Source organism: Pleurodeles waltl, chromosome 1_1, assembly GCF_031143425.1.
Source record: "Pleurodeles waltl isolate 20211129_DDA chromosome 1_1, aPleWal1.hap1.20221129, whole genome shotgun sequence".
NCBI classification, from domain to species: Eukaryota; Metazoa; Chordata; class Amphibia; order Caudata; family Salamandridae; genus Pleurodeles; species Pleurodeles waltl.
The window spans coordinates 22,143,651-22,287,829 of NC_090436.1; the positions used below are offsets into that span (position 1 = coordinate 22,143,651).

General features: G+C 46.1%; 1 protein-coding gene across 1 annotated transcript; it reads left to right on the top strand.

Moving 5' to 3' along the window:
- Positions 1-30,472: 30,472 nt before the first annotated feature.
- LOC138288416 (coagulation factor XI-like) lies at positions 30,473-83,407 on the top strand. Its single transcript, XM_069230004.1, has 8 exons — positions 30,473-30,666; positions 31,403-31,506; positions 38,579-38,747; positions 42,781-42,884; positions 65,891-66,050; positions 69,213-69,325; positions 82,277-82,312; positions 83,213-83,407. Exons 1-8 carry the CDS (start codon positions 30,473-30,475, stop codon positions 83,215-83,217), a joined length of 885 nt encoding a protein of 294 aa, XP_069086105.1. The 3' UTR covers positions 83,218-83,407.
- Positions 83,408-144,179: the final 60,772 nt, after the last annotated feature.

Below are 144,179 nucleotides of genomic sequence, written 5' to 3' on the forward strand. Positions count from 1 at the left end.
CTCCGAACTAGCATCCAAAAAGTTGACGCTAGTTCCCTAACTACTGCCATGGTGCACCACATCTTAGATACGGCGCACACATGGTGGTGTTGGGGGGAGCTAAGGTGCAGGGGGTGCAATGCCACTTTTCTTAAGTCAGGCCCTTAGTGTTTGAGAAGCTGTTTGCACTTTATAAGTATTGAAACATAATAATAAACATGGGTGGTTTCATCTTCTGTGGCCAGTTCTCCTACCTGTGACATATAGCGCCGGGAAACCCTGTTTGTGTAGCTGTTTGTGCTTTATAAGTATTGAATAATAATAGTGGCTTATGGAGGCTTGGGTAGCCCAAGAAAGCCCTTGCCACCACACACTGCCCTCACCCCCAGAGGTGACTGTGCATTCATCTCGCCAACCAGGCACTCATTCAACCATCAAAACAAAAATCCAAGCAGTTAGTCATCTGTTCATCCACATACTCACTCATCCATCCATTCATTTAACCAACAAATCATTCACTGTCATAGAGACGGCCGTCCCCACAACCACACATGCAAACAGTCAATAAAGACTCACTTTATCATGTTTTGCCAATGATTGTTTTTCTACATCTAGTCTACCAGACAGCACTGGTTGCAAAGACCTTCTGTGGGCTGTCCAGATTTTAAAGCGGCTTAGAACCCACCTATTCCTTACCATTATTTGGCTTTTATTCTTTCTCCCTTTAGCCTTTGATTCTTTTTTAATGGCTTTCTTTGTCCCAACTTCTGCCATTCTTGTGATTGGCTTCTATCTGTTGTATCTTTGGTATCATGCGGACTAGGACCATTGCGGTCGTAGGGACAGGAATAAACTAATCTGATGGGAGATGTAAGATTTGGTTATGAAAGTTATGATGTAATGCCTGCAGAGCACGGTAGTCAGTTGAAGAATAAAGATAAAGATGCCTGTGTTGGACTTTTGCTTATGCAGGGTCATCCTGAATCTTTTTGCCTCCTGCCTCCTATTTTTTTCTGACCTGTCGCTGTTGGCTTTTGAACTCTGAGCACTTTCCCACTGCTAACCAGTGCTAAAGTGCATATGCTCTCCGTGTAAATTGTATGTAATTGGTTTATCCATGATTGGCCTATTTGATTTACTAGTAAGTCCCTAGTAAGGTGCACTAAAGGTGCCAGGGCCTGCAAATCAAATGCTACTAGTGGGCCTGCAGCACTGGTTGTGCCACCCACATAAGTAGCTCTGTAATCATGTCTCAGACCTGCCACTGCAGTGTCTGTGTGTGTATTTTTACACTGTAAATTCGACTTGACAAGTGTACCCACTTGCCAGGCATAAACCTTCCCTTTTCTTACATGTAAGGCACCCCTAAGGTAGGCCCTAGGTAGCCCCAAGGGCAGGGTGCAGTGTATGGATAAGGTAGGACATATAGTAATGTGGTTTATATGTCCTGACAGTGAAATACTGCCAATTTCGTTTTTCACTGTTGCAAGGCCTGTCTCTCTCATAATATGGGGGCTACCTTTAAATATGATTAAAGTGTAGATTCCCCTAGAGAGTAGATGGACATGTGGAGTTTGGGGTCCCTGAACTCACAATAAAAAAATACATCTTTTAGTAAAGTTGATTTTAAGATTGTGCGTTTGAAAATGCCACTTTTAGAAAGTGAGCATTTTCTTGCTTAAACCATTCTGTCACTCTGCCTTGTTTGTGGATTACCTGTCTGGGTCAGTTTGACAGTTGGGTTGTTTTTCACCTCGCACTAGACAGTGACACAAAGGGGGCTGGGGTGTAACCTGCATTTCCTGATTAGCCATCTCTGCTAGGAGGGAGGGGTGGAGTGGTCACTCTCATCTGAAAGGACTGTGCCTACCTCTGACAATGCCGGCTCCAACCCCCTGCTGTGTGTCTGATGCCTTGCCTGGGTAGGTGTGAGTCCCCTTTGAAGAAAGGTGACTTCAAACACTAAAATGGGTATAAGAAGGGCACCCAAATCTACAGACTTGAGAAACACTTCTGGAACCAAGAGGAACCTCTGCCTGGAGAAGAGCTGATAGCTGATAGCTGATAGCTGAGGAAGAAGTGCTGCCCTGCCTGTGACTGTGCTTTGTGGAGCTTTCCTGCAGTGCTGCTTCTGCCAGAGTAAGAGGGCAAAGACTGGACTTTGTGTGCCTTCCATCTTGTGAAGAAATCTCCAAGGGCTTGAGTTAGAGCTTGCCTCCTGTTGTTTGAAGTCTCAGGGACAGCAAAGACTTCTCTCTGCCAGCACCTGGAGTCTCTGGAGAGACTCCTGCTCTGACAAGTGGTGCCCTATCCAGTCCCTGGGCCCTTGAAAGGAAAGGTGGTAGAAATCCAAGGAAATCGACTTCGGACCGACGCCACTGCTGAACTTGGTAACGCCGCCTGCACCTGACGCCGTGACCTTCGCTGGAACGCAACGCTCTTCACAGGCCCGACGCCACAGCAGCCCCGCTGAAGTCCGCGACTCCGTGGAAGTCGCCGCACCACGTCGTGACCGACGCCGCTCGAAGTGCACGGATTCAACGTTTCGCACAGACGCCGCGATCCCCGACTTCGCGCATCGGCTTGTTCTCACTCTTCACCAAAGGTACTGTACTTGGGGGTCTACACAACTCCGTGTCCAGCGCCGCTGGTGTCAGCTTGTTGGGAACGACTCCGTCACAACGCCGTGTTAACATCTCATCGAAGCATTTTTGTTTCTAAGCGCTATTTTTGAGTTTAATCTTTAAAAATTCATAACTTGACTTGTGTATGTCGGATATTTGTCGTTTTGGTCTTGTTTTGTTTAGATAAATATTTCCTATTTTTCTAAACCTGTGTTGTCATTTTGTAGTGTTTTCATTAAGTTACTGTGTGTGTTGGTACAAATACTTTACACCTAGCACTCTGAAGTTAAGCCTACGGCTCTGCCAAGCTACCAAGGGAGTAAGCAGGGGTTAGCTGTGGGTGATTCTCTTTTACCCTGACTAGAGTGAGGGTCCTTGCTTGAACAGGGGGTAACCTGACTGTCAACCAAAGACCCCATTTCTAACAGCCTGTTACAGAGATCCATCTGCGGTGTCTACATTATATTCTCCCAGGATGGGGAAGACGCTACAGTATCCTTCCTCTGCTCACATTTACAGAACTATTTTTTTTCTTTTTTCTTAAGTACTACATGGGAGAGCATGTGTTTTCCAGATCTCTCCCTTGTGGACTTCTCCCCTCATTACAAACCCATCTACCATTGCTCCATGTTGCTGTCTCCCACATGTTGCAAGCTGTCGATTGTGTGCTTCTAACCCCGTCCCGCAGACCTAGCTGTCTCACCGTTCTCTGGCGCAGATTCTCAAAGGTTTAGCATCGGGTTAGGGTTATTTTTGTAGCGTTAAACCAATGCTAAACCTTTTTTGGGATTCACAAACCAAAGCAAATTGGTATTTGCATAGGTTTGTGTGGCAACTTAACGCAAAGCAGCAGGAAATGCTGCTTTGCATTACTTTGCGTCAAGGGGGTGTTACGTTACATAGGTGGTACATGGGCGTACTCGTGCTATCACCCATACGTTTTGGTGCTAAACCCTATTCTGAGACATCAGAAGAAAGGTTTTCGCACAAAAATGAATGTCACTGAAAGGCAGGCATTTAACAGAGAATTGTTTTCATTTCTATGTGCTTGTCCGACTTTGTATGTGTGCTGCACTGTACAGCACACATACAAAGTATGAAAAGCATTTCCACTTGTCTCTGCAGAGTATTTTGTATGGGAAGGGTATCCTTTCTGTACAAAACCTATGCTAAACGCACGCACACACCCTGGCACTATGGCGCTAAGGCTTTGCATGGCAGCTTTCAGAATCTGCGCCTCTGTGTCAGTTTCTTGCTTGTGTCCCTCCCCTATCCCCAGTTTTGCTTTCCCTCATGTTCTGCTTTTCACTTCAACCCTTCCACTCCCTGCTGCTTGCCCCACCCCCACTTACCCCATGCCCAGCTACTGTTTTTTATATTCCATTATTTTTGGGAAGGTGGGGTAAAAAAGCCAACAAATTGCCATTAAAAAATCATGTCCAAACTATTTACGCTTTGATGTACCATTCCACCTCAGATAGGTATATGAAATGGCATCAGCATCATTTTGTAGTTGCAAATGTGTAATGATGTTCGTGCACTCCAATAAAATGATGCACATCATTGTGCCCTTTTTTAATTTATTTTTTACTTCTTTTGGCCATGGTGCACCGCATCTTGACAATTTTGCTTCGTCAATAGGCATTGGAAGAGCCGGTAGGGCCCATAAGCGTGACCTATTGGCTTTGCCAATGCATCTTTAAGTGATGCCTCCTGTAGGCCCTGGTGCTAGATTTCTATACTAGCAATGTCACTGTATTCTATGATTACACTCAACATAATAGTATATAACTTATTTCACATGAGGTATTACAGTGAACTGAGCGCTTGTCTGACAATAGCATCTCCAAACTCTCGCAGGGCTGACACATCCTTTCACCTTTCAAAGGTCAGTGCACTTCGCACCATTAATGATTTAATTAATTACATAATTTATAAAGTGCATAGCTACTAGCAAGGTTCTCCAGTGCTAGCCAGAACACCAATAGATCCCAGAATTTATAAACCCGAGCGTTGAAACAGAGAGGTTTTCAGCAATTTCCGAAATGTTGGGAAAGAATTACATTGTTTCAAAGTACTGGAAGTTCATTCCAAAGTTTAGGTCCCAAACAGGAAAGAACAGCCCCCTTGGCGAGCTCAGTTATTCTAGAGATAAGCACAAGGTTCTGATGGCTAGATCTTAGAGAACGGATTGGCAAATATCTAACTAAAGCTTTCAAGTAAGAAGGAGCGGAATTATAAAGGCATTAGTGCATGTAACAAAGAGCCTTTAAATGAACCAATAAAGGGTTTTTACCAAGCTGGCAGTGCTGGAGAACTTCTGTGAACGAAGCAGTAGATGAGCAGAAGCATTTTGTACAATTTGGAAGCGTTTGAGCAGGCCTTTAGTCACCCCTAATTATGAACTGTAGGAAAGTGGCCTCTTTCTAGCTTGGTTACCCCCACCTTTGGCCTGTTTGCCAGTGTGTTTGACTGTGTCTACTGGGACCCTGCTAATCAGGGCCTCAGTGATTATGCTCACTCCTTTAAACTTGGTTGCTGGAACTGTATTTCATCCCACAATTGGCACACTGGTGTCCTCCTGTAAGTCTCTAGTATATGGTACCTAGGTAGCCAGGGCATTGGGCTTCCAGGAGATCCCTATGGGCACCAGCATATATTGTGCCACCCATAGGGAGCCCATGCAAAGGCCTCTACAGGACTGCCATTGAAGCCTGGCACTGCCATTTACACTGCACCAGGTCACTTATAATCACCCCTTTAACAGGCCCTCCAGCCCTGAGGGCAGGGTGGGGAGTAGCTGTGTGTGAGGACACCCCTGCACTAGCAGAGGTGCCCCCATGAACTCCAGGGCCATTTTCCCCGGCTTCGTGATTGCGCGGGCACCATTTTAGGCATGTAATGGACATAGCTCACTACCTATGTCCAGCTACACAATGGTAACTCCGAACATAGGCATGTCTGGTATCAAACATGTTGGAATCATACCCCACGGCTTTTGCAAGTATTAGTTGTATGATTCCATGCACTCTGGGGGCTCGTTAGAGGACCCCCAGTATAGCCATTCCAGCCTTCTGAGGTTTTTCAGGCAGCCCCAGCTGCTGCCACCTCACAGACAGACTTCTGCACTTCTGTTGTTTGAGAAGCTCAAGCCCAGGAAGGCAGAACAAAGGATTTCCTTTGGGAGAGGGGGTTTACAGTCTCTCTCTTTGGAAATAGGTGTTACAGGCTTGGGAGGGGTAGCCTCCTCAAGCCACTCGTATTATGCTTTGAAGGGCACATTTGGTGCCCTGCTTGCATTAACCAGTCTACACCGGTTCAGGGACCCCCAGTCCCTGCTCTGGCATGAAACTGGACAAAGGAAAGGAGAGTGACCACTCCCCTGTCCATCACCACGCCAGGGGTGGTGTTCAGAGCTCCTCCTGTGGCTCCCTGGGTTTTGCCACCTTGGATCCAAGGTTGGCAGGGAACTCTGGGAGCATCTGAGTGGCCAGTGCCAGCAAGTTACATCAGAGGCCCCCTCCTGATAGGTGGTCTCCCAGCTAGGTGACCAATTCCCCTTTCAGGGCTATTTAGGGTCTCTCTCTTGGGTGGTTCCTCGGATTCAGATTGCAAGACTCCAGCAGGAATCCTCTGCAACCTCCACTTCGACTTCTGATTGAAGAAACTGCATCTGGACGCTCCTGGACCCAACAAGATGCAACAAAGAAGCAAGAGACTTTCTGCAACATTGTAAGTCCCGCTCCTTCCAGCAACTGCAACTTTCTACTGGTTGTGCATCCACTGAGGACAGCCTGTATTCAGCCTGCATAAGAAGGAAGAAGGAACCTCCCTTGGGGTGAAGGAGTAATTTCCCTGTTTCTGCAGGCACCAACTGCAATAACAACCAGCTGCATGGATCCCCTCTCCTGCTGAGCTGGGTGAATCCTGTATCACGGGTGGTGGACTGAAGTGGTCCCGATGGTCCTTTCTTCCTGTTGTCCAACTTTGCTGGAGGTAAGACCTTAACTTCCGACGCAGGACAGTACCCCTGTGCACGGCATCCTTTGCAGCTGCCAAGGCTTGTTGGCAACTTTTCCACAAGATCTTCAGGCATCCTGAGGCTCCAACCCCCAGCACTCCATTCTGTGACGCACAGCTCCCTGAGTGGTTCTCCGGCGGCGTGGGAGCCTTTTTCGTAGTGCTGCATGGACCTCTTCTGCAACTTTCGTGTCCCCATCCCGTGGGACTCCTGTGGGGGCTGCCTGGGCTTCTGTGGGTTCTCTGTGTTGCTGAGAGCCCCCTCTGACTTCCCCTCCTGGGTAGAGTCCACCTGGTCCCCAGCAGCTCCATTTTCCACTAACCGCGGTTTGCATGTGCCATAACTTGTTTGCAGAATCCAACAATGCAAACCCGATTGCAATCCACCATCCGGCGTGGGACATCACCTGCATCCTCCAGGAACCTGACTTCATCTTCTTGGGTGCAGTGCTGACTCTTCTTCTCCACCGTCGACTCACCTCTTGCACCTTCAGCTTGGGCGCCTGCCCTTCCCAGACTCTGCTGTGTTTCTTGGACTTGGTCCCCTTCTTCCACAGGTCCTCTCGTCTAGGAATCCACTGTTGGTGTCTTGCAGTCTTTCCTGGGCTTTGCATTATTCTTCTTTTACCCCTCTATTAAGTCAGAACACCACTTCCCAATCATACCCGGGGGGGGCAGTTAATTAGTGTTCCTGACATAGTAACTTTCTCTGTCAGGGCCATAAAAAATAACAATGCTTCACAGCCAGAGACATCAAGTTTCTTCATATTTTATGTTTAGTTGTGACAGCTATACCACCCCTTTTCCTCTCCTCACGGTCTAAGTGCAAAATGAAATAACCAGAAGGTAAGGCTGCTATTACATCCGAACCAGAGGCCTCATTTAACCAGGTTTCCATGAGGTACAAGGCATCTAGGCTTTGATCAATTAAAAAGTCAAACGCGTCTTGTTAGTGTTTTACCAGTGAGTGGCAATTTAAATTAAAGAATTTATACCCGCCCGATGCTTTCTTACAATTGTCATGGGAAACAAGAGCTTTATCAGATGTCCCACTGAAACAACTGATTGAACCAGTCAGAGTAGCAGAGTTAGAGGTCGAGGTGGTGAGCTGAAGGGGAACAAGGGGATACTCCTTCCAACCGACTGAAAAAGTGAGTAAATGTCCTCAAGCATCCACTAGCAAGCAATACTGAGGCTGGGTAAGTATATCTGCCTGATAGATGAGGGGCAGCATCCCTGGGCCCATTCAGGCACAGATGGGCTTGCCTTAGGTGTGCCTTTGGCGTGCCAGCATTGCACCCGCTGCGTGCGTCTGCACCACGGCTGCCGTTAAATAGGCAAGCCCATGACGCCGGTGATTGCAGGCAAAAGCTAGAACGCTAACTGCTCTAACTAAAAAGGCGCTTGTGTGATTCCCCTGCCCGCCCGCCCAAAAAACACACCATTATTCTCAGCCATAATTAAAACACTGGTAAAAAACAAAAAACTCCTCAAAATTATCTTTAAAAAAAAATACCATTACAGTCAGATAACAGTAACACCTTGTATTTACAGCCATATAATTCATAAAACCCTGCTAGCAAGCACTGTTTGCAATCTCGGTTTGGGAGTTAGCAATAAGGTGTGAACCGGCCAAGCCCATCCCCTTGGTAATTCCTCATTTCTCCCCTGTATTTTACACAGAGACTGCATCTGCTATCTCTACTTGAAAGACAGCAGATTTAGGGCAGATAATTCAAATGGAGCCGGTCTGGTCCCATAAGCATAAATTGATGGAATGGTGGTGGCGTTGGTGCATGCAAGGATCGCAGTAGGTGGATGATGATTGAATAGATAAGTGGATGGGTGAATGTACGAGGGGAGCTGCACAGCTGTATGGGGAATGTGTGGGTGTGGATAGATGAATGAATATGTGGGTGTGGATAAATTAGCTCATGCTTGGATTATTTAACCGTAATCTTCATTACTCCGATTCTCTCCTGCTCATCCCAGTACTTACTTTATGAGGTTTTACCTCTTGTATTACCTTTTTCCACACCCTCCCAAGATTTTTCCCTTTTTATATTAAAACCACCAAGTCCCTCTTATAAATCCCTCCCAAGTCTAAAGCACCTCTTCAGCCACACTCAACCAGCGGGTATGAATGCCCAGATAAGAAGGCCTGGATCTTTGAAGGATAGTGGGAGGGATGTAAGTACTGGGATCAGGAAGAGAAAATCGGAGCAAAGAAGATTACCATTAAGTAATCCGAGCATTACCTTCCTCATCCTCTTCCTGGTCCCAGTCCTTACTTCATGAGGATATACTCAAGCCAACGCCTTCTTATCATCACAAACCGACAAACACAAGAGCACACAGATATGTAAGAGTGATACCACCTATATTGCAGTACACCCCAACGGATGCCGAAATACGAGCCAGGGAAAAAAACAGTCATACTAGACAAATATTGGACTGTCCTTTCAATAAGGAGATCTTGGAAGCAGCCTTGGAAAAAACTCCAGAAGCAAAATGAGTTACATTAATTCTATAATGAGACACAAAAAGTGGATGGAGAAGCCCAGGTTGCTGCTGCACAAATGTCTGCCACCGAAACCCGAAAAAGAGTTACTGACCCCTTGTCGAATGAACCTGAACTTTCCTGGGATTCAGGCCCTGATTGTTTGCAAGCCTGTTTGGATTCATCTAGCCAGAGTGGATCTTGAAGGCTTACCGCCTCTATTTGCATGATCAAAGTTAGAGAACAAAGAATCTGACTTTCGAAAAACAGAGGATTTATTCAAATAAACTGTAAGAGTCCTTACTACATCCAAAAAAGCCATGGAAGGGTCGGAGGAAATGGCCTTCAAAAGTGAAGGATGACTATGTCATGATTATGATGAAATACAGAGTTCATCTTGGGAAGAAAATCAGGACCCAAAGACAAAATCACTCTATCCTCAAACATTTTTAAATAATAGTAATGACACTGAAGAGAAGCAAATTTTCCTAGTCGTACTAGAAAAAAACTTTCAGAGTCAAAAATTTCTCTGATCCTTCCTGTAGCAGCTCAAAAAGGGGACCTTTAAGAAAAGAGAGGCCAAAAGGTAAGTTCCATGCAGAAATAAACACTTGACTTATGGCCTAACCAAGGAAACGCCTTCAAAGAGTCTATTGTCCAAGGAATCAATAGGTTTACACTACACCAGAGAGATCTATAAGCCTTGATAGCTGACCACTGTAGTTGTAAAGTAGAAATAATTTTGTTAAACTGTTCCTGAAGAAAATCTGAAATAGCTTCACAGGAACACTCCAGTGAAGACAATCCTTTGGACTGGCACCACTTATCAAAAGAAGCCCAATGGTGGCTCTAATACTTTCTGGTTGATTCCCTTCTTTTTCAGCAGACCTTCCCTTTCAACCTCCAGGCCAACAGCCGAAGACGGGCAGAGATGGGAGTGACAGGGCTGGATGAATGATTCAAATGGGAAGTAGGGGAGGGATCCATTCCTTGGCAATTGTCATGGATCGAAGAAGTGGAAATCACAGTCTCCTTGGCCAAAAAGGATCCAGAAAAATAATATTTCCAATTTCTCTTACTTTACTCTGAGCAGGAGTATACAAATGAGGAAGAAAGGAGGAAAGGCGTACAGGAGACCCCTGAGCCAGGGCAGGAGAAGGGCATTTATCCCCAGATAATGAATGGACTGTGTATGTAAACAGAGCTGAAGAACATGAGCACTCACAAAGTCAGCAAAGAAATCTATGACAGGAACTCCTCATCTGTTGCACATATCTCGAAAAATTAGGAGAATGAGAGTAAACACCTGTGAACTGGGAAAAACCCAACTCAATTTGTTTGTCTGAGTGATCAGACTCCCCTGAATGTGAACCGCCCTTATAGACAAGAGATACTTCTCTGCGCAAGCCAATATCTGTAGAGCCAACTGGTTCAGGTAATGATTTCTTGTACCAAACTGATGGTTGATATATGCTTTTGCACTTTAATTGTCTGTCTTGATCATCAAGACTGAACCTTTCAGCTGAGGAAGAAAAACACATAGTGCTTCCTGCACCACCTTCAGTTCTCTCTAGCTCAATGAATGAGCGGCTTCCTTGGAGGTCCAAAGACCCAGAGCAGACAACTGCCCCAAAACTGCTCACCACCCACATTTGCTGCCATCCATGTGAGAATCTGAGTGTCCAAGAGAGCAGAGGGAGCACCCTGCTACAATGCAGAAGAGAATCGATCCATCAGCTCAGATGCACTTCGATCCTTGAATTGACTGGAATGACTCTCACATAGTTTTCGGAAACTGGGGACCAATGTTGAGGTATATGAAGAACCACCAACCCCAAATGAAAGCGGGCCTAAGGAATGATGAATTCCAGTGCCACCTGGGAATAAAAATAAGGAAACAGGAAACAAATCAACCAGCCAATCAAACTGTGATGGACTAAAGTACACAGGAAGGCAACAGAAATAATCATATATTTACCATGTACCCTTGGATTTGAAGCCATTCTCTCACCAGAGCTGAAATTCAATGAAGGAGGAAATCTACATGCAAACATAACTTCTTTGCCAGTGCCATCGGAAGAAATACTTATCCCACATCTGTCCTGAAATTGGCCCTAATGTACTCTAAATCCTGTGAGGGAACCAGGACTCACTTGCTTGCATACTACTGTTGTCTGCTATATCAACATCGCATGGGAATTTGATTAAATCAGAGGATCATCAAGGTAAGGATACATTTTTATCCCCCTGTTATTTAACAAGCCTTTACAGGAGCCAAGACTTTTGTAAATACCAGAGGAGCAGTTTTTATCCCAAAAGATAGGACCTGAAACTTCTAATGCTCCTTCCCTATACAGAACCTGAGGAATTGTTGGCTCACTAGAGCTCTGGGGATATGTAGATAAGCATTCTGCAAATCGAATTTGGTTGGAAAATTCCTATGAGAGATAAGTGGAATGATTCGCTGAAGGGAACACATCTTGAACTGAACTGTTGATATGAACTTGTTCAGGTCCTTCAAATCTATGATCATTCTGTTCTTTACTGAAGGTTTCTGTACCAGGAATCCTTGAGAGTACCAACCCTGCCCTGTTGACTCATTGGGACCTCAATGAAAATTTTCTTTTTGAATAAAGTCAAACCACTCTCCAGTAAATAGTTTACTTTTTGAATGAAGTCAACACACTGTCCAGTAGAACCTTCTTCTTTGAGCGGTGTACTGGAAGAGGAGTAGGCAGAAAATGAGGAAGCAGCAGACCAGGAGAACAAACTAACCTTCTATCAGAATCTGCAGAACCCATTTCTTCGCTACTCTGGTGACCCAATAGCCCTGAAAAAAATTAGAAGCAACCTCTAACCGGATCCCTTGCATACTCAGGAATGTTGAAAAGGATTGACTTAGTTACCCGGAAGTTGTCCAGCAGATGAAGAATTCTGTGATTTAGATTGTGTGATGACCTATTAAAAGAAGCATCGGGCCTCTTATCCTTGTACTTCTCCAGGCCCTTCTTTTCCTGTCAAAGTCTCTCTGTATTTGGAAGGCTGTGTATGCTTTTGGTTCTTGAAAGACCTCTGTAGTACCTCTTGATGTTTTTATCCCCAAATATTTTTTTCCCCGAAAAGGGCATACGAAAGAGGAAACTCTTTTGAGAAGAATTTATTTTCAATCTTCTCAAATGTGGATGATAACTGACAGCCACTACCTCTGCTGAAGGCATAGCAGAGGCTCTAAGGCTTGTAAAAACAATACTCGAAAGAAATTTAGCTTGGACTGCCATACAAGCTAGTAGCTTAGAACAATCTTTCTCTCATGAATAGCAGAAGAGAGGGAATTAAAGCGTTTAACCAAGGATTTGGAACTATATACTGTATAGATTTCAGATCTCATGGAAAGACTTGAACCAGCACATGCCTTTTTAAAGCACCCTGGGCTTTTTTTGCCCACAGCATCAGATACAAGAACATCTTCGCTTAACTAAGCATTATGGTTCATCAGATTACCCTGGGGGGATCCATAGAAAGATTTTGAGGAAGTTCTATACCACCAGATGCCAAAGGATGCAGTCTACCCACAAAACTAAGGACAGCAATGCTACCAAGATCCCACCATTCCCTCTGTAATGAATCCTGAACAGCTGGACTAACTGGGAGCTTAGGAGCCAAAGGATGGCTGGTCAGAATCTGCAGAAAGAGGCAAGTTAGAAGACACATAATCAGTGATGGATTTTATTTCCTCTTTATGAATATATTTTCTCCCTGGAGATGAAGAATTCTCCGGGAACCCCAAATCGTCTTCATCACAATCTGGGGAGGCCCAGGATAAAACAGAGGAAAAGGAATATGAACCAGGAGGAGAATGATGAGGGCTTCCGTTCTACCCCTATACTGATCATAAGTATCTAAAAGAGATTTCACCATATCCTTTAACTTCCTGTTTGCTACAGGAGAAGAGTGAGACTTGCTATGAGAACTCACTCTTACAGAATGAAGAATATCTGTTCCAGGAGAACGAGAGGGAGAAAGATGCCTCATTTGCCCAGCTTGCAGCTAAGCAGTTACATCTACTGTGGGCCAGAAGCAGAAGAGAAGGAGGACCCCACATTAAGGTAACCGTAATGCCTGAGTAGTAGCAAGCTGGAATAGTTAATTGAAAGCAGGAATTCTGTTTACAAGTGACTGTGCCAATTCGCCTTTGAAATAGTGAAAAATACCTCATAAATATATATATATATATATATATATATATATATATATATATATATATATACATATTTCAAACCAGTTCCTGCTTTTCCTCCTGGTCTCACCAGCCGGAATCGTGCACGGCTACGGGCGCAGGACCCGTAATTATGTGACACACTTTGAAAATTATAAAATGCCAGTACTCCAGACAGCTCCAATAGTTCCTTTAATGGCTCACATTAACGGGCAATGCGTTTCAACCATTGCGGTCTTCTTCCTAGCCAAATTCTTTTACAGAGGCCCCATCCCCCATTGAAAATATACTGTTTGGTTTACTAAACATAAAAGAAATATAACTACCAAAGAAATACTACACAAATACATCATATTTTTCTTCCGTCCAAACATTTCCCAATTTTGAATATAAATAAATGGATGCTCATTATGTACATTTACATATATATATAAACACTTCATATCAGCGTGCCGGTCCTGCTCCTGACCGTCAGCGGTGCTCGCCCATGGCGCGCGCTACCTCGCCTAATTCTCCACACTTTTTTCCTGTTTGAAGGAAAGACGGCAGTCCATGGGCATATTAGTTTATCAGAATTTATTTGCACAAGAAAGCGTTTCGGCATTACCGCCTTCGTCAGCTTATCGTTCGCCATTTTACTTTCCCTTTTTATATCATGTGATCCCATCGTTAATTACCTGCCCTCCTTTACAACAGAAAATCTTACTATTTAGCTCCAAAATCCTATTGTGACTATCTACATTTGATACAGTTCATATCATTTGTGAGAATATTTCATAAATCTTGCGTTTGTATTAATTTCATGTGTATGCTTACAAAAACATTCCAACTTCCGTGTAACGATGTTGATAGAAATGCAATTAAATAACAGCATGATGGTATATCATTAATCCCCTGCGCAACACTGCACCAAAATATGTATTATCCTATCCACAAGACAATGTTTTGACCATTATTGTTCACCGTTTTAATTACATTTTTCACTAATGCTTATGATCACCTGCACTATCACAGTTGGCGTTATTCATATCAAATGAAAATTATTTCATGAACTTGCACTCGTATTGACCTCTCTTTGGGCTTACAAAAATGATGTAGCTTGTGGCTTCAGGACAAGTAACAATACCAGCATACCGAAATTTAAATTGTAATTCCATCAACATCGTTATAGGAAATTTGGATCGTTTTTGTAAGTCCAAACGAGATATTAATACAAGCATAAGATTTATGAAATATTTTGTGAGTAGGATAACATAAAACTTAAGGGGGAGGGTGACCAATGGTGACGATCAGGATATAGTTTACAAATGGGAATGGGATTGAGACTTAATTAGAGGTTTTAGATTAAAGATTACATTTGGGGTTAGTCTAAGGGTAACACTGAGGAGTGGGGTCACAAATGCATTGTTCACTCCAAAAGACATTCCATTCAGCATATTCCTGGTTCAGGTTTCAATGGATGGCCAGTACTGCTGTCCTTGGCAGCCTGCCATTTGGGCGATTCCCTTTGCCCATATCTATCCTTTTACCCGTCCGAACCATTCAACAAAAACGCACAGGCACTCCTTTCCCCCCTGGTGCCAGGAAACCTGCATCTACACTGTTCACCACAGTCATCACTTTGTGCTGATCTTTCTGTCCCATAAGGAAGTTGGCAAGCCACCATGTCGTAACACAAGCTCTAACTTGTAACTCAATTCTTTTACGATATTTGATCAAGTGTCACTTTCAGGCGGACACAACTGCAAAACATGTCCGCTTTCTAACTGGTCAGTGGGCGTCAACCATGCAGTCTGGCATTTAAAAGTATGGACTTTTTGACACAGTTCACAGCCTAAACCCACAAACCTTCAGCTGATTGTTCGAGACCATATACAGCTGCAAAGGCACATTCTATTATCTAGGGTCTCGCATTTGTCCAAGTTACAGCTATTACCAGTTATAAACTCCCAACCGGATTTTTCTTGCCACGTTGAAAGAAAAAAACAGCACGATCGTGCTGCTACAGTTCACGCGTAATGAAACCTATCAGCAAAAGTGCAATTATGTACGTAACTGGCAAAAGTGCAATTAACCGTGTAACAGGGTCGATGTCATGCAAAGCACTCGACTTCTGCCAAGCAAGATCGTGCTGCGAAAATAGAGAAAAAGTAATCCACAAATCTGACGGGAAACAGCGAGCCTCGCATGTTTTCTGTACTTGGTCGCTGCGCTCGAGGAGGGCTAACCACCGGAAAAGGCATGACGTATGCGTGCCTTCGACTAATGAAAGCAAGCAGATTTTAACAGGCAAGCCCACGAACCAATGAAAGACACTGATGTGACGTGGACGGGGCTCTGAGCCCTTTTCTAATTCCTAAAGCGTCTCACTTGCAATACGCATGCGCAAGCGCATGCGACGCATGCTGAACCCTAAAAGGGGGGGGGGGGAGACAGAGGATACACTTGGTCAATGCCAGCAACAACACTACCGTTGGCATACACAACTCACAGGGAACAGCCCTATGCACTAGACCATGCACTACCAGTTACAATGCTAGTCACCAGCCCATGGGGTACAATTCCTAATTCCATTAGCTGCACACCTGAAACCCACAGGACCCTGCCCAGTGGTAGATGCCCACCAACATTATTGTGGATGGAGTGCATCTGAGCTTGCCCATCATGGAACCTACCCTGCCATGTTCGACCTGGCCTAGGGGAACCCACAGCACACATCCCCCACCCAGGTAATAATACCTTAACACGCGCAAAGTCAAGAATCTGAATCTGTACCCACCCCCTTGTGGCTGCTGTGATGCCTTCAAGCGCCCATCCAACTCCGGATTGGCCACCGCCAGGATGAAGAACATCAGGGGGGTCAGGGTACAAAGGGCACCCCTTCCTCGTTGGGAGGCCAGCCCCAGCTGGGCCTCCGCTGTCTTCCTTGCCCAGCGGCACAGGTCCTTCCACCGTTTGCAGCAGTGGGTGCTCCACCTGTCAAAGACCCCCAGGGTCCGCACCTTCTTGGAGATGGCACGCCAAATACCCTTTTTCTGATTTGCACTGACCTGCAGAACAAATACAGTAGAAAAGTTATTAGTCATACCGTCCGGACTGTTATACTCATGGCCCACCATATCCCTCCCATCCCCTTACGTACATACATTGACCACCATACATACAGCACTCTCCCCAGGACCCCTCAGCCCCCCCTACACGAGGCTTACACACACAGCACTCCATACATTCATGCCCCACGCATCATGCTCACAGTGTACTCACCTGTTGGTCTGGAGGACCATAAAGTAAAGGGTACTGGGGTAGGACCCTATCCACCAGTCTCTCCAACTCCTCCGAAGTGAAGGCAAGGGCCCTTTCCCCAGACACTCGAGCCATGGTTGCTTCCAGACACAGGTCACAGCAGCACTTGCAGTGTAGGCCCTCTCCTTTTGAAGGTCAGGTAGCAAGTGAGTGAACAGATAGAAAATGATGGTCACGTCTGGGGCGGTGCATACTGTCACCGCCAGCGTACATCATCATTGGCTACTGGAACCCGTAGGCCCCAATGATAACCATTGCGGTGTTGCGCAGGTCATCGACCGCCGACCGCAACGGCGCACAACACCAGCGGAATTACCTAATTTCCACTTGTCCCACCTCACAGGTCAGGCAGCTGCCACTTCAGGGGGGCACAGGCCGTGTCACCTAACTGCGTCACAGCAGACATAGGCACATCAACTGACTTATAAGTTCACATGCTGTTTCTGTAAAACAAAAATCGCATATTAATCTGAGTATATGTTTGTATATGACCTTCTGCTCACCGATTCTCACCCTAGAGTTCAACCACTGACGATGAATAGGAGATGGAGACATCCCCCGTGTACAGACCCCTGGCGGACCTGGCGACAATGGAGGACAGGCATATTATCCTGACCTACAGACTTGATAGGGCCACAATCCAAGAGCTGTGTTCCCAATTGGAGCCAGACCTGATTTCAGCTATCCGCCACCCCACAGGTATCCCCCCTCTAGTGCAGGTCCTGTCAGTGCTCCATTTCTTGGCAAGTGGGTCCTTCCAAGCAACAGTTGCCATGGCATCAGGGATGTAACAGCCTATGTTCTCAAACGTGATGACCAGAGTGTTGTCTACTCTGATGAAACACATGCGCAGCTACATCGTTTTCCCCCAGGTGGAGGATTTTGCCACAGTGAAGGCTGACGTCTATGCAATGGGACATATCCCCAACATCATTGGTGCCACTGATGGTACACATATTACCTTTGTCTCCCCCTGGAGAAATGAATAGGTGTTCAGAAATCGAAAGAGCTTTCACCCTATGAATGTGCAGATGGTGTGTTTGGCGGACCAGTACATCTCCCATCTGAATGCAAAGTATGCTGGGTCTGTGCATGATGCCTTTATCTTGAGGAATAGCAGCATCCCATATGTGATGGCTCAACTCCAAAGGCACCAGGTGTGGCTAATAGGTGAGCCCATGGTCACTACCCAGTTGATGTAGGTATATGGGTATGGTGTTGGCCCTAAGGGTGAGTGTGTGGCTAACAGGTATCCCTCGATATTTACAGGTGACTCTGGTTACCCCAACCTCTCATGGCTACTGACCCTAGTGAGGAATGCCACGACAAGGGCAGAGGAACGTTACAATGAGGCACATGGGCGAACAAGGAGGATCATTGAGCGCCCCTTTGGCCTCCTTAAGGCCAGATTCCGGTGCCTCCATCTGACAGGTGGATCCATGTACTACTCACCCAAGAAGGTGTGCCAGATCATCGTTGCATGTTGCACAACCTGGCGTTGAGATGCCAGGTGCCTTTTCTGCATGAGGATGAGCCTGTGGATGGTCGTGTGGCAGCGGTGGAGCCTGTGGACAGTGACGGAGAGGAGGAAGAGGAAGAGGATGTGGACAACAGAACTACAATAATTCAACAATACGTCCAGTGACACACAGGTAAGACACTGTAACTTCACCTTTCATTGCAGTTTTGTGTTGGACATTGTACATGGCAGCCTGATTTCCCTATTTCTATGGCCACTTACTGTACCCTTTGGCATCTCTATTTTCAGATATCTGTGCCCCACTCTGGCTCCTGGTGTGTTTACTGCTGCCCACTACAGGTCATACCTATGTAAATATAACTGTACATTTGAATTGTAATGTTACAGCTTGTTAAACTAATACATATTTCAATCAATTGACAGACTCCATACTTGTATTTCTTCCAAGGGTGTTTATTTCTGTGATAATATGTGTAGTGGGTATTGCAATGGGCTGGGCTGATGGTGGAGAAATGTCCAGGATAGAGTCCAGTCTATTGGTATCACAGGTGCATTGTCCAAGGGGGCATAGGAAGTGGAGCAATGTCAGTTAAAGGTGGACAGGGTGACAGAGTGGAACACAAGGGTGACAATCAGGGGAGTCCTATTTCCTGGCTGGGGTCTTAGCAATGTTCTCTGGCTTCTGCCTGGATCACAGGGATCTTTTGCGTGGTGGTTCTCCTTCTGCAGGGGGTGAGGTGCTGGTGGCCTGTTGTTCCTGTGGCGGGCCTCCTGTCCACTAGTGTCAGCGAAGGTGGAGGGCTGTTCTTCCGTGTGGCTAGTGGCAGGGTCCCGTTGGTGTGCCACTGCCTTCCTCATGGTGTTGGCCATGTCTGTCAGCACCCCTGCAATGGTGACCAGGGTGGTGTGGATGTCCCTCAGGTCCTCCCTGATCCCCAGGTACTGTCCCTCCTGCAGGCACTGGGTCTCCTGCAGCTTGGCCAGTATCTGGCCCATGGTCTCCTGGGAATGGTGGTATGCTCCCAGGATGTTGGTAAGTGCCTCGTGGAGAGTCGGATCCCTGGGCCTGTCCTCCCCCTGTCGCACAGCAGTCCTCCCAGCTTCCCTGTTGTCCTGTGCCTCTGTCCCCTGAACCGTGTGCCCACTGCCACTGACCCCAGGTCCCTGATCATCCTGTGTTTATGGGGTGTCCTGGGTCCCTGTAGTGGTGGACACACTGCTGATTGACGTGTCCTGGGGACAGAGGGATGGGCCCGCTGGGTGGGTGCTGTGCTGGTGTTTCCTGAGGGGGAGGCTCTGTGGTGGTATGGGAATGTGTCTGGGTCCCCAACTGTCCAGAGGTCCCTGATGGGCCAGGTGGGTCATCCTGATCCAGGCGTGCAAAGCTGCTGTCATCACTGTGGGCCTCTTCTGGGGGGGGCTGGATGTTGCTGGCACCTCCTCTCCGGTGAAGTTGTGTGTGGGTCATGTGGCGATGTAAATGCACTGTTATTGTTTCTGCATGTGACATCTTGTGCATGGGTATTTTTCCCTCTATCGTTGTTATTACCAAGGCAGCTTTGGCTTTTGTGAGTTGTGATTTGGTTGGCTAAGTGATTGTCACTAGTGTGCAAGCTGTGGTGATGGGTGTCCATGCAGGTCTGTGATGAGGGTCCATGCATTGGTGTTTCATGCAGGGCTTGGTATTGGGATGGGTGGGATGTGATGGTGGGGTATATATGAGGTGGTGGAGTGATGGGGGTAAGGGTACGTGATGGCATGCAGTTAGGGGGAGATTAAGTAGTAAAGATTTGACTTACCAGAGTCCAGTCCTCCTGCTACTCCTCCGAGGCCCTCAGGATGCATGATCGCCAAAACTTCCTCCTCCCATGTTGTTAGTTGTGAGGGAGGAGGTGGAGGTCTGTCAGAGTAACCAGATCCTCGGGGTCTGTGCACGTTCCCAACACTTCCACCACAAGACAGCTCCAATACTCTGATTAGAATGTCACAGAGTCTAAGAGAGTCCAAGTGGGGAAAAGGGGAATTAGGTAGGGAACAGCTGGGAAGGAGACCTGTGGGAAGCAAAAGGTTAAAACACACAATATCAAGATTATATCATATTAATCAGTACTAGGCTATGACTCTAAGCATTGTCATACTGAAAACATGGACAAGTTAAGCATTGAATTAAATAACTAGGCTTCATGATAACTGGATACCTGTGAGGGAATCAAGAAAGGTTAAACACAACTTTCAAATTCAAGTATAATCTACTGCATGAGGATCAGGAAATAATCTGAATGAATTTCTAAACCACTATATGAATCGTGCTTGAGGGACTATTATGCACATGCAATATCACATCAAGAACTCCAGCACTTTAGTTTTCTTAAATTGCAGGAGCATGAATTGCACACATTGCAGATTTGAACAAAGAATGTAAATACCATGGAATGACTGTGCACAATGAATAACATAAGTTAGACTTGAGAAATTAATCACGCGTCTTGCCGATCCAAAGGCCACCAAGTAAATGCCATGAAGTGGTAGCGCACAATGAACATCGTGATTTTAAACACAAGAAATGAATTGCGCGTATTGCCGATTCAAGCACACACAAGTAAATGCCGTGAAATGATAACGCATGATGAATAGCATGGGTTCAATACAAAAAATGAATTGCGCGTTCTGCCGATTCGAATGTCAGCCCATAAATGTCATGAAATGGTAACACACAATGAATACCATGAATTAGACACAAGAAATGAATTGCGCATCTTGCCGATTGAAAGGCCACGACGTGAATGCCAAGGAATGGTGGTGCGCACTGAATATCATGAATTAAACACAAGGAAAATAATTGTGCGTCCTGCTGATTCAAAGGCTACCACATGAATGCCAAGAAATGGTAGCGTACAAGGAATAACATGAATCTAAGCACCGGAAAGGAATCTCACCTCTGGCCGATTCGAATGCCACCATATGAATGTCAGGAAATGGTAGCGTACAATGAATAACATGAATTACACACAAGAAATGAATTGCGCATCTTGCCAATTCGAATACCACCATGTAACTGCCAATAAATGGTAGCGCACAATGAATGTCAAAATTAAACACGAGGAATGAATCGCACTTCTTGCCAATTCGAATGCCACCATGTAACTGCCAAGAAATGGTAGCGCACAATGAATGTCAAAGTTAAACACGAGGAATGAATCGCACTTCCTGCCGATTCGAATGCCACCATGTAACTGCCAAGAAATGGTAGCGCACAATGAATATCAAAGTTAAACACAAGAAATGAATCGTGCGTCTTGCCGTTTCGAATATCAACATGTGAATGCCAGAAAAACCAAGAGCACATTCACACGCACAAGGAGAAATCTCTCAACAAGAAAAATTAGGCCCAAGAACTTGAATGCCTTCGAAAACGGGATCGGGGGCCCAGCCCGACCTCCGTCTTACCGCCCTGATCAAGGATCACCAAAGTAATGGAGGGCAAAGGCCTGGAAGATCAAAGTAGGCCTCCGGATCAGGAGCTCAGGAAGTTGCTCCTGCTCTGCACCGGGACCTCTGAGTAGTGAGCATGTGGAGCTGGGCTGGCTCCCTTTTATAGAGTCTTAGCCCAGCCCACAAACCACACCCAGGCATGCTGCAGGGAAAGCTTCTAGTAGGCCCTGGAAAGGGACCACACCCTGACACAGTCTGAAAGCCTGCAGCAGTACATTGCATATGAACAGTATTTATATGCACGCTGAACATAGGTCTTCAGGATTAAACTCTGCAATGAAAAAGGTTTTTTTGCATTCTAGTCGCCCGTAGAGCACGCACTGCCCTGATGTTGACAAGGTCCAACGCCAGTCCTCTGTACAGCTATCTGGTGTCTTGCCACCACGGAACGCACCTTCCCCCGTAGGTAGTTCCACCTCTTCCTGATGTCATCCCTTGTTCTGGGGTGCTGTCCCACGGCATTGACCCTGTCCACGACTCTCCGCCATAGCTCCATCTTCCTTGCAATGGACGCCTGCTGCACCTGAGATCCAAATAGCTGTGGTTCCAACCGGATGATTTCCTCCACCATGACCCTTAGCTCCTCCTCAGGGGATCTGGGGCGTTGTTGTGGCGCCATGGGTGTAGTGTGAGTGGTGTGTGTGAGGGTGTGTGGGGTGATCTGTTGGGGTGTGTGCTGTAAGGTGCTTGGATGGTGTATGGGTTATGGTGTCCTGTGGCTCTGGTTCTGTGGGTGCTCTTGGTGTCTCTCTCTCTCAGTTGTAGAATCTTTTGGAGTCGTAAAGGGTTGTGGGTGTTTTATATTGGTGTGGGTGTGGTGTGCGTATATGTGTCAGGTGTGTGCAGTTTGAATTGTCCAATTTGGTGTAGTTTTGTTAGTATGTGTGTATTTTGATCGCAACGGTCTATAACGCCAATGGTTTACCGCGCTTGAATGATCGCCGCAGTGATTCGTGAATCATGATGCTGTGGGCGTATTTCTGTTGGCGTAATGGTGTTGGTGTTGGTACCAAGAGTTTATCACTGACCTTTGGGCTGGCGGGCATGAGTGTGTGTCTGTATAGTGGCTGATTTCTATGTGTGGGTCATAATACCCGTAGCGGTATACTGCCGGGGTCACGGTATGTTAGCAGCAGTCAGCATGGCGGTAAGCAGCACTTACCGCCAATGTCGTAATGAGGGCCTAAGTCTTAATCCATAGAAAACAATGTAACAATGATTTTACACAAAGTACCTGGTTAGCGTTAAAAATAAAGCCCACTGGCAAGCGTGCGTCGTAAAAGAGTAGCGTTGCGTCGATTCCTTCCTCGGAAGGGAGGCTGTGCGTCGTTTATTCTCCGGTCGAGTCGGCAATGCATTGTTTTTCTCCCTTTCAAGAGAGCGATGCGTCGATTTCCAGGCAGGGAACTTCGGATCCACGCAGAGTCGGGATTGACTTTGATGCCCAGGGAAGATGCGTGGAAAATCCGGTCACACAGTGTTAGAAAACCGTGTGGGGTGTGCGTCGTTATCAGCATCCGCAAGCGAGTGTTGCGTGTTGTTTTGCCAGCCACAATGCGTCGATCTCCCAGCTGCGATGCAGGTGGAGCGTCGATTTCAGCCGCAAAGCCGGCAGTGCGTTATTTATCAGCCGCATTGCAGATGGTGCGTCGAAAAGTTCCCCACACAGCGTTCTGTGCGTGGATTTACAGCTCTTTTCTACCAACTTTACCTTTCAAGGGCCCAGGGACTGGCTAGAGCACCACTTGGCAGGGCAGGAGTCTCAGCACAGAGTCCAGATGTTAGCAGAGGAAGTCTTTGATGGCCCTGTGACTTCAAAACAGGAGGCAAGCTCAGTTCAAGCCCTTGGAGATTCTTCTCAAGCAGGACTGCATAACAAAGTCCAGTCTTTGTCCTCTTTCACAGGCAGAAGCAGCAACTGCAGGATAGCCTAACAAAGCACAGTCACAGGCAGGGGCAGCACTTCTCCTCAGCTCTTCAGCTCTTCTCCTGGCAGAGATTCCTCTTGGTTCCAGAAGAGATCTAATTTTCAGGAGTTTTGGGTCCAATACCTGTACCCCTTTCTGCCTACTGCAAAGGAAAGTCTTTGTTGTTCACAAGATCCTGCCTTGCCCAGGCAAGGCCCCAGACTCATACCAGGGGGCTTGAGACTGCATTGTGAGAGGGCAGGCACAGCCCATTCAGGGGTAAGTGACCACTCCTTCCTCCACTCTAGCACAGATGGCTCATCAGGATATGCAGGCTACACCCCAGCTCCCTTTGCTTCACTGTCTAGAGGGAATTCACAAACAGCCCAACTTTCAAACTGACCCAGACAGGCAATCCACAAACAGGCAGAGTCACAGAATGGTATAAGCAAGAAAATGCCCAATTTCTAAAAGTGGAATTTTCAAACTAACAATCTACAAACCAGCTTCACTAAAAGATGTATTTTTAAATTGTGAGTTCAGAGACCCCAAACTCCACATTTCCATCTGCTCTCAAAGGGAATCTGTACTTTAATAATATTTAAAGGTAGCCCCCATGTTAACCTATGGGAGAGATAGGCCTTGCAACAGTGAATAGTGAATTTATCAGTATTTCACTGTTAGGACAGGTAACACACATCAGTACATGTCCCACCTTTAACATTCACTACACCCTGCCCATGGGTCTAGCTAGAGCCTACCCAAGTAGTGCCTTAATTGTATAAAAAGGGAAGGTTTGGGCCTGGCAAGTGGGTACACTTGCCAAGTCGAATTGGCAGTTTAAAACTGTACGCACAGACACTGCAGTGGCAGGTCTGAGCCATGTTTACAGGGCTACTAATGTGAATGGCATAACCAGTGGCAGGCCCACTAGTAGCATTTGATTTACAGGCCCTGGGCACCTCTAGTGCACTTTACTTGGGGCTTACTAGTAAACCAAATATGCAAAACATGCATAAGCAAATTACACATACATTTTACATAGGAGCAGTTGCACTTTAGCACTGGTTACTAGTGCCAAAGTGCCCAGAGTACCAAAAACAGCAAAAACAGAGTCCAGCATACATCAGCAACCTGGGAAGCAGAGGCAAAAAGTTAGGGGAGACCACACCAAGGATGCCAAGTCTAAAAGTTAAGAACAAAACAAAATAAAATTCCCAAAAATAGTTAGAAAAATCAAGTACAATTTAATGAGTAAAAGACACAGACGTTGTTAAAATTAGAGAAGGGGAACCAGATATACAGAATTTCAAAGTTTTAAAGCAAAACAAGCAAGCAAACTCAAAGTGCCAATTAATTCAATGTTTGCAGCAGACCTAGGACCTATGTTTGGTTTCAGGCTGACTTCTTTGGAGTAAGGACTCAACTAGTAGATCAGACCGGTCAAGGAAGTTCCTTGGGGCTCTCTTTTCTGGTTCTCAAAATCCTTCTGTAGGACAATGCAGGATGCTGAAGCTAGCGAGTGTATGGAAGTCAGATCCGTTGTCGTAGACCCACTCTGAAGCCTGCAGTTTTGGTGACAAAAGCTCCTAGTGGGACATAGTTGTATTTCGTAGCTGCTAAAGGTGGTTCACTACTGCGATAACTTTGCCACTTCGCCCGATCCCAAACTTTATATTTCCCGGTTTTCTCAGTGTTAATTCATTTGTTGTTTTCTGTTGTTTATTTTGTTGCCAATTATTATTTGCTAAAAAATATAGGGAGCTGTGAAACGCCTTCACTTAATGTAAATAGATTTTTTTTATCTCACTTGTATACCTTACATGTGCAATGTGTTGGGTGATTTTCTTATTACTAGTATTATTTGTTCAGGCCATCTGCATTTTAAAACCATTGCTGAGAAGGTCTGAAAACCCCCAATTCCCCAACCCCAGTACAGGTCGCCCTCGTCAAGCCCCCAAATACACCAAAATCTAGAAACCCTCCAAATAAGCCAGCTGGTATGCTACAGAACTGAGAACCACTAAACACACTTTCAAGTATCTTGAAAGGAGATGGCACACTACAGAGCCACTTTCAAGTCATCCCTTAACCAATACCACCAACTCCTAAAAAGACAAAAAGGAACACCCTTACTGCATAGAAGTCATCTCCAACCACAGAAAAGGACTTTTCAGCATTGTCCAAGTGTTCTTCAACCCCTCAGCCACCAAAAACATTATCACCCCTCCCAGCAACTTTGTGACACTCTCAACCTGCTCACGACCACAAGCCCTGGCCCCACCCACCATCTCATCATCTGGGACTAGTTCACCACTAAAGACGCCATCACCATCATGAACTCCATCCACTCAGCAGCACCCTCTGACCCCTGCCACACCACATCTTCAACCTCAGGAGCAAGATAATCAGCAACAAACTCACTACCATCTTCAATGCATCCATCTCCATGGCCATCTTCCCCAAAGAATGGAAACAAACCAAAGACCAGCCCCTTCTCAAGAAGCCTTCTGCTGACCCCAGCGACCTCAAGAACTACCGTCCTGTCTCTCTGCTCCCCGTTCCAGCCAAGGTCCTTGAAAAGGCCATCAACTGCCAACCCACGGAGCACCAGGAGAAGAACAGTCTTTTGGACAGCTCTCAATCTTGATTATGCACTGAGTACAATGCTAAAACCACCCTGATCACTGCAACTGACAACATCAGAACCCTCCTGGGCCAGGGAGAAGCAGCAGCTTTGCTCCTTCCTTGACCAATCAGCTGCACTTGACACAGTATTACACCACACCCTCATCAAGAGACTCTACCATACTAGAATCCAAGGAAACGCCCTCAAGAGGATCACCTCCTTCCTCAAGAGAAGAACACTGAGAGTCCACCTACCTCCGCTCACCTCAGAACCCAACATCATCATCTGCGGCGTCCCCCACAGCTCATCCCTCAACCCTACACTGTTCAAAATCTACATGACCCCATTGGCCAACATTGTCAAAACCCTCATATCCTACACTGATGACACCCAACTCCTACTCACACTATTGGAAGACCCCTCTACCACCATGATCAGCTTCTGCAGATGCATGCCATGTGTTGCTGACTGGATGAAAGATAACTGCCTGAAACTAAACACAAAGAAAACAGAAGTGCTGTTCTTCTGGAACACATCGTCGTGGAATGACTCCTGGTTAACTTCCGAACTTGGGCCTTCGCCTAATCTTATAAAACAGATTAGGCGATAAAACGTGTTTGCAAACCAGACACCATCATGGACAGCAACATCGCCATGGAAAACCAGATCACCGCAGTCTCATCCGCCTGCATCCTCACCCTTTGCATGCTCTGAGAAGAACTGTCACTCAAGCCCTAGTCACCAGCTGGCTGGACTACAACAATGCACTCTACCTTCTGAAAAGATTGCAGACAATACAGAATGCAGCTGCCAGACTCATGCTCCACCTCCCCAGACAAACTCACGTCACCCCCCACCTCAGGAAGCTTCACTGGCTGGCCATTCCGAAAAGATGGTAATTCAAGTTGCTGATCCACTCTTACATAGCCCTGGACAACCAAGGACCAGCATACATCACCCACTGCCTGAACTTCCACCAACCCACCAGACACCTACGCTCCACCTCCCTCTGCCTTGTTCACACCCCTGAATCTGCCGAAGCAACAGTGGAAGTCATTCCTTTTCCTACCTTGCTGGCAAGTCCTGGAATAGCCTACCCCTTTTAGCCTACCCCTTCACCTGCTAACCTCATCCTCACTGCTGGACTTCAGGAAAGAACTCAAGACCTGGCTGTTCAACCAAACCCCCCTCCCACAGAGTTCACAGTGCCTGTAGACCATCAGGGGTGATTAGTCGCGCTTTACAAATCATACTTGATTGATTGACTATGAAAGAAAGTCTTGACTGCAGAGCGAAATGGTAATTCTTCCTAGCAGGCACACTGCCACCCTGCACTTAACAGTACACAAGAAAGGTGTCAGTATTTTCTTAAAAGGCAAGACATCAGGGAAAAGGAAAGAGCCAAGCAAGGGCACCCAGTATAAGATACAAGGTAGACTGAAAGAAGCAAAAATCAGGGTGAAAAATAGCAGCAAAGGGTGATGAATATGAGAAAAATAATGAAAGAAGCATACGAATGCATCCATCACTCTTCAATTTCTCAGTGATATGATTCAAACAGGAAGTGACATCACAGGAAAATAATCTACTTCATCTTGGAATTGGAACCTTAGGCAGAAATCTCTGGATAGGTTTGGAAAAGGGCCCTTCTCTTCCAACTCAAGGCATCAAAGAAGACTATTTTGAAATCTTTTGTCTAATGCGAGCCTGCATAGTCTTGTAGCCATCCTTCTTGTCCGATGCTCTTCGCAAGTCATGGAACACCCATCCAGATGACCGTGCCCCTCCATATTCTGAGCACAAATTCACGTTGACTGCACAATAAGTGCACTTGCTGTCTTCTTACAAACTCTTTTGTCTTTTGAAAGCTGTTGGCATAGATTTACCAGTTGCTCACCTTAGTACTTTTGCACTACAGCCTGGTTTGAACACTGAATTAGATTTTTGACAGAGTGAAAAATAACATTGAATTAACAATTTTGCAAAGTGAAAATACTAAATAGGTTTATACAAAGTAGGCTCATGGAGAGAAAATGTAACTTAGCCTACAGGGTGACACACATCTTTTGGTAACTTTTCACCATAGGCATATCATTTCTTAATATGCAGTAAGTTCCACTTCCATAAAGTAAGCTCCCAGACCTAAGGGTGACTTACTCAAAGTATAAGTGTAGGTTTTCTGTTAGCTAAGCACTTTTCTGTGCCATGTGTCACTCTAGTAGTTGAAAGTGCACCTAAACGTAAATCAATGGTACTCTCTGGAGGTATGCGTGTTAATCATATGCCTGGGTGGTGTATTTATACTTTGCAGCCCACATATTTACCTTCATTGCTACTTGTGCATTTTCTGAGCCAACTTACAATGGCTTTATTGGAAGGTTAAATGAGCTAGTTGGGTGTGGCCAGTTTCACAATGCATGTTTGGAGTCAGAGTCCAACAGAAAAAGTCAGGGCAGTCCAAGCATGAAATGCAAATTGCTATAAACACTTATTTGCATATGCCAATGGAAACAATATCTTCCATTTAGCTACTGCCCCTAAGAGACATTTTAAATGCTTTATTAAGCTCCACATAGGGCCAACACTCCCACATAACAACAGCAGAGGATACGCCATCACCCATGTTAATCCCACAAATACATAACAACAGCAGAGGCTACGCCATCACCAATGTTCATCCCCCGAATACATAACACAGCAGAGGATACGCCATCACCCATGTTCATCCCCCGAATACATAACACAGCAGAGGATACGCCATCACCCATGTTCATCCCCCGAATACATAACACAGCAGAGGATACGCCATCACCCATGTTCATCCCACGAATACATAACAACAGCAGAGGATATGCCATCACCCATGTTCATCCCCGAATACATAACACAGCAGAGGATACGCCATCACCCATGTTCATCCCCCGAATACATAACAACTGCAGAGGATACGCCATCACCCATGTTCATCCCGCGAATACATAACAACAGCAGAGGATACGCCATCACCCATGTTCATCCCACAAATACATAACAACAGCAGAGGATACGCCATCACCCATGTTCATCCCCTGAATACTTAACAACAGCAGAGGATACGCCATCACCCATGTTCATCCCCCGAATACATACCAACAGCAGAGGCTACGCCATCACCCATGTTCATCCCACAAATACATAACAACAGCAGAGGATACGCCATCACCCATGTTCATCCCCCGAATACATAACAACAGCAGAGGCTACGCCATCACCCATGTTCATCCCCCGAATACATAACAACAGCAGAGACTACGCCATCACCCATGTTCATCCCCCGAATACATAACACAGCAGAGGATACGCCATCACCCATGTTCATCCCCCGAATACATAACACAGCAGAGGATACGCCATCACCCATGTTCATCCCCCGAATACATAACACAGCAGAGGATACGCCATCACCCATGTTCATCCCCCGAATACATAACAACAGCAGAGGATACGCCATCACCCATGTTCATCCCCCGAATACATAACAACAGCAGAGGATACGCCATCACCCATGTTCATCCCACAAATACATAACAACAGCAGAGGATACGCCATCACCCATGTTCATCCCCTGAATACTTAACAACAGCAGAGGATACGCCATCAACCATGTTCATCCCACGAATACATAACAACAGCAGAGGCTACGCCATCACCCATGTTCATCCCACGAATACATAACAACAGCAGAGGCTACGCCATCACCCATGTTCATCCCCCGAATACATAACAACAGCAGAGGCTACGCCATCACCCATGTTCATCCCCCGAATACATAACAACAGCAGAGACTACGCCATCACCCATGTTCATCCCCCGAATACATAACACAGCAGAGGATACGCCATCACCCATGTTCATCCCACGAATACATAACACAGCAGAGGATACGCCATCACCCATGTTCATCCCCCGAATACATAACACAGCAGAGGATACGCCATCACCCATGTTCATCCCACGAATACATAACAACAGCAGAGGATATGCCATCACCCATGTTCATCCCCGAATACATAACACAGCAGAGGATACGCCATCACCCACGTTCATCCCCCGAATACATAACAACTGCAGAGGATACGCCATCACCCATGTTCATCCCCCGAATACATAACAACAGCAGAGGATACGCCATCACCCATGTTCATCCCACAAATACATAACAACAGCAGAGGATACGCCATCACCCATGTTCATCCCCTGAATACTTAACAACAGCAGAGGATACGCCATCACCCATGTTCATCCCCTGAATACTTAACAAAGCAGAGGATACGCCATCACCCATGTTCATCCCACAAATACATAACACAGCAGAGGATACTCCATCACCCATGTTCATCCCCCGAATACATAACACAGCAGAGGATACGCCATCACCCATGTTCATCCCACAAATACATAACACAGCAGAGGATACACCATCACCCATGTTCATCCCCCGAATACATAACACAGCAGAGGATACGCCATCCCCCATGTTCATCCCCTGAATACATAACACAGCAGAGGATACACCATCACCCATGTTCATCCCCCGAATACATAACACAGCAGAGGATACGCCATCACCCATGCTCATCCCACGAATACATAACTTCATCAGCGGATACGCCATCACCCATGTTCATCCCCCGAATACATAACAACAGCAGAGGATACGCCATCACCCATGTTCATCCCACGAATACATAACAACAGCAGAGGATACGCCATCACCCATGCTCATCCCACGAATACATAACAACCGCAGAGGATACGCCATCACCCATGTTCATCCCCCGAATACATAACAACTGCATAGGATACGCCATCACCCATGTTCATCTCCTGAATAGTTACATTACTTATAACCATCTAATATTAAAGAACCCGGATAGATGTTAGGAACCAGAGAAATCCCACTCAGAGTTTGACAATAGCACACAATTTGATAAAGCAATATTCCTTTATTATTGACAATAATCATTTTTTCAAGAAGTAAATATTAATTTAAAGAATCCATTAAACTCTGACAATTTCAAACAACCAATTAGATTGACTTGGACAGAAGCTTTGCCTGCAGTTAACCGATACAGAAAATAATACCCTCTTGTCCACACGCAGGGAATATTTACACATCAGACCCTGTTCCTTCCAGACACGTCCTAAGTATCATAAAGGCTGCTTGCTGTAACTCCACTGCATCACACCTACTGTCTTTCCTTTATCTACAGAACTTGCTTTCTTAAAGCAAACAGTGTTGGAATACCCCTGGACCTGCGATTTTCTGAAAGCGTCACTTCCGGCTTCCCACTCAGGGCTTCTGCGATTCAGAAAGGTGGGTGGAAAAGTTTGCATGACTCCACTGGTAGTGCCCTGTCACACTTCTCATTCAGTTTTGGAAAGACATATCACTATCATAGTCAAAACTAGAACTTACAAATATGAACAATATTCTAATACAAAAATGTGTATTAAAATCAGACGAAAAAGCAGTATATATATCAGAAACAGCAATGATTCATCAAAATAATTTCCTCCTCATGATATTAATGAATGGGTTTTAGTTTGTTTAAAATACAACAGTGTAAGAATTTGGGTTTATAGTCTCTGTATTGAATGAGAAGACCCACTCCCTTTAGGCTTGGCTTGTCAGTGCAGCTGTGTGTCAGTCGTTGCCACTTTCTCCTAGAAAATATAGGATCATTACCCTACACCCAATGGCTGGTTTATCATTCTGCCTCCTAGGAAGTGCTTCCATTTTACTCTTGGATCTACAGTAAACCACACTCTTGGTCACAGGAAATCCTTGATGTCATCCATGGATCCTAAACACAAAGCACATGAAATAGAGGTATTTTCTTAAAGTATTTGTGTAGCTCGAGTTTATGTCTGTCCTTTAACATTCCCTCCTAATCTAATGGACAAACACTGAAACACTTGGGTTAGGTTTTAATAGCTTCACAAATTCACAACTAGAATTCCCATCTTTTTGGCCAGCGTGCCTGGTTATTTACATAAAGTTCATTCCTTTCGCACTAGTTTGTCAATATTGACGGTAGCAGTTACATACTCCTCACCATTATACCCAAAGGCAACTGGGGAAACTATGAAAGCATGCTGGGAATCAGAAATTACCAATACACCTTCAAAAATGTTAAATTATTGTCTTTGCACCTAAAAAAACGTATACCATATATACTATATATACTGGATTATTGAATAGAATGGAAATTTTTTTGTCCCGTTTTTTGTGTGCCTTCTCCTTGCTTTTCCCTCCTTTTCACTGCTTGCTCCCTGATTTTTCCCTCATTTTTGTGCACCTTCTCCTTGCATTTCCTTTGTTTTCACTGCTCTCTCCTTGTATTTCCCATGTTTATGTGTGCCTTCTACTTGCATTTCCTTTGTTTTCACTGCTCTCTCCTTGTATTTCCCCTTCTTTTGTGCACCTTCTCCTTGCATTTCCTTTCTTTTCAATGCTTTCTCCTTGATTTTCCCATGCTTTTGTGTGCCTTCTCCTTGCATTTCCTTTGTTTTTACTGCTTTCTCCTTGCTTTTCCCCGTTTTTTGTGTGCCTTCTCCTTGCTTTTCCCTCCTTTTCACTGCTTGCTCCCTGATTTTTCCCGCATTTTTGTGCACCTTCTCCTTGCATTTCCTTAGTTTTCACTGCTTTCTCTTTGTGTTTCCTGTGTTTTTGTGTGCCTTCTCCTTGCATTTCCTTAGTTTTCACTGCTCTCTCCTTGTATTTCCTGTGTTTTTGTATGCCTTCTCCTTGCATTTCCTTTGTTTCACTGCTTTCTCCTTGCTTTCCCCATTTTTTATGCACCTTCTCATTGCTTTTCCCTCCTTTTCACTGCTTGCTCCCTGCTTTTTCCCTCATTTTTGTGCACCTTCTCCTTTCATTGCCTTTGTTTTCATTACTTTCTCCTTGTATTTCCCATGCTTTTGTGCACCTTCTCCTTGCATTTCCTTTGTTTCACTGCTTTCTCCTTGTATTTCCCATGCTTTTGTGCGCCTTCTCCTTGCATTTTCTTTGTTTAACTGCTTTCTCCTTGCTTTTCCCAGTTTTTTGTGCACCTTCTCATTGCTTTTCCCTCCTTTTCACTGCTTGGTCCCTGCTTTTCTCCTCATTTTTGTGTGCCTTCTCCTTGCATTGCCTTTGTTTTCACTGCATTCTCCTTGCTTTTCCCTGTTTTTTTGCACTTTCTCATTGCTTTTCCCTCCTTTTCACTGCTTGCTCCCTGCTTTTTCCCACATTTTTATGCACCTTCCCCTTGCATTTCCTTTGTTTTCACTGCTTTCCCCTTGCTTTTCCCTGTTTTTTGTGCACCTTCTCATTGCTTTTCTCTCATTCTCACTGCTTTCTCCTTCGTTGTTCCCTCCTTTTTTGTGTGCCTTCTCCTTCCTTTCCCCTTGTTTTCACTGCTTTTTCCTTGCTTTTTCTCTGGTTTTTCGTGTGCCTTCTTCTTGCTTTTCCCTCATTCTCCCTACTTTCACCTTGTTTTTCCCATGCTTTTGTGTGCCTTCTCCTTGCTTTTGTTTTGTTTTCACAGCTTTCTCCTCGACCTGCAAGCACACCTGTCTGGTATCCAGGCGCTTGCAGGTCCCAAAGAAACCAGCGCTTTAGAAATCCTGATCGATTGATTGAATGACACAACAAAAGAGACAATTAGGGCAAACCCCTAGTTGGGACAAAGTGGAAACTTATCCTGTTGGGCCCGTGTTACTGTTGAAATTGAGGATACATCATCAGTAGGTTTAGACCTCCATTCCACCCCATATCACTTGCTACGTCAGAGAAAAGAATAACACTCAATTCACCACTTGGCCTCCAAACCCTTCAGCCATTATGCAATATGGGTTTTAATTCCAAAATATGCAATCCTTGCAGTCTCTGGGCAAGGGTGATGCCAACCTATTTCAGTGAGCTAAAACCAGACAAATGAAAAGAAAATATGATTGGAATTATGCATGGAGTGATTGCCCTATATGGATCATTCTCAAATCATACATGATCTGCACTCAAACCACTCCTGAGGAGACCCTAAAAATATATTATGTAATGTACGGGGTAGTGATGCCAATTACTTTTATTCTTTTACAAGAACAGTTTAAAAAAAAATGATGGCCCCTATTGGAAATCACTGAGCAGGGAGTATTGGTCAAGAATTCACATTTCTATCCCATCCCAGGATATGACCAAAGAATATAACTTGGGCACTATGTAATAAATACTAAATAAGGTTAGTTTCTGATTAATCTCTACCTTTCCAAAGTAAATTAATAAATGTATAAATGAGTTTTCTTCAATCTTGCCTCTAAATATTAGGTGCAGTGTCAGTCTCTTTATTTACAGTGTTACTGAACAGTTTACCTGCCTTCCTGTGTGGGGTTCTACAACAGTCATGGCTTGCTTTCCCTTCTTCAGTCTATATGCAGGCACAAACTAACCGCATGTGATGCAAACACATATCTATGCTGCTAACCCTTCAAGTAGCAATGTCTTACTGTGTGCCAACCATCCTGCACTACCATGCTCCTAGGCATGGGGAGTCCCGGGAAGGCATTGTTTCCAACATCTAACCTGGAAAAGACTAATTACACTGTTGTGTAAACTAAGGGCCTCATTTGCAACTATTTGGTGTAGGGCAGCGCTGCAAGGCTGCTTGCAGTGCTGCCCTGTGTAAAAAAAAGTCAGGAATGCGCCGTATTAATGACATATGGCACATTCCTGTCCTTTCTGCCAGCGCACAAATTGGTGCCCAGCACCAAAGTAGGCACCCTTGCACCATGGTGCAAGGGTGTCTGTGTTGTTGGCACAATCGTTTTTGTGCAGGAAGGGAAACCTTCCTGTACATAAACAATCTAGTGTGGCAGTTTCCTCTTTCTATGTGTGCTGCAGAATGCAGCACACGTAAAAAGAAGATAAAATGAAGAGAAATAAAGTTATTTCTCCTTGTTAAGCAATGCCTGGGGAGGTGCACAGTTTGGACGTGTTCCCAGATCTACTGATTCGTGTAAATCTGGGAATGTCTCAAAACCAATGGGCGTTGCGTGGGAAAACTCACTGCAACGCCCATGGAATGCCTCCTTGATGTAGAGTATGGCAACGCAGCACTTTGCAGGGCTTTTCCTTACTCCATAAATATGAGGCCATGAAAGGCCACGCAGGGTGGCTTTCCGTGGCCTCATAGATAAGGGTGAGAGGCCTGCGTCACTGGAGCATCACAAAACACGACGCTCCCGCAGTGCCGGCTTCGTGCCAATGAGGCCCACGTGTGAAAACAAAGGTGGCAAAGCTGACATGAGCATGTTTGCAACACCTTGAATATTTGAGGCTCTATTGTCAAATGGGTATCCATAGTGACAACGAAACGTCTTACTGTGGGGGCGGGCGTGGGATACGAGGCCAACCGGAGAGGCCAGGTCTCCGATGGCCTGATGACAGGGGTTCCAATACTAGCACATTGTTTTTAGAAGGACTGAGTCTCAATAACTTTTTATTCATTCCTTTGGATGCTGCGAGTAAAAATGAAATGAAATTGTTAGACTCACTAGGTATTCATGGTCGAATATTTACTAACAGACTAATCGGCATGACTGAAACCACCCAATCTTATGGATCTATCAGCCTAGAATGTGGTTACAAGTCATTAATAATAAACAGTGGGGCAGGGAGGAACCCCACATCTTAGTTTATGTGGGTGCAAGTGGTAAGGTAACAAATTATTGTATCCACTCTACTGACATGCCAGACAGGGCATGGTAAGTACATGGTTCAATTCCAGGCTGGCATGATCTCCACCTGGGACAATTATACATAGAATTAATCTAAATGAAGCTCATGGATACCTGAGGAGGCATATTTGTGAGCCCCTTGCACTGCTGTTGTGTCACTTTTTGTGATGCAATGGTGGCGCAAACATTACATCATATTTATGAGGCCACGCAAAGCCATTTTGCGTAGCTTTGCATGGCCTCATTGATATGGACTAAAGCAAGGCAGTGCAAATCGCTGCGTTGCCTTACTCTCCGTTTGGGAGGCGTTTCATGAGCCTTGCAGTGGATCTTCCCACGCAGCACCCGTGGATTTTGAAGCATCCCCAGGTTTACAAAACCATATCAACGTGGGGAGGAGAAACAAGGAAATATATTTTTGTTTCTTTTTGTTTTTCCTCTTTCTGTGTGTGCTGCATTCTGCAGCACTCATAGAAAGAGGAAAAAGCCTCCCACGATTGCTTTTGTGCAGGAAGGCATCCATTCCTGTACGAAAACAATCATCCATGCAGCGTGGGCACCCTTGCACCATGGTGTAAGGGTGCCTGCGTTGGCGCAATGCTGCCAAAACGGCACCAGCTCAGTCGATATGGACAGGAATGCAGCGTATCTCATAGATATGGCTCATTCCTGCCCTTTTGACTTTGACGCAGGGCAGTGCAGTAAGGCGATTTGCTGCACTGTCCTGCAGTAAAGCCCATAAATATGCCCCTTAGTGACTATCCTAACAAGATGGCACGGATCTAGACCCCCGGTCAACCAGGCTGGGGGGCAATGACTACTGATCAAAAAAGTGTCACCACTAACATAAGACATTGAAAATTATATAATCAACAAAACAGCAGGATGAAAATCAGATACAATTGTGTAGTTGAGCTCTTATCACATTAAAGTGTGAATTACATGAGTTTCATGTTCCTTGAAAGGTTGTTCTAGAGTGTGAAGGCAAAGATGGAGCAGGCATGCTTTCTTCACAGCAGTGCCAGGTCGGTGCTCTGAGTCCTGCAGGAATTCAGGTTTCATATCCTAGTATTTTCAGGCCACTGCTCAGTCTTTTGTTGCCTAATTGGGTTCTCACTGCAGTCTATGTATGGGCATTATCTAGATATGTGCTCCATGACCAGGCAGTACTTATGCCATGAAACACAAATGTTTAATAGTAAGGGAGATTGGCGGATCCCTGCGGTACCCCACAAGATGTCCTTATGCTGGAGGATTCAACTGGCCCCATTATGATCCATTGGACATATTTTGATGTGAAATAAGGATCTCTGGAAGGGATGCTGACCCATGGGACCCTCCAAGTAATTCTGCTTTCACACAAGAACACAAACTGCAAAGGTATTAAACTTCAAAATAGATGACCAAATTCCTGAGAAGTGGTCAGGTTTTCATGGTGACATGCCATCATATCTGGTGTCTTCCAATATGGTAAATGAAGAGGGATCAAAGTATGGTAAGGCAGAGATACAGATATGGAACATGGTGTAGTGGGATACAGGAGGTAGGCATGCAATTGCTTTAGTTATTGGTGGAACAATAATAGTTACTCACCATAGCAAGCTGTGCAGGGCAAGAATACACTGTTAAAGGCCCTGAATTTAAATTATGGCCCTAAACCCAGATGCGGGCCTATAACAAGGGTGAGGGCCTTTAACAACTATTAAAGTTGAAAGCAGAACAGCTGTAATGCTACTAGGTCATTCCACGCACTAGGTTAGAATGATCCAAATTAAAAGGCGAGAAACGGAAAGACAAGCATTGCAATGTTGGGGCAGACAATAATAATTAATTATTGGCTCTATTACCTCAATTACCTTCTGTGGATCTCTGAACATTCGAATGTAATCATCATCCTCGCCGAGCTTTTTGTAAACTTCTCTTGGCATGCATCCCTAGTGCTGCTTCAGTGTGCCTAGCCCAGGGCCAACAGACAGGTATACCAGGTATCATATGCCTCACAGGCCCAGAGAAGCACGTTTGAGATGTTCTGTTCTAGACACAACGTCATCTTCAGAGGGTCAAGAGGAAGTGTTGACAAGATCCGCCATTATGTTGTATCAGCAGTGTCTCAACCTGTGAGGGGGACAGGCTTCTCCTTAGAAGGACAGGCATATGAAGGAGGAACCCAGACATTATGTTTTACTCTATAACAGTCCCCAGGTGGGGTGTGACAGGGTTATATGGTCACATATTTTAGGTGACTGGGAACTGATACACAAAAAGGATGTTTTAGCCTTATTTAAGAGCAGTATATGTATGCTAGATATGTGGTAATGAGACTACCTCACATCAATCCCATTCAATGATGTTATAGTGATGGGTATTATTGCCTTTGTTATGGAGTATCACCTCATTACAAGGGGAAATTATCCTGCAACAAAAAAGCCAGAGGTACCTCCTAATAAAGAACTTTGGGACAAACCTATGGAACATTATTTCCTTTTTGTGCACATTCCTACTGCAGTAATGTAAATACCAGAGCCTGACATTACCACCAATTTAGCCGCACCCATGTCCCGAAAGACTTTCTATAATGGCCGTTCTCAAAAATCGTATTTCAGCTATGGTGACCCCTCTGGGGGATGAGCTGTCCTTAGGGCGCTAACTCTAGCACTTGTGTTTGCTTCTAGGTAAAAACGGCTGCACCGATCTCCTACTGAATGGATGGGATTTCAACGGCAGAGAACTTGACCATGTCTTGGCCACCGACGTTGAGCATTGCCGACTCCTGTGCATGTCTCACCCCAATTGTTTAATGTTTACATACTTCCCCAAGGAGTTGAACAAAGATAATAAAAAGTAAGGAGGCACTATTCAGTCAACCTCTACAGCGGCTCCTTTTGAGTGTCACCCCCTACGTTTAGCGCCAGAAAATTCTGCAGTGTCAAAAAAGACATCAGATGAGTTGAGATCATTCCTGAACCCTCACTGATGTTCACCCCTCTGATGGTCCCAGCCATCTGGATCTGGTGGCTAGCATTAACGCGAGTGCCTAGGTAGCTGAACTAGCAATCATTTGCATTTTGAGGTGATTCTGACATTGTAACCCCTACAAATTTCCTAAATTTAAGACCAAATCAGAAGATGAATACCGAGGCAATTGTAATGTGGATCCAGTTTTCATGTTCTGTAGGTGAGAGAAGTAACACTATTCTTTGAAAAAACAACACGCTTTATTAACTTCAAACGCCCAGTGCGGCACACACACTGGATCCATCCTCTTTGGTCTAAGAATGCCTGTTGTAATTGGGCTATTACATGCTACTATGTATTGGATATATGCAGACACACTGCTTGCACTGATCTATTTATTACCATTGTTGAGGGGCCGAAAGGGCAATCATGAGAGATGAAGCCTGGGGTAGGTCCTGACACCCTTCAGCTCTTCCAGCAACAGTAGTAAATAGCATAATTCACTCAATGGATATACATGTTGTGTACAAGTTAGAAAAAGCTGTTGAACCAAAGCCACAGCACCGCAGGTTAAGTCTGCACAGTGGTGTATAGGCCCAAATTTAAGAAGGGCCTAGTGCCAACTATCGCCACATTAGCGTAATTTTTTTTACACTAATGTGGCAATAGTGTGGAAAAAACACAGTGCCATATTTACAAAGTGGTGTAATGCACGCTTTGCCCCACTTTGTAAACTTTTGCGCCACATTATGGCTGCACCAGGCAAAATGTATGCAAGGGGGGGGGGGTTCCCCCGTTAGAGGGCCCGCAAAAATGTCACAGTGGAATCTATGAGATTCCACTGCGGCATTATTAGCGGCATTTTTAATGCCTGCACAGAGCAGGCATCAAAAGGAGGCACATCATTATCTTTAATGGGCCTCTATGTACTTTGCAGGATTAGCGCCAATATTTTTGACGCTAATCATCCAAAGTACAACAATAGTGTCAAAAACGATGACGCTATTGTCCCTAATCTGCGCCATGGTGCACCGTATGTTAAGTACGGTGCATGCGTGGTGGGGGGCGCAATGGGCTGCAAGAAAAGTCATGTCATGAAGCGCCACTTTTCTTAAATCTGGGCCATAGTCTCATGAAACAATAATCTCATTAGCCATGGGCAAGCGGAAGCTGCGTGCCTCAGCTGTGTGGTTTGGAGTTGTTTGCTTCCAATGTTTGCTTCCAGTGTGACAGAGTCTGCCTACTAAGGCTCTACAAACCAGGGCTAAGTACAAGTGGTAACGATGGTGAGAAGTCACTGGCTACACAGGTACGTAGTGTGAGGGCGCTCAAGTTCAGAATCCAACAATCACAAGCAGTGCAATACCTGATAGCCCAACCCAGTGCTTTACTTTTAAAAAGAAAGTGTAAAAGAAAACGACTTTAACACACAAAAAAGCTAAACAGCATACTAACTGTGAGGTGTTTCTTAAATTTAAGGAGATACAACTTAAATTTAAGTTACAAACAACTTTTACATTTACTACAGTCCCAAAGCTATCAAAACAGGTTTAAATGTACCCTAAATGAGAGCTGGAATAAGTCAAGAACCACACATGACCTATCATTGGTACTGCCTCATTCTCCTATAGAAAACAAAAGAGGTAGAAATAAAACAACACTCCCCAGAAACAAATGTTAAATTAATTATTTCAATTATATAAACTTGTTTGTTTTTTTCTGCAATAATTTTATATACTGATTATATTATTTTAAGATTTCAAAATAGACTTTATAAAATTAAAGTACACTATTACACATGTATTAAAAATAAATTAGAAATAACTCAAATTAAGTAAATACAGTTGAGCAACATGTACTACTTATTGTATAAAAATAAAAATGTTAGGATGGGAATTTATTTTTAAATATTACTTGAAAATACGATCTATAAACTAGATTAATATATTGAAATTATTTAATAACATTTTTATTTTCTGAGTTATTGTGCTGTAAGATTTTATTAGTTATTTTTTTAAAATACTTAACATTATTTGATTTTATATAAATAAAGTATTGTTTTTTTATTAATAAACTTTAATAATTTTCCCTATAGTAACTCCTAGAAAGATCTCTGCCACATTGGAAGAGATCCCCACCTGTGTGTGCAACTAGTAACTTTACACTTTTATCTCCTGTTGTAGGGGCTCCAACCCCTGATTGGAGCCGATGGAGACAGATGAAACGGCTGATTTGAGGGTTTGGGGTGTAAATCAACACATAAATAAAAATCTACACTTGGAACTGGTTAACAGCAAAATAGTGTAGAGTTATATCTTGGTATAATAGTAAAAATAAACATGAGTAAATATAGATGAGCATATTTACCTTTGTGACTAGGTTCCACATGGGACATAAAATGGTAGTGCAAGTTACAGACCAGCGTAGAAGGTAAATATAACATTGCTTTTTTTAAGGACTGCTTTGTCTGGCAAGCCTAAAAACACAAAATAACGCCTTCTCACTGCAGAAACCTACCCTCTCATTCTTGACTTGGGGAAAAAAATCAACAAGTGTTTAAAGTCCTCCTCTAAAATTTTAAAGGTTAAGGTTGACCTAGAGATATTACTTGCTCTATTCTGGGCACTATGTCAAGAAAATCCTCATTAGAAAACCTTCTGGCATAAATATAATTTATCAAAATATCACCCATTTTAATTCACCAAATGGAGAAAAAAAATTATAAACAATATTTAGGACAAGATCAAATATTCTGACCTATAACCCTGGGGAACCCTTCTCATGCCTACCAGTAACCAGAGCTACCTACCACTCCACAACCTGCACAGGTTCTTTCTCATCAGCACGTATGTAAAACAGAATATACATTTCAAAGAGACAGAACAGATATGCTCCACGGAGTTGGTGTGGAACCATGCGGACGCAATACCTGAAACACCTACATTACGGAGTCCCTGTTGAATTCAGATCTTACATTGAATAAAGACATCTTTGAGTCACAATGGGCACTTATTGGTCCCGTGAACTCTTTTTTCTTCCAAAGCATCCAAAGTGAACCAAAACTGCGAGAGTTGTAAATAAGGAATTACATGAGGTCCACCGTGGTAGCTTCATAAATAAAATTCTAGATGTACGACAGGATGGTATATGTAGTGTGACTGATCGAAAACTAGACTACACTTCTTTCTTTCCCAAACATCTGTAACTGGTCTACCAACCTGACATTGTAACCCAATGATGCCCTTTATGGGTCAAAATAAATGTCCTTCTCTTGTGCCTTTTCTTGTTCAAAATGTTCTCCCAGGTATTAGGATGAACTGAGTTATAAGCATAGTGCCCTAATATGCTTTAGTGTAGAAGTGCTATATAAAATAGTCCAAAAAATAAAATCCTGCCAAAGACAATAAGTAATGAGTCTTAATAAATAAAGGAAGTTGGGAAGGTACAACTCTTTCCAGTATTTGAAAACTCAGATGATTCTGAAGGATTGAGTGTTTACTTTTTACTTTTTTTTGGTCTAGAAAGCAGTGGTGAAAAGGATGGTTAAATAATAAGGAAAGGATAAACGTTCTTACATGTCATTTATTTTAAATGATACATATTAGGCTACCAGCTTCTTATCCCTCTCTCTAGACCAACTTTACTTTAACCCGTTAATTTTCTAGATCGGAAAATAACACGCTGAGGTCCTCTGCATCTGTTCTTCCATAAATGGGCAATCCAGTGAAGAGTGCTCTTTACCCAATCCTGCATCTCTAACCATCACCAACAATAGATATTCTAGAATGTCTTTCTGTGTGATGATGTCTTGTTAGGGTATAAGTCCTATTATGACAGCTTTCACTGGATGACCCCCCCTTAAATGTTCATGGCACCCACAGTTGACCAGTCCTGTAATGTGGAATCTCTTTCATGCCAGGTTTTCCTGTTATCTGAAGACAATTGATACAAGCATGCCTACATTTTTCCAGGAGAACAGGACTGTCACCGGATTGTCATTCGTGTCTCCCGGGATTCAGAAACGTGAGTAATGGGAAAAATCAAGAGGTGCTGAGTAGTTGTAAACTATGTCTAAGACATTACTTGTCCCCACCACTTAAGCACAAACACAAAGGGGGTCATTAAGAGTTTGGCGGGTGGAAAAGGCAAACTCCCGCGGTCAGGTTGCTGCGAGTACGGTTGCCTTCCTGCAGGCCCTATTAGCAGTTTCCTGCCAGGTCAGCAGGTGGAAATGGTGTTTCCGCCAACTAGTCCAGTGGGGAACAGCCCACAACATTGACGACAGCTCATAATTGAGCTGGTGGAAATGTTGCGGTGCGTAGGGTGCAACAGCACCTGTGGCGCTTTTCACTGTCTGCAATGGAGTCAGTGAAAAGCACAACAGGGCTGTCTGTGGGGGCCCATGCCAAGTAAATGGGCAGTGCAGGGGCCCCCATGGGGCCCACTGCACCTCATCTCCGCCAGCTTTTACATAGCGGTGCAACCACCATGTAAAAGCTGATGGGGGGGGGGTCGTAATCCAGAGGTCGGCGCTGCATGCATTAGGACCGCCAACCCTCTGCTGTGGAGGAGAATTGGCGGAGCTGGCGGTCTGACTGTGGCGCATCCGCCACAATCTTAATGTGGCAGTCAGACCGCCGCTAAAGCAGTGGGACCACTGCTCTGGCAGGGGTCAGACCGCCACCGCCACCCTGCCGTCTAAAGACAGCCAGGCTCATAATGATCACCACAGTGATATCGAGAAATACACACATGTATAACAAAGATGGTTAGTCCAAAGGAAAAGCAATTTGTGGATTGCTACTAACTGTTTCATGGAAGAAAAAAAACATGTATATATATATTTTTTTAAAGTGTATGTGCATCATGGATTGATCATTTAGAATGTCATGGAAATTGAGCAAGGTGTGGACATATTATAAGGGATTTCCAAAAGTTCAATTTCCCATTTGCAAATTTAGGAAGGGATTTTGCTGGTCACTTAAGAAAAAGTGGTGGTAGAGGTTGGTTCAGAGGAGTGCCTTTGGTAGATTTGCTTTTGTGTCATCTCACTAAAGATGCCAAGACGTGAGAGGGCATAAGTAACATCACACACCTTTTGTGTACATAAATGAATGAAAAAGTGATAGAATGTATGCAGCCACCAAGGGCATCATCAAGCCGGGACAAGAGGAAAAAAAGCAGCTGACCCCAGAACTGACAAAATGAAACATACCATGATTGGAGATTTGGCGTAAGGCATTGGTTCCCAAACTTTTTCAACCCGCGGCTCCCTTGACCAATTGCCCGTTGGCCGCAGCTCCCCATTACATTACATTTATTTGGCAGGCGGGGGGGGCTACAGTGTGCACTGTAATTCTCATTCATCAGCCTTCTAGCAGAGACGTTGTATAATGATGGCTAATGCAGCATCAGTTCACAGTGAAGGAAAAGAGAATACATTAAAATACCAAATGCAATCCTGGCAGCTTGTTGTTTCTGTACACCATCAGACACTGAAAGAGGATATGTGTAAATTCCTACTGCATACATTCTGGAATCAAAATTCTATCAATTTGTTGCGGGGTAAGCCTGAGAATCCATGATAATTTGAACGCTCGACTGACAGTTACTAACACAGGAATGTAGAAAAACATGTTAACACAAGCATGTTTCACTACTTTAAAAGAGAGTAAAATATCAGCAGTATTCCAGCAAAGCTGAGTGAATGCAACAATGAAAACAAAACTGAGTCACCTTGAGTGTGTTAGGGCAGGGGTACCATTCTTCTGAAAAACTGCACTTTTTGTCTGGATGAGGTGGCTTACAAAAGTGGAAACACTGATAAGTAGAACTAAAGCTGTCCTTCAGCAATAAAAATGATGCAGCTAGATCTGCTGTTCCGAAGTCTGGAAATCTGTGCTCATACTGGCGTCTGGTGGCTATTACAGGAACTGCAGTTCATTGAAACGATCTGCTGCTGAACACTCAATCAATCAATCAATCAGTCTCAAGGTGCTGGGGGGGGAGGACGCTACTGCTCGAAGACCCAGGTCTTGAGGTGCTTCTTGAAGGTCAGGAGGTCCTGGGTCAGACATAGGTTGACGGGGAGGGAGTTCCAGGTTTCGGCGGTAAGGTGGGAGAAGGATCTACCGCCGGATGTGGTGCGGTGAATGCGGGAGACGGTTGCAAGTGTGAGGTTGGCGGAGCGGAGCTGGCGTGTAGGGATGCAGAAGTTGAGACGCTCGCTGAGATAGGCCGGTCCGGCGTCATGGAGAGCTTTGTGAGCCTGGATCAGGAGCTTGAAGACGTTTCTTTTGTTGACGGGGAGCCAGTGGAGATCTCTGAGGTGGGCTGAGATGTATTCATGGCAAGTGAGGTTGAGGATGAGTCGTGCTGAGACGTTCTGGATGCGCTGGAGTGTCTTCTGGATCTTGGCCATTGTTCCCGCGTATAGGGCATTACCGTAGTCCAGTCTACCGCTGACGAGGGTGTGTGTGACTGTTCTTCTGGTTTCCACGGGGATCCATCTGAAGGTCTTGCGGAGCATGCGAAGGGTGTTGTAGCATGAGGATGAGATGGCGTTGACTTGCTGGGTCATGGAGAGAGAAGAGTCCAGTATGAAGCCGAGGTTGCGTGCGTGGGTGGTTGGCTTTGAAGCCGACCCCAAGCCACCAGGAGTCGTCCCATTCTGATCTGTTGGGGTCGAAGATGATGATCTCAGTTTTCTCAGAGTTTAGCTTGAGGCGGCTTTCTTTCATCTAGTTGGCGATGGCGTGGATTCCGGTGTGGAGGTTGTTCTTAGCGGTTGCGGGGTCCTTCGTGAGATAGAGGATGAGCTGAGTGTCGTCTGTGTAGGAGACGATGTTGAGGCAATGGGATCGGACGATGTTGGTGAGCGGAGCCATGTAGACATTAAAGAGGGTGGGGCTGAGTGAGGATCCCTGGGGAACTCCACAGATGGTCTTGGTGGTCTTGGACAGGAACGGGGGAAGGCGGACTCTCTAGCTTCTTCCAGAGAGGAAGGAGGTGAGCCAGTCCAGGGCTCTGTGACGAATTCCGGCATTGGAGAGGCGTGTGCGAAGGGTGTGGTGGCAGACGGTGTCGAAGGCTGCAGAAAGGTCAAGGAGGATGAGGGCGACAGTTTCTCCTTTGTCGAGTCTGCTCCTGGTGTCGTCAGTGCAGGCGATAAGGGCGGTCTTGGTGCTGTGGTTCTTGCAGAATCCTGACTGGGAGACGTTAAGTAGGCTGTTGTCCTCCAGGAAGCGGGATAGCTGGTTGTTGACTATCTTCTCGATGGCCTTTGCAGGGAATGGGAGAAGGGAGATGGGTTGGTAGTTTTTGAGGTCTTCTAGGTCGGCTTTGGGCTTTTTGAGCAGGGCGTTGATTTCTGCGTGTTTCCAGCTCTCTGGGAAGACGGCCATCTCGAAGGAGATGTTGATGATGGTCCAGAGCTGGGGAGCGATGATTTGGCTGGCTTTATTGAAGGTGTGTTGAGGGCAGGGGTCAGCGGGAGAGCCGGACTGGATGATACTCATGGTCTTGGTGGTTTCCTCATCGTTGGTGGGGGTCCAGGCGTGCTGGACATTGGTGTGGCAGGGTGCGTTGGGGTCGACCTTGGCAATGGTGGTGGTGGGGGGTGGCGGTTAGAAGCTTCCGTGGATGTCGGTGATCTTGCTGTGAAAGAAGGTGGAGAGGGAGTCGCAGAGGTCTTGTGAGTGGGGTGGGTCGGCGGAGCAGGACTTGGGGTTGGTGAGTTTGTTGATGATGCTGAAGAGCTCCTTGCTACTGTGTGCGTTGTTGTCAATTCGCTCTTTGTAGAAATAAATTTTTGTGGCTCAGATGAGCTGGTGATGTTTGCGCATGGCTGATTTGAGGGCGGTGTGGTTTTTTTCTGATTGTTCTTGGTGCCAGATCTTCTCGGCTTTTCGGCATTCGCGTTTGGATGCCTGAAGGTCTGATATGAACCAGTGAGCTTTCTTGTTGGCGCGGTTGTTAGTGGTTTTCTTAAGTGGGGCAAGGGTGTTGGCACAGTCATCAAGCCATTATTTAAGGTTGAGGGCCGCGGTGTTGGGGTCGTTGGTTTTGGGTGGTAGGGCGTGAGCGAGGTTGGAGATCAATTGGTCCTTGGAAATCTTGTTCCACTTGCGGTGAGGGATCCAATGCTGATGGTGGTAGCTGGTGGGCTTCTGGAAGGAAAAATGAACACAACAATGGTCGTTCCAATGGAGTTCGGTGGTGTGAGTGAAGTTGACGTGGCTGCTGGAGGAGAAGATGGCGTCAAGTGTGTGACCCGCTGAGTGGGTGGGCGAGGTGACGAGTTGCTTGAGGCCGAGGTTGTCCAGGTTGTCCAGTAGGGCTGAGGAGTTGCTGTCGCCGGTGTTCTCCAGGTGGAAGTTCAGGTCGCCGAGGAGCATGTAGTCTGTGGAGGCGAGGGCGTAGGTGCTGATAGTGTCGGCGATGGCGTCGCAGAATTACAGGCGGGGGCCCGTGGGTCTGTAGATGAGGGTTCCTCTAGGGTGGTGTGGGCATTAACATATATCTGGAAGTGCAGGTATCTAGAGCGTCGTGGGTATCGGTTGCAATCCTGATGGAGCTTCTGTGGACAATGGCGATTCCTCCTCCTGATTTGTTGTTACGGTCTCTTCGGGTGATCTTGTAGCCCTCAGGGATAGCTATGGCGATGTCCGGTTCTGATGAGGGGTTCATCCAGGTATGCGTGCAGCATTGATAGTTTTGAAGTGACCGTGGTGCCCCTGGCTGAGGTTGGTGGCGCACTGGGGTGCCAGGGCACACAGTTTGGGAACCACTGGCGTAGTTAAGGAGTAGCTTAAATAATTACAGTGTCACACTGAATGGGAAATAAGGGTCTTGGGGCCTGATTTAGATATCAGTGGAGGGGTTACTCCATCACAACAGTGACGGATATCCCTGTCTGCCGAAATCTAAAACCCATTACAGCCTGTGGGATTTCTAATTTGGCAGATGGGATATCTGTCATCGGTGTGATGGAGTAACCCGTCCTCCAAGTTCTAAATCAGGACCTCAGTGAAAGGCATAAAAGCATCACCCCATGGAGGAAGAGAACCACCTGCAGCTGTGTCAAGTGGAATGACACCTCTGGATTGTAGGATCTTTATTGACAGTCATAAACGCAGAGTATTTCCCCGGCCAGCTTGACCCAGAAACAAAATAAACTCTAGGTCTGCAATGGTTTTTTTCGGTTTCTCTCGCTATCCACAAGCACATATCCAAATTACATATGGCAAGATAGCAGCATGAAGGGTAAAAGGAGCACATGCTGTAAGAAAACGGAAACTGGAATCCCTATTTAAGAGAAAGAAGCATGAAGGGAAAGGCCCTGTTAAGTCAAAAGTGCATAAAACATAAAACAGGCACTCCCCATTATGGAGCCAGCAGGTTCCATCTTCCAACATGCACTGTATGGGCAGTTGTCTTCGAGGCTATGTTTTGTTTTGTGGCTCAGGTCTGCAATCTCAGAAGACTTCAGGAGTTATTCAACCTACTTTTTCGAGGTTTTGTCTGCAGAATTTAATTATCTTACACTTCGTTTGAATTATATATATTTGAAGGATTTTGGCACATTTTTTCCTTTTACATGACCCCTTCATGTTTTGTAGACTGCTACTCTTGTGTATAGAAAAAGGTTGCCTGTTATTCCCACTGATAGCTTGACATCTTTGCTTTCGGTGAAAGAGGTCCGAGTTTTGTCACAAAATGACAAAAAACAGCCCTGGAGGATAATGAGGGGATTCGCCATACGGTGGAATTTGAAGATTTTAGGATGGTGAAAAAGAGGAACCTCAAAGGCTGGCCAGAGAATGAGCCTTTTCTACTGAGTCTGTGCAAACTCAAAGTAAAGTGTCCCGAAGAGGGAGGTAGAGGGAGAAGAAACGTTCTCACTATCATCATCACTGAGGTCATTCCTGACATTTCTGACGCCATGCATATCAATGTCAAAATATGGTTTGGCACCAATGTCTTCACCGTCGAAGGCTATCTCTGCAGCAGGCGTGACGTTGAAGAAAGAAGTTCATCCATTCAGAAGTCCTCCAAGTCAACTGATGACAAAGTACTCAGTCTAGACCATCAACGTCGTAACAGTCATCATTGAAGCGCTAGAGATCAAGGCATTCATCATTATGGGATCTGAAAAGATAGATCTTGCTACATTTGACAGGATTTTCCCATTTTGCATCTTTCTTTCTTATCTCTCACCACTCTCTCCATTGCTGTCTGGACCACCCAAGATGGAAATTCCCACAGAGGATGCACATCAGACCCCATTTCTACTCCTGGATCTCCCAGTAAAGCCTTTAATGGTTGGTATAGGCACTTCGATGTAGCCCATCAGGCCTTGGCACATCCAACTTCTGCTTCTTGGATTCCAGATCATTTCAGTCCTCCTCCAGCTGATTTTACTAAAAGGCATAAAGAGGAAAAGCACACTCTCTAATTCTTTTTCTAGCCGCTACTCATTGGGCTCAGATTTGTCCTATGCCACTTATACACTAACTTCACCAGTCTGTTCACCGTCAAGGTCTACTCCTGTTCACGAGATTGCAAGTTTCCATGATGTGCTCCTTGAGGGGGCTAGAAAGTTGAGCATTCAAGTGCAAGTCCATCAGACTTCTGTCTCTATTATTATGAAGATGCTGCAGTCTTGTTCTGGTCCAATACCTCTAATTCCTTTGGCCTACTTCCATTAGTACCTGGATTTGAAGAACTTGCATAAGAAACATCCTCATCACAGCCACAATGGCTACTGAGATTCTTTATAAAATTTAGACTATCTGACCAAGAAACATGTTTGGGTGTGTTCTGCTTGACAGGGAGAGCAACCAGGTAGATGCAGTGTACTGACAAAGCCTTTAAATCAGCTAGTTTCACAGATCTTTTGTAGTGTTAAGATAGCGCCCTGCAGGAATGCTTGAGAGCCTTTGCAGAAGAGCTCTCTGGAGATCAGAGGCAATAATGTATGGAGATAGTGCAAGAAGGACTGCTAGATTCCCATCAAGTTATCAGCGCCTCCATAGACTCTGTAGATTTGTCCATCACTGAGTTCTGTCACAGCATCTCAGATGCGGATGATCGAGCATCATTGAAATGTGATGCACAACTTACAGTCATAACCCTGACATTTACAGCACTACCAGGTGGATGAAGAGGTGCCCTGAATGAAGGCTGCAGGTCTAAAGAAGGAAAAGAAGGACCAAATTATAGAAAAGTGGCGCTCCATTGTATACAGCGCCAGTTTTCTTGCGCTCATCAGCGCCCCCCTATTGCATACTATTGCCACTGAAGCATACGGCGCACCATGCTGCAGGTTATGGACAATAGCATCATATTTTGTTATGCTTTTGTAGTACATTGCAAGATTAGCGCCAAAAATGTTGGCGCTAATCCTGCAAGGTACATAGGGGCCCATTAGGAATAATGGTGTGCCCCCTTATAATCTCATAGATTCCACTGTGCCATGTTTGCGGTCCCCCTAATAGGGGAACATCCTCCCCTTGCAGACATTAGGCCTGGTGCAGGCATAATATGGCTGAAGGGGGTTACAAAGTGGCGCAATGCATGCGTTGCGCCACTTCGTAAATCTTGTGCGGAGATTTTGGCTCGTTCAGCCACATTAGCGTCATAAAAAATGATGCTAATGTGGCTCAAGGAGGCATTTGGCCTTCTTAAATCTGTGCCAAAGTTCCTTAAATAGCAGAACAGATGCCAGAAATACATTTACCTTTTGAGGCAGAGGGTTCAGTACCCTCCATTGGTTGTTAGCCGTCAGCCACAATTTCAGCAACAGCCCTCCTAAAGCAGAAGACCAGCAGAGGTACAGGATAACAGCAACACCAGCAAGCTTTCTCCTGTGGGAAGTCTCTGTCTTATTCGACACAATTACTTTACCACCTCCTCTGCTTTGTGCGCTATTCTGGTGGAAAACAATGCCTCCAGTCATCTCCGAGAGTGGCCAAAATTAACAATCAACAGATAGATAATAAGAAAATGGTTACTGTCTCCAATTAAAATCTCCTCCCTCGCCAATGTCTCCCAAGCCTGCACCACAACATCTGATGTATTTACTATGGATGTAAGTATCATTGCTTCCTCATAAATGTGCAATAGAGCCCATTCCTCCCTCTCAAAGAGCATACAGTATCTATTCAAGATACTATTTGGTACCCAAAAAAGGCATCAAGCTACACCTCAGACCATTCTTAGAACTCAGGTGAGGCAAAACATAGATCAAAAAGCTAAATTCCAGAATGTTGGCTCTGCACTAGATTTTTTGCCAGCTCATGAAAAGTGACTGGATGTGAGCTGTGGACCTACAAGATGCTTAGTTTCGTGTTTGGCTAGCATGGAAGCACAGGATTGCAACACCCATTACCAGTACACACTTCTTCCCTTCACTCTAAAATCCGCATCTTGGACCTATTTTAAGTATGTCAATAGTCACAGCTCATATCCACAAACAGAAAATCGATATCTACCCCTATATGTACCCATATCGCAATGATTGTTAAAAGCCCCTACACTGCAGAAAGGACACTTCAAGATTTCATTACCACTATTGTGATACTGAGTCATCTGGGCCTTCAGGTCATCACCAATAGACCACGTCGAATCCTGGCCAAGTAGTCAGCTATCTGAGACTGACTTTAAACATAGAGCACGGAGAACCATATTCTAAAAAGGAAAGAGTGGCTTCCATAATTTAAAAATTCCTTCATCTTCATAAAATGTGTTTGCCTACTGATCATCAAATTTCAGCCCTCCTAGGAAAAATTGCCTCTTGCATCTTCTACAGGCCAATTGTGAGACTTCACATGAGGCCTTTGTAACAATGCTTCAGATCAACAATTTCAGGGAAGAATGATTGGGAGAACAAAATGAATTTATCTCTTTCTGCACAACAATTTCTTCAGTAGTGGTGCAAGATCTTCAATCCTTCCTCACAAAGCATTGGCATAGATGCACCTCTGGTGGGTTGGGGAGCCCATCTTCATACCATGACAGTGAAGGAGTTGTGATCAGACAATGAACGTCTTATTTACATGAATCTCCTGGAGCTGAAAGTGGTTCTCAAAGCTTTTATTGTGTTCCATAACAATGAACAGATTCTTGGTGTAGAAAGGCAACAAAACCACTGCCTCATCAAGGAGGATCTAGTCTCAGAACTCTATAACTAGAAGCCAGAGCAATGCGAACAGACTCATGGAAAGGCCTACTGCACAGATCATTAGTAGTTCTTGGATTCTCAGTCCAATGTCAAATCAAATCAAATGACTCTTTATTCAACTTTAGTATAAAATCATACAAGCAATAATACATAATAAAAATCAAACAGTTAAAACATAAACAGCAATAAATATAAAAATGAAAAGACATGTTAACAGTACGCACAAATATCACAAAAAAGTCTTCTGTATTAACCCAAAGAACCAAAAACAGAAACAAAGGCAGAACAGAATTTCAAAATCACCCTATTTCCTGACTGCTGGCCTAAGACAAACCGCTGGCGAGACATACTTATAAACCATTAGGCAAATAAACTTGGATTGCAGAAGCTGTACGAAAAAGGGAGAGTCTGCATTGACGGATGTTTAAAAACCTGAGCACCGGTGCTAAAAACATTTCCTTGGGCTGACATACAGCTTGCAGAAAATTCATATAGTATAACGAGGACTGGGCTGGGGTCGAATCAAAAGGGCATGGGTCTAAAGCTGAGTCATGAAAAGCATAACTAGGATAGGAAACCCAGAAATGCGCAATTCCCAGTCTACATCTGAATAAATGAAAGCGCTAGGCATGGGTTAGAGGAAGCAGAAGATAAGGCTCCCTCTGCTGCGTCGCAACCATTGGAAGATAGTTCACTACTTTACATTTCCCCATTTCCTTTAGGGACCTAGACTGTTCTCTCAAAATAAAAAAAGTCATCCCTGAGCTGTTTTTTTTAGATATTACACATTGACATAGCATTGGGATAACAATCCCCTCTCCCTAAAAGGGAAAGCTGTTCCTTCACACAGCTCAGCCATTTAAATTTAGAGGACATGTGCGGTGACCTGACTGTGAGGGCTATTACGAGTTTCCCGCTGGGTCGGCAGGCGGAAACAGAGTTTCCGCCCACCAGCCCAGTGGGAAACAACCCACAACATTTACGCCGGTTCATAATAGCGCCATCGGCAATGTTGCAGTGCGTCGGGTGCAGCAGCACCCATTGCCCTTTGACGGGGCTGTCCATGGGGGCCCCTGCACTGCCCATGCCAAGTGCATGGGTAGTGCAGGGGCCCCCGGCACCGCATCGCCGGCAGCTTTTACATGGCTGTGCAACCACCATGTAAAAGCCGGCGGTGAGGGGACTCGTAATCCCCAGGGCAGTGCCACTTTTTTGGCGGGCGATGGCCTGGCAGTGCCGGTGGTCCGACTTTGGCGCGTTCTCCACAGTCATACTGTGGAGGCCGGACCGACGCATTGGCAGCGGTCCGACCACCACTGCGAGTCTGTCGGTCCTAGGACCGCCAGACTCGTAATGAGTGCCCCAGAGATTTCCCACCCAATTTCTGGGCAAACCTAAAGAGTGCTGCAGTAGCTTGCTCCAGTCTAAGCCTTCTGCACTTAATCAAATGAGACCAGGAGTTATTACAGTCAAACAGAAAACATAGATAAGTAAACGTACTTACATTTGACAATGTTACTGCATCCAAAAACCGATATTTGTGCATTTTGGATGAAGGGCCAGTGACTATCATGTGTGAGTTTGCGATATTTGTTTTAAGACCCAAACCATAATTGATACACAATTGTCCAGATATAACAATGCAGGACATTTCCTAGAACCAACTTTTAGTACGCCGGCCTCCACTGCACGAAGCCATTTTTCTAAATCATTAATGTAAAGGCAGAATGAAAATAGGACAGGGACACAACCTTGCCTGACTCCACGATTAATGTTAAAAGCATCAGTAAGTTCACCGTTTATCCCAAACCTTACCCTTGCAGTTACCCTTTCCTGCATCTGGGCCAAAAAATGAACCACAGATGGATCAAAACCTATGTCAAGCATAATCAACCACAGCTTGCCTCTCTTCACCCAATCAAAAGCAGCTGAGAGATTAATGAAACCCGAATGGATACTCCCTCTATCATCAGAAGTGCACTTTGATATCAATATATGAAGATTGAGACATTGTTCAACAGTCCCCAGCCTTTGTCTGAACCCATATTGAACATCAGAAAAGCAGCCCTTGTCCGCCGTCCACAACTCTCCTGGAGGATTCTGCCCATAAGTTTGCACATGGAGTCAACGAGTGAAATTGCGCTGTAGCTACAAAGGTCTGATCTGTAGCCCATTTTGAAAATGGGTATTATGTGTGCGCTGCACCACAACTAAGGGGGACCAACTTCAGTAACAGATCCCAAGACTTTAGTTAACAGTGGTGTCCACAGTTCTTGATTGTCTAGAAAAATGTCGACTTGGACCTCGTCTGGACTAGGGGCCTTATTTCTCCTACACCGGCTCAAGGCTGAAATCATCTCTCCATAAGTTGGTAAATGTAGAATCATTTTTTCAGGTTTTCCCTAAAAGGAGAACTATCCTCTTCTTTACCACTAGAGTAAACATTTGAAAAATTATCAATCCACTGTTGAGGGGGAATATTAAAATCCCTAGAGGAATTATGTCTATCATTTAAATATAGATTGTTTACCATTTTCCAAAACAGAGGGGAGTTTCCGCTAACACTAGCTCTATTAAGTTTGTCCCAGTACCAATGTATTACAAGACATTTCCCAAGAACCAAAGATCCTAAGATTAGGGGTTTGCTCAGTTAGATCAGTTTGCTACATTCCAAAAAACAAAATGCCCAAACTTTGTCTCCGGAGTTTGAGAACCAGGATCAATGGGCATTCCCTTTTGATTGACTGGTAGGAGAAACGTCTCTATGGCTTTCCACCAGTTCCACTGATTCCATCATTCTTCATTAGGATGAAGCATTTCAACATAAAGATGATTCTCACTAGGCCTTAGTAGCCAAGACAGTGGTGGATTCCACTGCATGTTCACCCGCCATAATCTTCACAGGAAGCTGCAGTGCAAAGCGAATGCATAGTCCAGGATGCAAGGGCAAGTATATCCCCTTAACATGACATTCTTGGATTTGTTAGTATGGTTCCTGTCATTGTACATTATGGCCATTTTGAACTCTATGAACATTCTTAGGAAAAGCTTGGAGACCGCCACCCAGGAAATGTTATGCTTTCAAGTGGAGGAGATTTGTATTTTGGTGTCCTAAAAATAGCCATGATTCAGCATACTGTCGAGAGGATGTAATCACTCCAATTACTTCATCGGGTACAGTCAAAAGTACAGTGTGCCTCAATATACGTACATCTGGCTGCCATTGTAGCATCTATAGAAAAGGTCCAACACAAATATATTATTTTAAAATTCCTCTGATAAAAGTTTTGTGGAGGCTCTGGAAAAGACATTCCCTCCAAGATGGCAGTCTTTTCCTGTGTTGGAAGTCAATTTAGTCTGTTCTACAATCATGGCTCCTCCTTTTGAGCCCATACCTAAGGCTTTTGTGCACCACCCTACTTGGATTCTTGATTTTCTAGTGCCCATTGCACCTGGCCACAGAGATAAGATCAAGCCCTATCTGCAACAGAACATTATATGGCTTTTCATCGCAAAACAATTTTCTTAAAAACACACCCTTTTTTCTGCTGAAAGTTGTATCTATTTTTCACATTAACCAGGATATCTACCTGCTTGTTGTGTTTAGTAATTCCTCTTCTCCATCAGAGAAATCTTGCCGCTTTCTTGATGGTACAAGAGTCGTGGGGTTTTACTTGGATAACAATATGGTCATAAAAAGTGTGGCACAGAGACCTGAGAAGACTGTGAGCAGCATTTTCATCACTTCTAAAACAGCTTGTTACTCTTACTGAAGAAGGACAATGATTCTGAAACACGTGTCTGGCGATAGACAGCACTGGTTGCACCAACAATGGTGAAAAATAAAGACTTTAACTGAAGTAATTGTTATCATGCACTGCATTTACCATAATGTATCTGAGCAAACTCGGTGCTGGGTTGTGGGGCAGAGGGCTGTCTTCCTCCTTTGTCTGTAAGGAGGCGGGACCTGTGGCCAATATCAAGATGTGCAGGTCCATGGATAGCCTTCCTTCTTCTTCATTGTCCTGTGTTATAACGCAACATTTATATAGCGCTTGCTAACCTATGTGGGGAGCTGAAGTGCTTGTCTAAATTGGCAGCCTGCTACACCACCTAGGATGTGTCACTGGATGGATGTTGTCTTTGTTTTGATCCTATGTGGGAAGGGACTCCATTTCGTGTGTGATGACCACAAAGGTGCAGTGATTGTGGGGTGGCGCGCAGCACTCCGCAGTGTGATGGATGATGAAGTGCGAGAGAAAGGTGCGCAGTATGTGATTTTCTGTAAACTGGCTGCTTCGAGCAGCTCTCCAGGCCCCATTATGGCATTTCTTATTTTCATAGTACACTGAGCTGATTACCGCAATGGGTTGTCCATTCTGAGATATCTTGTTTAAGGCTTATGGGGCAGAGCAGGCATAGGTTGGAGGAAGACATGGATCAGAGATATCCTGGGACTGACTTTGTTAATATCCCATATCTTATCACCATTGTGAGATGTTAAGAGTGGTCATAGTATGTAGTTGGCTGAGACCAGCAGTAGTAGACTAAATTAAAATTCTCCTTTGGCCAGCAGCATGGGGCAGACCCATGAATTAATGGATTGTTTGGTGGTATTAATACCTGAGCTACAGGAGATTAGGTTTTGTTAGGTTGCAGGGGTATGACTTTAAACGTAGAAGTTGTGATCCTTGAAATGAGGTGTGGGCAATTTGCAGACATATGATAATAGGGTTCACAATGGCCTCATACTAATTAAAGTATTTCTTATCCTCTCCTACAAGAAAAAGTAGTAAACGTGTCAATGCTTTTCACCCTTTGGCTCCAACAAAATGCTTTCAAGAGCCAATTTTCATTTTCCTACAAAGAGGTCTCCTCCTCCTACTTCCATGTAGGCCTTGAATCTTTTTTTCTGATGCTCCCATTCTATTCAGAATTCACCAGACCTTGTGAAAGTACAGCTGGTGAAAACATTTCCTTCATGGTTTTATGGTACTCTGCATATTTTCTAGATTGCACCTGGAACTTGTGCTTGGTGAGATATCTCACAATACCTGACTTATTCTAGCAGAAACTTACAGCACACTAGTATGAAAAGTTTTTAAATCAATGTTATTTTCACACAAATACAACTTAAACTGCTGCCCATGAGTCACACAGATAGTTGCACGCACTCTCTGGGACTAGATTAAATGAAGAATGTGTGCTGCCACAGTTCACCATCGAAGATATGCCATCACATTTTGTAAACAGTAGTGGGCACAACTTCTGTAATTCAGTGTAGCATAATCATGTGGAATTACCTGAGGATTCAGCAAATGTATGCATAATTTTACAAGAAGAGTTATTCTACGCTTAGCACTATTTTTAGTCCCCTTGCGCCCAAAACAGACGGAAGTTTGCATTTTGTGCCAGGAAATAGTGCAAAATGCAACAGACCACAAATAGTGGCCCAGGCAGTGGCTCCCGCTTGCTACTTGTGCTCTTAGGGTAGGATTTTTCCCCAACTTATTCCCGATATTTAGCACAAAATGAACCCTCCCGTCCAAAATGGTTACAAGAATCCATTTTGCGCTGAGAAATAGCACTGCATGTGCTCTTGGAGTTGGATTTCCCCATAAGTACACCTGGCGTTTACCCTTATTTTCTTAGCACAAAATGCACCTTTGTGTCCAAAATAGACGTGAGGGTGTATTTTGTGCTGAGCAATAGTGCTAAGTGCAGAAGAAAACCAATAGCAAGCACAAGCGTTGGTTCGCACTTGCTAAATGTGCTTTCCTTGTATGGTTGTATTAATTACGTGAGCAGGAGTGATCGCAATATTATAGGTAATTCAGCATTAAAGAGTAATGCAGAATTACCAAATCTACTTCAATTACTCCGCCATAATTGAAACTACGCCCGGGGCCTATCTATGACCACTGCACATCAACCCCACATACTCTCCAGATGAGCATGGGTGACATTAATCTAGCACACTCCAGTTACTTAAAACAGAGCTCCTGACAGGTAGGACCATAATTAAAACCCGCCAGCTTGACCACAAGGTAGCCTTGGAGGTAGCCCGGTCAGCAAAGATTTTCAGTACAAAGATGCTCACCGCTGCGCCCTTTCCCACGCCCCCTCCATTTTTACCCCAGTTTATCTTCCTGTAGGAGGCTGGCCTGGCTTGTAGTGGGTACCAAGGGGTACTTACACCTTGCACCAGGCCCAGGTATCCCTTATTAGTGTATAGGGTGTCTAGCAGCTTAGGCTGATAGATAATGGTAGCTTAGCAGAGCAGCTTAGGCTGAACTGGGAGACGTGTGAAGCTCCTACAGTACCACTAGTGTCACTTGCACAATATCATAAGAAAACACAATACACAGATATACTAAAAATAAAGGTACTTTATTTTGATGACAATATGCCAAAAGTATCTCAGTGAGTACCCTCGGTATGAGGATAGCAAACATACACAAGATATATGTACACAATACCAAAAATATGCAGTAATAGCAATAGAAAGCAATGCAAGCAATGTACAGTCATAATAGATTGCAATGAAGGCACATAGGTATAGGGGCAACACAAACCATATACTCCAAAAGTGGAATGCGAACCACGAATGGACCCCAAACCTATGTGACCTCGTAAATGGTCGCTGGGACTGTAAGAAAACAGTGAGGGTTAGAAAATAGCCCACCCCAAGACCCTGAAAAGTGGGTGCAAAGTGCACCTAAGTTCCCCATAGAGCACAGAAGTCGTGATAGGGGAATTCTGCAAGGAAGACCAACACCAGCAATGCAACAACAATGGATTTCCAGACGAGAGTACCTGTGGAACCAAGTCCAAAAGTCACGATCAAGTTGGGAGTGGGCAGATGCCCAGGAAATGCCAGCTGTGGGTGCAAAGAAGCTGCCACCGGATGGTAGAAGCTGTGGATTCTGCAAGAACGACAAGGGCTAGAAAACTTCCCCTTTGGAGGATAGATGTCCCACGTCGTGAAGAAGCTTGCAGAGGTGTTTCCATGCAGAAAGACCGCAAACAAGCCTTGCTAGCTGCAAGGATCGCGGTTAGGGTTTTTGGATGCTGCTGTGGCCCAGGAGGGACCAGGATGTCGCCAATTGCGTGAGGAGACAGAGGGGACATCCAGCAAGACAAAGAGCCCACTCAGAAGCAAGCAGCACCCTCAGAAGTGCCAAAACAGGCACTACAAAGTGGAGTGAACCGGAGCTCACCCGAAGTCACAAAGGAAGGTCCGACGACACCGGAGGACAACTCAGGAGGTCGTGCACTGCAGGTTAGAGTGTCGGGTACCCAGGCTTGGTTGTGCACAAAGGAAATCCTGGAAGAGTGCACAGGAGCCGGAGCAGCTGCAAATCACGCGGTACCCAGCAATGCAGTCTAGCGTGGGGAGGCAAAGACTTACCTCCACCAAACTTGGACTGAAGAGTCACTGGACTGTGAGAGTCACTTGGACAGAGTTGCTGAGTTCAAGGGACCTCGCTCGTCGTGCTGAGAGGAGACCCAGAGGACCGGTGATGAAGTCTTTTGGTGCCTGCGGTTGCAGGGGGAAGATTCCATCGACCCACGGGAGATTTCTTCGGAGCATCTAGTGCAGAGAGGAGGCAGACTACCCCCACAGCATGCACCACCAGGAAAGCAGTCGAGAAGGTGGCAGGATCAGCGATACAAGGTTGCAGTAGTCGTCTTTGCTACTTTGTTGCGGTTTTGCAGGCTTCCAGCGCGGTCAGCAGTCGATTCCTTGGCAGAAGGTGAAGAGAGAGATGCAGAGGAACTCTGATGAGCTCTTGCATTCGTTATCTAAAGAATTCCCCAAAGCAGAGACCCTAAATAGCCAGAAAAGGAGGTTTGGCTACTTAGGAAGGAGGATAGGCTAGCAACACAGGTAAGAGCCTATCAGAAGGAGTCTCTGACATCACCTGCTGGCCTTGGCCAATCAGAGCAGTCCAGTGTGCCAGCAGCACCTCTGTTTCCAAGATGGCAGAGGTCTGGAGCACACTGGAGGAGCTCTGGGCACCTCCCAGGGGAAGTGCAGGTCAGGGGAGTGGTCACTTCCCTTTCCTTTTTCCAGTTTCGCGCCAGAGCAGGGCTGGGGGATCCCTGAACCGGTGTAGACTGGCTTATGCAGAGATGGGCACCATATGTGCCCATCAAAGCATTTCCAGAGGCTGGGGGAGGCTACTCCTCCCCAACCCTGACACCTTTTTCCAAAGGGAGAGGGTGTAACACCCTCTCTCTGAGGAAGTCCTTTGTTCTGCCTTCCTGGGCCAAGCCTGGCTGGACCCCAGGAGGGCAGAAACCTGTCTGAGGGGTTGGCAGCAGCAGCTGCAGTGAAACCCCGGGAAAGGTAGTTTGGCAGTACCCGGGTCTGTGCTAGAGACTCGGGGGATCATGGAATTGTCTCCCCAATGCCAGAATGGCATTGGGGTCACAATTCCATGATCTCAGACATGTTACATGGCCATGTTCGGAGTTACCATTGTGACGCTATACATATGTAGTGACATATGTATAGTGCACGCGTGTAATGGTGTCTCCGCACTCACAAACTCCGGGGAATTTGCCCTGAACAATGTGGGGGCACCTTGGCTAGTGCCAGGGTGCCCACACACTAAGTAACTTAGCACCCAACCTTTACCAGGTAAAGGTTAGACATATAGGTGACTTATAAGTTACTTAAGTGCAGTGGTAAATGGCTGTGAAATAACGTGGACGTTATTTCACTCAGGCTGCAATGGCAGGCCTGTGTAAGAATTGTCAGAGCTCCCTATGGGTGGCAAAAGAAATGCTGCAGCCCATAGGGATCTCCTGGAACCCCAATACCCTGGGTACCTCAGTACCATATACTAGGGAATTATAAGGGTGTTCCAGTATGCCAATGTAAATTGGTGAAATTGGTCACCAGCCTGTTAGTGACAATTTGTACAGAGAGAGCATTACCACTGAGGTTCTGGTTAGCAGATCCTCAGTGAGACAGTTAGGCATCACACAGGGAACACATACATATAGGTCACAACTTATGAGCACTGGGGTCCTGGCTAGCAGGGTCCCAGTGACACATAACAAACATACTGAAAACATAGGGTTTTCACTATGAGCACTGGACCCTGGATGGCAGGATCCCAGTGAGACAGTGAAAAACCCTGACATACACTCACAAACAAGCCACAAATGGGGGTAACAAGGCTAGAAAGAGGCTACTTTCTCACACTTCCTCACCACTTAAATAATTCACAGGTCACAGTCATTGACATTTACTTAGAAACATAAAAAGTAATATCCCACAGAGGAGAAAAAACACCAGCAGCAACCTCAAGGCATCACTTTAGCTCACACACAGCGATATCATAAAAGACTGAAGAAGATTCTACAAAGGGATTGCCCTCCAATTTATGAATGAACACCAAGCTGGCAGTCATTCATAACACATGCCGCCGTTGTGTCAGTTCCTATCAATGCTCTTCGCTGTTTAGTGCAGGGCTCCGGCTGCATGATGGAGCCCTGCACAGTTTGCTTTTATAGTTTCAAAAAGAAAAAAACAAACCAGGATTTTCATTTAGAAAATATAAAAGAACATGGCCCCGCCAGGGGAGACATCTCCCATGGTGAAAGGGGAATTATTTCTTTTTTACTGTCCCTTACTACCAGGGTGTACCTGGTGGTGACAGAGACTAAAATAAAATGGCTATATGTCCACCCATCCTAATTGACGGCCCTTACTCCATCATGCTGTTGGAGAGGTTCGGCTTGCCTGTGAAGGAATAGTAACAGCCGTAGCCAAACCTATGGTGTACCTGCATCTAAATCGGAAGGGAGGACCATTATGTTTGGGCTAAACATACTCTGTTGCTGTTTTGACGGAGTATGTTTACGGCCAGTAAATAAATTGGGCTCTTTGTCTGAACACCATGTTTTGGACTTGTTAAATCTTCTTGACTCTAGTAGCTCAAAGACTTAAGCATCAGCCATTCCCCATCGGTAGCTCCCTCAATAAGAGTTTGTAAATGTTGCAGAAAAAAAGGAAGGATCTTTCTGAACAATCTTATCTGGTGGAAACAACCGCTTACTGGATGGATATAGGAGAAGGAGAACATCTAATGGCACTGGGCCAAATGGCATAGTCCCAGCCTGCTACCTACTGCTGATGGTAAATGGGGAAGCCAAGGAGTGAACACCTTGTATGGAAAAGAGGGTGTTAGAAACCTGTTTACGTTCTTCTCTTGGTTCGAGCTACATGGCCCCTGGACCAGGGGTAGCAAGGACAGTGCCACTGGTACTAGGGGGCATGTACGTGTAGCAGCTCCTACCCCTAGCTATCCCTAATTGACCTTCAGGCAAGTTTGATGTAAATCTGTTCAGTAGTTTCTGAGAAAGTTACAGAATAAAACTAAGCTCAAATGCTGTTGTTAACTTCTATTGACCATCTTGCAAACACACCCTGCTGGTTCACAAATGATTATGTCACTCAGAAGGCGTGAACATATTTTGTTTGATGGTCTATGCCAGGTTAATATACAGAGTCACAGAGTTATCAGGCATTTCTATTTAAACATAAGGGGATGCCTTGGCATGCAAAGGTTGGAAAACAATCATAAAACATATTGGGCAAATAAAGTGCAAGTTAGTGAACCAGTTTGTCCTATTCACAAATGTTCATCAGAGAGAAGTTTGCTGTAACTAGAGAAGTCAGCCTGGAGCCAAATTTGTAAACCGTGGATTTGAATTTATGAACCAGAAAGCAAATGTAAACAGCCTGGCATGAAAAATGGTCTCTATAAGAGATGTTTATAAATATTCATTAACACATAGAAAATGAAAACTGTAGTATTGTATCACTCCACATTAATTCCTCACAGCTCTCCTTCCTCCTCTGAGAAGGGGTGAGCTTGTTATTCTATTCAGTGTTTATGAATATTAATGAAAATTAGAGGGTTGGAAAGAAACAATGATTTACTTTTAACACCATTTCCCGATAGCGTTGAGTGGGATTCTGGATGGGAACACTAGCAATTGTTCTAGGTTGAAGAGACTGCTGAAAAAATACTATGTCTTGTGAAGAATGCAGGAGAGGGAGCTGTAAAGTGCTGAAAGGATGGTCACCGAAGATGTGCATGAAGGGACAGGAAAGTCTGCATGGTCCATATTCCCCAGCAAGTAACAGATCTGGCTATCATGGGCGTCGATTCACCAAAATGCCAGAGGTAGCGAAATGACAACACGCTTAATTTGTCCTTTACTTTGACTCACACACACACGCTTAGACATACACACACATTCACACTCTCTCACATAAGAACACACTCTCACCCACAAACATGCTGACAAAGTTTATTTAACAGCATTCTTAATTATCTTAGCTCTCACATAGTGTCATATTCTAGCAGATTTTACTCAATCCTTTATTATACCAGTAATTAATAACATTACTCACTATTTGTGTAATAAAACACTGACCGAAAACCAGGGAAGTTGAGCCCCAGCCTATGTCCAATAGGATGAGCTGCTCCTCTGTTTCAGGTGCTGATTTGCCACCTCCAAGGCCAGGGGTCACAAGGCAGTGGCAGGGGTCACAAGGGGCAGCTGAGTTCTAGAACTAGCCTACTAACCCAATAGGTACTCATTTTGGAGCTAGGAAGTTGTGGTGCCTAGGTCTTGGGGCAGCATCTAGTAAGTGCCTGATAACTTTCTGTTTGTTGTACGCCTTTATGTTCTGGCTAATTCTGCACTGTATTCTCTTTTCCCTCATATTTGTTATTTTCTTCCTTTCTTGGTTCTTTGGTGTTGGTGGGATTAGGCAGGTTTCTAATTTTTGACTTGATTGGGCAAGTACTGCCTCCTCTTTTCATACAGAGGTTTCATGACCCTGTCTATGTCGGTGTGAAATTTGTAATACCTCCCATCACCCGCTGAGCCTGTCTACCCTCTTGAGCATTAGAAGAAGGCGAGGAGTGGCCCATGTGCTCTCTTGCTCTTCCCTATTCTTCCCCCCACTATTGCTTGTCGATGGCACATCTCACCATCGACAGAGCACGAGCAGGAGGATTGTGATCCTCTGCGGCATCTTGGCACTGCTACCCAAGCATGACAAATTTGCCACCACTTCCACACAGATGCAGTTGTGTATGTCTTAATAAATCCTTTACATCTCATTTGCTGCTATGAGTGGCCACTGAGCAGTGAGGAAGAGGAACATCAGCTGGAACTCTGTGGCGTGGTAAAGCAGCAGTGACTAATAGGAAAAAATAATAGCAGTCTGGATCATCAACGACAAGTCTGGAGAAGAGTAGGGAGCTGATGTAGAAGCTACAGGCCCATCACAAGGGTTTTTGAGCATTAGCACGTTGAGTCACCAGAACAGATGAGGTCGCAATGCGGCCAGGAGTTGACATCATCGACAGAGTTTTGGACTCTTTAGCAGTTGTGCAACGCTTCCTAGGACACGCAATGACCCACAGAACATTGCCTGACTGTTTCACCAGTAAAACCAAGACATTACCTGGATCTGCACTGCCTGGGAAATGCAACAACATCACACAACGTTGCCAGACTGTATTGTCAATAGCAAGAAGACAAGGCCTAGATGTGTGCACACTATACACATTCCTGCTGCACCGTTGTAAAATGAGCCATGCTGAAGATCTGTGAACAAACTATAGTCTAATTTATCATGCAACAGGGGTGCACTAGCAACAGAACAGGAGAAAACTTGGGAACTGTGTTAGATGAAATATCAACTATTTATTAGCATCTACCATTCATATATTTAAATGGAAGGATTATCAACACCTAGCATACCATCCACGTAAATCTAAACTCCATAGGACAGAATGGGATTTAGATCTCGGCGGATGGGATATCCATTTTCATTGTGACGGAGTAACCCGTCCACCAATTTCCAAATCAGGCCCTTAATATTTTCCAGGCCACACCACGAGAACTATCATTTGAATGGTAGACTTTGAGGCTTATGTGGAGGCCATCAGGTGTAATATATTCATAGAAAAAATAAAATTGCCAATACTAAAGCACTCTGTAGGTGCAGAAGGCTGAATATTTAAGGACCTGATCTACCTTTTGGTGAGTGATGAAGAAGGGAGTTTAGATGTATCAGAACAGTAAGTAAGTCAACAGGATGGAAATTAAAAGGGAATTAAGCTGTAGCCAGGTGTAATATTCTACTGGTTACGATAACTAGTTGATAGCCTTTTTAACTTCCTAACTTCATTATATCTATAAACTGGTGATTCTCAACAAGAGCTTTGCTTTGCATGCAGAGGTGTAACGCATGAAAAACACTGTTGGCGTTCACAAGGGCACATTACCAGGCTTGGTCATGGTAATGCAATGTAAAGGATCTGACCACCACAGTTATAGCACTAATCACAAAGGTTCTAGATTTTCAGAGCAGGAGTGTTAAAGAAAGGCTATTAATGGAATGTAATTTCCTAAATAATATGATAAAATATAATATTTATATCCACTTTCATTTCCTACATCATAACACGTCCTCCAGCATGGGACCGGACATGATTCCCCAGGCCCAGTGCATTTTAGAGCCTCAGGCCTGTGCTGAATAATGTGTATACAGCCTGGTATGTTTACTAATGATGGGGCAGTTAGCACAGCTCTCTGGCACAGAATAGCACTTCTCTGGTTGCTGGTTTCTGCTCTATAGTTTGTCTTTCCACCTTCTTTCTCTTGTTGTCTTCATGTCTCTTTTCTCATCTGAGATGTTTTTTAGCAGTACTTCAGCTCCTGGCAGTTTAATCTTGGGTGTCTTTTCTAATTTTCATCCATAACTATTCTCTCCATTCCCCCTTCTTTCTTGATTGTCTCATAGGATGTATCACACAAACATACAAGGACGTGGGCTTCACTGGAGAAAACCAGCGAGACTTCCCGGTGAAGTCCTATGAGTCCTGCCAGGATGCATGCACACGGGATCCGTCCTGCCCGTTCTTCTCATACCGAACCGATGCCTTTCCAACAGTGGCTAAGCGGTAAGTGATAATTAGCACTTTCTAAGTCAATATTCTTTTATTAAGTAATAGAGGCAATAATGTCCCAGGGTGCCACATACTACTGCCCATGGCATTCCCTTCTGGAGGCTCCAGGCTCGGGTCCTGTGGTGCCTTGTGCGACCAAAGCTGGTGCTGGTCCAGTGGATCTCTTTATATGAAAGAGTACAACATGCAGTGTGGTCCATTGTCTGTCTGGACCAGAAACACTGCCATTATCTTGATACGGTTTTTGCGCCTTTGCAAAATATAGCCTGGTGTTTAGACACTCAAGACCCTCTGGTTAAAACAAAGACGTAAAGCCAACCTACCAACATGAAACAAGGAATTTGGTGGACTATACTTCATGGACAACCCTCGCATTATATGAGGATGGTGCATTCCAGGCATAGATCAGCCCTGTGAAACTACAGGAATTGTATTTAGTGAGTTCTGAAACTACTCTCACCATGAATGGACACTCAAAAGAAAGTCACACTTTATGGTTTGAAGACTTTATTAAATAAATGTCCTAATATAGTGCAGATAATGGGGATATTTGTAGCTACAGCAGCAATTAAAACAATTAATAAGCAACATAATAAAAAAGAATTGCAACGTTCTGATGGCATTTCAATAATTAATTGCATGAAATGATGGAACTAGTCTGATACCCTACCTCTCGCTTCCAGCCCCTAGCTAAGCTGTCCTAGCACCAAAAGTGCCTGCCAGAATTTATTAGGTGACCTCTAGCCTGCATGTTTTAGCTGAACAATATCAAGTTTTTTGTACTTTGAGAAGATCACTCTCTGTCTTACTAGTGGCATTCTTGAGATGAGAAGGCTGTGCTGGCTTTAAGGAGCTGGTGGTCTTTGCTAGGGATGTTAGCAACTTAGCTTACATGATTTCTCAGTCTTCCAGGAATTCAGATGAAGATTCATCTCTGCCTAATACATGTCTATACCAGACTTAAATACACATTTCTGGTTATTTAGAATGCCCAGTGATGATGCTGTAAAATGCAAGAATTAATATATTAATTCTGCTGCACATTCACTAAATTCTAGTACGCATTCTTATTCACATAAATAAGTATATATGAATGACTGATGTGCTACCAACCTATAATAAAACAAACATTATTTGTTATACGAGTACAATCAATATGAAATACAGCACACCTTTACAATGAAAAATGAACACTTAGATACATAAACATATGACAAGCAGTGGGGGCACATTCACATAAAATGCAAAGATCCTGTCAGTGTGTCTCACTCAAAACCCTCCTGTAGCCTCTTGTTCATTGCTATCGTCCTGTGCAGAGATAAAGACCAGGCATTCTTTACCTTGCCGCTGTACAACTGCAAGAAGTGATGGAATAACTGCAAAAAGGAGGAGACTGTAGGGGGACCCTGTGTGGCTTCCATGTCACCATCGAGGCCACTCTGTAGAGGGAACCTAGGAATGTGGATAGAGAAGCTCCATTTAGTGGATCTTCTCCTTTCGTAATTAGTTGTGTGTCTCCCGCCTCAGTGAGGTGGACCGGGGTGGCATGAACCTCGGCATGTGAAGAGAGTTCTACGACACCTGCCCCTATCACCATGGTTGCTCCGGCTCAGAAAGGAAGGCAGGAGAATCATGGTGCCAGTAAAGGAGCAGCACAGAGGACCAGCTCTGTTGCCCATTCCTTCAATGCTCCAGAAGGTGTTCAATGAAATGATTTTGTCCACTAGATGAATTTTTAATATATCCCAGAAATTACCTTTCCAAAGTGTGATCAAACTCTTTCAATGTTTCTTACTTAATACTCTATGAGTCACAGGAAATACTGAAGCAGGGATCCTCCTGTACCAATAATGGAGGCAAGCTTTGTAAGAGAAGGCAAGACTCAAATATAGTCACGGTTTCTGGTATTGATCATATGACTAATGTTCTCCTGGAAAGCAAACAAGTGCACAGTTGAACTTAGGAGAATTACTAGACAGTCTTCTCGAGTATCAAAAATGTAAACTGTTTGTACTGAGTGAGCTGGGTTCCTTTCTTGAGCAGGAAAAATTGTCTGGTGCAGGTTACAGTTTTGGTGCACAAAACCAAACAATGCATTTTAGTTTCCGAAGTCCATAATGCCTCAGTAATTGGGTTGCTTCCATAATTCGGTGTGAAGGGTTTTGCAATCTCAGTCAATCCGGAACTTTTGTGGTTTTGTATTTTTTGTTTCTCTCAGTGTTGTTGTATTTCAGTTGTATTTGTGTTGGAGCTTTCTTAGAACGTCTGTGAAATCTATAATAGCCTTTTGTGTCCCTTCCTAAATCTGAATATATTGCATCAGTTATCAATGACCACTCACTTGACTTTCTACCTCTTCACCATTATGGTTTTGTTCCTAATTGTCCCCTCTACTCCGCTGTGGGCATCACATCTGTGTTTAGGTAAAAGGCTGTGCTTAGTCTTTGACAGGCTCATTCTCTTCCACAGATGTTTTAGATATCAATGAGTTAGCTTCTTGTGGTCACTGAGATGTGTCTGTCCGCTGACGGTTAATGCTTTAAGGATGTTTGATGGTGGGTCAGTGATGGCACAGCCGATAACACTGCTGCCTAGATGTATCTACATGTCAACTGGCCCAATGGGTACCATCTTGTACTATCATAACAATCATAGGTTGTTTCTTTGTTGGTTATTAATGTCTTGGGTGTTGTCCATTGTGTGCCTATCTTCCTCTTTGCAGATGTGGTTAATTTCTCCTCCTGCTCCTTCATTCATGATACAGCATATCAGATTATTCCCAATGTTTTATTACTGGAGGCTAAAGTAAAGACATGCTACTTCTCATACAAGCACAATTACCTGCCATTTTGCTCCAGACCATCCCTGCATGTTGGTCTGTTTGATGTATCATACAGGCACCAACCAACACATAATGAAGCATTAAAGTAATTCACAATGCACTTGAGTGTGAAATATTTGTGAGAGGCCTTTTGCACGATAGTTATGGGTAACAGTGAGGTGAAAGTGTTGAAGCTTGGCTGCCCTTATGTTTAACTAACTTACCATGGGTGAGTTTTGCTTTTATTCATGATGTACATTCTTCTGTGTAACCCTCATCTGTCCCTTCACTGCAGGCCAAGCAGAGCTTCATAAAATCCTCTTTTTTGTTTGTAGTGGAATTTGCTCCCTCATTTATGCTAATGACCTCCCGTGGCCGACACGCATAACCAGCAGTGTGGGCCCCAAATCTGGATTCCCACTGAGAAAATGCGAGGGCGATCTTCCAGGTAACTATGAACTTCTGATTTAGTGTTACTTCCCATTGATAAGAGGGAGACTACACCTGCATCACTGCGGAATCCATCCATTAGGCTGTAAATATTTATGTATTTATTAATTCATTCTACTCTACCATAGAGCTCTTAGTGCACTTTAGGATAAAACAAACTAGGGAACAAACATTCCACGAAATATCCATGAAAAATGGTCCCTGGCATAGCTTTCCAGCTTTAGTCATGGAAATGTTTGTCATTTCCAGAAAGTTGGCAAATTACGTCCAGTTGGAGACCGAGATGTCCACCCATAATTTTCCAACTTTATTAGTAACTATGCCCCATAGCATTTACTCCTATCAAAATAGGAAAGGCATCAGAGAGGTCAAATAATGTAACATTTAGCCATGTGGGATAAAAAAAGACAAAGGAAGAGGAAAGAGTGAAGAAGAGGAGGTGGACAAGCGTAGAGAAGAAACAGAAAGTATGTCATTGACAGAAGGCGAGCGAGGAAGGGGTATAACAGGAAGTGAGAAGTGGGCAACAGTACAGAAGGTGTAGGAGCTGGAGGGATTACTCTTCAAGTTCTGTTACAAAAGCTTTCAATTTTTGTGCCATGTGAGAAGATCTTCTTGACCTCTCATTTCAGTTGGGAAGGAGTTCTAGAAAGAGAGGGCTGCTCCTTAGAAAGACTGAGAGATGCAAACATAATTTTATTTCCATTCAACTCTGACTGTATTTTTGCTCCTTAGTCTTTATTTCCTTCTGAAATTCTTAGGGTGGGTCATAGATAAATGCACATCTGTCACCGTGGATTACACATTGGACCTCTGCCACATCAGGCTTTGATCATCAGGCAGGTGCCACTCCAAGCAACCTGGTTTCCTTTGTGCCATCATATTATTTAAAGAAAATAGCGAATGGTACAGATCCTTCATTAAGGCCTATTAAGCCTCTTTGTCTCCATGGGAGCATGTCTTTTTCAAGAAATCAGATGTTTACTTGTTCTAAGGCAGTGAGTAAAGATGTCCTTCAGACTGATGGGATATCAAACAGGCCAGGGGGTGTCCGATACATATCTGTGGGAGCAAGCAGGTGTCTACCTGACCTCATGAAAGCTAGTAGAAGACCTTGCATGGACTGTACAGTTTTTGTATACAATTTGTAAATTACTGGCTACAACCCTGAACCTTCGTGACGCTGCATTTGTCCATGACACGCAGTTGATAGGAACCTTGCCGTGCACGCTAAAATCAAGTAAGAAACTTCACTACTTTCCTTTAAATCCCAGTTACCTCCTCGTACACTTCCTCATTGTAGTCTCATGAGGTGACTCCCCGCCAGACAAGAGCCGCTATTCTCTCACACTTTGTACGACCAAATCCCTGCCACTCCTCCACCATTTACCCAGAAGACATCTTGTATTATCTACAATGGGAGTACACACCCCGGTGATGAGCAGGGTTGGTCATGGTACTTTTTTTGAATTTATATTTGTACTTTTCCATCTTTTTAGGTATTTTTTTAACTTAAGTGCAGGACATGTGTTAATAAAGGTTTATATATTATTTATTTTCATGATGTTTGAGGACCTTTGATCACATTGAGAAGCAGTATACTGAGGGCGAGGATTCTTTTCTCCCTTTAGGAATAGAATTAGCGTTGGAGTTAATTTCATAGAAATCCACTCTGGAACCCTGCACTGCAGATCTATCGAGGCAGGTGTTGCTGTTAGTTTTGGGCACCACATCTTCATCGTATCAAGAACTCCACACAACTACCTTGTGGGTACATTGAAGTTAGTCTTCCTACGTAAGGTTGGTGTCAGCTGTTTAAAGCTCCATTCCTGCTGTTTACAACAGCAGCTCTCTCCTAATGTTCTTGTGGGCACTGCTTTGGAGTCCTTCTGGTCCAGGTAAACTACTGCAGAGACAAGATCAGTTGCATAAATGGCCAAGATACAGAGACGACTGGGGCTGCAGCAAGAGGTGATTTGCGCTTTCCTAATTGCGAATTGTTGTGATTTGCAATTAGGAAATTGCAAACACCCATGTACTAATGTGCCATTGACACACTTTGCGATTCCCAGTGGGTCGCAAATCGAACTACCTCATTAATCTCATGAGGTAGATCTCCCTTCGCGACCCATTGGGAATCACAAAAATCACCTGGATGGTGGCCTGCTGGGCTCAGCAGACCACCAGATCTGTGATTGCTTTTAAATAAAGCAATATTTTTTAATGCAGCCTGTTTTCCATAAAGGAAAAGGTGATGCGTTTAAAAAAAAAATGTTTTTTTTCCCATTTTTAAGAGTCCGTTAGACCACTGCATGCTCTTAAAAAATATTTTCACCATCATTCACAAAGGGGAAGTGGTCCCTTGCGGACCCCTTCCTATTTGTGAATGGGTTACCACCAATTTGAACTTGGTGATAAAATGAAAATGTTTTGTGACTGAAATGTGGTTGCTAAACATTTTTATATACCAGTGCAATTTGGTATGAGGAAGGGACGCCCTAAACACGCCCCTTCTTAATACCGACTTGCACACCTATTTGCGATTCAGTAATAAGTTACTGAATCAAAGATAGGGACATGGTTCTTACAAAAATGCTTTTTAGTGGTTGCAGTTTGCGACCACTAAAAAGTTTTGTACATCTGGCCTCTATACTATAACATTCCACTCTCAACTACAATAAATATAACTATTCAACCCCACTTCTGTCCCGTCCTGAAGGCTCTACACCGCCTCCCAACAGCATGAAGATCGCCTTTCAAACTGCTATGCATCACACACAAGCTAGAATGGAAAAAGAAACTCAATGCATTCAAGCAAACATGTTACAGACTAACTCCGAGATTCATTCCTTTCAGGAACCATCTGGGCAGTTCCTTCTATTTTTGTAAGTCAAAGCAGCATTCTGTATGACGACATAATATATATGGTGAATTTGGCCCCAGGGTCCTCCTAATGATGGTGTAATAAGCCAGGTGATTTTCTTTTTTTCTAAAAAAAGTTTTGTTTGTTATTTTCCATCATTTTTGTGTCTTGTTTTTGTGACTTAAAATGTAAGTTGTTTGCTTGTATCATCTGCTTTACCAAGGATGGCACTACATTCTCTGCTCAAGCAGCAAAACTGTGGAATTTCCTGCAAAGATTGTATCAGAGCAACTGAGAATCATTTAGATTTCAGAAGGAATGCTTAAGACCTAAATGTGATCCAACAAAGATTTCCCAAGAGCTCAATTTCTATCTACAGACAGACACCCCCAGATCAAGGAAGAGCTAAATTAGCAGGATCCATTCACAAACAACCACTAATATCAGGGAGAACCACCGGATTCTCCCTTGGGTCAGATTTCATCTGGGAATCCTGGTTTATTATCTTCTAGCTGTTTTGAATTCAAAGTTAAAATTAAGATGGATTAAGCTTCAGCATCAGGGCATCAATGTCCCTGTTGTTTCTGGTTTAAGGAATTATCACAATGGATGCCACCACTTACAGTTGGGGAGCAACTCGAGAGACAGAGCCATTGATGTATGAAGGCAAAAATTCATTCTTTTAATTGGGAAAGTGTGAATGAAAGCAGGAAAGCTCTGTTGGTATTTCCTTCTGAGCTTTTTGGTCCAGGAGTCTTGATCAAATCAGACAACATAACTGCCACATCTGGGGATGATCAGCAGACAGACTCAGAAGAATTTCTGTCTCAGTCAGAAAATTGTCAGGGCATTGTTAAAGCATTTAGGGGATGCTGATCTGGGACTTGTTTATGATTCAGAGGAATTATCCCATTCAGAAGTACTGATTCAGAGTGATGGTGGATGGATCCTGGGTGATAGATGCTTTTCTTTGGTCCTATCCTTGGCCTCCAGGTGTTCACTATGTCTTCCCTCTTTTCCTATTATTCCTAGGGTTTAGGCAAGGATTAAGTGGAAAAAGGCTTAAATGATTCTGCTTATTCTATCATGGGTCTGCACATCTTGTTTCCTATTCTACGTCAGATAACAAAGGGGCTGCAATGGGTTTTTTCAACTCCTTCTCCTCCTGCATCTTGTATTATATTCCTCTGTCAATATTAACCAATCTTTATTCACTCTCCCATGTTTTACCTTTACCCAATGACCTGCTCATATCACACCTCCGTTTTCTTTTCTCTCCTCATTATCACTCCTTTCCTCATGACAACTTGGTGCCTGGCCTCCGCCCTTGCATTTGTTCAGACAGGGAAACATTTGTGACACTCTGCGCATGTAATTTACCACCCCCTTAACATCTCTTCCACTTTGACTGGCTACAGACATGGCACTCTTCACTAAGCCGTTAGCCCCTTCTACCATGCCATTGGCCTGTGGATTGTACGGTGCGGTACAATTGTGTTTTATACCGCAGTTTTTCAGGAAAGACTTAATATCATGTGATGCGAGTTGTGTCCTATTATATGTAAACAGTATGCAAGGAAAGCTTTCCTCCAAAAACACTCCCTTTAATACTTCAGTGGTACTTCTTGTGATTACTTCCACCATAAACTTCACAACCAGCCACTTGGAGTGTATGTCCTCTATCACCATGGCATTTTTCAACTTGTCCCTCATCCCTCGCATTGGTCCAATGAAATCCAAACACACAGTACTCCATTGCATACCTGGGTCTTCAATATATCCCTGTACTGCCTGAAGACCTGCCTTTAATCTTTTTCACTCTCTTTACATACCTCACATATCTCTACCCAAGATGTAATCTGATCATCCATACATGGCCACCAAACATTTTCTCTCACTCTTTTTTGTCATTGATTGCCCCAAGTGACCGTCGTGGGCAAGACTGATAATTCTTTCCTTCAGCCTTTCAGGTGGCACAAATTCCTCATTTCTCATGATGATTCTCTTGTCTGCCAGGGTCAACTCATCCAAGATCTTTACAAACGGTCTTATGGCAGGGGCAACGGTACTTTCGTTATGCCCAACACTCACCACCATTAGCTCAACCTCCATGCAGCTTCTCCATTCTTCTGCAATGAACACGCCTCCCACACATTCTTCTACATCACATACTTTCTGTTAGTGATCATAAACCAAAAGCCACCCTTTTTTCTTTTGAACCATGCATCTGCAAAAGTACTGCCCCCAACCCACACGCACTTGCATCTACCGTCAGAATTGATCTAAGCTGGGCAGTGCTTAATTTGTAAATAAAAATGCGCCGGTGCCCAAAACCCTCCTCTTAAACACGCTGCTGCTGCAATTAAATGTGTGAGCGCAGAATACTGAGGCAGCATGATCCTAAAGCCACCTCGGGCCTCTTCAATCCATTTACAGCCACTCCCTGCCCCTTCAGCTCACTCTTGCACCTTTCTGCTTTCTCCGATTGTGATGCTTTTTCATTTTTCTCTTCCTCCGTCTTTCCCGTATGTGTCTTTTGCTGGCAGGAAATGCTTGAAGCAGCAAACTAAGGCGGTCATTCTGACCTTGGCGGACGGCGGAGGCCGTCCGCCAAGGTACCGCCGTCAGAACACCGCACCGCGGTCGAAAGACCGCGGCGGTGATTCTGACATTTGCCCTGGGCTGTCGGGCGGCCGCCAAAAGGCCGCCCGCCAGCCCAGGGCAAATCAACCTTCCCACTAGGATGCCGGCTCAGAATTGAGCCGGCGGAGTGGGAAGGTGCGACGGGTGCAGTTGCACCCGTCGCGTATTTCAGTGTCTGCAAAGCAGACACTGAAATACTTTGCGGGGCCCTCTTACGGGGGCCCCTGCAGTGCCCATGCCATTGGCATGGGAACTGCAGGGGCCCCCAGGGGCCCCGCGGCACCCCCTACCGCCATCCTGTTCATGGCTGGAGAGCCGCCATGAACAGGATGGCGGTAGGGGGTGTCTGAATCCCCATGGCGGCGGAGCGCGCTCCGCCGCCATGGAGGATTCAGATGGGCAGCGGAAAGTCGGCGGTACCCCGCCGGCTTTCCGCTTCTGGCCGCGGCGGTGCCCGGCGGAGCACCGCCAGCCTGTTGGCGGTGCTACCGCCGACCTCCGCCCTGGCGGTAATTACCGCCAGGGTGAGAATCAGGGCCTAAGTGCCGGTGCCTCACACTGGAAACCACTAGCACAAATTAAGCACTGAAGCTGGGTGTCAAACAGTGCCATAATTCCTGCCTTGCACACATCTTTTCTCACTTCATCAAACGCTCTTTGCAGAATATCAGTTCATTTAAATGCAACCCCTTGCTCAAGAGCATTCTCAAACCTTCAGTTTTTTCTGCAAAATTATCCCATCCTTGTTGCTTTGCCGGATGCAAGACTTGATTCAAACAGCGTTGAAAAACTCTTTATTCAACAAAACAGATAAAACATGATTCTCCCTTAACTAGCCACAAATGTAACTGAAAAAGAAAAAGAAACGCACAGTAAAATGGTTGTAATGGAACTAAGGTGAAGTTACATTCTACTAATTTAAAGGAGTACCACATTACTACAGTGTGCCACATGAAGTAATGAAAGACTGGGCCAGGGAACGGGACAAGGGGGAAATGTTTTGATTCTTTTCAGGTTATTCCATTCCTCGTCTTCCATCCGTCCTTGTTCCAGTCATTAAGACACTACCTGTATCCCCAGGTAGTTCCCAGGTAAGGACCGTTCTTTTTGGAAGCTTGGGAACATTGCAAGACGCCTTTGGTCTTAGATCCCTATGGGGCGAGCAGGAGGAGTTTCAGATTTACAGGGAGAGGCCAGGCAGCAGGGGGCCTGTCTGAAGAGATGGACTCTCCTCGTGAGGAAACTAATGAGTGGAGTGAGGAGGAATCCACTCAGGGCCGGGGCAGCAAAGGTTACATAACAGAAACATGTATGTATTGATATTGAAACCAAGACTTAAAGACACAGCTATGGAAGAATTGTAAGCTAGAAACATAAAATCCAGCAACCAATCCCTGCATGATCCACTGGTGAAATCCTGAGGCTGACCCAAGAGACGCAACGGCCAACAGTGAGATGGATGACTCCGGACAACGTGCTGGTTACCACGATTGGCGCTCATGGAGCACTTCGGATCTCCACGGACTGCCTGCCGAAGTCAGCGACTAGTGTTAGGTAGCCATGATATGTACCACTAACCAATTTCCAGAATGTCTATGTCATGGTTCACTCACAAGATGCACAAACCTGAACCACTGCAGGGCGCCTGGCCAACTTAATCCCCTCGTGGTTAACCCGAACTGAGGGCCTGACAGGTTACCCTGTCACATGTGAGACAGATGTACCGTCCGCCGTACTAGGGCTGCCGTTAGATATAATGCACTTGTAACACGGCAGGTGGGATATGCATCAGTTAGTGAGGGAGTAACCCATCCGTCAAAGTCTAATTCAGGCCCTAAATCTGAAGTCAGGCTAACAGGGGAAACAGGGGAACAAAAAAATGTAAGATGGGGGGGTGGATATGGTTTATGGAGTCTAAATTTCAGACTCAATTTCAATAAAAATTATAAAAGTGAAAGAATTAAAACTTGGCAAGGGGTGATATAAATAATAACAAAAACATTATGTTCTCACATCTAGAACACAGAGTGAACTCACCCTTCTCAGATCTGTAGAAAAACCAGGACTGGAAGAAATCCAGTGACAGCATCCAGGACGTACAGTACTCCGAAGAGCTAGCACAACAAGAGATTGTCAAGAGAAGAACAAATACAACAACAGAGACAGCAAAAAAACTAACAAGGGAACTGCAAACCGAGCAGCTAGCAAGGAAAATCCACCAACTCGCTATGTTGCCAGTGAGTTATAGTTCCACCCATACTCAATATATCCATTGCGCATTAAAAGGATAGAACATCGTAATTGCCATAAAATTCGAGGGAAAATTCCACAATCCAATATGGCTGCTTTCCAGGAGGAGACCAGTATCACGAAAAAGAAAATCATCTTTTTATTTCCTGGGGATCCCTGGCTTCACATGTCAGATGGCGTTCTACTAAGCCGCCCCACCACGCACCGAACATGTCCCCAGGTAGATGTAGGGTGCCACTGGAAGCATCCTCCCAAACCTCTGTGTGGTCAGAGTCTACGCACCTCCTGCCAGCTGCAAGGAATGAAACGGCTGACGTGTCCCCAAAGTAAGAACCACGTGTGACTGACAGTGGTACATGTCCCAGCACCATTACTCTCAGCCTAGACGCCCCGCTTAGGGATATTAAAGGGTAGATAGGGTGGTGCTAGTCTAGTCTAGGCTGATGCCCTGTCTTGTCCTCACCTGACTTCCATCAACTGACAGTAAGGACATCTGAATAGCTCTTCTACCTTGAGCTTGTTCCTGCGTGAGTAAAAAGCATCCACCAGACCACCAAACAGTGGTGCCACAGACAGCAAGGAATCGTCACCTGACACAAAGAAACAGTACCGAGGCAATGGACGTTGTTTCACCAAGAATGTAAGTGGTAGGAAAAGTAGCATCTTGCGCCCTCTGACCCATGATAGTCTCATGGGGTTAGCCACCTGTCTTACCTTTAAACTCTAGCAGCTCTCTTATTGGCTGCTCAGCTGCAGGGTTACCATGCCCGTCGGTAACAGCTCATCTGGGTTCATCTGTTTTACTTTCATTCTGGTACTGACATTTGTTAAAGTGATAGAACTACAAGGCACAGAATACAAAGGGAAACACTTGGCGTAGATGAGTCTTTCATACATTCAACTTGGGAATCTTGAGAGCCCTGGAGTAGAGCTAGAAGTTACCATAACAGAAAGTAGACAGAGTTTCTTGACCTTTGACCCGGAAACGGTCTTAAAGAACCCTGTACCAGTGGCGGCAGGGTACCAAAGTGCAAGCCAAGAGTAGCAGATGAAGGTCATGTAGCAGCCTAGGACAACCACACAGTGACATCAGAAAAAGCCCCACAATGCAGCGGGGTTGCCAGCATGCTAGTGCGCATTATTAGCTAGCGTTAGGGAGAGGAACACATGGCTTAATGATGCTAGAAAAGTCACCACCAGGCTGGATGTCACCTGACATATGAAGAAACTATGTTCAAAGTTATAGTGTAGAAGTTCTGGCTAGCAGCACAAGTTTCTAAATGGGGTTCAGAGGTCTACACATCAGTACATTTAAGTTACATGTGGGTTCTAGCAATTTTTTCTTTATTATATTGTTTTAAAGCGCCTACCACCTTTGTAGGAGAAAACTTTTAGCAGGGCAGAAAGGAGAGAGGAATGTTGTACTGATTGGAAGCGACATGGAAGTGATAACCTTTGCCATTGAAATTTGGAATTGCAGGATATTTTACTTTCTTTGGGGAAGAGATCATTCTCAAGAGAAATGTTATAAGAGAAGAACAGGAGATCTGGTTTAAAGCTACTATTGTTTGCACTGCGTTATTGGTTCATATTAGGCTTTTCAGGATGGTAGGTCTGTCATTTTGTGTTGCATTTCTGAACTGATTCTGTGTGTGTAGGAGTTTGTAAGTGCACTATTGGAGAGTTTGATGGAGAAACGATTAAAGATAGAGTGTAGATTATCGAGCAGGAGACCTTGCAACCCACAGAACATTTGTAAAGAGTATTTTATGCTCATACACGTAACATCTGTCCAGGAGGACAGAACGACACTAGGTTGGAGTGTAGTATGTCATGTGAAACATGAATTTAAAACCTGCCACACCGACAAATATGGCCTAGATTAAAAGGGCAAAAGCCGCTGAGATTGAAGGAAAATGGGTCATTATCATGTGCTGTGGTAGTGTGGCCTGGTCTGGGTTGAGGCTATGCCAAGAAGTCTAGAGAACGAGTGTGTGCGTCCAGGTGTCCCCAAGGTGCCAGCCTCGAGTAAAAGGTACAAGTAGTAGGACTTTGATGCTGCGGTCTGGAGGGAAGGAAAGTTTCTTGATTTGAGTCGGATGGACACTAAATGTGGCATGGGGGGCAGCCAGGTATAGCCCCAACATAGTTAGTAAGGAGGATCTCTAAAATGTTATAAGTAATGTTCATTGTATGGTCCATTCTCTGTTAATGGATACTTTCTAATAAGTCATAAGATGCTATACACCACTACTGCCACAATAGATCATGTTGGAAAGTACTGAAGGGCATGTTTATCAAGGGTTTTGCGTGGCCCTTGCAGCACGCAAACGCCCGAGGGGGGACACAAAACCTGTAAGAACCTACGCAATGCCATCTTGCCTGGCCCTGCGTGGCTTGGTACATCTGGAGTGATGCAATAATGCAGTAATGCTTTGTGTTGCTCTGTCCCAGGGAGGTCTTCCATTGGTGGAGCATGGGCGTCCCACACATCCACTCATTGATTCTGAAGCATTTCCAGATTTACCAGTATGATTAGGCCTCGGAATGCGTCAGAATGCTACGCCTCCTAGGAGAAATATCTTTATTTCGGCTTGTTTTTCCTTGTCCTACATGTGCTGCATTCTACAGCAAATGTGGAAGGAGGAACCTGTCTCAGAGGATTGTTTTTGTGCAGGAAGGTGTCACTTCCTGCAGTAAAACAATGCTGCCTGTAATGCAGGCACCCTTGCACCATGACTCAAGGGAGCCTGCCCTGGCGCTACGCTGCACAAAGTGCGCCACTGCAGACAGAGAGCAGGAATGCGCCATATCTTGATAGTTATGATGCATTCTTGCCCTTTCACGCAGCGCAGCAATGTATGTTTTTGCGTTGTGTGAAATAATGATAAATATGGGTCTCAATTTCTAAACAATAGTGACTCCCACCCTAAGGCAGCCATGCCACAAAGGAACATGAAGCTCCTTTGCGGGTTCAGGACGGTGTGGGTATGTCTACAGGGCAGTATGGTCTGGTAATCAAATTGGATTCACTGATATCCTACCCCATGTTGTCAACCTCTACAATGATACCACAGAGTGTGAGGCCCGGATTATTGAAGCATCCTAACAGGGGGAGAATATTCCCTGAGCCCCAGTCAGCCCTAGAGTGTGCTCATATTCAATGCCACACTCAGGTGCCAACCTGCTGCATTAAGTGACAGTGAAGATCTCTCTCCCTATTTCAGTGATGCCACCCAACGCTGAACTGCCCTCTCCCAGACTGTCAGCAGGCACATCACATCCCTCAGAGTTAACAGTAACAGCGCCTCTAGTGTGCCATTTCCTTTCCCCACAGACTCAATCAATAGCTGTATTGTTTCAAGTAGGAAAAGGCTCCCAGGTGTTGCTACTCACAGAAACATCAGCAAACTTTCAGGAACTCCGCAGGGTGCTAACTAAACCTCTGCACTTTACCCCAGCACCATAACACAACTTGTCAACCGTGGAAGTATTTCTAAGAAACGTCTGCTATTTATTAACAGAGGGTCCTGGCTACGATTGGAGTAAGAATCTAACTTTAAAAAAAAATGGTCACAATGGCCAGGAGTGCCTTCTTGAAGCTGTGAATGTTGCAGATTTCCAGGAGCAGTTTTGGAATGTCTGGTCCATTTAAAGATAGTCTTATAGAAGAGCTTTTTAGCGTCCGTAAATCTGCATGCGCAGAAGCAGTAGGTGCACATATGTGTAACATTTTTACTTACAACCCCCTCTCTCCGCCTTTTTCCTAAGCTACGTGAATTAAACTCGACAGATCCTGGGTGGTAAAGATTTCTCTAGATGAGAAGGAGCCTGAAGGGGCGGCGCTGGGGCTGATCAGACCTGGAGACAGGGGGATGGTCTGACCACAGGGAGCCCGGGCCCTACCTTGATGGGGTGTGGAACACACAGGACGGGGCACTTTTGCTCAGATTTAGGATGGGAACCCCCGGGGTCATTATGAACCCAGTTCCATTCTAGCCAGCCCTTGTGATGAGACATCCCCACGGACTCTGCTTCATTTTATGCTTATTTTTTGCAAATGTTATTGCCAATTCACTAGAAAACTTTTAATCCCAATGCTTGTGGGAGGGGGTTTTAGAGGATGTAGACCCACATTGATGTTTTTTCATATTTTATTTAAAAAAAAATTAATAATTTATTTCCCCGGATGTTTGCTTCGGCGTTCGCTGTTTCCTAAAACTTGGGTTAAGCTGTAGGACATTGGTCGTTTTCTGAATCCGGGGTTGGCCTGGACTACCTTTCCTAAGGCGAATTTTAATGTGTCTTGTGATTCTCATATGATGATGTCTTATTTAATTATTGTTGCCTCATTTCTGTGCGTTTGTAGCTCCTAAGATGAACTGCCAGGCTTTTACTGTTACTTTGTTTTTAGCTGTATTTGCTTTTATGACTATTTTAAATGATCGAATGCCGGCTGCCCTCAGCGCTGTCATGGATCCTGAATAGTTGCTAAAACCCAAGAGGCGCCACAGTGTCTTTTTAAGTTCCAGAGTGTGAAGTTAATAGTGAGCATGCTGTGGAATAAATTTATCTTCATGATTAATCTCATCCAGTGGAGTGATGAGTGGAATCTTTAAATACACGTTACACTAACCCTAGATGCGTGACACTTGGTAGAGCTGCACTGAGAGCTGGGATTTCATTCTACTGTTGGAATGAGTAAAGCTCTGCCTCATTCAAGGTGTGAACCTGCCTGGAGCAGGTGTTCGAAGACCCACAAACTGTAATGGTTGTCGGTGTTCATTTAGCGAGGCCGGCATCCCCACCCGGGAGAATGCACACATTCCATTCCATGGTGTTGATGAAATATTTCATGTGAGTAGATCAATTTACAACTTTAAATCTACGCTTCTTGAGTTTATGCTCATGTACCGAAGCATTTTAGCTTCTTGGTTCTCCCTAGATCTGTCAACGCCTCAACGAGTCAAGCCCGATGATATTAGCCACTTTACTATTGACAAATTGTCAAAGAAGATTCAACAATAAAGTTGTACAAGGGCTATAGGCAGTAGCAACATGAAAATCTTTGTGGTTATAATTCCATTGTTTTGATTTCCGAACACTTAAGAATACATAATCAGAAGGCATGGACCATATTCAATTGGAATGGTGAAGGGTCAATTTTCACGATGTGTTTTTTCTGCTGAACAGGTTATGTACCAACCTTGTATCTGGAAGTCTCTTACTGTAAGTATCTTCTGATTAATGCTTGGGCTTCTATTTTTAATAAGTTTACATTCAGGTCCACCATCAGTCTAAATAACAATGGATTACATGGAAGTGGGCAGATGAGACACCAGCTGATTTTCCCAGCGGTTGTCCCTTTACCGTCCACCCCTAAACAATGTCCTGAGTACTTGGACAAACTAAAGTGTACAAAAAGCAGAATGCTTGAATGAACATCAGCTACTGGTAATTACAAGAGCCGCATCCCAGTTGATCGTTATAATAATCATGAAGTGGGATGCGGCCCGAGTAGTTATCAGTGGCTGAGATTAATTCAAGCATTCCATCTGTCACTTTTTGTATACTTTACTGAGTACTTGGATAAACATCTGTATTTATGTATCTGGATCCCCTGGTTGAGTGGTTTTAAGTTCACCCCCAACTGCTCTGCTAGAAGGTCAAGTCTGGGAAAGCCCAAAAGCACCATAGTCATTCCCAAGCTTACAAAACAGCAGGAAAGTGTTGAAGTCTAGATGAATGGATGACCAAGAGGAGAGGGTGAGGCTCTGCTCGAGTCTGTTAAATCCTTTATCGAAGACTTTCTAGTTGTAGTACCAAAAGAGTATACTTGTGGCAAGATGGTTAGGGCAGCGGTGAGGTCTTGAGCGGGTGTGGTTGAGTGTGAGACTTACTTAAAAATGGTGTGACCGGGGGCAGAGATTGGTGTGGTTAAGCATGGTTGCATTGGGTGCCATTGTGGTTGGGCTGGATGCTGTTACGGGCAGTGTGTTGGTAAAGGGGGAGTTACTTGAAAAAGGGGTGTGACCATCTTTTGACAAGTAACAAATTCTATTATTCTCCACTACAAGTAAGCTACAGACATAATTACTCCTAATTTACTCTATTTTGTTTTACCTTCAGGCTGAAGAGAATATCACATCTGATGGAACAGTGAAGGAAATACCCACACTGGATTCTGCAACAACCGTGATTTACAGCATGTTTGTGGGTGACATTGGGCACAACAAACTGGGCAGATCACTGAACAGATGTCCTGGCCTTCGAATGGGGCCTATCTCCCCAAAATATATAACATCCCTGTTAACAAAGTGTTGAATACCATAAATAATATATTTAAACAATAAAAAAATAAATATTGTTAGTGATAAAGACTGGTTTGAATACTTTAAACATTTTTTTCAGCAGGCAGTTCTGAAATTTCAGGGGAGTATCAATAGGTATGATCAAGTACAAACACTGTAAAATCACCATCAATGTTAGACTGGAGGAACACCCTCTATGCCAGGATCACCAAGCAAATCACTAGAAGATTACAAACCATCCAGAGTTTGTCAGCCAGACTCATTCTCGACCTCTCACACAGAACTTGCATCTCACCCCACCTCAGGGAGCTCCACTGGCTCCCGATACACAGATGTGCTCACTTCAAACTCCTCACACACTCAATCAATGCACTACACAACTTAGGCCCAACCCACCTGAACAGTTGGATCTCCTTCCACCAACCACCCCCATTAGCAGGACTCCTGCTCACACATATTCTATGCATACACAGAACCAGATCAGGTGGACATGCGTTCTCATACATCTTACATCACCCCTAAAGTGTGGATGGGCTCCTACTTCACATCAGACCCTCCTCCTCTCTTTCTGATTTCCGCAAGAAGCTGGTCTTTCAATTAGCCAACCTACCATAGACAGGGCTACGTGCACACACATGCTCAGCGCCAGGATACCCTTTGTGGGTGACAGTGCACTTTACAAATACACATAACATAAAACTCAAATTCTCCAATTTATAGTACAACTACATCAACACAGAGAAGGATAAAATTGAGAAGTCACTGACGACTAGCTATTGAAGACACAAACAAGCACTGGCTCCACTGCTTGCTGAACTTCACACCTAATGCCAGTGGCCAGATTGAGGCTTCACTTACTCCATAGTGAACAAACCAAGCAGTTGTGCAACATTAACAAAAATTGCTTTGGTGCAATGGAAATAGATGAAACTTAGCAGACATTCTAGGGTTAATGTGCTATATTTCAATATAAAAACAAAAGTAAAAATCAGTAATAAAATGTATCAGTAAATATTTAAGGCATACATCAGCATTAGTATTTTTGCAATAAAAGTAATGGTAATAGGGCACGGAAACAAGTAGTCCTGCTTCCTCATTCATGCTTTTGGTATGTGACAAACAAGCCTGTTGTTTGTTAGGCTCTTTCCCTTTGCAATGGAATACATACCACTCATCATCTACTATTTAAAAGTCTCAAAGAACTTTATTATACTGATCATCAGAGCTGATTCATTCAAACACAGTCATGTGTGTCAGGAGCAGCGCAGTTCATTCCCCTCCTTCACTATCACTCACTTGGTGTTAAGGAATGTCCCGATCACTTACCAGTAATCTTCATTACTCTCCCTCCTACTTGCCCATGTCCCAGTCAACTCTTCCTCGTCACAGTCAATACTTGAGAGGTGAAAACCCCCTTGAGACAGGACACTGCTGGCAGTACAAGCCCTGCCCTCACTAGTCATCATAAAAGGGCTGACATTCCCAGCATCCTTTAGGGCAAGCCAAGACAAAGGCTGAACTAGTCAAGTGTGCACTAATCATCATGGCTGTCATAAGAGTGACTAGGACAAAGTGTAATGCAAATTATAGTAGGTAATCAGGATATTACCTCTATGTCTCTCCACCCTATTATTAATTATTAATACCAAAGCCAATATGTTTTTTTGAGCATTTTACCTCAATAAACACAATTCACGGGCATGAGAAAACAGAGAAAATGTTTAAGTCCAGTCAGATGTTAAAACCTCCACCCCAAAGTTCCTTACATTCCCTTCCAGCCTATGCCACATATAATGGTGAATGACAGTGTTAGACAAAGCCCAAGTTGACATCTGCCAATCTCGGCTAAATGGACACCGTAATGGTCTGCCCATGACACAGAGGACCTCTTGTAGATCTGCCTTGAATTTTATCTGTAAGAGGAACTTCAGCCAATGATAGTGATGGGAGAAGCTTTCCAGCCTTGGTCTGGTGCCCCATGAGTAACAAACATTATCTTGCTGCCAACATTAACTGTGATTGACTAAGGGAATCAACAGTGGCCTCCTGGTTGATAAAGAATGCATTACTTCTGCCTCTGCAAAAGAAGGAAATGGAAAGCTAGTTCTTGGGCTTTGTGTAAAGCAGATGCTAGTTTTGAAAAAACATAAGAAACAGCCTTGAACACCATTCTATCTTCTAGAACAGCCAAGGAAGGAACACAACATAACAGAGTACCTAGCTCCCCTCTTCTGCTAACCGAAGTGATGGCTACAAAAAGGCTATCCTCATAGGAAGTGACTTTAGGTATCTGAAGGCAACGGTTTTAAAAGAGTAATGCTACAGAGCTCTTAACGCAATGGGCAAAACCCAGGGAGCTAACATAGGGCAGAGTACAAGTGTAGACAGAGAGAAGCTCTTTTAAGAGGCAAAGGTGTTGAAGGCTCGCTATCTCTCAAGGTAGCCAAGGGATGTCAGAAATCTTTAATGGCAGACAAATGAGTCTGCCGAGTGGAGATCGATATGTTGAGATCAAACCCATCCGACTAACATTCCAAAACCAAGGGTAAACCACAATCCACAGGAGAAATATGGCCATCCAAACACCATTTCCATAATGCCTTCCAATAGCAGGCCTATGATTTCATGGTAGAGCGATTTTCCGATACTCTGTGCTAGGTGGCGTAGAAGTCACTAGCTCTGAAACCCTTCTCCCCAACTTCTGGACCAGAAGGGGTGATCTCCTCAGAAATGGAAAACTCATGAGACAAATCAAGGAAGGGACCCCACCCACCAAAGAAAGAGAAACCATGATATCCTGGGACAAAATGAGATCCTTACAATCACAATCTGTTTACCCACCTTGATTTGAGCCAATTGAGGGGAAGGATGAAAATGCATACAGAAACTTCTAGAGCCAAATCGCTGTCAGGGCATTGACCCTCATGCTTATGTCTTGAAGCACCTTCTAGATTCAAGAAAAAGTCCCAAACCTCCTGTAAATTTCCTTCTTGATTTCCCGGGATACAGAGAAAGTTGGGGAAAGAAAATAATATCCATCTCAGTTGATCTGCCAAAACATTGCACAGGCTTCTGACATACGAGACAAAGAAAGAAAATGATTTTCTGCCTACAACCCTATCGGAAGAGCCATCAATCTCAGAGATCTGGAGTGCGTCCCTCCATTCTGGATGGTCTAAACCACTGTTACCATATTTTCTGATATGACCAGAACATGTGAGCCTGAAAGTAATGCTGAAAATGCGGAAAAGCACAGAATACGTCTATTATTATCCTCCACTTTTAAGAGGAATGATTAACTGTTGGAAATGGCCTTCTCTGCAGTGTTATCCCAAAACATTTTGCCCTTCTCCTCCTATTTTTCTGATCCTCTTTTTGTTGGCCTTAGGACTCTGGGCACTTTACCACTGCTAATCAGTGCTAACGTGCATGTGCTTTCACCCCAAAAACTTGATTTGATTGGCTTACACCTGTTTGGTTTATTTAATTTACCTTTAAGTCCATTGTAAAGTGGTATACCATATACACAGGGCCTATAAACTAAATGCTACTAGTGAGTCTGCAGCGCGGATTGCACCACCCACAGAAGTAGCCTCTCAAACTAGTCACAGGCCTGCCACTGCAGGGCCTGCGTGCGCAGTTCACTGTCACACTGAATTGGCAAGCCAAATCGCTTGCCAAGTCCTAGACTCCCTTTTTACTATACCTAAGTCTCTCCTGAGGTAGGACCTAGATGGCCCTATGGGCAGGTTTCTTTGTATGTAAAAGGTAGGACATATATCTTTATGTGTTACATATCCTAGTAGTGACAAACAGCCTACTTAGTTTCTCACAAATGTGACTGCTTCTCCTCACATAGGCATGCATTAGGAATACTCTTATATATGTCTAAGTGGTAATTTCTGATCCATAAGGAGTAGCGTGGGCATGTTTGGTATGTTTGGGATAGCAGTGAAAAATCATGCTTACAGGTGTAGGTGGATTTTTTATTACTGTTTTAGAAATGCCACTTTTAGAAAGTGGGTATTTCTCTGTGCTTATAACTCTGGCACTTTACAGCATGGCCTCAATCCATGTCTAGGGTAGGGTGACAGCTCCACTTTGTCAATATTCCCCACACAGCCATCCATCAGGGAGGGCTAGGTGTATGAGGGTTACATGTGCATACTGATGGTCTTCCTGGGCTGGGAGAGAGGGAGGCGGGCACACTTTACACCTGGATAAGCTATGTCCTGCACGCACACAAAGGGTTTGTTTACACCCTCCCACCCACTGGTGTCTCGAACCTTGGTAGAGGAGAAGGGGCATTCCTGGAACTGGTCAGATCTGGCTAGAACCTTCTCCCACCTCCTAGAAGCTGGTTATTTGAAGTATACCTTGAGGGAGTGTAACCCCCTGAATTAGAGAGCACTTTTGGAACTGGGACCGAACCTCTGCCAGAGGGACTGCTGGACTGCACAAAGGAATCACCTGGACTGCTCTTCTCTTGTTGCCCTGAAGCCTGGTGTCTGCTGGGTGGCCCAAAGGACTCATCTGAATGGCTTTTCTCTATGTTGCCGTACTGCCAGCCTGTTCCCTGACTCTGGGCTGCCAAGGTTCTGTGGGGCTGCTAGGAGGAATGGCCACTCGAACCACATGTTGTGTGCTGGCCTGCCTGTCCCGTTTGTGTCCTCCTTTAGTGCCTCCCAGTGAACCCTGCGTGGAGAGGGCATTGTTTTCTTGCTCCCTGGCCACTAGCGCTTGGCAAGTGGTTTTTCCTAATATTCATCTAGTATGTGGAGAGCACTTTTATGTATTCATTTTTTTCCCTCAGTCTATAGCCGGTTCACTGCTGACTGCAATCACCAGCTGAAATACTTTGGATAGAGTCTCCTATGAAAGGGAGACAGCGACGTGCAGTGAGTGGAAAGAAGCACCTTCCTGCAGCACACTCCTGCTGCCATGAACCAGCATTGCGGGCCATCAGGAATCCCCTAGTAGGTCACCGCCACCAGGAAGGACACAGTGAGCGGAGCCTCGAAGGATTCAGGAGCGCACCACCGCACTACCTCACCCGGCAGCATTGAACCTGCCCGGGATGCCGCATTGCCTGATCTGCTGGGAGAGAGAAGGGAGAGTGGGAGATCGGACCTCTGAGGTCTTGGTGTGATGTCCCCCCAGTTTCCTCTTCTAAATCCACCTGACGCGTCTTTGCTGCACAGCTCCAGAGAAAACCTGCGACCCTTGAGGTTCCTCCTGTGCCCCCACTGGGTGAGTGGGTCTGGGGGAGAAGGAGGGCTTACATACACTGCACTGGGCCTTTCCGAGTTGCCTGATGGGTCACCTTACTCACGGGCAGCTGCCCCTGGATTCTGCTGCTGGAGAACAGATGAGGTCTCCCTGTGACACCCGTGACATGTGTGCAATCTCCCCCCTGCCACTGACCTAGATAGTAGGAAGAGGTGAGTTCTCCTGATCAATGATATAACTCTTGCCGCATTTAGCAACATTTTTTACAACCGGTACCATACTATGTATAATAAGCCTGCAGGTACCTTGGAGGCCCATACTAATGGCTGAATTAGCAGATATGCCTACTAGGAGCGCTTTGTTCTCTGGTTTATACGTTGACATTCAGTTATTTATGTGTTCTAGTGATATATGGTGATCTTTCATGCTTTATGCATTACTGGGGATACTTGGTAGTGGATGGGTTATACTTCTAACCTAATTGCTGAGTTCTGTGCCCTGTCATGATGGTGCCTATTGTTTTTTAATGATCTCCATATCAGGAGAACTATAACAAATAACACTTCAGTCTTCACATAATCTGCAAGGCGCCTATTGTGTATGACATGGTCTGCCTATGATGCACGGCTATATATGTACATATTCACTGAAAAAAACAAAGGTTAGAGAGATGTTTTAGTTGGTAAATAGAATTTAAAAAACCTTAGAAATTCACTATAAAAACCAAAGGTTACATGGACGTTATAGTTAGTTCTGAATTAACTTGTACAAAATCGTAGAAATCCAGCAGTTATAGGTACCTCTGCTAACTATGACTGGTGCTCCGGTAATGCACTGCTTATGACCTCACAAATTACATCACTCATGACATGGTCAGTGGCCACCGAAATATGACATCATCTAGTGAGTGTAAGTGTTGTATCGATGTGTTAGTGGGTGCGTGAGTGTGTCTATGGGTGAATGAGTGGTTGAATCATTTGCTGGATGGGAAACTGAATAGATGTGTAAGTTGCTGAATAGGTGAGAAAGTGACTGTGTGAGCAGCCGCATTACATTTAGTTAGTGGGTCTGTGGGTGGCTGCATGTGTGAGTGAGTGGGTGTCAGAGTGGTTGTCTGAGTAAGTGAATGGGTGTCATTGTATTGGTGAGTGACTTGATGAGCCACTTACTGTATGGCTGTAAGTATAACTGAGTGGCTGTGTCAATAACTGTATGTGAGAGTCAGTGGGTGTATGAGTAGCTGTATCGTAAACTGAGTGGGTGAGTCAATTTTTATATACGATAGTGAGTCGATGTAGGATGCTGGCCCTCTATGTAGTGTGCAAAACTAGGCACACTGTGCAGGGGGTCCAGGCAACCACACGTTGGTTTCCAGAGGTAAAAATTAAACCACCTAATGCTCCAATTTTTAAGGTAACTGGTCGTGCAGTTAGGCTAATCCAGGAGATGTGCTAAGCATTTGTTGTACTCACAAATTCAATCATGCACCACACACACTCAATGAATGACACAAGACCAGAATTTATAAAAATACTTCTGACTTTTATATAATTTTTAAGACCAAAATGGTTAAGATACGTTAAGTAGTTTTTGAGGTATGATTTATCAAACTTTTAATAAAGTTAGTCTTTCTGTGCGTAATTACACACCATAGAAATCAATTGAGGGCCACCTAGAAAAAATGCATATAAAATCACACAGGTGAGTTACCAGTCACTTGTTTTGCAGGATGGTCGATGAGGTTGGTGGGCACACTGTGCCAGCTGGAGAGTCTCGGGTGTCTCCCAGTTCCGGTGAGAGCAGTGCTGCTGGTAAGTTTCTTGGCACAGGCACAGGGGAACTTGGAGGGGGCCACCTGGAAAAGGAGCTGCTTTGCAGATTTAAAGGTGTTGCCTTTGGTCCCCTTGGGCTGTCGAGGTCACAAGGGGTTAGGGACCTGTGGCACACAGCAGGCGATGCAGGGCTCAGGGCAGCCGGATGCAGGGCGAGTTGGAGGTCTTGGAAGCTGTGCGCAATTGAACCCATTGGAGCTGGAGGTTAGTCTTCTTCTGGGGGCCTTGCAGGATGACAAGGGTGTTCTTGTGGGGCTTCCTCTTGGTCCAGTTGCAGCTCTGGGTGAGCTGTTTTTGCTGTTGTCCGATGTGCACTGACCAGTACCTGGGGCATTGGCACAACTCGGTCATGGGAGGGTGCAGTGCCACCAACTTTGGCACACTTGGAGGTCTTGTCTAGGCTGTTGTTGGTGTGTCCTCGGGTCCGGCTGCAACTTCCGGTTGCGGAGATATCAGCTGGTCAGTGAAGTGACCCTCACCGGTTTGCCGGTTCTTTGTAGGTTTCTTTGCTTCTGGAGTGGTGCCTCCACTCAGGAGGGAGATCTCGGGCTATTTGCAAAGCCTGGAGGTCCTCTGGGTCTTTTGAGGTCGGTTCAGTGGTCAGCTCCTCAGCAGTGGCGATTGTTGGGACTCTGGTGCAGCAAGCAGGGGTCTTGGAGCTTCTTCTGGTGCAGCGGGTCCTCTGTTCTCTTCCTATCGGGTTCTTTGGTGCTGTCTTTTCTTCCTGATGAATCTGATTTCTTGGTCTAGGGGAGCCCACTAAATACTGAATTTAGTGGACGTTTTAGGGGAACTCTGGTAGTGTCCAATGGGACACTTACCTTTGGGTGGCCACACGCACTAGGCTGACCACTTCCTGTGGGAAGGGTCACTACCCTAAACCTCATTGGCTATTTTCCTGCCATCCAACATGGAGGAAAATAAAATGGAGGGTCCCCTTCTTCTGAAAGCCCTAGGTGGAGCATGCTAGGTGAGGCCACTCATCCTACCCTTTGTGTGGTTTCCCGCCTTTGCTCCCTCCATAAGTGGGGGTTTGCAAAGGAAGAGGCCATCTGCTGCTAGCAGCAGGACTGGGGATCGAGTTTCAAGGGTGGTAGCCCTTTGAAGCTCACTGCCAGGGCTGTGCACATTCCTGAGGGAGGGGGTGTTAGTTTTTCCACCCAGGAAGGGCATTGTTTTACAAACCAGAGAGACAGGGCTCTCCCCCAAGGTTTGTGTATTGGCTGTCTGGATGTGGCAGGAGCTAGCTTTTGCAGGGGGCACCTCTAAGGTGACTCCTGGGTACATTTTATAATAAATCCAGTACAGGTACCAGTTTGGATTCCTTATTCTGAGTTCTTTGATACCACACAACCCAGGGTTCAGAGTAGCCATTATGTAGCTGGGAAACTTGTGAAAAATGTCCAGCGCATATATTAAAATGGCAGGGACACAGTGGGGCATGTTGCTCATGTAGCTATGCCCTCACATATAATATGGAGCAACCTGCCTTAGGGCTGTAAGGCCTGCTAGAGGGGTGTCTTACCCATAGTAATTGCAGTGTATAGAGTGTATAGTGGACAGGGCACACAGGTAGTGTGCTAAGTCGAGTTTGAGTTTTCGGCTTGCACCAGGACAGTCAGCCTGCAATGGCAGTGCTGGGTGCATCTGGATGCATGTCCCTAGAGGGTGGCACAATGGGTGCTGCTGCCCTCAGGGGCCTACCCTTAGTATCCCATGCCCTGGGTACCTAAGTACCTTTTACTAGGGACTTATAGTGGTAGCTAAAGGTATATCCAATTACCTTTACAATGTTTTAGGGAAAGAACACTGGCACTGGGAACCTGGTTAGCAGGATTCCAGTGCACTCCGGTCCAAATTGCATTCCGAAACCAGGCAAAAAGTGGGGGGATACTGCAACAAGGTGCCAGATTCCCACAGTGGATATGTGGGAACTTGTGTTGGTCAGTGGGTGGCTGTGTGAATGGCTGTATGGGTGACTGAGTGGGTATGTAAGTGCCTGTTCATGTGAGTGAGTTGGTGTGTGAATAGTTGTACAGTTGAGTGATTGAGTGTGTAAGTGACTGTAATAATGAGTCAGTGACTGTGTCAGTGACTGGGTGAGTGTGTGGGTGTGTCAGTGTTTCTACAGCTGGTTAACTGAATGTGTCACTAGAATAGTGATCTATTAACGGGGTGTGTGAGAATGAGTGGGTGTGTCAGTGGGTGTATGAGTGGGGGGGTGTTGCACCTGGCCCTTTTTCCAGGGTCATCCCCAATCTTTTTGTCTCTTTCCTCCTAATTTTTCTGACCAGTTTTTGTTGGTTTTAGGTCTCTGGGCACTTTACCACTACCAATCATTGCTAAAGTACATATGCTCTCTGTGTAAATTGTATTGTTGATTGGTTTATTCCTGATTGGCATATTTGACTTACTAGTAAATCTCTAGTAAAGTGCACTAGAGGTGCATAGGGCCTGTAAATCAAATGCTATTAGTGAACCTGCAGCCCTGGTTGTGACACCCACATTAGTAGTCCTGTAAACATGGCTCAGACCTGCCACTGCACTGTGTGCAGTTTTATACTGCCAATTCGACCTGGGAAGTGTACCCACTTGCCAGGCCCAAACCTTCCCTTTTGGTACATGTATGGCACCCCTAAAGTAGGCCCTAGGTAGCCCCATGGGCAGGGTGCAGTGTATTTAAAAGGTAGGATATGTATTGGTGTGTTTACATGTCCTAACAGTGAAATACTGCCAAATTTGGGTTTCACTGTTGCAAGACCTATTTCCCTCATAGGTTAACATGGGGGCTGCCTTTAAATAACTTTAAATTTAAAGTTCAGATTCTCTTTAAGGGCAGATAGAAAAATGGAGTTTGGGGTCTCTGAACTCACAATTTAAAAATACATATTTTAGTGAAGTTGGTTTTTAGATTGTTAGTTTGAAAATGCCAGTTTTAGAAAGTGAGCATTTTCTTGCTTAAACTATTCTGTGCCTCTGCCTGCTTGTGTATTCCACGTCTGGGTCAGACTGACAGTTGGGCTGATGTGAATACCCTCTAGACAGTGACACAAAGGGAGCTGGGGTGTAGCCTGCATATCCTGATGAGCCATCTGGGCTAGAGTGGAGGGAGGAGTGGTCACTTACACCTGAAAGGGCTGTGCCTGACCTCACACAATGCAGTCTCTGACTCCCCTAGAGTGTGTCTGGGGCCAGGCCTGGGCAAGGCAGGATCTTGTGAACAACAGAGACTTTCTTATGAAGTATGCCTACTTCAAAGGCAGAACTGGGTATAAGTAGTGGACCCAAAACCCCAGACTTTTAGAAACTTTCTGGAATCAATAGGAAACTCTGCCCAGGAGAAGATCTGAAGAGCTGGAGAAGGAGTACTGTCCTGCTTGCTGCTTCTGCCGAAAAAGAGTGTAAAGGGTGAACGTTGCTGTGTATCCTGCTTGAGAAAGTTCTCCAAGGGCTTGGAGTAGAGCTTGCCTCCTGTTGGAAGTCTCAGGGACACCAAAGACTTCTGTTTCCTCGACCTGCAGCACTGGGAACTGGGTGTTTTGTGCTGTTCAAAATGAGAAACCACTGCTACACCGCCAACGACGCAGCTGGCCTACACCGTGACCTGCTGATGCCGCACTGCCATACTTCGCACCCCAACCCTGGTCTCACCAACGCCGTCATCGGACGACTTCACCGAGCCATTGCTCGCACCACGACCTGTGGACCCCGCACTCCGGCATCGCCTTGCTCACACCGCAGCATGGGCATCCTGGACGATCCTGCTGACACCAGCGCCGCTGCCTGCATCGTGGCCTGAGGTACACGAAGTACCATCCCGTCCCGCACCGCAGCCCCGGTCCACCGACGCCAGCACCCCCGACTCAAGTGTCGTCACCAAACATACTGCCTGCACCGTGGCCCGTGGACACCGCTCATGAGGTACAGGAAGCACCGTCCCGTCCCGCTGGCTTGGGCCTACCGACAGTGCTTCCTCAACGATGCCGCTGCCGCCTGCACCATGACCTGGTAACACCACGTCGCACCGCCCCACTTCACACTGCAGCCCTTGTCTCACTGACGCCACTGGACGTTATCACAGAGCTGCTGCCTGCACCGTGACCTGTGGGCAACGCATGTCGCATCGTCCCACTTTGCACCGCAGCCCCGACACCATACACGCCAGCGCTCCTGACATCATCAGCCCGGAGTTCGATTAGCAACGCATGTGACTTCAAGGACCCGATGATCCCCACACTAACTCTGGACACCGCGACACCAGCGACGCCGCTCTTCAGATCTCATTGCGAGGATCACGATGCCCTGCAATTCCAAAGGTACTGTTTGCGGGTCTTCCTGACACCGTAGCTGGCCCGCGATGCCGCTGCCGGCCTGCACTGTTGTTTTTGTTGATCACGACGCCGTGATAGCCCCAGGTGGAGCTATCAACTTCAAGGAACTGTATTTTTAAGTTAAATCTTGCAGGATTCATAGTGTTATTACAATATGTTGGATTTTTATCGTATTTGGTCTTGTTTTACACAGATAAATATTGGCTATTTTTCTAAAGCTCGTGTTATGTCCTTTTGCAGTGTTTTTACTTTGTTACTGTGTATTATGTGCAAATGCTTTACAAATTGCTTCTGAGATAAGCCTGACTGCTCGTGCCAGGCTACCAAGGGGGTGAGCAGGGGTTATCTGAGCGGGTATCTCCCTTCTCCTGACTAGAGTGAGGGTCCCTACTTGGACAGGGTGCAAACCAACTGCCACACGTTCACACTCACACCTGCAAGCACTACATCATCATCCACCACCTGCATCATTATCACACCGAACAGAACACACACCTCACTCCCAGACACCTCCACAACATCCATCCACACGTCCCTTGTGTCCTCTCCCACTGTGTCTGTCCCACCTCCTAAAGTATACAGACTCAAGCACTCGGGCACCCAACAGCCATCCACCTCACAACAGCATACAGCCCATGCACCTGCACGCAAATCCAGCAGACAAACACCTCCAACAACCACTCCCTCATCCTCCACTCCCATTACTCCTCCCTCTTCCCGCCCCAATGTCCCTAAAAAGCTTTTCCTATCCCAGATTGACCTCTTTTCCACCCCTCCACCTCTCGTCCTGCATGTATGGGCAGGGTAGCAAGGACCCAGCCAAGCACCTCAGCCAAACATTCCACGGGCTCAGTGGTAGCATCACCTACTCATGGTGGAATGGCTTTCAGGCCAACAATACTGAAGGGGAAGGAGCCTGCACCAGCGCAAAGAAAGGGAAAGAGCCTGCACCAGCTGCAAAGAAGGGGAAGGAGCCTGCACCAGCTGTAAAGAAGGGGAAGGAGCCTGCACCAGCTGCAAAAGAAGGGGAAGGAGCCTGCACCAGCAGGCAGAGGGGGGAGAGCCCATCCACCAGTGCCAGGAAGGGAAACCCACAACCCATGAGCAGGAGGAGAGGAGGCAATCTACGCCAGCGGAAGCTGACAGCCAAACACTGCCAACACCAGCAGCTGTCACAGAGCCCCCACCACCAGATGTGGTTGTGCAGCCATTAGAGAGTGCAGGGGCTTAGCAGGAGCCTCCCCCAACCACCACCACAGTGTAGCCATCGGAGGGTGCAGGGGCTGCGCAGGAGTCTCCCACAACCACCACCATAGTGCAGCCATCAGAGGATGCAGGGGCTGAGCAGGAGTCTCCCACAACCACCACCACAATGCAGCCATCGGAGGGTGCAGGGCCTGAGCATGAGCCTCCCACAACCACCAACACAGTGCAGCCATCACCGCTGGCAGACGGCATATATTCCAGCCTCCAAGGGCTGCTGTGCGGCCTGCCCCCTCCAGAACCAGTGGTCAAGTCACCCACTCCAGAGACTGCAGCCTTGCACTCCCCAGGACCAAGCACAGGGTTTGTTGCCCCCTCCAAAACCAGAGGGGAAGACACCCACTTGAGAGACTGTGGCCTTGCACTCCCCAGGACCAAGCACAGGGCATGTTGTCCCCTCTAGAACCAGTGGGCAAGTCACTCACTCCAGAGACTTTGGCCTTGCACTCCTCAGGACCAAGCACAGGGCATGTTGCCCCCTCCAGAACCAATGGGCTTGTTTAGGCATCCGGCTGAGGTGCACCCCCGAGGTACCTGACTATTTGCCACCTGATGCCCTGCAGTGTTCTCTACGGATTGGGGCAGGATTCGAGTGGGGCCTTGGACTTTGCCCTGTGGCCATGTGGGCCATGTGAACTATGGACTGGGCAGTGTCCCTTTTTTTATACAAGTGAACAGATCTGTTTAATGTGTAAATCGGATTGTTGATTTTATTGTTGGACTGATTACAACCATTTTCGTAAATTCCTGTTGCCTTTGCATTATTCTGCAGATTTTCGTGGTCTTTGTTATGCATATGGTTGTGTGTATGATGTGTGTGTGAATGGTGTGTTGTGTGTGTGTGTGTGTCACTCTCTTTTTCCTCCACCCTCACTCCCTTGTGTGCTAGGCGGCTGTACTCACCGTCGTCGTCGTTGGTGTTAGAGGTGGAGCATAACGTAGAAGATCATCGGGAAAACTTGCAGTTTGGGTTCCATGGCGTTGTGGTTCTTCCCTGTGTCTCCGAAGGTGAGTCCTTTCTCTTCTGTGATGTGTTTCAGCCAAGCTTTTGATAGCGTTGCGGTAGTACTGCCCCAGAAAAGGTGGCGGATTGAAGGGTCAAAATATGGTGGGCGGTACTTTGTCTTCCGCTGGGCTGTAGGTGGCCACCGCCATGGTGAGTGTTGTTTCCGCCCTGGCGGTCGGTGTGGTACATTGGCTGTCAATGGAAGATATTACTGCCATGGTCATAATTTGGTGGTACTTACCGCCAGCCTGTTGGTGGTATTACCAACACTTTATCACCCACCTCCAGGGTCATAATGAGGGCCTATATCTCATTTTGATATAGTATATACAGAGCCAGCTTCCTACACCAGGCCAATGTAAGTTGGACTTTCCAGGTTCTTCCACTTAAGACAATGAAGACTCTCTTGGGAAAAGTTAGTCTCATCCTCTTTCGTTTGGGAGGGGGTTGTGTAGGAAAGTGCTGCTTTTGGCATGGTTAAGACCCGCACAATTTTTGCCTGATATTGATGCTGACTTGACTGAGAGTATGCTGGGATCCTGCAACCAGCCCCCGCACCAGTGTTCTTTCCCTTAAACTGTACCATTGTTCCCACAATTGGCACACAGCTAAGTCCCTTGTAAAAGGTACCAATGGTACCAAGGACTCTGTGACCAGGGAGGGTCCCTAAGGGCTGCAGCATGTTTTATGCTACTCTAAGGGACCCCTCGCCAAACACATGCACACTGCCCTTGCAGCTTGTGTGTGCTGGTAGGGAGAAAAAGGAAAAGTCGACATGACATCCTTATCAGGATGCCCTGCCCACCAACCACTGCCTGTAGCATAGGTATGTCACCCCTCTAGCAGGCCTTACAGCCCTAAGGCAGGGTGCACTATGCCATAGGTGAGGGCATAGCTGCATGAGCAATATGCCCCTACAGTGTCTGAGCCCATTCTTAGATATTGCAAGCGCAGTGTGGCTATATAAAGTACATGGGCTGAGAGTTTGTCATTACGAACTCCACAGCTCCATGATGGCTTCACTGAAGTCTGGGAAGTTTGGTATCAAACTTCTCAGCACAATAAACCCACACTGATGCCAGTGTTTGATTAATTGAAAAATGCAACCAGAGGGCATCTTAGAGATCCCCCCCTGTATTTTAGCCAAACTTCTAGTGCTAGACTGACCGGTCTGTGCCAGCCTGCCACTTCCAGACACGTTTCTGACCTCATGGGGAAAGACCCTTTTTGCTCTCTGAGGCCAGAAACAAAGCCTGCACTGGGTGGAGGTGCATTACAACTACCCCCTGCAGGAACCTGGCGGTGGGTCTCAAAGGTTCAGGTCTCCTGTTACAGTGTCCCAGGGCACTCCAGCTAGTGGAGATGCCTGCCCACCGGATAAAGCCCACTTTTGGTGGCAGGCCCGGTGGGAAAATTAGGCAAAAAAAGGAGGAGTGACCACTTCAGCTAGGACCACCCCTAAGGTGCCCAGAGCTGAAGTGATCCGCTCCCTGCAGAATCCTCCATCCCTCCAAGGACCAATAGGGTTAAGAGTGTGCCCCCCTCCCAAAGGAAGTGGGCACAGGAAGGGTGTAGCCACCCTCAGGGACAGTAGCCATTGGCTACTTCCCTCTGACCCCTGTATCGCCCCTAAGCTAGTATTTAGGGACACCCCTGAACCTAGCTCACCAGATTCCTGGCGACCTCAAGAAGATGACAAAAAGAAAGAAGAAGGACTGCTAAGCTGACCCCCAGCAGAGAAGACTGAAGACACCAACTGATTTGGCCCCAGCCCTACTGGCATGCCTCCAGCTTCTGATTCCCCTACATCAAAAACGCGATGCATCCTGCAGGACCAGTGACCTCTTAAAAGCCCCAAGAAAGAAACTCCAGCAAAGGACTCCGGAACTGCCCTGGATCCGTGAGTCCTGCCCACTCTTCATCAGACACCCACGGTCCGTGTCCAGGTGGTCCACGGGTCCAGAGCAGGTCCCCAGGAGATTCCAACCTAGTGTCCACCCTAGATTGAACCCTTCTGGCCAACACGGCGATGCCTGCAGCCAAAATCCGGAGGACCCCCCTAACCGCGAGAGAACCGGACAAGATCTCGATGCCTAAAGGTACCCCTGCACCTGCAGCCCCCTGGCCTTGGGGAATTTGGCCACCGGTCCAGCAGTGTTCAGCAGGTGGCCCTCCTCCTTGTCCAGCCTGTGGTTTTCCGGAACTGGCTCCCTGGACCTAGCCTGCAGCATCTTTGTGACCCCCGAGGTCCCATATTGAAAAGCATTGAGAGCCTGATGCTGTGTTTGCACCCTGCATACATCCGCCCCTGTGCAGCTGAAGGGGGGTGTGTTTGGTGCTGACCTGTGGCCCCCCCCCGGTGCTCATCTAAACCCCCTAGGTCAGTCCTCCGAAGACACAGGTACTTCCCTGCTGGCAGATTCAATTCCAAGTGCCCCAGTCTCAATTGGAGCCCATTCTAAATCTTACATCAACTTTGACCTCTGTACCCGGCTGGCCCCATGTCGCTGGTGGTGGGTGTTTGGGGTTAACTTGAACCCTGACATGTGAATAGCCTAACCCCCTGAGAACTGCAACTGTAAGTCTTGTAATTACCTCAAAACTGTACTAACTTTTATTCTCCCCTAGAACTGTGCTTGAAAATTGCAGTCAACTTTTAAAACAGAATATTGCTATTTATCTGAAAACCGTATATCTTGCCAAATTGAAACAAAGTGGTTTTGGTACATATGCTTGCTACTTACTTGCAAATGTACTTACCTGCAAACTGAATCTTGTGGTTCTAGAAATAAAGTAACAAAATATATGTTTGCTATACAAAAAACCATCGGCCTGGAGTTAGGCATTGAGTGTGTGCTTCCTTTATTGCCTGTATGTGTACAAATGCTTTGCACTACTCTCTGATAGCCCTAACTGTTTGACCACACTACCACAATAGACAGCATTAGTATTATCTACTTTAGCCTCTGTTAAGCCTCTGGAGAACCCCTGGACTCTGTGCACACAATATCTTATTTTGATATAGTATACAGAGCCAGCTTCCTACAGTACTGAAATCTACTAAAACTTTAGTTTTGCTACAGAGAAATGGGTGGTGGAACAGAGATAGTGTTGTTCTCATTTCTATGCAGAAGTCTAAATATATCAAAACATCTATCAGAAGATTATCTCAGATGATTTCATGCTTGCTACTGATGGCTGCCAACCTGTCAAAAACGTTGAGTACATTTCAGACAACCAAAGAGTCAGGATAAGATTATTCCACAGGTTTCCACTGGAGAGGACACTGACACGGTGGGAAGGTTGACATATTATTATTCAAGGCCTATGGGCTCTAGACAGGTGAAGTTACCATATTAATTTCGGGAATTAGAATTGTACTAATAATCTTCATTTATGTTGTTATGTCATAGGTATATGGTGTTTCCTTTGTGGGTTACTATTTCTTTTGCTTTCGTTGTTAGGGAAGAGGGTGTTGTAGTATGCCATATCATTTCATTTGTACTGTTGGTTTAGCACCATGCACTGCAGCCATGTCATCCTTGTTGTGTCACCTCCATGGCTGGCGGAGGCGGCCGGTGAGGGGGTGCACAGCACTGACACTCCTGGCCAGTCTGCCAGCCCAGAAGACCGGAGAGGAACTGACTTTGATTGTTGACCATCAGTGCGACACACTGAGCTAAAGCCTGTGTGAACTGGTTAAGGTGGACTGCGATAGGCCACTCATGTTTACACCTTTCTAAATAATACTACTGCCATCGGTTCATGTTTTGGGATTTAGCAAAGGCCCTGACATGATAAGCAGGAGTATACATTCAATCCTTCGTGCTCATTTTATTACTGCTTTTCTGTTTATCAGTCAAGGATCATTAAGGCAGGAGTGAAACGCATCTTAAAGTTTTTTCTTCTAATGTTTGGTGCTTTAAGAATGCACCGGTAAGATGAAAACAATACCGGCCTGAGGACAGTAAAACGCTGCTGGCATCGCTGCTGTGTTTATGTGGTTAGGGTGGACAATGTAGAAACCCTGCTGCTCCACACTGCACAAAAAGACGGCGAGTTCTGAGATTTTACTTTTAATATGGACCTCATTGCTTGGTTTTAATGACGAGCAAATGTCCCTAGAAACGCCACACCTCAAGTAGTGGAATGTCAGTCAGAAAACACTGACGCCATAGACGTGTCACACATCAGCAATTAGAAAAACTTGCTTTGAAAACCAATCATTATTCAGCCTGAAAAACTTGAACGGATAATTTATAAAACTGGCCATAATAACGACAACCGTACCCCCAGCTTTTGGTAGAACTATCCCTAGTGATACTTTCTCACAGGGTGAGCGGTCATTAGAGCGCCCCCTCTCGGTGCTTCCAGACGGTCGCCATTAATCCCCGGTCACCCAGCGTTGTACCAGGCGTAGGGGGCTGCTCGGCGTATGACGTCACGTCCGCCTTCACACCTGCAGGCCGTGGGTGACGCGGCCAGAACGCTGTGATGTCACCGGATGTACTGCCATTTTAGTTCATCCGCTGTCGGGCGAGGGAGCGACAGATATTCGACAGTTTGTGAGTGAATGTTGCATCGCAGTATCTTTATTTTTGCAGGGAGGGCGGGTAGAAGACTACAGGTTGGTGGAGAATGCTTTTGATTGCTGTTTTCAGCTTCGTTGCGTCGCCGACACCTAAAACGACCCCAAGGAGAGAAATACCTCAGCAGGAAAGCACATGTTGATCGTCGAGTAAAGGTGTGAGGCGCCCTTCATTAGGGGCGGAGCTTCGTCACGAAATTGAAGGGAGGATTGGGGGGCGGGGGAGACGTGGCGTGAGCTTTTCATTTTCCAACAATCACACTGTCACGTCATGTGAAAATACACTATTGGAGAAACAGAGCCGTGGATGCCTTTTAGGGGTCGCAGCTGGCTTGCCCCTTGTGACCCCTGGCACTGCCATTGCGACCCCTGGCCTCAGAAGTGGCAAAATCAGTGTCGAGAAGGCAGGAGGCACATCATCCTTTCAAAGGACTTCAAATCAAAGGGCAGTGTTTTTGTCTCTGTGTGCATGTAAAACTACAAATTGAAATCCAACTGCCACCTCAGCCATATCCGACTGAAAGCACCTGTACCCAAATATACTAGAGAAAACATTAAGTTGGGGGGCAGTGAAACACCCTCCGAAAACTGTGTCCCCGCCCCCAATTCCTGATTAAATAAGTCATTGTTTTCAGCTTTTATAGTAATTTGGTTCTGTTTAGTACTCTGGGAATCGTCAACGTGGACCAAGAGCACGCTTGAGAGTGCTTTCTATTGCTCGAAGTGCCTTAAAAAAGTATGGGAACTGATGCTGCAAGCCTTAAGGGCGGAGTGTGTGAGCATGGGGGCAGGGTCAAAGTGTGGCTTTAAAAAACAAAATATTATGTACCTTTTTTCTGTCTTCCACCTTCAGGTAACAATATCAAATTAGCCAGAGATTAAATGAAAAATACATGCAAATTAAGTTAATCTGAGGGAAATGCACTATCGTTCATTATGAAACCTCTATTAACATTGTCTTGGAATGTGTTTCACCTCATTAGAACCAGTTTAATAAACCAGTTTAATATACATATGTAGCAATAAGCAACAAATAGGAAGCTCAATAACTTTTAAAGGGGAATTCCACGGCATCACAGCACATACTGCTGCGTTTTCCAGTAACCTTTGAACCATTTGAGCTAGAAACAAATATTTTTTGTTAACTTAATGCAGTAGGTCATGTATTTTGCGGCAAATACATAATTATATGAAAAATGCAGTGGCTGCACAATTGCATAATTCCAGTGGCCCTGCCAGAGAGCCACGTAATTGAACCCTGGTTGGTGCAGTGGATAATAGTGAAATGTGTATGTTTAGTGCTACAATCTTACAAAAAACCCAGTCCCAGTCTGACAAAAATCACGGTGAATAAGTCATTATTTTAAACTTGCATTATTGACGGTATAAGGTAGGCTGCTATGAAATGCACAATAAGATTTAAAATGCAAAAAAAGTTTTTCCAAAATATACATTTTAGTAATACCAAGACTGCACATTGTGTATGTGGCTTTTAAAAAATATATAACTGTCTTTTAAAAGCAGACATAGCAGCTCTGCTGGTATCTCCATTGCAATCCTACTAAAAAAGAATACATCAGTGTCGCCACAAAGCTTCAAGGAATTCCATCAATTCGAGCCAATACCGGCTTCCAAGCGCCCTTTACATTTGAAGATTAACCAGTTGCGCACATTTACATTTCTTTCAGGCAAGCAAGCACCCTGGCAAGAAGGCTTTTTTAGCTGTCTGCCAATTCCACGGTTCCACTGCACAGGAGAGACTCCCTGCCTTATAATTAAGCTGCATCATTTCAGCTCTCGGAATTAACCGTCTGGGGACAGGTTCCTTTTTAGAAAAAGTAATGGGACTGTTTTTCTTAAATAATAAAAGAATGGGCACATCGTGCCCCTCAGGTCCCACCCACTACAACCACTGTTTGTATTTACATTTGAAGTACGTACAGATGAGGCATGTAAATACCGCCTTTAAGTAATTTTGCTTATTTATATACCACCAGGACATTAACATGCCAGTGGTGCAGGTAAAAAGCTGGCCAAGGGACACCCCTAGCCAGAACATGAGCTGAACCAGCAATTTAAATGTTGTGTCTTTAGTGCAGTCACCATCCTAAATGACATATAAAGGTTCTGTTTCCTAGCCAAGACTGCAGCTGAGACCTAAAAGACACACTGGGGCCAGCTCTTCCCACTCCTGAGCCATCGCAATGTTCCACGAGGCGTTGAAGTAAGCCAGAAAGAATTCTGAGGCATTTACTGGGTCTGCCTTACCTGTACCCCAATGGGGCTGTGAGACAGGACAAGGAAAGAAGGGTATGATCAGAAAGTCCGATGAGTGTTTAACCAAAAAAAGTCACTAAATGCTAACAAAAAGGGCATTTTCCATAATTGTGGTGTTGATTCAATCACCCCAAATATGTTTAAAACATTTGTTTTTAATTTGAGCTTTTGTATTCTTTCCTTCCATAGACACAGAGCCTACATTAACGAGGTAATAACTATAAATACAGCTTTAAATGTGCTTTAACTGAATTTGATCTGCTGCAAATAATCGCAACCCACAGCATTTTTGTTTCAGGAACAACTATGTAATAAAACACATTATAATAGAGTAGTAACTGGCAGTCCGTCACTTTTCATGAGGACTTAGTATCACTGTTTATCAAATTTTATAGTTCAAAAACCAGTTATTCATTAACATTTACTATAATGGGGTGTATGTTCTTCTCTGGCTCCCTCTTTTTACCTGTGGTTCGGAGCAGCAAGGCAAGTTTTTAGTTTTTGATATTAGCTGAGTTAGGGCATAGGAATTTGTAGCCTGGCACCTCCTCGTTCTCCGGCACCAACCCCCACTGGTGAGTTTAACTATCATCCATAGATTGTCTATGGTTTGAATAATTATTATCCCCATCACAGTTAATGTTCAAAGAGCATAGACGTACTGAAGTGTGTTTTAGAAATTTATTTATTGCTATTTCTTACAGCCAACACATGCTTCGAGCAAACCCTGTTTGTCGAGCTTCAGTCTTTCGTATTGGTAATCTTAAACTTGATTGCCCAGAAAAATGTATTGACTCCACTATCTTATCACACTTGGGATATCAACAAAAACTTTCTGAAAAATGGTTGCTCCCAAGTCCATAATTTATTTCAAATAAGACATTCCTCCACTGTGGGTATCAGGAAATAGTACTGACTGGCAGCAAATGAAGGAGAGGACTGAACAGATGCTGGGCTGAGAATATGGGCCACATCTTTCATCTTGCTCTCTCTCTTACCTCAGAGCTGATCACTACTCAGTGCCCTGGCCCGAATGGAAAGCGCTAGTGAAATACTTAACATGTTTTGTTCTTGTTGACCTGGGAACAAGAGAGCTAGGCACAGTTTCCGAAGATGATGTGTCGTCAGGGTTTGTGGGAGTTAGGCCCTCATCTGAGTCTGTTACCCTGAGTGGTGTCTTGAGGTGTCCAGAAGAGAACCCATGGGGTTTCCTGAACCACAAACCTATCACACCCATTTTGTTCAGACTGCTGGGGAGAATTTATTTAATTAAAAGTGAAATGAAAAGTGAAATATTGTCTCTGGGATAAAGGAGGATCTGGGGCTAAGCTCAAAACATGCTTGAGCCTAACGCTTAATTGGCTTTCTCCGTATGTTAGGATTGAGAGCACTCCTAACTCATAGGGAAATGTACACCGACCTTCCCTCTTGTTTTAAAAAGCAAACTTCAGTTCACTGGTGGAAAGCAGAATACTAGAAACGGAAACCTTATTCTAGACATCTCCAAAGCCAGAAAAGAGAACACGCATTGGCAAAGCCAATAGATTTCGCCCATGTAAGATCCCGCCTATGCGAGATCAGGCCTCGAAAACTCATTAAAAAAGTTACTCGACCTGCAGGTCGAGTAACTTAAATAATCTACTCAACCTAACTAATGTACTTGACCCGTAAACAGGTCTCAAATTGTGTGATCGTAAGAAAATAGTTTACAGTCATCTTTTTCTTCATTCTCACATATGACTGCACCTTCAAATATGTGAGCTAAACATTTCTGCAGTACAAAAAAGCCTCTTTTGTTTGATTAAGTAGACTAAAGTTTGCCACATGCATCATGAGAATCTAGCCCACATATTGGGGACACATGACCCATGACTTGCTTTTAGTTTACTACCAGCATTGCCATCGAGGCTGGAGTGTTTTTCAGTTTATGTTTAAACACTCGCTTTTAATAAATATATTACTAAACCACGATGTGGAGGCATATTGTCATCAACACACAGTAACTGTCCAAGAAACATCCAAAAACCTTTCCACTAACTTGCAGCTTTACTGATAAAACTGTATAGTGTATTAACAATCTGTGAAAATTGGGTTTCAGAAAACATATCCTTTGCACATCAACACATAAATTATTCTGATTTGTTTTCATCCTATTAAAATATTTTTTTCATTACACAGAAATACAAAAAATGGGCTTCAACAACTACTGAAATATACTTTGAAATGTTTGTACAGTTGACTTAGTCATTTAAATGTGTGTTAGGAAAAACCTGACACCCTATATCCTTTTATCTTACACTCTAAACAGCAGGTCACACAGTTCACTTTACAAAGTCCTGGAACTCGGCATTCAGAAGGAAAATTAATTGTAGGACAAACTGACTTTCGACCTCTCTCTGTGAACACAGAGCAAATGTGACATAAAAACAAGATTTAAAAACATATTTTATTGCTCCTCCACTTTCTGACTGAACAGAGCACCTGTTCTTTGTCAACTCCCCAGAAGGGGCGAGTAAGTCCTAAAAAATAGCCCCACCTGCTCAATTATGACTCGCCATAGCAAGCAGTCGAGTAGATTTTTTGAGCCACGTGAGATCTATTGGCTTTGTCAATGTTTTTGAGACATGTTACACAGCAGAAGCTGTTGTGCAACCTGGCTTAAAGTTAAGGACAAAAGTGATGCCTCAGGCACTTTTTTAAGCCAAGTTGCACAGTAGCCTGCGCTGCTGTGCAACGCGTTAAAAAATAAAAAGTGGCAGGAGGGTGAAGCAAAACGAGGGAAAGGAAGCAGCAATAACGGACAGTGGGAGAAGGGGTATAGGGAAAATAAAACAAGGGAGGTAGGAGAGTGTACTAGATGGGCAATTAGAGTGGGAGGGGGAAGATGAAATAGTACTGCAACCTCATCCAGAGCAGCAGATAGGCACTGATTAAGTTAAATCAATCTGTGCTTGGTCCTTGCTCCACAGATAGGATTGGAAGTGATGCTTGGCCTGCGTTGGCCAATTAGGAGGCTGTAAAGAAGAGTTAAACTGAAGCCAACTGATCTTGATTCCATATTCAGTGGATTGATTGTGTGAGTAAAGAAGCTTGTTGTTCCATTGGGTTTGAGGACATGGATTCTTTTATTATGAATTTATGGAAAATTTGAGGCTGGCGAAACGGCTAAAGCAGTTTCTGTTTCTGACCTAAAACAAGTTTATATCGGCCACAGAGTAATGGCATTATCAAAAGAGGTGGGTTTGTGTGTACAGACCACATACAAGAGTAGAAGTGATGTAGCTGATAGTATCAATAAAATGCTCTGGGCTTAGAGGACAACACCTCACAAGTATACATGTATCTAACTTTGAGTTGATGAGAAGAAGAAAGGCTGTTCAGCGTTGTGTATGTTATAGAGCATTTCAGCTTGGGTAAGGAGGGAAAGGGTTGGTAAAATGTGGAGAAAAGTCAAAGCACATGCTCATGCTAAGGTTAGGAATGATAGATTCCAGGTGTTGAATGGTCCAAGTAGTTGGAGTGTAGTTTTTAGTGTAAGAGATTTCGTTACAGTTAAGGAATCTGTCTTACTGAAGAAAGGTTTATCCATGGTTCATGTCTAGTAGTAAAAGGTAACGATGTAAGAGTTTTTGGTGGACAGTGCTGGCTTGTTGGAATGGTCACAAAAGTGGAATAATCTTACGGACTAGACATTGTGAAATAAAATATGCTTGTTGAATCTGATGTTTCTGGAAAAGATGAAGCGGAAACGAATAACGTGCCAGAGAAGAGGTTGCTAAAAGGAATTATGAAATTTCATATAATCTTGGCCATAATGTTGGTCTGCGAAAGAAGAGCAGTCTCACTGTGTCAAATGTGGTCATGTATGCAGATTACCTCTTAAGTTTGCTAGCTAAACATAAATAAAAGTTTGTTATAATGACCTATTATGTTGAACAATACGAAGTCACTAGCCTGGTGGCTAAGATACAGTTCCTTTAATGAAGCAGTTACACCGACAGCACACAATGAATCTAGCCCGGTGGTTCCCAATCTTTTGACTTCTGTGCACACCCACTTTATCAATACTGGAACTCGGGGACCCCCACTTAATCATTATTGGAATCTAGGGACCACCCCCTTATGAAGCTGGGGACCTAATCTGTTATTTTACGTTTTCTAAGCAGTCACGGACCTTCTGTAGAAGCTTTGCGGACCCCTATGGGTCGACGGACCACTCTCCACGTCCAACCGAAACTGGTCAGATCTTGAACAGCACGCCTAGAATACCGGTGCCATTCTGAAATTGAACACATTGGGCCTCATTACCGCCAGAGTTGCGGTGGTGGTCTGACCTCCTCCAAAGTGGTGATCCAACCACTTTGGCAGCAGTCAGACACCACATTATGACTGTGGTGGTTGCGCCACGGTTTGACCCGCGGCACCACCTGTTTCCCTCCACAGGAGGGGCTGATGGTCCTAATCCACCAGGGCAGCGTTGCATGCAGCAGTAGAGTCCCCTTGCCGCCAGATTGTGCAAGGCGGTTGCACCGCCATGTAAAGGATGGTGGAGACAGGGTGCAGGGGGCCACTGCCCGTGCAATTGGCATGGGCACTGCAGGGGCACCCATGGCCAGTCCCGTTGCACAATTCACTGTCTGTGTGCTCAATTATGAGCCGCCATCAATGTTTTGGGTTGTTTCCTGCTGGGCCAGCTGGCGAAAACTCTGTTTCCGCCCGCTGACCCGGTGGGAAACTTGTAATGGGCCTGTGGGAAGGCGGCCGCCCTGACGGCAACCTGACTGCAGACGTTTGTCGAGCGCCCTTTTCCATCCGCCAAACTCGTAATGACCCCCATAGTGTGTTCACAAGTAAATAGACTTAACACATCTCCCCCCCTAACAGAAACCAGCATTTGCAGTGCAATAGGTCTCACATTTTCTCAAGTTAGAGCTATTGGCATTGTAAATTCATAGGTGGACTTTTCTTGCCACATAAATTGGTCAACCCTGTCTCATAATTTCATCTTTTCCTGCCATGTTTTGGTGGTCACTGGCAGCTACTGACATCAGAAATTACAAGCCCTTGAGGGGAGATGATGGAAATGAAGGCTGGAATAGTATAGTCCTTTTATTTTAACAGAATTAAGTCTTGCAAGTGTTCTTGCCTTGCATTTCAACAAAGCTCTAATGAAGATAACAATAGTACAGCAGACTGAGAAGATTTATGGTCCCAATAAAAGAGATAAACAATGTCCGGTGTGCGATATCCTGAGTGCTGGCAGGAAGGGACCCTGGGGGAGAGTTTCCAAATGCGAGGCTAAGCAAGTTTCACATCATTGCTTCTAGGTTTAGTTACAGTATACCAGAAAGGGCAAATTGTGGCTTTAGTGAGCAGTGAGCTAAACGACCAGGTGTTTCTTTCGTAAAATAAGCTTATTTTAGAAACCAGAGGTGAGGGCTGCAATTTAATAAAGCCAAAACAAATGTGAGCGACATGGGAGGAGGTGGAAGGAAAAGAATGCTGCAATAAAACGCAGGAAGCTACCAGCCGAAAACACCAAAAGTCAAAAGGGAGCACCAAAGAAATGCCAAAGTAGTCAGTCACAGCAACAGATAAAGAAACCAAAGTGGAATAATACAGTAGTTGGTCGCTGCTCTGAAACTGAAAAGGAGTGAGAAAAAGGCAGAACTGACTACTAGCGAGCAAGAATTTTTAAAGGACACTGCAACCAACCAATTAACTCATTTTAAGCCATAGGAAGTATACTAAAAGTATACACGAGGTCAAACCCTTACGCTCAACCTAAAATCAAAATTGTTATACCCAAAATCGTGAGTTTGAAAAAGCAACAAGGAAATAAAACATGAGTGAAATAACAGTCAACATGAATTAGTAACACTACTGAGCGTAACATGCAGATATTTCAAACAACCTGTTAAAAAAAAAAAAGTAAAAGAACAACAAAGGCCATGAACTAAACCCCACTGAAGCAATGTATAATCATTTAACTAATTCAAAATATAGTTTTGCAAACATTTGGGCAGGGTTGTGTTACTTCTGCTTATTGTTCTAGTGGAGTTAATCATACTGTTGTCTGTACATCCATCTGGCATGATATTGGTGGACTACATATCAGTCGGAACCATGCCTACCCCATCACCTCCAGCAGCCTGCAATCTGGGGTTAGCATCCCGCTTCCTGCTAAAGTTTTTCATATCACGCTCAACCTTTAGCCACCGATCATCCCCCACTTCTCTATTCTCAGTGGTAACTCCAGAATCAGCTGTATTTTTCACTAAAGCAGCACACCTCTTTCTTCAACACTTCCTGTTTTCTACCACATGGCATACTTGGATACTTTCACCACACAGGTAGCTGGTTAAAACTTTGACCTATTCTTTTTCCTACCATGAGGTCTTCTAATTTTCACCAGCTCACCCACCATGAACTCTACCTCCTTTACTCTGTTAATTTCATCATATTTCTCCTTACTCTTCCTTTAAACCTCCTCTACCCCACCACGCACCACTTACAGATTCAGCAGTCTTTTCTCAGCATCAGTTTTGTCCAACACCCATCCAGGCGACAGCTCACATGAAGAGTGCCTGGCCCTCAACAACACAAACTGGGAGACCCCAGTAGATGACTGTGGAGTAGTAAGGTAACTCCATAACCGTTGTTGGACAGTTTTCTTCACCTCACTACCGGACGACAAGGCAATCTGAATGCACTCCTTAAGCACCCTGTTGAGTGGAAAGAAGCACCTTCCTGCAGCACACTCCTGCTGCCATGAACCGGCATTGCGGGCCATCAGGAATCCCCTAGTAGGTCACCGCAACCAGGAAGGACACAGTGAGCGGAGCCTCGAAGGATTCAGGAGCGCACCACCGCACTACCTCACCCGGCAGCATTGAACCTGCCTGGGAATCTTCTCTGTTCTTCTCTGTTCTTCTCTGTTCTTCTGCTCTTCCGATCTTCTGTGCTTCTGTCTTCTGTTCTTCTGTCTTCTGTTCTTCTGTCTTCTGTTCTCCTGTCTTCTGTTCTCCTGTCTTCGGCTCTTCTACCTCCTCCGTCTTCTTCCCCCGAGCCTGCCCTCCTGCTCCTTCCTCATCCCCCTCCCTCACTCGCCTCCCCCTCTCTCACCCCTAGCTAACCCGTTCGCTATCTACCTCCCTCACTCCTCCTATCTTCCTATCTCTCTAGCTCCCTATCTCACTATCTAACTCCCCCACTCTCCACCTCCTCCTACCTACCTATCTGTCTATCTATCTATTTCCCTATCTATCGACTTCTCTATCTATTTTCTCTATCTATTTCTCTATCTCTCCCCCCCTCCCGCCACCCCCTCTACTACCTATCTCCCTATCCTCTCACTCTACCTCTCTCCCTCACCCACCTCTACAACCCCCCCTCCCCTATCTTCACAACCCTACTCCTATCTCTCTCCCTAATCTCCAAACCTCCTAACACTCACCCTCCTCCACCCTAAACCCCCTCCCCCAGCTCCTCTCACTCTACCTGTCCCCCCCCCTCCCTCGCGCTTTCCCGCCGCGACCTCCTGCACGCCCCCGCCCCCCAGCTCCCATTCGCCCCCAGCTGACCCCTCCCCCCCCCTCCTACCTCTTATGGCGGCCGCTGCGCGACTGCGCAGCGTGCGCGCCGGAGGCGCGCCAGAGGCAAGCCCGTCTGCGCCCGTCCGCGCCTGGCCCGCGCCCAGCGCCACGACCCCTGGTCCCCAGCTCCCCCAAGCCCCGCTGATCCGCTACGACCCCACCACCCTCCACGCCCTCAACCCAGGGCGCTCCAAAACCTGCTTCCTAGCTCACCCCAAACGCACCCATGGACCCTTCGCCTGCAACTCCTGCAAACGCATCTTCCACCACGCAACTACCACGACCACAAGCCCACGCGCCATCAACCACCTCAAGTGCATCCTGGTCAACGCTCGTTCCGTCCACAAGCACGCCGTTGAACTTTGGGACCTCCTGGACTCCACAGCCCCGGACGTCGCCTTCATCACGGAGACATGGATGAACGCCTCCTCTGCTCCAGACATCGCTACCGCCATCCCCGAAGGCTACAAGATCTCCAGAAAAGACCGCACCAACCAAGTAGGAGGAGGTGTCGCCATCATCTTCAAAGACTCCATCAGCGTCACCACCTCCACCGAAGACCCCCCCCTCGCCGCTGAACACCTGCATTTTCAGATTCGCACCGACCCAAGGACCACCCTCAGAGGATCCCTCGTCTACCGTCCTCCCGGACCTCGCGCCTCTTTCAGCGACGCCATCGCCGACTTCATCTCCCCGCACGCCCTCGCCTCACCGGACTACATCCTCCTAGGCGACCTCAACTTCCATCTGGAACAAAACAACGACCCCAACACCACCACCCTGCTCGACAACCTCGCCAACCTCGGCCTCAAACAACTGGTGAACACCGCCACCCACATCGCCGGACACACGCTCGACCCTATCTTCTCCGCCAGCAAACACGTCTTCTTCAGCCACACCTCTGCCCTGCACTGGACCGACCACAGCTGCGTCCACTTCACATTCCGACGCGAGACCTCCCACCTCCGCACTCAACCCATCCCTCGTCGACAGTGGAACAAGATCCCTGAAGAGCAACTCTTCTCCGCTCTCGCCGCCAACCAACCCACCCTCACCACCGACCCCAACGACGCAGCTCTCAACCTCACAAACTGGATCTCCAACTGCGCTGACAACCTTGCTCCCCTCAAACGCACGCATCGACAGACCAACACCAAAAAACCTCTCTGGTTCTCTGACACCCTCAAAGAATCAAAGAAAACTTGTCGTGCCCTTGAGAAGGCCTGGCGCAAGGACCACACCGCTGACAACATGACCGCCCTCAAGAACGCTACACGCGAACACCACCACCTGACCCGCACTGCCAAAAGGAACTTTTTCACCGACAGACTAGACAAAAACAGCCACAACAGCAGAGAACTCTTCAGCATCGTCAAAGAGTTCTCCAACCCCAGCGCCAGCGACAACGCCGTCACGCCCTCACAGGATTTGTGCGAATCCCTCGCCACTTTCTTCCATCGCAAGATCAGCGACCTCCACGACAGCTTCGGACACCAGACCCAACCATACACCACTGAACCCGCTTCCCCGGACATCACCCTCAACAACTGGACCCACATCAACACGGAAGAAACCAAATCCATCATGAACTCTATCCACTCCGGCGCCCCTTCGGACCCCTGCCCGCACTTCATCTTTAACAAAGCCGACGACATCATCGCCCCGCACCTCCAGACCGTCATCAACTCTTCTTTTTCTTCTGCTACCTTCCCCGAATGCTGGAAGCACGCTGAAGTCAACGCCCTACTAAAGAAACCTACGGCTGACCCAAGCGACCTGAAAAACTTCCGCCCCATCTCTCTTCTACCTTTCCCAGCCAAGGTAATAGAAAAGACCGTCAACAAACAGCTGACCACCTTCCTGGAAGACAACAACCTGCTCGACCCTTCACAAACCGGATTCCGAACCAACCACAGCACGGAAACCGCCCTCATCTCAGTCACAGACGACATCAGAACCCTGATGGACAACGGTGAAACAGTCGCCCTCATTCTCCTCGACCTCTCGGCTGCCTTTGACACCGTCTGTCACCGCACCCTAATCACCCGCCTACGCTCCACCGGGATCCAAGGCCAGGCCCTGGACTGGATCGCCTCCTTCCTCGCTAACCGCTCCCAAAGAGTTTACCTCCCTCCGTTTCGCTCAGAACCCACCAAGATCATCTGCGGCGTACCTCAAGGCTCATCGCTCAGCCCGACACTCTTCAATGTCTACATGAGCCCCCTCGCCGACATCGTACGCAAGCACGACATCATCATCACCTCCTACGCCGACGACACCCAACTTGTACTCTCCCTCACCAAGGACCCCGCCAGCGCCAAGACCAACCTACAAGAGGGTATGAAGGACGTCGCAGATTGGATGAGGCTCAGCCGCCTAAAGCTGAACTCTGAAAAAACGGAAGTCCTCATCCTCGGCAACACCCCGTCCGCCTGGGACGACTCCTGGTGGCCCACGGCCCTCGGCACCGCACCGACCCCCGCAGACCACGCCCGCAACCTCGGCTTCATCTTGGACCCTCTTCTCACCATGACCAAGCAAGTCAACGCCGTGTCCTCCGCCTGCTTCCTCACTCTCCGCATGCTCCGCAAGATCTTCCGCTGGATCCCCGCCGACACCAGAAAAACCGTGACCCACGCCCTTGTCACGAGTCGCCTGGACTACGGCAACACCCTCTACGCCGGGACCACCGCCAAACTCCAAAACCGCCTGCAACGCATCCAAAACGCCTCGGCCCGCCTCATCCTCGACGTACCCCGCAACAGCCACATCTCCGCACACCTGAGACACCTGCATTGGCTCCCAGTCAGCAAAAGGATCACCTTCCGTCTTCTCACCCACGCACACAAAGCCCTCCACAACAAGGGACCGGAATACCTCAACAGACGCCTCAGCTTCTACGTCCCCACCCGCCCCCTCCGCTCCGCTGGCCTCGCACTTGCTGCCGTCCCTCGCACCCGCCGCTCCACGGCGGGTGGGAGATCTTTCTCCTTCCTGGCGGCCAAGACCTGGAACTCCCTCCCCACCAGCCTCAGGACCACCCAGGACCACTCCGCTTTCCGGAGACTCCTAAAGACTTGGCTGTTCGAGCAGCGATAACCCCCCCCTTTCCCCCCTAGCGCCTTGAGACCCGCACGGGTGAGTAGCGCGCTTTACAAATGCTAATGATTTGATTTGATTTGATTTGGGATGCCGCATTGCCTGATCTGCTGGGAGAGAGAAGGGAGAGTGGGAGATCGGACCTCTGAGGTCTTGGTGTGATGTCCCCCCAGTTTCCTCTTCTAAATCCACCTGACGCGTCTTTGCTGCACAGCTCCAGAGAAAACCTGCGACCCTTGAGGTTCCTCCTGTGCCCCCACTGGGTGAGTGGGTCTGGGGGAGAAGGAGGGCTTACATACACTGCACTGGGCCTTTCCGAGTTGCCTGATGGGTCACCTTACTCACGGGCAGCTGCCCCTGGATTCTGCTGCTGGAGAACAGATGAGGTCTCCCTGTGACACCCGTGACATGTGTGCAATCTTCCCCCTGCCACTGACCTAGATAGTAGGAAGAGGTGAGTTCTCCTGATCAATGATATAACTCTTGCCGCATTTAGCAACATTTTTTACAACCGGTACCATACTATGTATAATAAGCCTGCAGGTACCTTGGAGGCCCATACTAATGGCTGAATTAGCAGATATGCTTACTAGGAGCGCTTTGTTCTCTGGTTTATACGTTGACATTCAGTGATTTATGTGTTCTAGTGATATATGGTGATCTTTCATGCTTTATGCATTACTGGGGATACTTGGTAGTGGATGGGTTATACTTCTAACCTAATTGCTGAGTTCTGTGCCCTGTCATGATGGTGCCTATTGTTTTTTAATGATCTCCATATCAGGAGAACTATAACAAATAACACTTCAGTCTTCGCATAATCTGCACAGCGCCTATTGTGTATGACATGGTCTGCCTATGATGCACGGCTATATTTGTACATATTCACTGAAAAAAACAAAGGTTAGAGAGATGTTTTAGTTGGTAAATAGAATTTAAAAAACCTTAGAAATTCACTATAAAAACCAAAGGTTACATGGACGTTATAGTTAGTTCTGAATTAACTTGTACAAAATCGTAGAAATCCAGCAGTTATAGGTACCTCTGCTAACTATGACTGGTGCTCCGGTAATGCACTGCTTATGACCTCACAAATTACATCACTCATGACATGGTCAGTGGCCACCGAAATATGACATCATCTAGTGAGTGTAAGTGTTGTATCGATGTGTTAGTGGGTGCGTGAGTGTGTCTATGGGTGAATGAGTGGTTGAATCATTTGCTGGATGGGAAACTGAATAGATGTGTAAGTTGCTGAATAGGTGAGAAAGTGACTGTGTGAGCAGCCGCATTACATTTAGTTAGTGGGTCTGTGGGTGGCTGCATGTGTGAGTGAGTGGGTGTCAGAGTGGTTGTCTGAGTAAGTGAATGGGTGTCATTTTATTGGTGAGTGACTTGATGAGCCACTTACTATATGGCTGTAAGTATAACTGAGTGGCTGTGTCAATAACTGTATGTGAGAGTCAGTGGGTGTATGAGTAGCTGTATCGTAAACTGAGTGGGTGAGTCAATTTTTATATACGATAGTGAGTCGATGTAGGATGCTGGCCCTCTATGTAGTGTGCAAAACTAGGCACACTGTGCAGGGGGTCCAGGCAACCACACGTTGGTTTCCAGAGGTAAAAATTAAACCACCTAATGCTCCAATTTTTAAGGTAACTGGTCGTGCAGTTAGGCTAATCCAGGAGATGTGCTAAGCATTTGTTGTACTCACAAATTCAATCATGCACCACACACACTCAATGAATGACACAAGACCAGAATTTATAAAAATACTTCTGACTTTTATATAATTTTTAAGACCAAAATGGTTAAGATACGTTAAGTAGTTTTTGAGGTATGATTTATCAAACTTTTAATAAAGTTAGTCTTTCTGTGCGTAATTACACACCATAGAAATCAATTGAGGGCCACCTAGAAAAAATGCATATAAAATCACACAGGTGAGTTACCAGTCACTTGTTTTGCAGGATGGTCGATGAGGTTGGTGGGCACACTGTGCCAGCTGGAGAGTCTCGGGTGTCTCCCAGTTCCGGTGAGAGCAGTGCTGCTGGTAAGTTTCTTGGCACAGGCACAGGGGAACTTGGAGGGGGCCACCTGGAAAAGGAGCTGCTTTGCAGATTTAAAGGTGTTGCCTTTGGTCCCCTTGGGCTGTCGAGGTCACAAGGGGTTAGGGACCTGTGGCACACAGCAGGCGATGCAGGGCTCAGGGCAGCCGGATGCAGGGCGAGTTGGAGGTCTTGGAAGCTGTGCGCAATTGAACCCATTGGAGCTGGAGGTTAGTCTTCTTCTGGGGGCCTTGCAGGATGACAAGGGTGTTCTTGTGGGGCTTCCTCTTGGTCCAGTTGCAGCTTTGGGTGAGCTGTTTTTGCTGTTGTCCGATGTGCACTGACCAGTACCTGGGGCATTGGCACAACTCGGTCATGGGAGGGTGCAGTGCCACCAACTTTGGCACACTTGGAGGTCTTGTCTAGGCTGTTGTTGGTGTGTCCTCGGGTCCGGCTGCAACTTCCGGTTGCGGAGATATCAGCTGGTCAGTGAAGTGACCCTCACCGGTTTGCCGGTTCTTTGTAGGTTTCTTTGCTTCTGGAGTGGTGCCTCCACTCAGGAGGGAGATCTCGGGCTATTTGCAAAGCCTGGAGGTCCTCTGGGTCTTTTGAGGTCGGTCCAGTGGTCAGCTCCTCAGCAGTGGCGATTGTTGGGACTCTGGTGCAGCAAGCAGGGGTCTTGGAGCTTCTTCTGGTGCAGCGGGTCCTCTGTTCTCTTCCTGTCGGGTTCTTTGGTGCTGTCTTTTCTTCCTGATGAATCTGATTTCTTGGTCTAGGGGAGCCCACTAAATACTGAATTTAGTGGACGTTTTAGGGGAACTCTGGTAGTGTCCAATGGGAAACTTACCTTTGGGTGGCCACACGCACTAGGCTGACCACTTCCTGTGGGAAGGGTCACTACCCTAAACCTCATTGGCTATTTTCCTGCCATCCAACATGGAGGAAAATAAAATGGAGGGTCCCCTTCTCCTGAAAGCCCTAGGTGGAGCATGCTAGGTGAGGCCACTCATCCTACCCTTTGTGTGGTTTCCCGCCTTTGCTCCCTCCAAAAGTGGGTGTTTGCAAAGGAAGAGGCCATCTGCTGCTAGCAGCAGGACTGGGGATCGAGTTTCAAGGGTGGTAGCCCTTTGAAGCTCACTGCCAGGGCTGTGCACATTCCTGAGGGAGGGGGTGTTAGTTTTTCCACCCAGGAAGGGCATTGTTTTACAAACCAGAGAGATAGGGCTCTCCCCCAAGGTTTGTGTATTGGCTGTCTGGATGTGGCAGGAGCTAGCTTTTGCAGGGGGCACCTCTAAGGTGACTCCTGGGTACTTTTTATAATAAATCCAGTACAGGTACCAGTTTGGATTCCTTATTCTGAGTTCTTTGATACCACACAACCCAGGGTTCAGAGTAGCCATTATGTAGCTGGGAAACTTGTGAAAAATGTTCAGCGCATATATTAAAATGGCAGGGACACAGTGGGGCATGTTGCTCATGCAGCTATGCCCTCACATATAATATGGAGCAACCTGCCTTAGGGCTGTAAGGCCTGCTAGAGGGGTGTCTTACCCATAGTAATTGCAGTGTATAGAGTGTATAGTGGACAGGGCACACAGGTAGTGTGCTAAGTCGAGTTTGAGTTTTCGGCTTGCACCAGGACAGTCAGCCTGCAAGGGCAGTGCTGGGTGCATCTGGATGCATGTCCCTAGAGGGTGGCACAATGGGTGCTGCTGCCCTCAGGGGCCTACCCTTAGTATCCCATGCCCTGGGTACCTAAGTACCTTTTACTAGGGACTTATAGTGGTAGCTAAAGGTATATCCAATTACCTTTACAATGTTTTAGGGAAAGAACACTGGCACTGGGAACCTGGTTAGCAGGATTCCAGTGCACTCCAGTCCAAATTGCATTCCGAAACCAGGCAAAAAGTGGGGGGATACTGCAACAAGGTGCCAGATTCCCACAGTGGATATGTGGGAACTTGTGTTGGTCAGTGGGTGGCTGTGTGAATGGCTGTCTGGGTGACTGAGTGGGTATGTAAGTGCCTGTTCATGTGAGTGAGTTGGTGTGTGAATAGTTGTACAGTTGAGTGATTGAGTGTGTAAGTGACTGTAATAATGAGTCAGTGACTGTGTCAGTGACTGGGTGAGTGTGTGGGTGTGTCAGTGTTTCTACAGCTGGTTAACTGAATGTGTCACTAGAATAGTGATCTATTAACGGGGTGTGTGAGAATGAGTGGGTGTATGAGTGGGGGGGTGTTGCACCTGGCCCTTTTTCCAGGGTCATCCCCAATCTTTTTGCCTCTTTCCTCCTAATTTTTCTGACCAGTTTTTGTTGGTTTTAGGTCTCTGGGCACTTTACCACTACCAATCATTGCTAAAGTACATATGCTCTCTGTGTAAATTGTATTGTTGATTGGTTTATTCCTGATTGGCATATTTGACTTACTAGTAAATCTCTAGTAAAGTGCACTAGAGGTGCATAGGGCCTGTAAATCAAATGCTATTAGTGAACCTGCAGCCCTGGTTGTGACACCCACATTAGTAGTCCTGTAAACATGGCTCAGACCTGCCACTGCACTGTGTGCAGTTTTATACTGCCAATTCGACCTGGGAAGTGTACCCACTTGCCAGGCCCAAACCTTCCCTTTTGGTACATGTATGGCACCCCTAAAGTAGGCCCTAGGTAGCCCCATGGGCAGGGTGCAGTGTATTTAAAAGGTAGGATATGTATTGGTGTGTTTACATGTCCTAACAGTGAAATACTGCCAAATTTGGGTTTCACTGTTGCAATACCTATTTCCCTCATAGGTTAACATGGGGGCTGCCTTTAAATAACTTTAAATTTAAAGGGCAGATTCTCTTTAAGGGCAGATAGAAAAATGGAGTTTGGGGTCTCTGAACTCACAATTTAAAAATACATCTTTTAGTGAAGTTGGTTTTTAGATTGTTAGTTTGAAAATGCCAGTTTTAGAAAGTGAGCATTTTCTTGCTTAAACTATTCTGTGCCTCTGCCTGCTTGTGTATTCCACGTCTGGGTCAGACTGACAGTTGGGCTGATGTGAATACCCTCTAGACAGTGACACAAAGGGAGCTGGGGTGTAGCCTGCATATCCTGATGAGCCATCTGGGCTAGAGTGGAGGGAGGAGTGGTCACTTACACCTGAAAGGGCTGTGCCTGACCTCACACAATGCAGTCTCTGACCCCCCTAGAGTGTGTCTGGGGCCAGGCCTGGGCAAGGCAGGATCTTGTGAACAACAGAGACTTTCTTATGAAGTATGCCTACTTCAAAGGCAGAACTGGGTATAAGTAGTGGACCCAAAACCCCAGACTTTTAGAAACTTTCTGGAATCAATAGGAACCTCTGCCCAGGAGAAGATCTGAAGAGCTGGAGAAGGAGTACTGTCCTGCTTGCTGCTTCTGCCGAAAAAGAGTGTAAAGGGTGAACGTTGCTGTGTATCCTGCTTGAGAAAGTTCTCCAAGGGCTTGGAGTAGAGCTTGCCTCCTGTTGGAAGTCTCAGGGACACCAAAAACTTCTGTTTCCTCGACCTGCAGCACTGGGAACTGGGTGTTTTGTGCTGTTCAAAAGGAGAAACCACTGCTACACCGCCAATGACGCAGCTGGCCTACACCGTGACCTGCTGATGCCGCACTGCCATACTTCGCACCCCAACCCTGGTCTCACCAACGCCGTCATCGGACGACTTCACCGAGCCGTTGCTCGCACCACGACCTGTGGACCCCGCACTCCGGCATCGCCTTGCTCACACCGCAGCATGGGCATCCTGGACGATCCTGCTGACACCAGCGCCGCTGCCTGCATCGTGGCCTGAGGTACACGAAGTACCATCCCGTCCCGCACCGCAGCCCCGGTCCACCGACGCCAGCACCCCCGACTCAAGTGTCGTCACCAAACATACTGCCTGCACCGTGGCCCGTGGACACCGCTCATGAGGTACAGGAAGCACCGTCCCGTCCCGCTGGCTTGGGCCTACCGACAGCGATTCCTCAACGATGCCGCTGCCGCCTGCACCATGACTTGGTAACACCACATGTCGCACCGCCCCACTTCACACTGCAGCCCTTGTCTCACTGACACCACTGGACGTTATCACAGAGCTGCTGCCTGCACCGTGACCTGTGGGCAACGCATGTCGCATCGTCCCACTTTGCACCGCAGCCCCGACACCATACACGCCAGCGCTCCTGACATCATCAGCCCGGAGTTCGATTAGCAACGCATGTGACTTCAAGGACCCGATGATCCCCACACTAACTCTGGACACCGCGACACCAGCGACGCCGCTCTTCAGATCTCATTGCGAGGATCACGATACCCTGCAATTCCAAAGGTACTGTTTGCGGGTCTTCCTGACACCGTAGCTGGCCCGCGATGCCGCTGCCGGCCTGCACTGTTGTTTTTGTTGATCACGACGCCGTGATAGCCCCCGGTGGAGCTATCAACTTCAAGGAACTGTATTTTTAAGTTAAATCTTGCAGGATTCATAGTTTTATTACAATATGTTGGATTTTTATCGTATTTGGTCTTGTTTTACACAGATAAATATTGGCTATTTTTCTAAAGCTGGTGTTATGTCCTTTTGCAGTGTTTTTACTTTGTTACTGTGTATTATGTGCAAATGCTTTACAAATTGCTTCTGAGATAAGCCTGACTGCTCGTGCCAGGCTACCAAGGGGGTGAGCAGGGGTTATCTGAGCGGGTATCTCCCTTCTCCTGACTAGAGTGAGGGTCCCTACTTGGACAGGGTGCAAACCAACTGCCACACGTTCACACTCACACCTGCAAGCACTACATCATCATCCACAACCTGCATCATTATCACACCGAACAGAACACACACCTCACTCCCAGACACCTCCACAATATCCATCCACACGTCCCTTGTGTCCTCTCCCACCGTGTCTGTCCCCCCTCCTAAAGTACACAGACTCAAGCACTCGGGCACCCAACAGCCATCCACCTCACAACAGCATACAGCCCATGCACCTGCACGCAAATCCAGCAGACAAACACCTCCAACAACCACTCCCTCATCCTCCACTCCCATTACTCCTCCCTCTTCCCGCCCCAATGTCCCTAAAAAGCTTTTCCTATCCCAGATTGACCTCTTTTCCACCCCTCCACCTCTCGTCCTGCATGTATGGGCAGGGTAGCAAGGACCCAGCCAAGCACCTCAGCCAAACATTCCACGGGCTCAGTGGTAGCATCACCTACTCATGGTGGAATGGCTTTCAGGCCAACAATACTGAAGGGGAAGGAGCCTGCACCAGCGCAAAGAAAGGGAAAGAGCCTGCACCAGCTGCAAAGAAGGGGAAGGAGCCTGCACCAGCTGTAAAGAAGGGGAAGGAGCCTGCACCAGCTGCAAAAGAAGGGGAAGGAGCCTGCACCAGCAGGCAGAGGGGGGGAGAGCCCATCCACCAGTGCCAGGAAGGGAAACCCACAACCCATGAGCAGGAGGAGAGGAGGCAATCTACGCCAGCGGAAGCTGACAGCCAAACACTGCCAACACCAGCAGCTGTCACAGAGCCCCCACCACCAGATGTGGTTGTGCAGCCATTAGAGAGTGCAGGGGCTTAGCAGGAGCCTCCCCCAACCACCACCACAGTGTAGCCATCGGAGGGTGCAGGGGCTGCGCAGGAGTCTCCCACAACCACCACCATAGTGCAGCCATCAGAGGATGCAGGGGCTGAGCAGGAGTCTCCCACAACCACCACCACAATGCAGCCATCGGAGGGTGCAGGGCCTGAGCATGAGCCTCCCACAACCACCAACACAGTGCAGCCATCACCGCTGGCAGACGGCATATATTCCAGCCTCCAAGGGCTGCTGTGCGGCCTGCCCCCTCCAGAACCAGTGGTCAAGTCACCCACTCCAGAGACTGCAGCCTTGCACTCCCCAGGACCAAGCACAGGGCTTGTTGCCCCCTCCAAAACCAGAGGGGAAGACACCCACTTGAGAGACTGTGGCCTTGCACTCCCCAGGACCAAGCACAGGGCATGTTGTCCCCTCTAGAACCAGTGGGCAAGTCACTCACTCCAGAGACTTTGGCCTTGCACTCCTCAGGACCAAGCACAGGGCATGTTGCCCCCTCCAGAACCAATGGGCTTGTTTAGGCATCCGGCTGAGGTGCACCCCCGAGGTACCTGACTATTTGCCACCTGATGCCCTGCAGTGTTCTCTACGGATTGGGGCAGGATTCGAGTGGGGCCTTGGACTTTGCCCTGTGGCCATGTGGGCCATGTGAACTATGGACTGGGCAGTGTCCCTTTTTTTTATACAAGTGAACAGATCTGTTTAATGTGTAAATCGGATTGTTGATTTTATTGTTGGACTGATTACAACCATTTTCGTAAATTCCTGTTGCCTTTGCATTATTCTGCAGATTTTCGTGGTCTTTGTTATGCATATGGTTGTGTGTATGATGTGTGTGTGAATGGTGTGTTGTGTGTGTGTGTGTGTCACTCTCTTTTTCCTCCACCCTCACTCCCTTGTGTGCTAGGCGGCTGTACTCACCGTCGTCGTCGTTGGTGTTAGAGGTGGAGCATAACGTAGAAGATCATCGGGAAAACTTGCAGTTTGGGTTCCATGGCGTCGTGGTTCTTCCCTGTGTCTCCGAAGGTGAGTCCTTTCTCTTCTGTGATGTGTTTCAGCCAAGCTTTTGATAGCGTTGCGGTAGTACTGCCCCAGAAAAGGTGGCGGATTGAAGGGTCAAAATATGGTGGGCGGTACTTTGTCTTCCGCCGGGCTGTAGGTGGCCACCGCCATGGTGAGTGTTGTTTCCGCCCTGGCGGTCGGTGTGGTACATTGGCTGTCAATGGAAGATATTACTGCCATGGTCATAATTTGGTGGTACTTACCGCCAGCCTGTTGGTGGTATTACCAACACTTTATCACCCACCTCCAGGGTCATAATGAGGGCCTATATCTCATTTTGATATAGTATATACAGAGCCAGCTTCCTACACCAGGCCAATGTAAGTTGGACTTTCCAGGTTCTTCCACTTAAGACAATGAAGACTCTCTTGGGAAAAGTTAGTCTCATCCTCTTTCGTTTGGGAGGGGGTTGTGTAGGAAAGTGCTGCTTTTGGCATGGTTAACACCCGCACAATTTTTGCCTGATATTGATGCTGACTTGACTGAGAGTATGCTGGGATCCTGCAACCAGCCCCCGCACCAGTGTTCTTTCCCTTAAACTGTACCATTGTTCCCACAATTGGCACACAGCTAAGTCCCTTGTAAAAGGTACCAATGGTACCAAGGACTCTGTGACCAGGGAGGGTCCCTAAGGGCTGCAGCATGTTTTATGCTACTCTAAGGGACCCCTCGCCAAACACATGCACACTGCCCTTGCAGCTTGTGTGTGCTGGTAGGGAGAAAAAGGAAAAGTCGACATGACATCCTTATCAGGATGCCCTGCCCACCAACCACTGCCTGTAGCATAGGTATGTCACCCCTCTAGCAGGCCTTACAGCCCTAAGGCAGGGTGCACTATGCCATAGGTGAGGGCATAGCTGCATGAGCAATATGCCCCTACAGTGTCTGAGCCCATTCTTAGATATTGCAAGCGCAGTGTGGCTATATAAAGTACATGGGCTGAGAGTTTGTCATTACGAACTCCACAGCTCCATGATGGCTTCACTGAAGTCTGGGAAGTTTGGTATCAAACTTCTCAGCACAATAAACCCACACTGATGCCAGTGTTTGATTAATTGAAAAATGCAACCAGAGGGCATCTTAGAGATCCCCCCCTGTATTTTAGCCAAACTTCTAGTGCTAGACTGACCGGTCTGTGCCAGCCTGCCACTTCCAGACACGTTTCTGACCTCATGGGGAAAGACCCTTTTTGCTCTCTGAGGCCAGAAACAAAGCCTGCACTGGGTGGAGGTGCATTACAACTACCCCCTGCAGGAACCTGGCGGTGGGTCTCAAAGGTTCAGGTCTCCTGTTACAGTGTCCCAGGGCACTCCAGCTAGTGGAGATGCCTGCCCACCGGATAAAGCCCACTTTTGGTGGCAGGCCCGGTGGGAAAATTAGGCAAAAAAAGGAGGAGTGACCACTTCAGCTAGGACCACCCCTAAGGTGCCCAGAGCTGAAGTGATCCGCTCCCTGCAGAATCCTCCATCCCTCCAAGGACCAATAGGGTTAAGAGTGTGCCCCCCTCCCAAAGGAAGTGGGCACAGGAAGGGTGTAGCCACCCTCAGGGACAGTAGCCATTGGCTACTTCCCTCTGACCCCTGTATCGCCCCTAAGCTAGTATTTAGGGACACCCCTGAACCTAGCTCACCAGATTCCTGGCGACCTCAAGAAGATGACAAAAAGAAAGAAGAAGGACTGCTAAGCTGACCCCCAGCAGAGAAGACTGAAGACACCAACTGATTTGGCCCCAGCCCTACTGGCATGCCTCCAGCTTCTGATTCCCCTACATCAAAAACGCGATGCATCCTGCAGGACCAGTGACCTCTTAAAAGCCCCAAGAAAGAAACTCCAGCAAAGGACTCCGGAACTGCCCTGGATCCGTGAGTCCTGCCCACTCTTCATCAGACACCCACGGTCCGTGTCCAGGTGGTCCACGGGTCCAGAGCAGGTCCCCAGGAGATTCCAACCTAGTGTCCACCCTAGATTGAACCCTTCTGGCCAACACGGCGATGCCTGCAGCCAAAATCCGGAGGACCCCCCTAACCGCGAGAGAACCGGACAAGATCTCGATGCCTAAAGGTACCCCTGCACCTGCAGCCCCCTGGCCTTGGGGAATTTGGCCACCGGTCCAGCAGTGTTCAGCAGGTGGCCCTCCTCCTTGTCCAGCCTGTGGTTTTCCGGAACTGGCTCCCTGGACCTAGCCTGCAGCATCTTTGTGACCCCCGAGGTCCCATATTGAAAAGCATTGAGAGCCTGATGCTGTGTTTGCACCCTGCATACATCCGCCCCTGTGCAGCTGAAGGGGGGTGTGTTTGGTGCTGACCTGTGGCCCCCCCCCCGGTGCTCATCTAAACCCCCTAGGTCAGTCCTCCGAAGACACAGGTACTTCCCTGCTGGCAGATTCAATTCCAAGTGCCCCAGTCTCAATTGGAGCCCATTCTAAATCTTACATCAACTTTGACCTCTGTACCCGGCTGGCCCCATGTCGCTGGTGGTGGGTGTTTGGGGTTAACTTGAACCCTGACATGTGAATAGCCTAACCCCCTGAGAACTGCAACTGTAAGTCTTGTAATTACCTCAAAACTGTACTAACTTTTATTCTCCCCTAGAACTGTGCTTGAAAATTGCAGTCAACTTTTAAAACAGAATATTGCTATTTATCTGAAAACCGTATATCTTGCCAAATTGAAACAAAGTGGTTTTGGTACATATGCTTGCTACTTACTTGCAAATGTACTTACCTGCAAACTGAATCTTGTGGTTTTAGAAATAAAGTAACAAAATATATGTTTGCTATACAAAAACCATCGGCCTGGAGTTAGGCATTGAGTGTGTGCTTCCTTTATTGCCTGTATGTGTACAAATGCTTTGCACTACTCTCTGATAGCCCTAACTGTTTGACCACACTACCACAATAGACAGCATTAGTATTATCTACTTTAGCCTCTGTTAAGCCTCTGGAGAACCCCTGGACTCTGTGCACACAATATCTTATTTTGATATAGTATACAGAGCCAGCTTCCTACAGTACTGAAATCTACTAAAACTTTAGTTTTGCTACAGAGAAATGGGTGGTGGAACAGAGATAGTGTTGTTCTCATTTCTATGCAGAAGTCTAAATATATCAAAACATCTATCAGAAGATTATCTCAGATGATTTCATGCTTGCTACTGATGGCTGCCAACCTGTCAAAAACGTTGAGTACATTTCAGACAACCAAAGAGTCAGGATAAGATTATTCCACAGGTTTCCACTGGAGAGGACACTGACACGGTGGGAAGGTTGACATATTATTATTCAAGGCCTATGGGCTCTAGACAGGTGAAGTTACCATATTAATTTCGGGAATTAGAATTGTACTAATAATCTTCATTTATGTTATGTCATAGGTATATGGTGTTTCCTTTGTGGGTTACTATTTCTTTTGCTTTCGTTGTTAGGGAAGAGGGTGTTGTAGTATGCCATATCATTTCATTTGTACTGTTGGTTTAGCACCATGCACTGCAGCCATGTCATCCTTGTTGTGTCACCTCCATGGCTGGCGGAGGCGGCCGGTGAGGGGGTGCACAGCACTGACACTCCTGGCCAGTCTGCCAGCCCAGAAGACCGGAGAGGAACTGACTTTGATTGTTGACCATCAGTGCGACACACTGAGCTAAAGCCTGTGTGAACTGGTTAAGGTGGACTGCGATAGGCCACTCATGTTTACACCTTTCTAAATAATACTACTGCCATCGGTTCATGTTTTGGGATTTAGCAAAGGCCCTGACATGATAAGCAGGAGTATACATTCAATCCTTCGTGCTCATTTTATTACTGCTTTTCTGTTTATCAGTCAAGGATCATTAAGGCAGGAGTGAAACGCATCTTAAAGTTTTTTCTTCTAATGTTTGGTGCTTTAAGAATGCACCGGTAAGATGAAAACAATACCGGCCTGAGGACAGTAAAACGCTGCTGGCATCGCTGCTGTGTTTATGTGGTTAGGGTGGACAATGTAGAAACCCTGCTGCTCCACACTGCACAAAAAGACGGCGAGTTCTGAGATTTTACTTTTAATATGGACCTCATTGCTTGGTTTTAATGACGAGCAAATGTCCCTAGAAACGCCACACCTCAAGTAGTGGAATGTCAGTCAGAAAACACTGACGCCATAGACGTGTCACACATCAGCAATTAGAAAAACTTGCTTTGAAAACCAATCATTATTCAGCCTGAAAAACTTGAACGGATAATTTATAAAACTGGCCATAATAACGACAACCGTACCCCCAGCTTTTGGTAGAACTATCCCTAGTGATACTTTCTCACAGGGTGAGCGGTCATTAGAGCGCCCCCTCTCGGTGCTTCCAGACGGTCGCCATTAATCCCCGGTCACCCAGCGTTGTACCAGGCGTAGGGGGCTGCTCGGCGTATGACGTCACGTCCGCCTTCACACCTGCAGGCCGTGGGTGACGCGGCCAGAACGCTGTGATGTCACCGGATGTACTGCCATTTTAGTTCATCCGCTGTCGGGCGAGGGAGCGACAGATATTCGACAGTTTGTGAGTGAATGTTGCATCGCAGTATCTTTATTTTTGCAGGGAGGGCGGGTAGAAGACTACAGGTTGGTGGAGAATGCTTTTGATTGCTGTTTTCAGCTTCGTTGCGTCGCCGACACCTAAAACGACCCCAAGGAGAGAAATACCTCAGCAGGAAAGCACATGTTGATCGTCGAGTAAAGGTGTGAGGCGCCCTTCATTAGGGGCGGAGCTTCGTCACGAAATTGAAGGGAGGATTGGGGGGCGGGGGAGACGTGGCGTGAGCTTTTCATTTTCCAACAATCACACTGTCACGTCATGTGAAAATACACTATTGGAGAAACAGAGCCGTGGATGCCTTTTAGGGGTCGCAGCTGGCTTGCCCCTTGTGACCCCTGGCACTGCCATTGCGACCCCTGGCCTCAGAAGTGGCAAAATCAGTGTCGAGAAGGCAGGAGGCACATCATCCTTTCAAAGGACTTCAAATCAAAGGGCAGTGTTTTTGTCTCTGTGTGCATGTAAAACTACAAATTGAAATCCAACTGCCACCTCAGCCATATCCGACTGAAAGCACCTGTACCCAAATATACTAGAGAAAACATTAAGTTGGGGGGCAGTGAAACACCCTCCGAAAACTGTGTCCCCGCCCCCAATTCCTGATTAAATAAGTCATTGTTTTCAGCTTTTATAGTAATTTGGTTCTGTTTAGTACTCTGGGAATCGTCAACGTGGACCAAGAGCACGCTTGAGAGTGCTTTCTATTGCTCGAAGTGCCTTAAAAAAGTATGGGAACTGATGCTGCAAGCCTTAAGGGCGGAGTGTGTGAGCATGGGGGCAGGGTCAAAGTGTGGCTTTAAAAAACAAAATATTATGTACCTTTTTTCTGTCTTCCACCTTCAGGTAACAATATCAAATTAGCCAGAGATTAAATGAAAAATACATGCAAATTAAGTTAATCTGAGGGAAATGCACTATCGTTCATTATGAAACCTCTATTAACATTGTCTTGGAATGTGTTTCACCTCATTAGAACCAGTTTAATAAACCAGTTTAATATACATATGTAGCAATAAGCAACAAATAGGAAGCTCAATAACTTTTAAAGGGGAATTCCACGGCATCACAGCACATACTGCTGCGTTTTCCAGTAACCTTTGAACCATTTGAGCTAGAAACAAATATTTTTTGTTAACTTAATGCAGTAGGTCATGTATTTTGCGGCAAATACATAATTATATGAAAAATGCAGTGGCTGCACAATTGCATAATTCCAGTGGCCCTGCCAGAGAGCCACGTAATTGAACCCTGGTTGGTGCAGTGGATAATAGTGAAATGTGTATGTTTAGTGCTACAATCTTACAAAAAACCCAGTCCCAGTCTGACAAAAATCACGGTGAATAAGTCATTATTTTAAACTTGCATTATTGACGGTATAAGGTAGGCTGCTATGAAATGCACAATAAGATTTAAAATGCAAAAAAAGTTTTTCCAAAATATACATTTTAGTAATACCAAGACTGCACATTGTGTATGTGGCTTTTAAAAAATATATAACTGTCTTTTAAAAGCAGACATAGCAGCTCTGCTGGTATCTCCATTGCAATCCTACTAAAAAAGAATACATCAGTGTCGCCACAAAGCTTCAAGGAATTCCATCAATTCGAGCCAATACCGGCTTCCAAGCGCCCTTTACATTTGAAGATTAACCAGTTGCGCACATTTACATTTCTTTCAGGCAAGCAAGCACCCTGGCAAGAAGGCTTTTTTAGCTGTCTGCCAATTCCACGGTTCCACTGCACAGGAGAGACTCCCTGCCTTATAATTAAGCTGCATCATTTCAGCTCTCGGAATTAACCGTCTGGGGACAGGTTCCTTTTTAGAAAAAGTAATGGGACTGTTTTTCTTAAATAATAAAAGAATGGGCACATCGTGCCCCTCAGGTCCCACCCACTACAACCACTGTTTGTATTTACATTTGAAGTACGTACAGATGAGGCATGTAAATACCGCTTTTAAGTAATTTTGCTTATTTATATACCACCAGGACATTAACATGCCAGTGGTGCAGGTAAAAAGCTGGCCAAGGGACACCCCTAGCCAGAACATGAGCTGAACCAGCAATTTAAATGTTGTGTCTTTAGTGCAGTCACCATCCTAAATGACATATAAAGGTTCTGTTTCCTAGCCAAGACTGCAGCTGAGACCTAAAAGACACACTGGGGCCAGCTCTTCCCACTCCTGAGCCATCGCAATGTTCCACGAGGCGTTGAAGTAAGCCAGAAAGAATTCTGAGGCATTTACTGGGTCTGCCTTACCTGTACCCCAATGGGGCTGTGAGACAGGACAAGGAAAGAAGGGTATGATCAGAAAGTCCGATGAGTGTTTAACCAAAAAAAGTCACTAAATGCTAACAAAAAGGGCATTTTCCATAATTGTGGTGTTGATTCAATCACCCCAAATATGTTTAAAACATTTGTTTTTAATTTGAGCTTTTGTATTCTTTCCTTCCATAGACACAGAGCCTACATTAACGAGGTAATAACTATAAATACAGCTTTAAATGTGCTTTAACTGAATTTGATCTGCTGCAAATAATCGCAACCCACAGCATTTTTGTTTCAGGAACAACTATGTAATAAAACACATTATAATAGAGTAGTAACTGGCAGTCCGTCACTTTTCATGAGGACTTAGTATCACTGTTTATCAAATTTTATAGTTCAAAAACCAGTTATTCATTAACATTTACTATAATGGGGTGTATGTTCTTCTCTGGCTCCCTCTTTTTACCTGTGGTTCGGAGCAGCAAGGCAAGTTTTTAGTTTTTGATATTAGCTGAGTTAGGGCATAGGAATTTGTAGCCTGGCACCTCCTCGTTCTCCGGCACCAACCCCCACTGGTGAGTTTAACTATCATCCATAGATTGTCTATGGTTTGAATAATTATTATCCCCATCACAGTTAATGTTCAAAGAGCATAGACGTACTGAAGTGTGTTTTAGAAATTTATTTATTGCTATTTCTTACAGCCAACACATGCTTCGAGCAAACCCTGTTTGTCGAGCTTCAGTCTTTCGTATTGGTAATCTTAAACTTGATTGCCCAGAAAAATGTATTGACTCCACTATCTTATCACACTTGGGATATCAACAAAAACTTTCTGAAAAATGGTTGCTCCCAAGTCCATAATTTATTTCAAATAAGACATTCCTCCACTGTGGGTATCAGGAAATAGTACTGACTGGCAGCAAATGAAGGAGAGGACTGAACAGATGCTGGGCTGAGAATATGGGCCACATCTTTCATCTTGCTCTCTCTCTTACCTCAGAGCTGATCACTACTCAGTGCCCTGGCCCGAATGGAAAGCGCTAGTGAAATACTTAACATGTTTTGTTCTTGTTGACCTGGGAACAAGAGAGCTAGGCACAGTTTCCGAAGATGATGTGTCGTCAGGGTTTGTGGGAGTTAGGCCCTCATCTGAGTCTGTTACCCTGAGTGGTGTCTTGAGGTGTCCAGAAGAGAACCCATGGGGTTTCCTGAACCACAAACCTATCACACCCATTTTGTTCAGACTGCTGGGGAGAATTTATTTAATTAAAAGTGAAATGAAAAGTGAAATATTGTCTCTGGGATAAAGGAGGATCTGGGGCTAAGCTCAAAACATGCTTGAGCCTAACGCTTAATTGGCTTTCTCCGTATGTTAGGATTGAGAGCACTCCTAACTCATAGGGAAATGTACACCGACCTTCCCTCTTGTTTTAAAAAGCAAACTTCAGTTCACTGGTGGAAAGCAGAATACTAGAAACGGAAACCTTATTCTAGACATCTCCAAAGCCAGAAAAGAGAACACGCATTGGCAAAGCCAATAGATTTCGCCCATGTAAGATCCCGCCTATGCGAGATCAGGCCTCGAAAACTCATTAAAAAAGTTACTCGACCTGCAGGTCGAGTAACTTAAATAATCTACTCAACCTAACTAATGTACTTGACCCGTAAACAGGTCTCAAATTGTGTGATCGTAAGAAAATAGTTTACAGTCATCTTTTTCTTCATTCTCACATATGACTGCACCTTCAAATATGTGAGCTAAACATTTCTGCAGTACAAAAAAGCCTCTTTTGTTTGATTAAGTAGACTAAAGTTTGCCACATGCATCATGAGAATCTAGCCCACATATTGGGGACACATGACCCATGACTTGCTTTTAGTTTACTACCAGCATTGCCATCGAGGCTGGAGTGTTTTTCAGTTTATGTTTAAACACTCGCTTTTAATAAATATATTACTAAACCACGATGTGGAGGCATATTGTCATCAACACACAGTAACTGTCCAAGAAACATCCAAAAACCTTTCCACTAACTTGCAGCTTTACTGATAAAACTGTATAGTGTATTAACAATCTGTGAAAATTGGGTTTCAGAAAACATATCCTTTGCACATCAACACATAAATTATTCTGATTTGTTTTCATCCTATTAAAATATTTTTTTCATTACACAGAAATACAAAAAATGGGCTTCAACAACTACTGAAATATACTTTGAAATGTTTGTACAGTTGACTTAGTCATTTAAATGTGTGTTAGGAAAAACCTGACACCCTATATCCTTTTATCTTACACTCTAAACAGCAGGTCACACAGTTCACTTTACAAAGTCCTGGAACTCGGCATTCAGAAGGAAAATTAATTGTAGGACAAACTGACTTTCGACCTCTCTCTGTGAACACAGAGCAAATGTGACATAAAAACAAGATTTAAAAACATATTTTATTGCTCCTCCACTTTCTGACTGAACAGAGCACCTGTTCTTTGTCAACTCCCCAGAAGGGGCGAGTAAGTCCTAAAAAATAGCCCCACCTGCTCAATTATGACTCGCCATAGCAAGCAGTCGAGTAGATTTTTTGAGCCACGTGAGATCTATTGGCTTTGTCAATGTTTTTGAGACATGTTACACAGCAGAAGCTGTTGTGCAACCTGGCTTAAAGTTAAGGACAAAAGTGATGCCTCAGGCACTTTTTTAAGCCAAGTTGCACAGTAGCCTGCGCTGCTGTGCAACGCGTTAAAAAATAAAAAGTGGCAGGAGGGTGAAGCAAAACGAGGGAAAGGAAGCAGCAATAACGGACAGTGGGAGAAGGGGTATAGGGAAAATAAAACAAGGGAGGTAGGAGAGTGTACTAGATGGGCAATTAGAGTGGGAGGGGGAAGATGAAATAGTACTGCAACCTCATCCAGAGCAGCAGATAGGCACTGATTAAGTTAAATCAATCTGTGCTTGGTCCTTGCTCCACAGATAGGATTGGAAGTGATGCTTGGCCTGCGTTGGCCAATTAGGAGGCTGTAAAGAAGAGTTAAACTGAAGCCAACTGATCTTGATTGCATATTCAGTGGATTGATTGTGTGAGTAAAGAAGCTTGTTGTTCCATTGGGTTTGAGGACATGGATTCTTTTATTATGAATTTATGGAAAATTTGAGGCTGGCGAAACGGCTAAAGCAGTTTCTGTTTCTGACCTAAAACAAGTTTATATCGGCCACAGAGTAATGGCATTATCAAAAGAGGTGGGTTTGTGTGTACAGACCACATACAAGAGTAGAAGTGATGTAGCTGATAGTATCAATAAAATGCTCTGGGCTTAGAGGACAACACCTCACAAGTATACATGTATCTAACTTTGAGTTGATGAGAAGAAGAAAGGCTGTTCAGCGTTGTGTATGTTATAGAGCATTTCAGCTTGGGTAAGGAGGGAAAGGGTTGGTAAAATGTGGAGAAAAGTCAAAGCACATGCTCATGCTAAGGTTAGGAATGATAGATTCCAGGTGTTGAATGGTCCAAGTAGTTGGAGTGTAGTTTTTAGTGTAAGAGATTTCGTTACAGTTAAGGAATCTGTCTTACTGAAGAAAGGTTTATCCATGGTTCATGTCTAGTAGTAAAAGGTAACGATGTAAGAGTTTTTGGTGGACAGTGCTGGCTTGTTGGAATGGTCACAAAAGTGGAATAATCTTACGGACTAGACATTGTGAAATAAAATATGCTTGTTGAATCTGATGTTTCTGGAAAAGATGAAGCGGAAACGAATAACGTGCCAGAGAAGAGGTTGCTAAAAGGAATTATGAAATTTCATATAATCTTGGCCATAATGTTGGTCTGCGAAAGAAGAGCAGTCTCACTGTGTCAAATGTGGTCATGTATGCAGATTACCTCTTAAGTTTGCTAGCTAAACATAAATAAAAGTTTGTTATAACGACCTATTATGTTGAACAATACGAAGTCACTAGCCTGGTGGCTAAGATACAGTTCCTTTAATGAAGCAGTTACACCGACAGCACACAATGAATCTAGCCCGGTGGTTCCCAATCTTTTGACTTCTGTGCACACCCACTTTATCAATACTGGAACTCGGGGACCCCCACTTAATCATTATTGGAATCTAGGGACCACCCCCTTATGAAGCTGGGGACCTAATCTGTTATTTTACGTTTTCTAAGCAGTCACGGACCTTCTGTAGAAGCTTTGCGGACCCCTATGGGTCGACGGACCACTCTCCACGTCCAACCGAAACTGGTCAGATCTTGAACAGCACGCCTAGAATACCGGTGCCATTCTGAAATTGAACACATTGGGCCTCATTACCGCCAGAGTTGCGGTGGTGGTCTGACCTCCTCCAAAGTGGTGATCCAACCACTTTGGCAGCAGTCAGACACCACATTATGACTGTGGTGGTTGCGCCACGGTTTGACCCGCGGCACCACCTGTTTCCCTCCACAGGAGGGGCTGATGGTCCTAATCCACCAGGGCAGCGTTGCATGCAGCAGTAGAGTCCCCTTGCCGCCAGATTGTGCAAGGCGGTTGCACCGCCATGTAAAGGATGGTGGAGACAGGGTGCAGGGGGCCACTGCCCGTGCAATTGGCATGGGCACTGCAGGGGCACCCATGGCCAGTCCCGTTGCACAATTCACTGTCTGTGTGCTCAATTATGAGCCGCCATCAATGTTTTGGGTTGTTTCCTGCTGGGCCAGCTGGCGAAAACTCTGTTTCCGCCCGCTGACCCGGTGGGAAACTTGTAATGGGCCTGTGGGAAGGCGGCCGCCCTGACGGCAACCTGACTGCAGACGTTTGTCGGGCGCCCTTTTCCATCCGCCAAACTCGTAATGACCCCCATAGTGTGTTCACAAGTAAATAGACTTAACACATCTCCCCCCCTAACAGAAACCAGCATTTGCAGTGCAATAGGTCTCACATTTTCTCAAGTTAGAGCTATTGGCATTGTAAATTCATAGGTGGACTTTTCTTGCCACATAAATTGGTCAACCCTGTCTCATAATTTCATCTTTTCCTGCCATGTTTTGGTGGTCACTGGCAGCTATTGACATCAGAAATTACAAGCCCTTGAGGGGAGATGATGGAAATGAAGGCTGGAATAGTATAGTCCTTTTATTTTAACAGAATTAAGTCTTGCAAGTGTTCTTGCCTTGCATTTCAACAAAGCTCTAATGAAGATAACAATAGTACAGCAGACTGAGAAGATTTATGGTCCCAATAAAAGAGATAAACAATGTCCGGTGTGCGATATCCTGAGTGCTGGCAGGAAGGGACCCTGGAGGAGAGTTTCCAAATGCGAGGCTAAGCAAGTTTCACATCATTGCTTCTAGGTTTAGTTACAGTATACCAGAAAGGGCAAATTGTGGCTTTAGTGAGCAGTGAGCTAAACGACCAGGTGTTTCTTTCGTAAAATAAGCTTATTTTAGAAACCAGAGGTGAGGGCTGCAATTTAATAAAGCCAAAACAAATGTGAGCGACATGGGAGGAGGTGGAAGGAAAAGAATGCTGCAATAAAACGCAGGAAGCTACCAGCCGAAAACACCAAAAGTCAAAAGGGAGCACCAAAGAAATGCCAAAGTAGTCAGTCACAGCAACAGATAAAGAAACCAAAGTGGAATAATACAGTAGTTGGTCGCTGCTCTGAAACTGAAAAGGAGTGAGAAAAAGGCAGAACTGACTACTAGCGAGCAAGAATTTTTAAAGGACACTGCAACCAACCAATTAACTCATTTTAAGCCATAGGAAGTATACTAAAAGTATACACGAGGTCAAACCCTTACGCTCAACCTAAAATCAAAATTGTTATACCCAAAATCGTGAGTTTGAAAAAGCAACAAGGAAATAAAACATGAGTGAAATAACAGTCAACATGAATTAGTAACACTACTGAGCGTAACATGCAGATATTTCAAACAACCTGTTAAAAAAAAAAAAGTAAAAGAACAACAAAGGCCATGAACTAAACCCCACTGAAGCAATGTATAATCATTTAACTAATTCAAAATATAGTTTTGCAAACATTTGGGCAGGGTTGTGTTACTTCTGCTTATTGTTCTAGTGGAGTTAATCATACTGTTGTCTGTACATCCATCTGGCATGATATTGGTGGACTACATATCAGTCGGAACCATGCCTACCCCATCACCTCCAGCAGCCTGCAATCTGGGGTTAGCATCCCGCTTCCTGCTAAAGTTTTTCATATCACGCTCAACCTTTAGCCACCGATCATCCCCCACTTCTCTATTCTCAGTGGTAACTCCAGAATCAGCTGTATTTTTCACTAAAGCAGCACACCTCTTTCTTCAACACTTCCTGTTTTCTACCACATGGCATACTTGGATACTTTCACCACACAGGTAGCTGGTTAAAACTTTGACCTATTCTTTTTCCTACCATGAGGTCTTCTAATTTTCACCAGCTCACCCACCATGAACTCTACCTCCTTTACTCTGTTAATTTCATCATATTTCTCCTTACTCTTCCTTTAAACCTCCTCTACCCCACCACGCACCACTTACAGATTCAGCAGTCTTTTCTCAGCATCAGTTTTGTCCAACACCCATCCAGGCGACAGCTCACATGAAGAGTGCCTGGCCCTCAACAACACAAACTGGGAGACCCCAGTAGATGACTGTGGAGTAGTAAGGTAACTCCATAACCGTTGTTGGACAGTTTTCTTCACCTCACTACCGGACGACAAGGCAATCTGAATGCACTCCTTAAGCACCCTGTTGAGTGGAAAGAAGCACCTTCCTGCAGCACACTCCTGCTGCCATGAACCGGCATTGCGGGCCATCAGGAATCCCCTAGTAGGTCACCGCAACCAGGAAGGACACAGTGAGCGGAGCCTCGAAGGATTCAGGAGCGCACCACCGCACTACCTCACCCGGCAGCATTGAACCTGCCTGGGAATCTTCTCTGTTCTTCTCTGTTCTTCTCTGTTCTTCTGCTCTTCCGATCTTCTGTGCTTCTGTCTTCTGTTCTTCTGTCTTCTGTTCTTCTGTCTTCTGTTCTCCTGTCTTCTGTTCTCCTGTCTTCGGCTCTTCTACCTCCTCCGTCTTCTTCCCCCGAGCCTGCCCTCCTGCTCCTTCCTCATCCCCCTCCCTCACTCGCCTCCCCCTCTCTCACCCCTAGCTAACCCGTTCGCTATCTACCTCCCTCACTCCTCCTATCTTCCTATCTCTCTAGCTCCCTATCTCACTATCTAACTCCCCCACTCTCCACCTCCTCCTACCTACCTATCTGTCTATCTATCTATTTCCCTATCTATCGACTTCTCTATCTATTTTCTCTATCTATTTCTCTATCTCTCCCCCCCTCCCGCCACCCCCTCTACTACCTATCTCCCTATCCTCTCACTCTACCTCTCTCCCTCACCCACCTCTACAACCCCCCCTCCCCTATCTTCACAACCCTACTCCTATCTCTCTCCCTAATCTCCAAACCTCCTAACACTCACCCTCCTCCACCCTAAACCCCCTCCCCCAGCTCCTCTCACTCTACCTGTCCCCCCCCTCCCTCGCGCTTTCCCGCCGCGACCTCCTGCACGCCCCCGCCCCCCAGCTCCCATTCGCCCCCAGCTGACCCCTCCCCCCCCCCCCTCCTACCTCTTATGGCGGCCGCTGCGCGACTGCGCAGCGTGCGCGCCGGAGGCGCGCCAGAGGCAAGCCCGTCTGCGCCCGTCCGCGCCTGGCCCGCGCCCAGCGCCACGACCCCTGGTCCCCAGCTCCCCCAAGCCCCGCTGATCCGCTACGACCCCACCACCCTCCACGCCCTCAACCCAGGGCGCTCCAAAACCTGCTTCCTAGCTCACCCCAAACGCACCCATGGACCCTTCGCCTGCAACTCCTGCAAACGCATCTTCCACCACGCAACTACCACGACCACAAGCCCACGCGCCATCAACCACCTCAAGTGCATCCTGGTCAACGCTCGTTCCGTCCACAAGCACGCCGTTGAACTTTGGGACCTCCTGGACTCCACAGCCCCGGACGTCGCCTTCATCACGGAGACATGGATGAACGCCTCCTCTGCTCCAGACATCGCTACCGCCATCCCCGAAGGCTACAAGATCTCCAGAAAAGACCGCACCAACCAAGTAGGAGGAGGTGTCGCCATCATCTTCAAAGACTCCATCAGCGTCACCACCTCCACCGAAGACCCCCCCCTCGCCGCTGAACACCTGCATTTTCAGATTCGCACCGACCCAAGGACCACCCTCAGAGGATCCCTCGTCTACCGTCCTCCCGGACCTCGCGCCTCTTTCAGCGACGCCATCGCCGACTTCATCTCCCCGCACGCCCTCGCCTCACCGGACTACATCCTCCTAGGCGACCTCAACTTCCATCTGGAACAAAACAACGACCCCAACACCACCACCCTGCTCGACAACCTCGCCAACCTCGGCCTCAAACAACTGGTGAACACCGCCACCCACATCGCCGGACACACGCTCGACCCTATCTTCTCCGCCAGCAAACACGTCTTCTTCAGCCACACCTCTGCCCTGCACTGGACCGACCACAGCTGCGTCCACTTCACATTCCGACGCGAGACCTCCCACCTCCGCACTCAACCCATCCCTCGTCGACAGTGGAACAAGATCCCTGAAGAGCAACTCTTCTCCGCTCTCGCCGCCAACCAACCCACCCTCACCACCGACCCCAACGACGCAGCTCTCAACCTCACAAACTGGATCTCCAACTGCGCTGACAACCTTGCTCCCCTCAAACGCACGCATCGACAGACCAACACCAAAAAACCTCTCTGGTTCTCTGACACCCTCAAAGAATCAAAGAAAACTTGTCGTGCCCTTGAGAAGGCCTGGCGCAAGGACCACACCGCTGACAACATGACCGCCCTCAAGAACGCTACACGCGAACACCACCACCTGACCCGCACTGCCAAAAGGAACTTTTTCACCGACAGACTAGACAAAAACAGCCACAACAGCAGAGAACTCTTCAGCATCGTCAAAGAGTTCTCCAACCCCAGCGCCAGCGACAACGCCGTCACGCCCTCACAGGATTTGTGCGAATCCCTCGCCACTTTCTTCCATCGCAAGATCAGCGACCTCCACGACAGCTTCGGACACCAGACCCAACCATACACCACTGAACCCGCTTCCCCGGACATCACCCTCAACAACTGGACCCACATCAACACGGAAGAAACCAAATCCATCATGAACTCTATCCACTCCGGCGCCCCTTCGGACCCCTGCCCGCACTTCATCTTTAACAAAGCCGACGACATCATCGCCCCGCACCTCCAGACCGTCATCAACTCTTCTTTTTCTTCTGCTACCTTCCCCGAATGCTGGAAGCACGCTGAAGTCAACGCCCTACTAAAGAAACCTACGGCTGACCCAAGCGACCTGAAAAACTTCCGCCCCATCTCTCTTCTACCTTTCCCAGCCAAGGTAATAGAAAAGACCGTCAACAAACAGCTGACCACCTTCCTGGAAGACAACAACCTGCTCGACCCTTCACAAACCGGATTCCGAACCAACCACAGCACGGAAACCGCCCTCATCTCAGTCACAGACGACATCAGAACCCTGATGGACAACGGTGAAACAGTCACCCTCATTCTCCTCGACCTCTCGGCTGCCTTTGACACCGTCTGTCACCGCACCCTAATCACCCGCCTACGCTCCACCGGGATCCAAGGCCAGGCCCTGGACTGGATCGCCTCCTTCCTCGCTAACCGCTCCCAAAGAGTTTACCTCCCTCCGTTTCGCTCAGAACCCACCAAGATCATCTGCGGCGTACCTCAAGGCTCATCGCTCAGCCCGACACTCTTCAATGTCTACATGAGCCCCCTCGCCGACATCGTACGCAAGCACGACATCATCATCACCTCCTACGCCGACGACACCCAACTTGTACTCTCCCTCACCAAGGACCCCGCCAGCGCCAAGACCAACCTACAAGAGGGTATGAAGGACGTCGCAGATTGGATGAGGCTCAGCCGCCTAAAGCTGAACTCTGAAAAAACGGAAGTCCTCATCCTCGGCAACACCCCGTCCGCCTGGGACGACTCCTGGTGGCCCACGGCCCTCGGCACCGCACCGACCCCCGCAGACCACGCCCGCAACCTCGGCTTCATCTTGGACCCTCTTCTCACCATGACCAAGCAAGTCAACGCCGTGTCCTCCGCCTGCTTCCTCACTCTCCGCATGCTCCGCAAGATCTTCCGCTGGATCCCCGCCGACACCAGAAAAACCGTGACCCACGCCCTTGTCACGAGTCGCCTGGACTACGGCAACACCCTCTACGCCGGGACCACCGCCAAACTCCAAAACCGCCTGCAACGCATCCAAAACGCCTCGGCCCGCCTCATCCTCGACGTACCCCGCAACAGCCACATCTCCGCACACCTGAGACACCTGCATTGGCTCCCAGTCAGCAAAAGGATCACCTTCCGTCTTCTCACCCACGCACACAAAGCCCTCCACAACAAGGGACCGGAATACCTCAACAGACGCCTCAGCTTCTACGTCCCCACCCGCCCCCTCCGCTCCGCTGGCCTCGCACTTGCTGCCGTCCCTCGCACCCGCCGCTCCACGGCGGGTGGGAGATCTTTCTCCTTCCTGGCGGCCAAGACCTGGAACTCCCTCCCCACCAGCCTCAGGACCACCCAGGACCACTCCGCTTTCCGGAGACTCCTAAAGACTTGGCTGTTCGAGCAGCGATAACCCCCCCCTTTCCCCCCTAGCGCCTTGAGACCCGCACGGGTGAGTAGCGCGCTTTACAAATGCTAATGATTTGATTTGATTTGATTTGGGATGCCGCATTGCCTGATCTGCTGGGAGAGAGAAGGGAGAGTGGGAGATCGGACCTCTGAGGTCTTGGTGTGATGTCCCCCCAGTTTCCTCTTCTAAATCCACCTGACGCGTCTTTGCTGCACAGCTCCAGAGAAAACCTGCGACCCTTGAGGTTCCTCCTGTGCCCCCACTGGGTGAGTGGGTCTGGGGGAGAAGGAGGGCTTACATACACTGCACTGGGCCTTTCCGAGTTGCCTGATGGGTCACCTTACTCACGGGCAGCTGCCCCTGGATTCTGCTGCTGGAGAACAGATGAGGTCTCCCTGTGACACCCGTGACATGTGTGCAATCTTCCCCCTGCCACTGACCTAGATAGTAGGAAGAGGTGAGTTCTCCTGATCAATGATATAACTCTTGCCGCATTTAGCAACATTTTTTACAACCGGTACCATACTATGTATAATAAGCCTGCAGGTACCTTGGAGGCCCATACTAATGGCTGAATTAGCAGATATGCTTACTAGGAGCGCTTTGTTCTCTGGTTTATACGTTGACATTCAGTGATTTATGTGTTCTAGTGATATATGGTGATCTTTCATGCTTTATGCATTACTGGGGATACTTGGTAGTGGATGGGTTATACTTCTAACCTAATTGCTGAGTTCTGTGCCCTGTCATGATGGTGCCTATTGTTTTTTAATGATCTCCATATCAGGAGAACTATAACAAATAACACTTCAGTCTTCGCATAATCTGCACAGCGCCTATTGTGTATGACATGGTCTGCCTATGATGCACGGCTATATTTGTACATATTCACTGAAAAAAACAAAGGTTAGAGAGATGTTTTAGTTGGTAAATAGAATTTAAAAAACCTTAGAAATTCACTATAAAAACCAAAGGTTACATGGACGTTATAGTTAGTTCTGAATTAACTTGTACAAAATCGTAGAAATCCAGCAGTTATAGGTACCTCTGCTAACTATGACTGGTGCTCCGGTAATGCACTGCTTATGACCTCACAAATTACATCACTCATGACATGGTCAGTGGCCACCGAAATATGACATCATCTAGTGAGTGTAAGTGTTGTATCGATGTGTTAGTGGGTGCGTGAGTGTGTCTATGGGTGAATGAGTGGTTGAATCATTTGCTGGATGGGAAACTGAATAGATGTGTAAGTTGCTGAATAGGTGAGAAAGTGACTGTGTGAGCAGCCGCATTACATTTAGTTAGTGGGTCTGTGGGTGGCTGCATGTGTGAGTGAGTGGGTGTCAGAGTGGTTGTCTGAGTAAGTGAATGGGTGTCATTTTATTGGTGAGTGACTTGATGAGCCACTTACTATATGGCTGTAAGTATAACTGAGTGGCTGTGTCAATAACTGTATGTGAGAGTCAGTGGGTGTATGAGTAGCTGTATCGTAAACTGAGTGGGTGAGTCAATTTTTATATACGATAGTGAGTCGATGTAGGATGCTGGCCCTCTATGTAGTGTGCAAAACTAGGCACACTGTGCAGGGGGTCCAGGCAACCACACGTTGGTTTCCAGAGGTAAAAATTAAACCACCTAATGCTCCAATTTTTAAGGTAACTGGTCGTGCAGTTAGGCTAATCCAGGAGATGTGCTAAGCATTTGTTGTACTCACAAATTCAATCATGCACCACACACACTCAATGAATGACACAAGACCAGAATTTATAAAAATACTTCTGACTTTTATATAATTTTTAAGACCAAAATGGTTAAGATACGTTAAGTAGTTTTTGAGGTATGATTTATCAAACTTTTAATAAAGTTAGTCTTTCTGTGCGTAATTACACACCATAGAAATCAATTGAGGGCCACCTAGAAAAAATGCATATAAAATCACACAGGTGAGTTACCAGTCACTTGTTTTGCAGGATGGTCGATGAGGTTGGTGGGCACACTGTGCCAGCTGGAGAGTCTCGGGTGTCTCCCAGTTCCGGTGAGAGCAGTGCTGCTGGTAAGTTTCTTGGCACAGGCACAGGGGAACTTGGAGGGGGCCACCTGGAAAAGGAGCTGCTTTGCAGATTTAAAGGTGTTGCCTTTGGTCCCCTTGGGCTGTCGAGGTCACAAGGGGTTAGGGACCTGTGGCACACAGCAGGCGATGCAGGGCTCAGGGCAGCCGGATGCAGGGCGAGTTGGAGGTCTTGGAAGCTGTGCGCAATTGAACCCATTGGAGCTGGAGGTTAGTCTTCTTCTGGGGGCCTTGCAGGATGACAAGGGTGTTCTTGTGGGGCTTCCTCTTGGTCCAGTTGCAGCTTTGGGTGAGCTGTTTTTGCTGTTGTCCGATGTGCACTGACCAGTACCTGGGGCATTGGCACAACTCGGTCATGGGAGGGTGCAGTGCCACCAACTTTGGCACACTTGGAGGTCTTGTCTAGGCTGTTGTTGGTGTGTCCTCGGGTCCGGCTGCAACTTCCGGTTGCGGAGATATCAGCTGGTCAGTGAAGTGACCCTCACCGGTTTGCCGGTTCTTTGTAGGTTTCTTTGCTTCTGGAGTGGTGCCTCCACTCAGGAGGGAGATCTCGGGCTATTTGCAAAGCCTGGAGGTCCTCTGGGTCTTTTGAGGTCGGTCCAGTGGTCAGCTCCTCAGCAGTGGCGATTGTTGGGACTCTGGTGCAGCAAGCAGGGGTCTTGGAGCTTCTTCTGGTGCAGCGGGTCCTCTGTTCTCTTCCTGTCGGGTTCTTTGGTGCTGTCTTTTCTTCCTGATGAATCTGATTTCTTGGTCTAGGGGAGCCCACTAAATACTGAATTTAGTGGACGTTTTAGGGGAACTCTGGTAGTGTCCAATGGGAAACTTACCTTTGGGTGGCCACACGCACTAGGCTGACCACTTCCTGTGGGAAGGGTCACTACCCTAAACCTCATTGGCTATTTTCCTGCCATCCAACATGGAGGAAAATAAAATGGAGGGTCCCCTTCTCCTGAAAGCCCTAGGTGGAGCATGCTAGGTGAGGCCACTCATCCTACCCTTTGTGTGGTTTCCCGCCTTTGCTCCCTCCAAAAGTGGGTGTTTGCAAAGGAAGAGGCCATCTGCTGCTAGCAGCAGGACTGGGGATCGAGTTTCAAGGGTGGTAGCCCTTTGAAGCTCACTGCCAGGGCTGTGCACATTCCTGAGGGAGGGGGTGTTAGTTTTTCCACCCAGGAAGGGCATTGTTTTACAAACCAGAGAGATAGGGCTCTCCCCCAAGGTTTGTGTATTGGCTGTCTGGATGTGGCAGGAGCTAGCTTTTGCAGGGGGCACCTCT

Excerpts from the sequence above, each read along its gene's own strand:
- LOC138288416 (XM_069230004.1), top strand. The coding sequence starts at position 30,473 with ATGTTCATCCCACAAATACATAACACAGCAGAGGATACTCCATCACCC. Across the intron at positions 31,507-38,578 it reads GGCTTCTGCGATTCAGAAAG|GTAAAAACGGCTGCACCGAT; the intron begins GTGGGTGGAAAA and ends GTTTGCTTCTAG. Across the intron at positions 66,051-69,212 it reads TTTCCAACAGTGGCTAAGCG|TGGAATTTGCTCCCTCATTT; the intron begins GTAAGTGATAAT and ends TTTTGTTTGTAG.